The sequence below is a fragment of the Sorex araneus genome, chromosome 6 (assembly GCF_027595985.1).
Source record: "Sorex araneus isolate mSorAra2 chromosome 6, mSorAra2.pri, whole genome shotgun sequence".
Taxonomy (NCBI): Eukaryota; Metazoa; Chordata; class Mammalia; order Eulipotyphla; family Soricidae; genus Sorex; species Sorex araneus.
In genome coordinates, this window is record NC_073307.1 from 99,133,096 (window position 1) to 99,256,662 (window position 123,567).

At 68.9% G+C, this 123,567-nt stretch overlaps 4 protein-coding genes across 5 annotated transcripts in view; 2 read left to right on the forward strand and 2 right to left on the reverse strand.

The window, feature by feature from the left end:
• CELSR1 (cadherin EGF LAG seven-pass G-type receptor 1) overlaps positions 1-8,712 on the reverse strand; it is a 43,575-nt gene extending 34,863 nt beyond the window's left edge. The window contains exon 1 of the mRNA XM_055143632.1: positions 5,469-8,712. Coding sequence (XP_054999607.1) covers positions 5,469-8,712 — 3,244 coding nt within the window. The remainder of the gene's footprint in view (positions 1-5,468) is intronic.
• Positions 8,713-22,197: 13,485 nt separating this feature from the next.
• On the forward strand, positions 22,198-47,624 carry GRAMD4 (GRAM domain containing 4). 2 transcript variants are annotated; one of them, XM_055142099.1, is made up of 19 exons: positions 22,198-22,387; positions 36,419-36,629; positions 37,916-38,036; positions 39,939-40,059; positions 40,279-40,340; positions 41,817-41,949; positions 42,084-42,109; positions 42,401-42,492; positions 42,648-42,739; positions 42,899-42,947; positions 43,120-43,191; positions 43,378-43,421; positions 43,493-43,602; positions 43,742-43,896; positions 44,812-44,956; positions 45,278-45,371; positions 46,003-46,087; positions 46,393-46,461; positions 46,538-47,624. In XM_055142099.1, the coding sequence occupies exons 1-19, from the start codon at positions 22,359-22,361 to the stop codon at positions 46,646-46,648; spliced, it is 1,821 nt and encodes a 606-aa protein (XP_054998074.1). In that variant the 5' UTR covers positions 22,198-22,358; the 3' UTR covers positions 46,649-47,624. The 2 variants fall into 2 exon arrangements, with proteins under 2 accessions (XP_054998074.1, XP_054998075.1); XM_055142100.1 differs by lacking the exon at positions 22,198-22,387 and having other exon boundaries at positions 36,492-36,629; positions 39,939-40,045.
• A 144-nt stretch (positions 47,625-47,768) lies between these two features.
• On the reverse strand, positions 47,769-64,049 carry CERK (ceramide kinase). Its single transcript, XM_055142101.1, has 13 exons — positions 63,853-64,049; positions 59,016-59,123; positions 58,650-58,775; positions 57,991-58,116; positions 56,784-56,847; positions 55,939-56,084; positions 54,832-54,906; positions 53,386-53,538; positions 53,172-53,277; positions 52,326-52,402; positions 51,642-51,847; positions 50,764-50,972; positions 47,769-49,610 (listed from the first exon to the last, which is right to left on the reverse strand). Exons 1-13 carry the CDS (start codon positions 63,980-63,982, stop codon positions 49,538-49,540), a joined length of 1,599 nt encoding a protein of 532 aa, XP_054998076.1. The 5' UTR covers positions 63,983-64,049; the 3' UTR covers positions 47,769-49,537.
• Positions 64,050-70,662: 6,613 nt separating this feature from the next.
• TBC1D22A (TBC1 domain family member 22A) lies at positions 70,663-116,565 on the forward strand. The gene is made up of 13 exons (XM_055142102.1): positions 70,663-70,875; positions 77,607-77,663; positions 77,746-78,050; positions 78,840-79,007; positions 89,300-89,370; positions 91,933-92,061; positions 93,142-93,204; positions 94,973-95,087; positions 99,751-99,860; positions 101,072-101,147; positions 106,838-106,965; positions 111,989-112,084; positions 115,152-116,565. Exons 1-13 carry the CDS (start codon positions 70,814-70,816, stop codon positions 115,278-115,280), a joined length of 1,509 nt encoding a protein of 502 aa, XP_054998077.1. The 5' UTR covers positions 70,663-70,813; the 3' UTR covers positions 115,281-116,565.
• Positions 116,566-123,567: the final 7,002 nt, after the last annotated feature.

Sequence of the window (123,567 nt, forward strand, 5' to 3'; positions counted from 1 at the left end):
TGGCCAGCCGCACACGCTGACCACACGCAGGCACACGGGAAACTTCCGGCACAATAACCCGAATGTTCTCCACTCGCCCCACTGAAGCCGGGGGCTGCTCCGAGGCACGGACAGAGCACTTGGGCTGGAGCGGGCGGGAGACCGACACCCACGGCCCCCCGCTCCCATCTGCCCCACCCAGGGGCCCCCGCTCCCGTCTGCACCCACTTTCTCTCTCCTTCCCTGGTGCCTGCCGGGCCAACTCGTGGGGACCAGGCCAGCAGGACCCGGCCCAGGGGCCCGCAGCCTGCCGGGGCCCCAAACAACACTGTCAGAGCCAGGCGGAAGTCGATGGGGAACGGGACCCTTGGCCGGGGCCCCCAGTGGGACCTTCCCTGTGACAGGCCACGGAGCCAGAGGCTCAGGGGGAGGGAGGGGACACTCGGACTCTCCGCTCACCCGGAGTGCCACCCCCAGTGCCCACTCATCCCTGCAGCTTCTGGCCCCTCGTCCCGGGTCAGTGCGTGTCGCTCCTGCTGCTGCTGGCCACGGGGCTGGGGGCCCGCTGAGGCCAGGCGGGGCCCAGGACAGGACAGAGGAGCCTTGCCCTGAAGCCAGGAGGCCCCGCTGCCAGCGCCCACGGCCTTGGCCCTGAGTCCCAGGTCCCTGGGCACGGGCCGGTATCCCGGGGCAGGAGCAGGCCAGGCCTGTGCGGGAAGCAGGGCGGTGCCCACGCCACAGGCCGGCCGGGCACATGGGCTCCTGCCCCCTCCGCGGGCCTTGGGGTCAGACCGGCCTCCTGTGCCCAGGGCTGCTCTGCCCCTCCCACCTTCAGGGCTCAGGCACGTGCTAGCGACCCCCACGGGAGGACATGCCCTATGGACCCCCGATCAGAGAGCCCACCCCTACCGCCACCCGCAGACCCTCTGGGCTCTGGCAGGCTCCGCCTTCAGGGGCTGGCGGGCACCCGGCAAGCACGGGGCAGGTCCTGTGGCCCCAGGCGGGACTCTGCTCTGATCCTCAGCTGAGGGCTGACGGGGGCCGGGGGCAGCGGCCAGTACAGCAGCCATGCCCAGCCGGGGTGCCGTGACCACCGCGGGGCGCCTCAGCTCGTGCCCACAGGCGGGTCTGCAGGGGGCCGTGACTCGGCCAAGTGCCGCAAGAGAGTCCTGAAGTCTGAGGAGGCTCCTCCGCTCACACCAAAGGGGAGAGCAGCCCTGACCGACACGGGGTGAGCACTGGACACAGGAGTCCTGGTGGCAGCCCCATATCACAAGGAGTGTCTGTGTGCCTGTGAGTCTGTGTGTGTAAGTCTGTGTGTCTGTGAGTCTGTGTGTGTGTGTCTGTGTTGTGTGTGAATCAATGTTTGTGTAAATCTGTATGTCTGTGTGTTTGTGTGAGTCTGTGTGTTCGTTTCTGTGAATCTGTGTATCTGTGTGTGTCTGTGTTTGTGTGTCTATGTAAGTCTGTATGTGTCTGTGTTTCTGTGTGAGTCTGTGGTGTCTGTGTTGCTGTGAGTATGTGTGTGTGTCTGTGTGTGTCTGTGTGTATCTATGTGAGTCTGTGTGTGTCTGTGTGTGTCTATGTGAGTCTGTGTATGTGTGTCTGTGTGTCTGTGTGTTTGTGTGTTTCTGTGTGTGTCTGTGTGAGTCTATGTGTGTGTCTGTGTGTGTCAGTGTGTTTCTGTGAGTCTGTGTGTGTCTGTGTGAGTCTGTGTGTGTGTCTGTGTGTGTCAGTGTGTTTCTGTGAGTCTGTGTGTGTTTCTGTGTGAGTCTGTGTGAGTCTGTGTGAGTCTGTGTGTGTCTGTGTGAGGCTGTGTGTGTCAGTGTGTTTCTGTGAGTCTGTGTGTGTCTGTGTGAGTCTGTGTGTGTGTCTGTGTGTGTCAGTGTGTTTCTGTGAGTCTGTGTGTGTTTCTGTGTGAGTCTGTGTGAGTCTGTGTGTGTCAGTGTGTTTCTGTGAGTCTGTGTGTGTCTGTGTGAGTCTGTGTGTATCTGTGTCTGTCGTGTGCCCTGCATCTCTGCCCCTGCGTGTGTGTGGGACGCAGCGCCCTGGCGCTGAGGGGTGTGGCGCCTTTGGTCTCCTTCCAGCTGTGGGGCGTTCGCGCCCAAGCAGGGCTGCGGCTGCCAAGACGGCCACAAGTTCTTACCTGAAGCGAGAGCGCGAGAATTCAAGCTGGAGTTTCCTGGAAAACGCCCAATCCTGCCTGTCCCGGGGCCAAGGACCCCCCCACACACAGGGGGGCAGGGACGGGCCTGCCCCCCCCCCGCCCTCTCCCCTCCGCCCCCACGGAAGGGGCGGCGCCCCCAGCCCTGGACGGGGCCACACGTGAGCCATCCCTGGGCCCCTTTGTGAGGTAAGGCCCAGGGGCCCCCCGGCCCCACAAACCAAGACGCCATTGCAATGGGAAACCTGACCCTTCCGGAATACTCCTTGGAGGCCCCGCAGCAAGAAAGCAGAGGGTGGTGCGTGCCCGCCCCGCACCAGGAATGCCATTCCGGGCTGCTCCTGACCACGGTCAAGTTACAGGACGGGAAAAACCTGAAAGCTGTCCCCCGGGGCCAGCGCTGCCACTCTGCCCGGCCGGCAACCCTCCGCCCTGGGCCCCGGACGCCGCTGAGCCACGGGGTCACCAGCAACGCGACCCCGGGCGCTGGCGGCTGGCGGGGGCCCACCGGAGCCCCTGGCCCGGGCACCTGGGCGAGTCTCTGCTGGGTCTCCGGGGCCCACGCTGACCCCCCGCCACAGTGCCCCCGGCCCCATCCTGCACCAGGCGGACCCCGCTCTGCACCCGGGAGCCTACCCAGGGTGCCCCCTCAGCCGGGCCCTGCCCTCGCACCCAGCACCCCTGCAGGCCCTTGCCAGCCCTTGGCCGTGACCCGACTCCTCTGTCCCCCGGCCTGTCCCCAACCCCATGATGATGCTTAAGGGGCCCCTCACGTGGGGGTGATGGCCGGGTGCCCCCCACCAGGATCCCTGCAGGACCCTCCTAGACCCTCCTGGGAAGACCCCATCCCCACAGACCGGCTTATTCCAGCCTGAGCAAACTTGGCCTGGTGGGGGTCACTGCCCTGGGGTCACAGAGCACTGAACACTGCGGGGCATGAGGTGGGGGCGGGCAGGCTCCTGCCCTTCCAGGAGTCCCTGTGGGAGAACCGCTGGAACAGGGAAGCGCAGAGGTGGCTCTGGCTGCGTGGTGACCTCATCATCATGGCCTCCCCAGCCCTCCCCCGACCTCATCATCATGCCCTTCCCAGTCCTCCCCTGACCTCATCATCATGGCCTCCCCAAGCCCCCCCACCTCATGGCCTCGCCAACCCACCCCCTGACCTCATCATCATGGCCTCCCCAAGACCCCCACCTCATCATGGCCTCCCTAACCCTCCCCCTGACCTCATCATCATGGCTTCCCCCAACCCTCCCCCTCCAACCCCCCCATCATCATGGCCTCACCAACCCTCCCCCCCCACCTCATCATCATGGCCTCCCCGGGGCTGATTCCTGGTTCCGTGCTCAGGGGTCCCTCCTGGTGGTGCCTGGGGGGACCCTAGGGGGTGCCAGGGATCAAACCCGGGTCTGCCCCATGACAGGCAAGCACCCTCCCCACCGTCCTCTCTCCCGGTCCCCCTGAAACAAACTTCAGCCCTTGTTGGACGTTGGCCCCCGTGGTGGCTACGCCCATGAGACCGGGTCAGCCCGTCTCCACCAGCGGGTCCGGTCCTGGCCACGTACAGACACCAGCTCTGCGCCCGGGAGCCCGCCGTCCACCCTGGCAGGCCTGCCCCCCCGCAGCCAATAACCCTCAGAGCCCGGGCGGCTGTAAACCCCCGGGGCGCCGGGCAGTCACGCCCTGCCAGCAGCGGGGGCGGGAACAAAGCCCCTTCCCCTCGTAAACCGGGAGGCCTGTCCTGCCACCGCTGCGGGGGCCGGACACGCCCCCGTATTACTGCTTGTGAACACCCTCGCTGGCTTCCTGACAGGTGACACCACAGCACGGGGCGCCCAGGGGCTCACGCCAAGGCCATGCGGGCCGGGCGGCAGGGGGTGGCGGGCCGCGCGCTCGGGGGCTGGGGGCACTGAGTCTGGTTTCCGCGGGCGCCCTGACACCCCCTCCGCCCGCCCGCCCGCCAGCCCGAGGGGAGCAGCGCAGACGGTTAAACCTGAGTCTGGGGAGCAGCCCCGTGGCCAGGCCGGGCACAGGTGAGGCTCGCACGCCCCCCGGAACTCCACCACGGAGTTGCCTCCGCACCCGCGCCTATGTCCGGGCGGGCGGGCGGCCCCCCGCCGGCGGGAGCTCCTCGCTCCTTTTGAATGAAATCCGCCCTAAACCCCGCCATCCGGAGGGGAGGGGAGGCTCAGGGCCCACATTCCTCACCCTCCCCACACAAAGCCGCCCGCTCCCGGCATGCACCCGGCGGCCGGCAAACCCACCCTTGCGGGGCTGGGGCCGGGCCATCCTGCAGGTTCAGTCCCGCTCCTTGGCGTGGGGGGGGGTGGGGGGGCAACGGGAAGCAAACGCCAAGGGAACGAACTTCCTTCCGAGAGCGGCACGGCTCCGGGGCGAGGGGGCGCCCGCCAGCCACTCGCCCGAGGGCCCGTTCCCCCCGCCCGCACACATTCCCGGCCCGACGCCGCCGGAACCCTCGCCCGCGGGGAGCTGAGCCGCCAAGCCCGGGGCCCGGGGTTGCATCACTGCACAACTGCAGCCCCAGGTTCCGGACGGCGAGAAAAAACAACCGGAACCGGTTTCTCCCCCACCCCTGGCTAATTGGACTCCCCAGCCGCTCCCAGTCACCTCCTGAACCCGCCCCGGGGACGCGACTCTGTCATCGCTGCTGTTCCCTCGGTTCACCTGGAAGCGGGCGCTGGCCTCGGGCCGTTCCTGCTCACCGGCCTGCCCTGCCTGGCCCGCCAGGCGCCCTCTCTCCTCTCCCACCCTCCCTCCTGCCCCCTCTCCGTGGCCCCTGGGGCGGAGGACCACCGCGCTCCCCAGCCCCGAGCATCAGGCTCGCCGGCGCCCCTGCAGCCCCCCCGTGCCCCCCCCACAGTTGGGCTGGGTTCCCGCAGTGACCTCGGGGTAACACCCAAATTACAAGCCCGCGCCCGACATCAAACGTGAAGGTGCTTTTCAAAGTGCTCCCACGCAGGGGCCGGCACACGTGGCCGACAGTTACGGCCGCAGGAGATGCCGAGAGACAGGGCATGACTCAGGGGCCGGCCGGCCGGCGACTCCCAACGGTCCCGCCCGGGACTAATTGGCACATGGGCTTCGCTGTGACCTTTGATCTCTGCAGACAGGCCGGAGCCCCGTCGTCGGGACCCTCCCATCCCGCCCCCATCCCCGCAGAGCCAGCGGCGGCAGGAGGCCCAGCCGTGCCCTGCTGCCGCGCACCCCTCCCCACCTGGAAGACCCCACATCACCCCCAGAAAGGGGCCGGGCCCGGCCCTGCCCCGACGATGTGCCCCGGCAGGCCGCCCCGGGGCCCACTCACCGGACACGGACACCTCCATGAGCGCCTCGAGGGGCCGGTTGTTGTCCAGGTCCCTGCTGAGCTGCAGCTCCCCTGTGGCCGCGTCCAGCAGCAGCAGCTGCAGCTCGTTGCCCCGCAGGAAGGCATAGGAGAGGCGGTCGGAGAGGTCGGGGTCGTGCGCGGGCACGCGGCCGATGACCCCCGTGGGGAAGCTGCTGGACCTGTTGCTGACGTAGTTGTTGAAGAGGATCTGGAAGTCGGGCAGCAGGGGCGGGTTGTCGTTCTGGTCCAACAGGCGCACGCGCACAGTGGCCCGGCTCACCAGGGGGGCCGAGGTGGCCTGCACCACCAGCACGTACTCCTGCCGCGCCTCGAAGTCCAGGTCGGCCAGCGCCCGCAGCTCCCCGCTCAGCAGGTCCAGCTGGAAGACCTCGGGTGCGTTGCCCTCCACGATCTGGTACATGATCTGGGCGTTGGCGCCCTCGTCGGGGTCCTGGGCTCGGATGCGCGCCACCACCGAGCCCACCGGGCTGTTCTCCTCCACCCACAGCTCCAGCTCGTCCCGGTCGAACACGGGCGGGTTGTCGTTGATGTCCAGCACGGTCACCTGGACGTCCACCGAGGCGCTGAGGGGTGCCGGGCTGCCCCGGTCCACCGCCAGGGCCCGCAGGCGGTACACGGCCACGTTCTCCCGGTCCAGCCGGCGCTGGGTGCGGATCACGCCGGACGTGGGCTCGATGTAGAAGTCGCCGTCCCCGTCGTCCCCGCCCTGGAAGGTGTAGAGCAGGCGGCCGTTGGGGCCCGAGTCGCGGTCGCTGGCAGACACCTGCAGGACGCTGGTGGACGGCGGCGCGTCCTCCAGCACGGAGCCCTGGTAGAGGTCGCGCAGGAAGTGGGGGGCATTGTCGTTGGCGTCCAGCACCAGGACCTCCAGCGACGTGGTGTCCGACTTCTGGGGGATGCCGTTGTCCCGGGCTGTGATGGCCAGCGTGTACGCCGCCTGGTCCTCGTAGTCCAGCTCGGCCGTGGTGTAGACGGTGCCTGAGTCGGGGTCGATGCGGAACTGGGGCACGGGGTCCTCCAGCACGTAGGTGATGCGGGCGTTCTCGCCCGTGTCCTCGTCGGTGGCGCCGATGGTGGCGATGGCGGTGCCGGCCGGGCGGTCCTCGCTCACGCTCACCGTGTAGTGGGAGCTCTGGAACACAGGTCGGTGCGTGTTGGCGTCGGTGACGTTGATGAAGACCTGCGCCGTGTGCGCGCGCGTGCCGTCGGACGCGGTGACGGACAGCACGTACTGGCGCTCCTGCTTGTAGTCCAGCGGCAGCGCCAGCGTGATGAGGCCGCCGCCGCTCTGGCTGCTCAGCGCGAAGCGGTTGCGCGTGTTCCCGCCCGTGAGCTGGTAGGTGATGACGCTGTTGGCGTCCCGGTCCACGGCCCGCAGGGTCAGCACGCTGCTGCCCACCGCCGCGTCCTCGTTCAGCCGCAGCTCGTAGGCGGGCTGCGTGAAGGCGGGGTCGTTGTCGTTCACGTCCAGCACGGTGACGGACACGCTGGCCGAGGCGCTCATGGGCGGCGACCCGTGGTCCACCGCCTCCACCGCGAAGCTGTAGTGCTCCACGGCCTCGCGGTCCAGCTCGGCGCACACGGTGATCCAGCCCGAGCTGTTGTGGATCTGGAAGGGGAAGTCCGAGGCGCCGCCGCCGGCGGCGGCGGGGGCGTCCGGGCCGGCGGGGTCGCGCGCGCCCGAGGAGGCCGTGCCCACCAGGCGGTAGCGCAGGCGCGCGTTCTCGCCCGAGTCGGCGTCCACCGCCTGGATGTGCAGCACGGAGTGGCCGAGGGGCGCGTTCTCCAGCACGGCCGCCTGGAAGGGGCTGCTGACGAAGATGGGCGCGTTGTCGTTCACGTCCAGCACCTGCACGGACACCAGCCCCGAGGAGTTGATGAGCGGCGGGCGGCCGCCATCCTGCGCCTTGACGCGCAGCGTGTACTCGCGGATGGCCTCGAAGTCCAGCGGGTTGATGACGTCCAGGCTGCCGCTCAGCGAGTGCAGGTAGAACTGGCCGCGGAGGTTGCCGCTGACGATGCTGTAGTGGACGGCGGCGTTGCGGCCCTGGTCGCGGTCGGTGGCCCGGACGCGCAGCACGGGCGTGTTGACCGCCACGTCCTCGGGCACGCGCACCACGTAGCGCGGCTCGCTGAACTGCGGGTAGTTGTCGTTCTCGTCCTCCACGGCGATGTGCACGGTAGCCGTGGCGCTGAGCGGGCCCGGGTTGCGGCCCTGGTCGGTGGCCTCCACCAGCAGCTGGTAGGCGGCCGCCTCCTCACGGTCCAGCGCGGCGCGGGTGCGCACCACGCCCGAGCGCGCGTCGATCTCGAAGACGCCGCGCGCGCCGCGCAGCAGGCGGTAGCGCAGGTCGGCGTTGGCGGGCGCGTCGCCGTCAGTGGCGCGGATGGTCAGCACCTCGGCGCCCAGCTCCAGGTTCTCGCGCACGCGCTCGCGGTACTCGGCCTGCTCGAAGGCGGGCGCGTGGTCGTTGGTGTCGCTGACCGTGACGGTGAGGTAGGTGGCCCCCGAGCGCCGCGGCGAGCCGTGGTCCAGGGCGCTGACCTTGAGCACGTGCGTGTCCTGGGTCTCGCGGTCCAGCGGGCGCGCCGTGCGCACAGCGCCCGTGTCGGGGTCGATGGTGAAGTAGGCGCCCGAGCGCTCGTCGAAGAGCGGCTCCATCTGGTAGGCCAGGCGGCCCGCGTCGCCGGGGTCGGGGTCGTGCGCGCGCAGCTCGATGACCGCCGTGCCCGCCGGCTCGTTCTCGGGCACGGACACCTGGTAGCTGGGCAGCGGGAACTGCGGGCTGGTGCGGCCGCCCGCGCCTCGCCGCGCCCTGCGCGCCGCGCCCGCCCCCGCCCCCGCCCCCGCCGGGGGCAGCGGAGACCCCCGGCGGACGGCGCGCGGCGGGCACCTGCGGGCGGTCAGCGCCGCGAGCGCCGCGCGCCCCGCGGGGCAGCAGCCGAGCCGCGCGCGGGGGGCGCCGGTGGGGCCGGGCGCGCGCAACCGCGGCGGGACCCCCAGGGCGCCCCGGGGCAGCGGCGGCGGCGGCGGCGGGCGCCCCCCGAGCCTCGCGCAGCCCCGGGACCCCGCGTCGCGGCTCACGTCCGGCGGCCCCCGCGGCGGCCCGGGCGAGCGCGCGGCGTCCAGCGCGCGGGTCCAGCCGGGCAGCGCGGCGACAGCGGCGGCGGCCAGCAGCAGCGGCAGCAGCGGCGGCGCCATGGCCCGGGGTCCGAGCCCGACGGCCCAGCACGACCCATGCGCCGGCGGGGCCCCGCGGGGCCGCGGCCACCTCGAGGGCGCAGCGCCGGACTCGGCCCGCGCGGCTCCAAAATGGCTCCTCGGCGCGTCCCGGGCGGGCGCGGCGACCTGCGCCCGCGGCGGCTCCAGGTGGCCGGGGCGGCGGCGTGGGAAGCGGGGCGGGCCCGGCCCCCCGCGCCCCCCGCGCCCGGCCCCGCCCCCGGCCCGCCGCGCATTGTTCCTCCCGGGGGGAGCGGGCTGGGGCGCGCGCCGACGGGTCTCCATGGAGACGCGGGGCGGGGCGGGGCGCGCGGCCTCCCGGCGGGGCGGGGTCGCCGGCGGCCGGCCGGGGCGCGGGGGACCGGGCGGGTGCGGCGGCCGGGGGGCGCGGGGGGCCGGGCGGGGGGGGCGATCTCGGGGCGCGGGCGCGGTCCGGGGGGCGCGGGGACCCCGCCGTTCCCGCCCGACGGAAACTTCCCGGAGTTGTAAGCGCGAAGTTGCTGCGCCCGGGGAGAGCAGCGGCGGCGGCGGCGTGGGGCGGCCCGGCCCCTCCCCGGGGGCGCGCCCGGCCCCGCCCCCGCCCGGCCTCCCCAGGGGCGCTTCAGCCCACCTACGGGGCAGCCCTGGCCCGGGACCGAGACGCCCCGCCCCGCTTTAGGGCTATTCTCTGGGCCAGAAAGACCCCCCCCCCCTCCCGCGGCGCTTTTACAATCGGTGGGCGTGGGGGTCGCAGGCCGGCCGGCCGGGGTCGCGGCCGCGGCGTCTCCAGGCTGGGCGCAGAGAGCTTGCGACGCCCCCCAGCCCCCCAGTCCGCACAGATCCTTCCCACCCGGGCTCCTCGGGGTGCCGGGAACTGCATCCCCTGGCGGAAGTCAGATGTGGGGATTTTCCTCCCAGTCACTGTGATTGGGGTCGCCGGGTCGGGCTCAGCGGCCGCAGCCTTTCGACCTGGGGCCGTCCACGGTGGCCCTTGGCGGGGGAAGGGTCGGGGGGCGCGGGGAGGAGAGCGGGCACCCCCCCCCCCGCCCCCGGCCGCCGCGCCAGCCGCTTGCACAATCGGCCTGTCCCGGGGTGCGGTGGGTTTGAGCAAACACGGCCGGGGCCCTGCACTTGCCGGGTTTTGGAAACGCAAAGGCTGCGAAGGGCTGTGGGTGTGTCCAGCGCTCGGGAACCAGACACCAGGCCCAGCGGCCTGACCACAGGCACGGCCCACGCCCCTTCCTGCTGCGGCGGCTCTGGGCCAGGCGCGCAGCCCGGGCAGGGGGCTGGGGGGGCGGGGCGCGGAGCTGTCTCCGGGCAGGGGTGAGGGTCTGACGCCAGAGGAGCCCCAGCCCCTCTCCCTCCACCCCCGGGGAAACAGGAGTCTTCTACTCTGCCCTCAGTGCTCCATCACCTTCCTGACACCCGCGCGCCCTTTGCTCGCCAGGAGCGGAGTGACCGCCCCTCCTGCCTGTCGCTGCGGGGAGTTGTCGGAGTCCTCCTGGTCCCCCACCCCAAGGAACAGCAGCCCACCTGCAAGTGCCCGCCTGGGGGCCATGCAGGGGGGCTCAGAGTGTGGCCCTCAGCGCCCCTGGGCTCCCGGGAGTTCCCTGCCCCGCCCTGGCCATGGCCCTCACCCCGGGTGGGGTGTGTCTCTGCGGAGGGCGGGACAGGGAGCCCCCAGCCCAGCCAGCTCTGCCCCTGGCCAGCCTCCGGGCGCGCGCGGGGCGCCCCCGTCCCCGGGGCTGCAAAGCAAGTTCAGGCCGAAGCCCCGCGCGGCTCCTGCCGCCTTTTTTCTTCTCTTTTTGGAATTCGGGGAATTAAAACCCGAAGCCCCGGGGAACTGGGTTCCGCGGGCCCCTCCCCTCCCGTGACCCCGCGCGGGCCGGGGGCTGACTCAGAGGGTGGGACAGAAACCAGCCCCCTAATTAGAATGTTCGCAGCGCGCGGGGCTGAGGGAATGTCGATCCTAATCAAGCGGTTTCCCTGCCAGGCGCCCCCGAAGGCCCCGATGATGTCAGGGCGGAGAGAAAACCGTTTCCCTGCCCGCCGCTGCCAGCGCCTGTCCCAGAGGAATGCAAAGCTCCCACCCGGGGGCCCGGCCCCAGGGTGTCCCGAGGGGTCCTGCCGAGGGTGCCTCCCCGGGCACTCCCAGCCAGGCCAGCAGCTGGCCATCTCTGGACAGGCCTCGGCACCACGAAGGTTCTGGAAGATTCTGGAAGCCGACCTGGGCAGGGCCTGACAACAGAACCTGCCAGTGGACAGGAGGAAGCAGCACGGGTGCGAGCCGATGGGCAGTGTCTGGTTTGCTGGTGGGCACAGCGTCCGGTCAGCTGATGGGCACTGCGTCCGGTCAGCTGATGGACACAGTGTCCGGTCACCTGATGGGCAGTGTCTGTCCCCTGGCTCCCCGGGAACCGGGACTGAACCTTCCCCTCCGCCCCACCTTGGGCCGGTCCTGGGCAGGCCCCTGGGGCTGCAGTGGCCCCTAGTGGCCAGGCGCAGGCTCTGCAGGGCAGGGCGGCGGGTCCCTGCTGAGCCCCCCTTTGGGGCGCCGGGAACTGGGTGGCTACAGGGAGCTTCAGCAGGTCCGCAAACACGGGGCGGAGGCGGGTAGGGCAACTCACCCTTCCGCGGAACTGGTCACCCTTGCCCACCCCCAGAATGACCTGAGCTAGGAGACTACAGGGCCGGCTCCAGCAGCCAAGCAGCGGCCGGCGGGTGGGCAGGGGGCGTCCAGGGCCCGGGGTGGGGGGCGTCCAGGGACTGGGGCGGGGGTGCGGGGCTGGGACCCAGGTCAGCCACACGCTGTGTCTCAGTTCCCCAGCCTGAAACGGCTTCTGATGCCCGTTTAGGGGCCACGCCCTGCAGTGCTCAGGGCTGACTCCAGGTTCTGTGCTCAGGGCTGACTCCTGGCTCTGTGCTCGGGGCTCACTCCCAGCTCTGTGCTCAGGGCTGACTCCTGGCTCTGTGCTCGGAGCTCACTCCTGGATCTGTGCTCGGGGCTCACTCCCGGCTCTGTGCTCAGGGATGACTCCTTGCTCTGTGCTCAGGGCTCACTCCCAGCTCTGTGCTCGGGGCTAACTCCTGGCTCAGTGCTCGGGGCTCACTCCTGGCAGGCTCAGGGGCCCCTCTGGGGTGTGGGGCTGGGACCTGCCGCTGACCGTGACCGAAGCTCTAAACTGGTTCCTGTTTCGACACTGGCCACTGCAGCGCGTCCCGGGGGCCTGCACAGGCTGCCCTGCGGGGGCTTGGTGGTGGCCGGGACGGGGAGCCCCCTCCTTGCCCCCCTTCAGCCACGCACACCTGCGCCCCGCTCCTGGCCCGTGTCACAGGGCCGGCTGGAACCCAGCGGCTGAGGGGGGGTGAACTCACCCCCAGGACGGGAGGGCGGGGGGGCTGGAGGCTGGGCCCCGGTGCTCAGCCCCTCTCCGGCCTCCTCGCTGCGGCCAGTCGGGCGGGGCCACGGAGGGGAGCAGGGCTGGGCTGGGCTCTTTGGTTCCCTTAGTGTGGGCCCCGCCTGGCAGTGCTCACCTGGCAGTGCTCGGGCTGACCCTTGGCCCTGCGGGGGGCGGGGGCGGAGGCCAGGTCCACCCCGTGCCCGGTGAGCAGCGTCCTCCCCGCTCCGGCCGCCGGGCTGAGGTCTGGGGCAGGACTCGCCCCTGGGGAGGAAGAGGCACAGAAATGCAGATTCCCAGGTGCCCTGGGTATGACTCCGGGGAGCCCTGGCCGGCCTCAGTTTCCCCTTATCATGCTCCCTGGGACCACGGTGCCTTGATGTCCCCTTACGAGGTCGACGCTCCTCCAGGCACCGCCCAGGAGGACCCAGCAGTAAGTACCCAGAAGCCGAGAGAGGCCCCCCGGGCCAGGGCTAGTGGCTATTCTCTGGGGAGAGCACCCGCCCGCCCGCCCTCCCCAGCACCCAACACACAGGACACCCCGGGCCCTGCCAGCCCAGGAGCCAGCACAGGCGTCACCATGGGGCCCTCGACGCCCGCTGCTGGCTCTGGAATTCCGCCCCCCCCCCACCAGCTCTTAACACCGGTCCGTGTCGGAGACAGAGCCCAGGCCTCCCCCAGGCCCGAGGGCAGGAGAAGGGGGTCCCTGGCACTGCAGTCTGTCACTACCCCGGCTGAAGGAGTGCCAGTTCGGGGGCCGGGGGACCATCTGCGTCCAGGGGACACCCCGGGTTCCTGGAGGGGGGTACTCAGGTCCCTCAGGGCAGGGCCGGGGGTGGCGCCGGGGGACCCTGATTTCTCCCGAGACGCGTCAGGACCAGACCGACGGGACTGCGCGCGGGAGGGCATTTGTCTCGATACCCGGTTTTGATCCCCCCGGCATCCCGCAGGGTCCCCCAGCATGCCCAGGAGTGGGCCCCGAGTGCAGGGCCGGGAGTGGGCCCCGAATGCAGGGCCGGGAGTGGCCCCGAGTGCAGAGCCGGGAGCGGGCCCCGAGCGTCCCCGGGGGTGGCCCCCAAAACCAAATAGAGCAAGAAGCGTCACCCACAGGCCGCAGGGCCGCCCGGCTGCCGGGTGTGGACCCCCGGCTCTGCCTCTGGGCGGCTTCACCCCGACCCCCAGCGCCTGGCCTGGCTGCTGCAGGCACCCCACTGCTGAGGGGCCGTCTGCGGTGTGAGGGGCTCGGGGGGGCCCCAGAGCTGGGCCCCTCCCCCAGGCAGCCCGCAGAGGGGGGTGGGAGAGTCAGGTGCCCGGACCCTGGAATCCGCAGCTGCTCCTGCCCGTGAGCAGGAGGAGATGGGTGGGGGTGAGCCCAGGGGCCTCGGGCCTGGTGAGGGGCCCCGGCCCCCCTCCCGCGCCAGGGCACGCTGCCACTCGCCCCGGGCGGGCTGGGAGGGGCCGCTGGCAGCCGCTCGTCTGGCAAGTTCCAACTTCTGCCGAGCTGGTTAATTGGCTGCTTTGCAGGACGCGGAGCAGCTCGGGGCGTGACATTCACTCCCCGTTGCCCCTGGCACCCCGGGACGTGCCCACCCCCTCCTCACTCCCCGCAGAGCCGGGCACTGTTGGGGGGGGCTTGCGGGAAGCTTCGGGCCACGTGCCAGCTCTGCCGCCTCTGCGGGCTGTCGCCTCCACGTGCGGCTCATGGACCCCGCGGCCGGGCTGAGAACGCCAGGTGCACGGGTGGACACAGGAGAAGGGCTGGCCAGGACCCCCGAGTCTCTTCTGCCCCGCACTATCCCCTCACCGTCACCCCCACTGTCCCCCCACTGTCCCCTCACGTCTCCTCACGTCTCCTCACATCCCCTCACATCCCCTCACGTCCCCTCACGTCCCCTCATGTCCCTTCACCATCCCCTCACGTCTCCTCACGTCCCCTCACGTCCCCTCATGTCCCTTCACCATCCCCTCACGTCTCCTCACGTCCCCTCACATCCCCTCACGTCCCCTCACGTCTCCTCACATCTCCTCACTGTCCCCTCATGTCCCCCCCACCGTCCCCTCACGTCTCCTCATCGTCCCCCTCACTGTCCCCTCACCGACCCCTCACCGTCCCCTCACCATCCCCTCACCGACCCCTCACTGTCTCCTCACGTCTCCTCACCGTCCCCTCACCATCCCCTCATGTCCCCCTCACCGTCCCCTCACCGACGCCTCACCGTCTCCTCACCATCCCCTCACCATCCCCTCACTGTCCCCTCACGTCCTCCTCATCGTCCCCCTCACTGTCCCCTCACCGTCCCCTCACATCACCTCATGTCTCTTCACCATCCCCTCATGTCCCCTCACTGTCTCCTCACTAGCCCCACACCATCCCCTCACGTCCCCTCTCGGCTGCCTGTGGCTGGGCGCCAGGGTGGGTGTCTACCCGGAGTAAAGCCCCAACACACGGGCCGTGCAGACAAGTGCTGGGGAACGTGAACGCCGCCACTCAGACCCGTGAGTGAAGAGGTGGGCGTTGGGCCGGAGTGTGGGTCCAGGCCACACAGAGCGGCCGAGCAGAGGCTGCTGGACCCGGCCCGGTGGTCGCTGTGTCACGCCCCTCGGCTGCCACTGGTGCCCTGTCTTCCAGCTGGAGCCAACGCCTAACCTCCAGGGACGGCGACACCCTGGCCAGGTCGCCTCCAGCCTTGGGGCTGATCTGGACTTTCCCCAGGCCCCGGGCTGAGGCAGGACGGCTGGCTGGAGAGGGCGGGTGCAGAACCACCGCGTGAGTCCTGGATCCAGCCGTGCCTGAAGGAGGCCCCGCCCGGGCCCGGCCGCGAGCTGTTTCCGAGCTGCTCCGCGCTGGGTCTCGGCCTCCATCCTGCCGCGAGGGAGCCGGGGCTGCCTCAGGGGGCTGGGCCGGGTGTCAGCCCCTCCTGGCTGGCCCGGGTGCTGGCCGTCTTCCCGGGAAGGTGCGGCTGGCTCCTGGGTGCCCTCTGCACCCGGGCAGGCGCCCAGCGCCAGGCCGCAACCGACACGGGCTTGGCAGGAGCGAGAGCCCGCCGGGGGCCCTCCCCTCAGAACTGGCTCGAGGAGGGTCAGCCGGGCCTGGGGGACCTTGCTGGGGTCAGCCCGGCCCTGGGAGAAGAGCCACGTGGGGGCATCAGCCGTGTCTGCCCTCTCTGGCGCCGCCTCCCGCAGGCAGACGCCAGGGTTCACTTGGAGCCCCGCTGCCAGGGCCCTGCACGCGTGGTGCCAAGCCACACTCACAGACGAGGCGGCCTGTCAGGGGCCTGCACTGGGGCCCGGGTCATTTCCAGCCTGTGCCTCTGGCCTGCCCAGTGCCCCCTCTTCCATGAAGCCTTCCCTGACTGCCCAAGGCAGAAATGCTCCTGTGTTTCTCAACAGTGCTCACGGGCGCGGGGGAGGGTGGGTTCCCATCGCTGTGTTGTTTCCCTCGGGATCATCTCTGCCAGCTTGGGGCTCGGTGAGGGGCCAGCAGGAACACGGGTGGGGAAGGGTTTGCTGAACAAGTGACGCAGGGGTGAAGGAAGTTTGAGAGCCTGATGCTTGTCACATGCCGGGCGGGCGCTCCCTCTCTCCCGCTCTCTGCCGTTGGTGCCCCCGCCCACCCCCTCCTCCCACGGACTCAGCTCGGCTCAGCCCGAGGGCAGCTGCTCGCGTCCCAGCTCTTAGCCTGTCCTCGCGTTGGGGACGCGGTAACTGGGTTCACTGACGTCAGTTTAGATCTTTTATTTTAAATAATTTTTACTTATCATGATTTTATTTATGATCACGCCCTATCCTCTGCTGTTTATTTTAAAGAATAATTTAAATAATTAATGGGCAGGAGCAATAGCACAGCAGGTAGAGCATTTGCTTTGCATGAGGCTGACCCGGGTTCGATTCCTCCATCCCTCTCGTAGAGCCCGGCAAGCTACCGAGAGTGTCTCACCCGCACGGCAGAGCCTGGCAAACTCCCCGTGGCATATTCGATATGCCAAAAACAGTAACAAGTCTCACAATGGAGATGTTACTGGTGCCCGCTCGAGCAAATCGATGAGCAACGGGACAACAGTGCTACAATTTATTTTATTTTATTATTATATTTTCTTTTTGGGTCACACCCGGCAATGCACAGGGGTTACTCCTGGCTCTGCACTCAGGAATTACCCCTGGTGGTGCTCAGGGGACCATATGGGATGCTGGGATTCGAACCCGAGTCGGCCACGTGCAAGGCAAAAGCCCTACCCGCTGTGCTATCGCTCCAGCCCCTACAATGTATTTTAAAAAGTTGACATTGGGGGCTGTAGCCATAGTGCAGTGGGCTGGGTGTTTGTCCTAGCTGACACAGGCTCGACCCCTGGCATCCCATAGGGTCCCCTGAGCACTGCCGGGTGTAATTCCTGAGGGCAGAGCCAGGAGTAACCCCTGAGCATCGCCGGGTGTGACCGAAAAGAGAAATAAATTGTTGACCATGTCATGGCCAGGGTGACAGGCCTGCAGGGCCCCTGCAAGCTTGAGTGCCTGAGGGCCAGTTTGGCCCTTGGTGCTGTGTGGACCCCCAAACACCCCTACAACAAAGTCGACTCTGTTTCTCTGGTTAACCGACCAAAGCATTTGCAGTATTTGCTTAAGTGCCTGGCAGGCAGTGTTTGCTTAAGTGCCTGGGGGTGGTGTTTCTCATTTTGGAATATTTTTGAAATATTTTTGAATATTTGGAAGCTTTGGAATACTTGGAAGTCTTGAAATATTTTCAAGGTACTTCTATACTGTTAATCATTTCTTTTTAGAGCTTTTTTTTAATGTCACTGTCACCGTCATCCCGTTGCTCATGGATTTGCTTGAGCGAGCACCAGTGATGTCTCCACTGTGAGACTTTTTTAATGTACGGATGAAAAAATGGGTCCCTGCATCGAAGCTCTGGCTAAAGTAAAAGGCCACTGCAGAATGGGCAAAGGCGTTCGAGGTGTCCGTCAGAGGGCAACAGAACACGAGAATCTCATCAGAGAAATAGGGAGGGGAGGGGCTATTTCTCTGGTGGGGTTCTCGTGGTGGCTAAAGCCATTTTATACCTCAGTGTCTTAGACTCTGACACTAGTGTGACCACTGAAACTAGCACTTAAAAAAAAAAAATCCGGGGGCCAGAGCGATAGCACAGCGGGGAGGGTGATTGCCTTGCACTCGGCCGACCCAGGTTCGATCCCCGGCATCCCATAGGGTCCCCTGAGCACCACTAGGAGTAATTCCTGAGTGCATCGCCAGGTGTGACCCAAAAAGCAAAACAAACAAACAAACAAAAAAATCCAGGGCTGTGGACAGGAGAACTCAGGGTACTTGAGGGGGGTAGAGGGGGGAAAGAAATGAGGGTGGAAGGGCCAGAGCGATAGCACAGCGGGGAGGGCATTTGCCTTGCACGCAACCAACCTGGGTTCGATCCCTGACACCCCATAGAGTCCCCTGAGCACTGAGCTGGGAGTACCCTAAGTGTTTCCAGGTGTGACCCCAAAACCGAAAAATGAAATAAAGAAAAAGACCAGGTGAGCAACAGGAGCGGAACTTTCCTAAACTCGAAGGGGAGCCAGGAAGGACCCTCCTGGAGGAGGAGGGAAGAGAAGAAGGAGCTTCTCCCGCCAGGGGCAGCGGGCTCGGCCCTGGCCTTCCGGAAAGGTCTGCGGGGTTCCAGGTCCAGCCCCCCCCCCCCGGTGGGCGGGAGGGAGGTCTCGGCTGGGACGCAGTCTGAGCCGGCCGTGAGGGCCCCCGTCACCTTGCAGGACGAGGGCGGGGCCTGTGGACACCAGGGGGAGGACACAGGCCTGAGGCTGAGTGCCGAGACCACTGGACACGGCCTGTCTCCACCTTCATTTCTTATTTTTTTTTGGGAGGGTCACACCCGGTGATGCTCAGGGGTCACTCCTGGCTCTGCACTCAGGAATTACCCCTGGCGGTGCTCGGGGGACCCTATGGGATGCTGGGGATCGAACCCGGGTCGGCCGCGTGCAAGGCCAACGCCCTCCCCGCTGTGCTCTCGCTCCAGCCCCCCAATTCTGAATGTTTAAATCTCCTCTTGGAGGTGGTGTCTGTCGTTGGTGGCTCTGCCCGCCTGGTCTCCCTGCGGAGTTTCCGGGCCCGCCCACGTGTCAGTGCTTCCCGGGGCCCAGACACACCTTGGGCACCGCCTGGGTAGGAGAGAGCCGGGTGGCGTCTGCCACTCCTCAGCGGGCGGCCAGGGTCTCCCTGCTAGGGGTGGGGCCATGAGCTGTCCACGCCATTCCAGAAAGTTCTGCAGGGCAGCGCTGGCCCTAGGGCCCCAGACCCGCCATCTCCTCTCTTTCTCCTGGAGTAACTACAGGGCAGCGCCCGGCCGCCCCCAGCCTGCTGACCCCCCCCCCAGGCCGTCCCCGCACCAGGGTCCTAGGGCAGGTGGGTGGCCGCCTCCTCCTGCTGCCCGCTGCCCTCTGCAGGTCTGGCTGAACCGGTCTCTTGGGGTATCCTAAGTGAGGGGCCGCCCTCCTGCAGAGTAGGGAAACTGAGGCATAGGAGCGTGGGGGTTGGGCCGGGGATGGGCAGGATGACACAGCAGCTAAGCCCAGAGCCCGGACCTACCACCCTGGGCCCCCCAGAAGTCCCCACCACCCCATGGGCGTTCAGGGTCACTCACTCAGCCACCGGGCAGGGGCGGGGCTCGGCTCTTGGGTGGGAGAGGTGGGGCCTGCACTGAGGCTCACGGCCACCAGGGGGCGCCCCCCAGAGCATCTACCCAGCCCCAGTGTGCGAGGCCCCTCCTGGTGCAGGCCGTGGGCTGCCTCGCGGGGGCCTGGCTGAGCGGCCCTGGGCGTGGCGGGGCGGGGCTGCCGGGGGGTGGCCACAGCCTCGGGGGCCTCTTTGTCCCCCCGCTGCCCCTGCATCGGGAGCCAGGAGGCTGCGGGCGACCCTGGCCGTTCCCGGAGTGGGCAGTGCTGGGGCGGGCGCCGGGCACGGGGCCTGCTGCTGGCACGAGCTCCCTGCGGCAGGGACCCCCACGCCACCCCCCGCTGCCCGGGCACCCACGCCTGGGGCCAGGCCCCCCGCCCTGCCCTCTCGGGGCTGGGCAGCACTTGGCGTGGGCAGCACACGCGTGTGGAGTCCCGGGCCGCAGACTGGGCCCCACGGCTAGGGCAGGGCAGGGCAGCGCAGGGCGGCGTCTGCTCAGGTCCAGGGCTAGGGAGGGTGACGGCCCCGGGGGGTGGGCCCCAGTGCGAGGGGGGCCTGGGGACAGCCCGGCCCTGTGTGAGCGCAGAGGAAGGTGCATGCAGGAAGGCTTCCTGGAGGAAGAGGCACCGTGTGAGCAGTGGGTCGTCTCGTGGGAGCATGAGGGCGGGGTGGGAGAGCAGAGCCCCGTCCCCGCCTGCTGGAGCAGCAGGGGGCCCGGCCAAGGGGCCCGGGGTCCAGAGTGACGTCCGCCCCAGGGCAGAGCTGGGGATGGCAGGAGGACAGAGACCCTTGGGATGGGGCCAGGGACGGTGGCCCCTGCGGCCCTGGCAGCGGCCTCAGCCAAGGTGACGGACGGCAGCTCCTTCCACACACTCCCGAGAACCAGAGCAAGTGAGTCCCCTGAGGTGTGCCCGTGAGGTGTGCCCTGTGAATCATGTGCCCTGTCAGGCGTGTGCCCCGTGAGGTGTGTGCCCTGTCAGGCGTGTGCCCTGTCAGGCGTGTGCCCTGTTAGGCGTGTGCCCGGTGAATCATGTGCCCTGTCAGGCGTGTGCCCCGTGAGGCGTGTGCCCTGTCAGGCGTGTGTCCCGTGAGGCGTGTGCCCTGTCAGACGTGTGCCCTGTCAGGCGTGTGCCCCTGTTGTCGCTAATGACCCCCTTGCCCAGGGCCGCTCTCTGGCCTGGGGCCTGCCCGCCTCTGTCTAGCCATGGGAAGCCCCAGGTCACGGGTGCAGAGACAGCTCCCACGGGTGCCTCTGACTGTGGCCGCCTGGTCCCCATCCGGGGTGTCCCTCCAGGGCAGGCGGCACAGATCCCGCCACGGGCCCGTGACAGACACTGTCCACGCCACAGGGACCATCGGGCCCAGTTTCCTGCCCTGGGCCAGGGGGGCGCGGGGTCCTGGGGACGGAGCCTCGCGAGAGCCCCTGCTGCGGCTGCACACCGGGAAGAACAGGGGGCGCGGGTCCGAGTCGGGGGTCGGGTGGACTTGCAGGAAGTGGGGCCCGGGGGCGTGCACAGGGCTTGGAGGTGGGGGTGGGCACTGGGAGGGCGGGAGCCGGGGCGGCCCCACGGGGCGGGTGGGTGCAGCGGGGGCGGCCAGGAGCCCGGGAGGGGACACGGGGACAGCAGGTGGAGCCCGTCTGGCCGCCCACCGCTGCCCTAGCCACTGACTCCCCTGCCCACTGCCAAGCACAGCCCCCCCCCCCCCGCTTCCCCACTCGCCCCAGCTGCCCGGGGTCACTAGCGGGGCCTGTGTCTGCGCCGAGGCGCATGCCTGCACTCACAGGACGGCCCCGAGTGGCCCGGGCACCGGCTGGACGGCGGCTGGACGCAGAGAAGAGACGAGGACAAAGGCCTGGGGCAGTCTGCCGTGGCTGAGTGGAGGGCCCCAGGGGCCCCCAGAAAGGCGTCTGTCCCTGCTGACTGCAGGCCAGGGAGGCCCTCCCTGGGGAGGGGCGGGAGGGGACGCCGGCTGCCCGGGGTCACGGCCCACTCCAGAGGTCGCCTGCTGTGGAGGCCTCGCTCCCCTCCCCTGAACACTGACCCCAGGGGGCTGCTTCTCCGTCCCGAACGTGGAAGGGGGTCCTGGGCTCCAGGAGAAGGGCCCGGGGACTGCGGGGACAGAGTGGGGGGTGGGTGGCCAGGAAGGACAGCGGGAGGGTGTGCCTCCTAGTGGGAGGGGCAGGGCCTGGGCTGTGGCTCGGGGTCCCCCTGGTGGACAGAGGGGCAGAGGCCGCGGGGTCCCAGCAAGTCCCAGCAGGCCCGTTTCCAGGAGAGCAGGCAGGAGACCGCGGGCAAGGGAGAGGAGACTGGTGCACGCCCGCACGCGCACGTGTGTGTGTGTGTGTGCGCGCACGTATGTTTGTGAGTGCGTGGTGTGAGTGCGTGTGTGCAGGCGTGTGCATGTGTGTGTGGTGTGAGTGCATGTGTGTGCACACTTGTGTGTGCATGCGTGTGCGTGCTTCTGTGAGTTCATGTTTGTGTGTGTGTGCGAGTGCATGTGCGTGCGTGAGTGCATGTTTGTGCCTGTGTGCGGGCGTGTGTTCACGTGTGCGTGTGTATTGGCATGCGTGTGTGTGCGCGTATTTGTGTGCGTGTGTGTGCGTGCGCGTGTGCGTGCGTGTGTATGTGCGGGTGTGTGTTGGCGGGAGCGTGTGCGTGCGTGTGTATGTGTGGGTGTGTGTTGGCGGGAGCGTGTGCGTGCGTGTGTGTTTGCGTATGTGTGTTTGCGTGCGTGCGAGTGTGCGGCAGGGACGCACGTGGTCACCCAAACAAAGGCGGCGCCGCGTGACCGAGTCGCGCGCGCGCAGGAGCGCGGAGGCGCCAAGGCAGGCGCGACCCCAGCGAGTTTCGCGGGCGACGCGCCCGGCGGGGCGGGGATGCGGCCCCTTTAAAGCACCGTGCGCTGAGCGGGGCGGGGTGGGGCGGTGTGGGGGCGGAGCTTCTATCGGGGCGAGGCGAAACGAGGCGGATACTCAAGCCCATTGGGGGCGGGGCTTAGGGCTGGGGGCGTGGTAAAGGCAGGGTCAAGCAGCGACCGCGTAGAACCGCGGGAGGGTGGGGCGGAGCTTTGAGATGGGGGCGGGAAAGGGGCGGGGCAAAGAGGCGGTTGCACAAACCCGCCAGCAGGAGGGGCGGGGCTTAGAGCTGGGGGCGGGGCCGGTCGGGTGGGCGACTGCGCAGGCCCGGAGACGAGAGGGCGGGGCTTGGATCTGGGGGCGGGGAAGGGGCGGGGCAAGGTGGTGGCTACGCAGGCCCGGCGACAGGAGGGGCGGGGCCCGGTGCTGGGGGCGTAGCCGGGGCGGGGCTAGGCGACCGCTGCGCAGGCCGTGTTGGCGAGCTGGAGGGGCGGGGCCTCAAGCTGGGGGCGGGGAAGGGGCGGGGCGAGGCGGCGGCTGCGCAGGCCGTGCTGGGGGCGCGCAGACTCGGCGCAGCGGGACGCGAGCGCGCGACCTGGCGCCGCCGCCGCCTCCGCGCTCGTGGCCGGGACCCGCGGGGCCGCCTCGTCCCGGCTCCCCGGCGCCGCTGGGCCCGGGTCCGGTGGCAGGTGCAGCGCGGCCGCGGGCGCGGCCTGTGGATGAGAGTTGGCCCCGATCACCGCGCAGGGTAAGCGGCGCGCGCGGTCGCCCCCGCGGACCTCGGCGGACCCCGGCCCGGGGCGCGGCCGCCGGCGCCCACCTGCGCGCACACGCCCCCGCGCCCGGCTACCCTGGGCCCGCGCCCCCCGCCCGGCGCGCCCGCGGGCGGCGGGGCGGGGCGCGCGGGCAGGTGGGCGCAGGGGCGCGGTCCGCCCGGTCCCGCCCGCCCCGCTGCCCGCGCGCTGCGACCCCCGCCAGGATCGCGCCAAAAAGTTGTGGGCGCCCGGCGCCCGCGCCCCCTCCCCACCTCCGCTCCTTTGTTCGCGGCTCCGCGCGCCCCCACCGGGCTGGGGCCCAGGCCCGCCGCAGGTGAGGCGGGCGCTTTGGGGGCCTCACCTGCCCGGGAGGGGCCGCCTGGGCCCCGCCAGCGCCCAGGGCGGGGGGTGGGAGCCGCCCCGCCCCTGCAGGGACCCTCCGGGCGGGTCAGCCCCAGGCTGGCCAGCTCGCGGTTTCCAGCGGCCGGGCTGAGTCCCTTTGGGGGACCCTGTTGCCCTCCCCTACTGCGGGCACCTCTGGCCTGTGGACCCCAGGCCGGCCCTGCCCTGGGGGGCTCGGGGGCCTCCTGCCCGCAGGGGTGCCCTTGTGGGGCCATCAGCCATCTGGAGTCCTACTTCCGGGGCACACCTGCCCTTGACCTTGGGCAGGAGGGCCCTGGGTGGCCTGGGCCTCAGTTTCCCTGGTGGGGCCGAGGAAGGGGCTAGGACCAGGGTCCTTGCCGCCCCCAGGACAGGGCTGGGCCCCGCAGGGCCCCACGCTCCCCGCCTGTGCCTGGCCGCGCCTCTGGGATCGCAGCCCAGGTGGAGTGTCCCCGCTTGGCCCCCGCCCCAGCCCGGGCTCTGTGGGCCCCCTCGTGCAGACCGCACCCCGTCCCTTTCAGGCTGGGGTCCCGGGGTGGCCGCCCCCCTCACCCCACCCACCCCTGGGGTAGGGCCCTGTGGGTGCTGGCGGGCGCCTGCCCCTGCCCGGGGTTCTCTGCTGACGGTGCAGCCTGGCCCGAGTGTCCGTCCGTCCGTCTGTCCATTCCTCTGTCCATCTGTCTTGTCTGTCTATCTGAAGTACCATAGTGGTTCCTGCAGCCGCGGCAGGCGAGGGTGGGGGCCTGGCCCTGGCCTAGTGAGCTCTTGTGCAGAGAAGGGCCTGTCAGTGCAGCCCTGCACCCCTACACTGCTGCTCCCCTGCACCCCTGCTCCCCGCACTCTGCACCCCTGCGCCCCTACACAGCTGCCCCCTGCACCCCTGCTTCCTTACTCCCCGCACTCCACACCCCTGTTCCCCGCACTCTGCACCCCTGTGTCCCTATACCGCAGCTCCCCCGCACCCCTGCTGCCTGCACTCTGCACCCCTGAGCCCCTATACCGCGGCTCCCCCGCACCCCGGCTGCCTTCACTCTGCACCCCTGCACCCCTATATCGCAGCTCCCCCGCATTCCTGCTCCTCTGCGCCCTGCACCCGTGCCTCTACACTGCTGTTCCCTGCACACCTGCTCCCCTGCAGCCCTGTTCCCAGCACCCTTGTACCGTTACACCACCACTCCCTTACACCCCTGCTCCCCACTTCCCTGTCTGCTGTACCCCTCTAGCCCTGTTCCCCACTCCTCCTCTCCTCACTCCTGCTCCTCTTACAGCCCTGCTCCCCTTCAGCCCTGCTCCCCTCTCCCCTGCATCCCTGCACACCTGCTCTCTGCTTATCTCCTCAGGCCAGCTGGCCGCCTGCTCTGCGGCTTCTCCCCAGCACCCCCCGGGCCTGACTGGCCCCACAGGACAGGAACCAGTTATGGACTTTCACCGGGTCAGTGGAAATGCTGGCACAGGGACTGTCCCCTGGTGCGGCCGGTCGCTCTGGGTGGACTTTATGACTGTCTGAGCCTGGTCATAGTTACTGCAGCTCTGTGGCGGCGTCCGCGCTGGGCCACGCGTGTGACGGCCTGTGTGATGGTGTCTGCGCTGGCCACGCGTGTGACGGCCAGTGTGACGGTGTCCATGCTGGGCCACGCGTGTGACGGCCTGTGTGATGGCATCTGAGCCAGGCCACACGTGTGACTGCCTGTGTGACGGTGTCCGGGCCGGGCCATGCGTGTGACTGCCTGTGTGACGGTGTCCACGCCGGGCCACGCGTGTGATGGCCTGTGTGCCAGCGTCTGAGCCAGGCCACGCGTGTGACTGCCTGTGTGATGGTGTCTGGGCCAGGCCACGCGTGTGACGGCCTGTGTGATGGCATCTGAGCCAGGCCATGCATGTGATGGCCTGTGTGATGGCATCTGAGCCGGGCCACGTGTGTGACGGCCTCTGACGGTGTCCGAGCCGGGCCACGCGTGTGACGGCCTGTGTGACGGCGTCTGAGCCGGGTGACAGCTGACAGCTTGCCCCTAGCTGCCCGCAAAGTGCCTCCTGTCCGAGTGAAGCCACTGGGCGCCCTGCTCCCCGCCTCTCTGCCCCGTCCCGTGTCCCTGCTCGTGGTTCGGGGCCCCAGAAGGCAGTCGAGCTGCTGGCGTGACTGGAGGGGGCTCCGCTTCCCGGTGGGCACTTTCCCACGCCCCGGGTCTGCCTCTGAGCTCCTGACGCCTCTCCCGCGGTGGGCACGGCGTGGCTGCCGGCCCGCTCAGGCCGAGCTCTCTGCCCAGGGCCACCCAGGGTCCCTGTTGGGGGCAGGGGAGCGGCCGCCCAGGGCCCCTGTGCCGCGGCAGGAGAGGCCGGTCTTGGCTGTGCGTTCCAGGCCAGGGCGCGGCCTCTCTGGGCCACAGCTGTGGCCTCATTGATGAGTGTCTGGGCTGCGGATCAAAGCGGAGGCCTGGGGCGGGCCCTGGCTGATGTTGGGGGGATGGGATGGTCCTGGGAGCAGGAGCGTGGACCCGGGTCTGTCCCGCATCAGCGCCCCCAAACTGGGGGCACCTGGCCCCAAAGAGCCGGAATCAGGCCAAGGCAGCCCTGCCCTGCCCTGTGCCCCAGACCCGAGCTTGGCGGGTGCGGGTGAAGTCAGCCGTGCACCGTCTACACAGGGGACACAGCCCGCGCTGCCCTGGTCGGGGTGTGCCCTGCACCCTCGGGTCTGCAGCGGGGAGTTCAGACGCGGCCCCCGGGCTCTCGCCCCCGCTGCCGCCCTGGCCCTGCCCTCACTGTGAGTCTTCACCGTCTGCGCCCTGGGTGGGTTCCAGTCCATGGTTCTTAAAGTGACTTTCAACCCGAGCACTGGCGATGGAGCAGCCGTGTAGCTGGGCGGGCCGGACGCGGCTGTGGCCTTGTCTGTCTGTCTGTCCGAGGGCTGCCCCCTCCGTCGTCCGTCCCGGGCTGCCCGGCGGCTCCTCAGGGCCCGTGTCCGCGAGCTGGGCGTCAGGGCTGTCTCCCCGCGTGTGGAGGCTCCACCGCCCCGTGGGTCGGGGGCGCCCGGGGGCCCGCGGTGTTGCGTGTTCTCAGCCTGACCAGCTCCGCGGGCGCCCCTGCTCTGGGCTCGGCCGGGCGTGTCCGCGCTGCCGGTCTCTTTCCCTCTGGTGCCCCTGTCCCGCACGCCGGGCGCCATTGTGGGGGCCCTGTTGCCCCCCGAGGAGCAGCTGGTCCAAGTGGCTCGGGAGAGAATGTCCTGTGCTGGCCTGGGGCTGCTCAGTCCTCTGGCCCGCCCACCCGGCGCTGCCCCGTGGCCCCCCTGCTTGAGCTGCTTCCTGGGCCCCCAGCTGATGGGGGTGTGTGCGGTGCAGGCTCAGGGGAGCCGGACCCATCTCGGCCCCACTGGCCCCCTCCGCTCCGCCCCTGCACCCCTGCCCATGCCCCACCCACTGACTGTCCACTGACATCGCCAGGCTGCGGGGCAGGGGGTGCCTGGTGTTGGGGGCAGGGCACAGGTGTAGGGCTGGTGTTGCAGGGCAGAGGGGTGCAAAGGTGCGGGGTGTGAAGCATGGGCCACAGGGTTGCAGGGGTGGAGGGCACGGGCTGCAGGAGTACGGGGTGTAGTGGTGTAGGGTGCAGGGTGCAGGGATGTGGGGGCGTGGGGTGCAGGGATGCAGGGGTGTGGGGTGCAGGGGTCTGGGACACAGGGGTGTGGGGTGCAGGGGTGCAGGGGTCTGGGACACAGGGGCACAGGGTGGAGGGGTGTGGGGTACAGGGGTCTGGGACACAGGGGCACGGGGTGTGGGGTGTGGGGTGCAGGGGTCTGGGACACAGGCGCAGGGTGCAGGGGTGTAGGGGTGTGGGGTGCGGGGGTCTGGGACACGGGGCACAGGGTGCAGGGGTGCAGGGGTGTGGAGTACAGGGGTCTGGGACACGGGGTGCAGGGTTGTGGGGGTGTTGGGTGCAGGGGTCTGGGACACGGGGTGCAGGGATATGGGGTGTGGGGTGTGGGGGTCTGGTACACGGGGTGCAGGCGTGTAGGGGTGTGGGGTGCAGGGGTCTGGGACACGGGCGTGGGGTGCAGGGGTCTGGGACACGGGGTGCAGGGGTGCGGGGGTGCGGGGTGCGGGGATCTGGGACACAGGGGCACAGGGTGCAGGGATGCAGGGTGCCGGGCGCAGGGTGGGCCTGTGGGTAGTGACCTCTCTCGCCCGGGCACAGGCTGGGCGCCCTTTGGAACCGGGACCGAGGGGCGTCCTCGGAGCCACCATGTGGCCAGCGCGGGTCCTCTGCCCCTGCAGGCTGGGGCCGGCGGCCTCGGGACGCGGTGCAGGGGCCCGCCCAGCCCGTGGGCACCCGGCCGACCTGCTCCGGGAGGCCGCGCGGGCAGCTGGGCCTCGGGCCGGGAGGCGGGCGGGGGCCGCGTCCCAGGGCCAAAGGTTTTGTGTCTAGAGACGAGACGTCACCCGCGCCCGGGTTGACGCCAGAACCGCAGCTGTGCCCGTGCCCTGCCCGCGGGCCACCCGCCTGCTCCCGCGCCCGGGGCTGTGTCGGGGTTGCGGGGATTGGGGGGGCGCCAGTGCTGTGGGGTGTGGAGTGGACGTGCCCCCTCTGCTGCCCTCCTGGGTAGGCCCGGCTGCCCCGCCCCAGAGGGGGGTTCTCCGAGGATCTGGTCCGGGGGGTCATCTGCCGAGCTGAGGCCCCTGCAGTGGCCCGGGGCCCCGCTGCCCCCTGCTGTAGCCCCCTCGCGCTCTGCGGACCCCGCTGGGGACAGATGTGGAAGGCCTGGGGGGGTTTGCCCTGGGGTGAGGGTCTGCCCTGGGGTGAGGGTCTGCCCTGGGGGGGTTGCATGGGGGAGGGTCTGCCCTGGGGGTTGCCCTGGGGGGGTCTGCCCTGGGGTGAGGGTCTGCCCTGGGGTGAGGGTCTGCCCTGGGGGGGGTCTGCCCTGGGGGGGTTGCCCTGGGTCCTGCCGTGCCGCAGAAGGGGCCCTAGTGGGGTGAGGGGTGTCTGGGAGCCCCTGAGAGGGGACCTGGGTGTCCTGGGGCATCCTCTGGGGCAGGGGTGGGGCTGTGCCACCCGGCGGGGTCCCGGGGCCCCTGTGCCGTGTCCCCTGATCTCTGGGGTCTGAGCGCAGTGGAGCCAGCAGGGGTCGGCCCAGGCCTGGGTGCAGCTGGGCGGGTGCCCCGTGCCGTGCCCCCTGCCTTCTGGCCTGGGACCCCGGAGAGGGAGGTGGACGGTGTCCAGGGGCCCGGGCTGACCCCCGTGCAGGCACTTGGCTCGTTGGGGGCTGCGACATTCCGCGGTGGAAGGCTCCGGGGAGCGGTGGGGAGCAGGGGGAGGCTGGGGTGGGCGCGGCCAGTGGCCTGAGACCCCGGCCCCCCACACGGGCGTCACCGCACCGGCCCTCTTGGGCCCTTGGCGAGGGCTCCGGGGTCTTTGCAGCGCCCGGCCCCTGTGCGGAGACGGGCCTGGCTGGGAGGGGGTGGAGGGGCTTCTCGGCCCCCCACGTGTGGCCCCCCAGGAAGGGGGTGGGGGTGAGCCCACAGGTGGGCGCAGGGGCAGCCTCGGGCCCCAGTGCCCAGAGCAGCAGACGCGGGCTGGGCCGTGCGGGGGAAGTGACTCAGCGGCCAGGGCTGGCCCGGGGGCCAGCCGGGGGGGGGGTCGGGCGGGGGCCACGCCTGCAGGTGTGACGGGGGTAGTCGGCCGCCCGGGACCCTCCCAGGCGCCCTGGGTCACGGGCCTGTGGGTGCCACGGCCCAGACACCTCTGAACCCCCGGGCAACCCCCATACCCTTGGCTCCTCCCCCCAGCACCCTGGCACCCTGCTGGGGTCAGGGGTCAGGGGCCGGCGGGGAGGGGCTGGTCCCGTGGGCCCCCTTGCCCGTGGTCAGGCCCCGAAGTCCTGGGGTTCTGCCGGCCGGGCCAGGGTGGGGGACGCGGGTGTCTGTATGGGTCCCTGTTGGGTGTTCCTGTGGCTGTCGGGGTGGGGCTGGAGGGACACAGCGTGCGCCCGGCCCGAACCCTGCAGAGTGCCCGCCCCCAGGGGCGCCCTGGGGGAGCGTCTCCCGGTGCCCCCAGGGTGGGCCCGCTGCTGGGGACACACACACTCACTGTCCCCCTCGCTGTGGGCCGGTGGACCCCACGTGCCCCCCAGAGTGGGCAGTGCCGAGCCTTGGCTCCCCGAAGGCCCGGGGCCCGCCCTGCACCCCTCAGCCTGCCGGGGCCGGGGGCTTCTTCCCGGGAGGCCTCGGACCCTCGCCGTGGGCGCCCACGTGCCCACGGCTGCTGGCCTTGCCTCCCCCTGCGCCTCCAGGCCTCAGCGGGCACGTGGGGGGTTCCCCGCCACCAAGTGTGCCAGGCACACGTGGGACCCGCCATCGGGAGGGTGTGGCAGACGTTAGGGGGCCCTGCCACCCGCGGGGGCTCCGGGTGCTGCCCGCCCCTCACGGCAGAGGCGCCCGGGAGGGCACGGGTGTCACGGCAGAGACGTACTTGGTGGTGTCACAGGAGAGACGTACCCGGCGTGTCACAGGAGAGACGTACCCGGCGGTGTCACGGGAGAGATGTACCCGGCGTGTCACGGCGGAGACAGGCCAGGAGGGTGTTGCTGAGGGCGTTGCCCCTCTTGGCTCTGCCGCCCTCCCTGGTGTTCTGAGCCCTCGCGGGGGACGGTGCCCGGATGGACAAGCCCCTCCTGGTGCTGAGACCAGGTGGACAGGGTGGGCGTGAGCCGCCCCGCGCCCGCTGCCGGCCCCGAGGTGATGCCGTGGAGGGCCTGGTCTGACCTACTTACGCGTCTCCAGTCGCCTCCAGGTGACGCGCCGAGTTCCTGTGCTCACGGGCGGGACCTGCCCGCGGTTCCCGGCACCCCAGAGCCCGGGTCAGAGCCGCTCCTGGGGAGACGGGCCCCGCACGGGAGCACGGAGCAGCCTGCCCGCGGACACCTCCGGCCCGGCCCTGCAGCTGCTGGCGGCCCCCAGCCTGCTGCTCGCTGGACTGTCCCCCCAGCAGATGCCCCACTCTGGCCTGGAGTGTTTTTAACCGGGGCATGTGGCCCCCAGGAAACAATGAGGGGCCTCGGGGGAAGTCAGCAGGGGCCCCGCTTGGGTGGGGTCCCGGGGAGGAAGCGGGGGGGGGGGGCTGTTTGAGAAACAGTTGGAGGGTTGGAGGGTCGTGTCCCTCACGGCGTCTGGGCCTGCCAGCTACGGGGCCCTGTGTCTGGGGGATCGTCTGCTTGGGCCCTTCGAGCAGAGACCCCCGATGGGGGCACTGTCCTCACTGACCACACAGGCCCCTGCGTCCCTGTCCGTCCCTGTCAGGGTGGCTTGGGCCATGTGCGTGCTCATCAGCAGGTCACCACTCCTCAGGCTCCCTCCTGCCCCGCTGAGTGTGTGTGTGTGTGTGCCTGTGTGTGTGTTCATGCAGGCTGAATGTGTGTGTCTCTTGAGTGTGTGTGTGTGTGTGTGTGTGAATGTGTATGTCTGAGTATGTGTGTGTATGTCTAGAGGACAGGCTGAGCTGTGTGTGTGTCTGAGTATGTTTGTGTGTGTTTGTCTGTGTGTCTGAGTATGTGTGTGTGTCTGAATGTGTGTATATATCTGAGTGTGTGTGTATCTGAGTATGTGTGTGTGTCCCGAGGACAGATTGATCTCTGTTCTGTGTGTGTTCATGCAGGCTGAGCTGTGTGTCTGTGTGTCTGTGTGTCTGAGTATGTATGTGTGTGTATGTCTGAATGTATGTGTATCTGAATGTGTGTGTGTCCCGTGGACAGACTGAGCTGTGTGTGTGTGTGTTCATGCAGGCTGAGCTGTGTGTGTTTGTGTGTTGTTTATGCAGGCTGAGCTGTGTGTGTGTGTGTGTGTGTGTGTTCATGCAGGCTGAGCCCTGTGTGTCTGTGTGTCCGTGTGTCTGCAGGCAGCCTTGGGCATGTGAGGTGCCGGGGTTCCGGTCAGGGAGGCCCCAGCTCGCCGCGTGTCTGCCGTGTTTGCGGGCAGGTGGAGAGTCCAGGTGTGCTCAGAGCTGTGGCGTGGCGGAGGGCGAGGCTGTGGGCACGGGAGGGGAGGGTCCTGCCGGGATCTTCTCCGACCTGGCGAGTGCCCGGCCCTTCCGCCCAGCCTGGCTCGCTCCTGGGCAGAAGTTGAGGTTTGCGGGACGGCCAGGGTCAGTGGGACCCGGCGCCTCGGTTTTCTGGAACAATCCGCGGGTGATTTGGGGGAGGTGGGACGCTGGGGCAGGTTCGGGGTGCTTGGCCATCCCGGGGCCAGGCCGGGAGTCCCCGGGCCCTGTACTCCGAGGAGAGTGGATGGCGAGGTCGGGGGTCTCTTGCCGATCCCGGAGAGGAAGGTCGCAGGCCTGACCCCGCCCAGGCCAGGGAGGAGGCTGGACGGACACTTGTCCCCCGCGGGGAGGTGGCCCCGAGCTGCCACGAGCTGCCTGCCCACCGCGCCCGTCTGGCTCCCGCTGGGGCCGAGGCAGCTCCCGGCGTGTCCCGGCGGCCCGCGGAGCTGGGCACTCCCTTCTTGGCGCTGCCAGCCCGTCCGTCGGGTTCAGCCAGCTCCCCGCCCTGCCCTTCCCTGGGCATCCCTGCCGGCCCTGGACCCCTGGTGGGCGCCGCCCAGAGGGGCAGCTCCGCCTCCGCCGACCTGGCCCTGGGAGGTGGGAAGATGGCGTGGTGAGTCGGGGTCCCCGGGGCCGGCTCGGGCCTCCCGCATCTTGCACCCGGCCCTGCCTTCTGCCGTGCCGCTGGCCTCCGGCCAGGTGGAGGCCACTTCAGACCCACGTTGACATACGTTCGGATTTTTCTCCTTGGGGCCCCCCGGCACGTTTGTGGGACCACTGCCGTGGTACTGGGGTGTCCCGGAGGTGGGTCGCCTCCAGGGGGAAGCCCCCCAGGGCCCTGGGGTTCCCTGCCCTGCTGGGGGGCGTGAATCTGGTGGTGGCTGGGGCCGTGGTGACCTGGTTTTCACGGCACAGGGACCGCTGTGGGCGGCAGGACTCGGTCTGGGACCGTCCTGGCCAGGGCCCGCCGCGGAGGGGGCAGGGATGGGGCGCAGGGCCGGGCTGCGGGGCGAGGGCACCGTCCAGCCTCCACTGCAGGGGGAGAGGAGAAGGGGGTGGGCGCCCTGCTGCGGAGGGGCCCACCTGCAGGCGTTGGGAAGCGGGGTAGGGGTGCCAACAGCCCACCATGCCCCCTGGGACCGGGGCTCAGGCCCGGTGGGGCCTGGGGAGCGGCCCCCTGCGCAGTGTGCCCTTGAGGTGGGGGCGAGAGCGGGAGCGGGCAGCTGCCGGCAAAGGTGCGGGAGGGGGTGGGCGGGGCCTGCAGGCAGTGGGCGTGGTCTGTGGTTGGTGGGCCGGGCCTGCCGACAGTGGGCGGGGTCTGCTGGCAGTGGGTGGGTCTGTGGCCTGTGGGCGGGGTCTGTGAGCTGTGGGCGGGGTCTGTGGCCTGTGGGCGGGGCCCAGGGCAGCTCTCTGTTGGGGTTTCACTCCTTGTTTTATCTGTTTGGTTTTGGAGCACGCCAGGAATGCTCAGGCTGACTCCCGGCTCTGTGCTCAGGGCCGACTCCTGGCTCTGTGCTCAGGGCTCACTCCCGGCTCTGTGCTCAGGGCCGACTCCTGGCTCTGTGCTCAGGGCTGACTCCCGGCTCTGTGCTTGGGACTGACTCCCGGCTCTGTGCTCCGGTCTGACTCCTGGCTCTGTGCTCAGGGCCCCACGTGGCAATGCCAGACATGGAACTGGCGTTGGCTGGATGCAAGGCCTTAAGCCCGTCCACCTCTCTGGCCCTGGGGCAGTTGTGCCAGGTCACTCCTTGCCTCCCTCCCCTTGGGCGCCTCCCTGGTGGGCGTGTGGGGGCACCTTCCCCGCAGTGGCCCTGCCCTCGGGTGCCGTGAGCCCTGGGCAGGGCGGGAGGGACGCACTGCTGAGCGGTGTGGGAGCCAGGGGCCAGGGTCCTGGGGCCGCACGTCCTCCTGCCGGCGGTGGGCCGGGGTTCCGGGCCCAGCCCTGCTGTCCCCACGGCGCCCGGAGGGGAGTGTCCCAGCTTGCCTGTGGGCTCCCAGCAGCCCCGGGTCTGGGCTTGGGCCCAGGGGGTGTCTCGGAGCTTCTCCCCTTCCCGGGACCCCGCCCGGGGCCATCTCACCCTCGCTCTGTCCCCTGGGCCTCGAGCTGTGGTGGGGCCGGGGGCGCCGTCCCCCTGGGCTGGCGTGTGCGCCCGAGGCCGGTGGCCTGCCGTCAGCGTCGCCGAGAAGGGGCTCCTGGGGCCGCTGGCTGACCCCCCAGAGCCCCGAGTCGGGCCAGGGGACAAGGGAAGGCAGCGCCGTGGGAGACAGACAGACAGACAGACAGACAGACAGACAGACGGACGGGTGCGGGTGCTGGACCACGCAGACGCTGGCCGGGCCCTTCCCTGAGCTCCTCCCTCCGGGCTGGTGTCTGGTCACCGTGGCCAGGGGCACGAGGCCCGGCCGGGCTGCACAGGGCTGGCCCGCACTCTGACCTGTTGCCTGGGGCCGTGCGGAGGGTCCCCAGGTGCCCCACCTACTTGGGACCAACCGGGGCATGTGTGGCGTGGTCAGGCCTGCTAGGAGCACCTCCTCTGTCCGTCAGCCACAGCCCCGTGTGTGTGTGTGTGTGTGTGTGTGCGCGCGCGCGTGTATGTGCGTATGTGCGTGTGTATGCGTGAGCGTGTGTATGCATGTGTGTGTGTGTTCGTGTGTGTGTCCGTGTGTGTGTGCGTGTGCATGCATGTGTGAATGTGTGAATGTGTGTGTTCGTGTGTGTGTGCGCACCTGTGTGTATGTGAATGCTTGTGCATGTGTGAATGTGTTCATGTGTGTGTCCGTGTGTGCGCATGTGTGAATGTGTTCGTGTGTGTGTCGTGTGTGTGTGCGCATGCATGCATGTGTGAATGTGTTCGTGTGTGTCTGTATGTGTGCGCATGTGTGTATGTGCATGGTTGTGCATGTATGCATGCGTGCATGTGTGAATGTGTTTGTGCGTGTGTCCCTGTGTGTGTGCACATGTGTGTGTATGTGTGTGTGCGCGTGCCCAGAACCCAGGCCGGCCCCGCAGGAAGTGAAGACGAAGCCGGGGCTGGGAGATGTGTCTCCGAAGCCCCGTGTGGCTGTGGCGGGGCCGGGGTGGAGCCGCGTTTCCGCACCGCGGGAGGAGGAAGGGGCACCACCTTCCTGGCCCCCCGGGCTCAGCCCTTTCCCTGGGATGCTCGGCCCCATCCACAGAGGTGCCGGCGCTGGGCGGGGCCCGTCCAGGGGGCTCCTCTTTCTCCCAGCCTCGGTTCCCCCATCTGTCAGAGGCCCCCTCTCACACTTGCGGCCAGCACGGGAGGCTCACGTGGGGGCTCACACAGGCCTGGGGGGCCGGGAGGCGCCGTGGGGGGGGTTGTGCCCCTCGCTGGGGCCCCTTCCCGAGCTGGCCGGCCCCCGGTGCCCCTTGCTGTCTCCAGCCACGCCTGTGTCCAGGCTGCGACCTGTGCCTTGTTCACGGGGAGGGTGGGGGTCCCACCCCCCAGGAGGCGCGGGTCAGGGCGCGGGCGGGGGCACCCCCCTCCCTGCCGTGTTCCTCCTGTGCGGTGCCGGGGCTCTGCTCCTGCCCCCGCCCCCGAGACCAGGCGGTCTGGGCCCCTTCCCCTTCCTGCCGCCCTGCCCGTGTCCCCGCGGGCTTGGGGGCCGTGCGAGGGTGTCCAGGGGCCCCGGCCACCCGCCCTCCACCTGCTCACCTCCTAGGCCGGGGGCTCCCCCCACCAGCCCCGGACCCCCCCCTCGAGACGCCCTGTCCACGCTCCCCTGGTGGCGTTTCTTGGGCAAGGGGCCGTGAGTGGGGGGCGCTTCCAACGCTGAGCCCCGGCCCCCCGGGTCCCTGTCACAGAGGGGCGCTGGCTCAAGGCAGGAAGGCCCTGAGCTGTGGCTCGGGGGTCAGCGAGACCCTGGCCCTGGGGGTCCCCAGACCGTGGGCCTGCCGCTCCCGCCTTGGGTTTGGGGCCGTCCTGAGGCCGGGGAGCTGGCGGCGGGCCAGGCGGTCAGCTGCGGCCGGGGCGGGGAGCAGGGGGTGGCAGGGGGATCCATTCTTGCTCAACCTCCGGGAGTCCCCGTGCGGGCTGGGCCCAGAGCCACTTCCTGTGGGAACCAGGCGCGGATTCCCGGGACCCAGCCACCGGCCAAGTAGGCGTAGGGGAGGGGTGGACCGGGCCGGGCTGGGCAGGGGGGAGCCCCCCAGAGCAGGGGCCACTCCCCCACCCCGCGGGCCGGGTCCCGGGTCCAGCCGCTCCCAAACACTGCTGCCTTTGTCCGCCCTGGGCCAGCTTCCAGGGCGCCCTGTGTGCGGGGTCCCTGCCCGGCCCCCCGCCCCTGCCGCGGCCCCTCTCCGGCGTCCCCGTGGAGGCCTGGGAGTCTCGGGTCGAGGTGCCTGCCCGAGTGGGGCCTTCCTGGGCCCGGGGGTCACTCCCGGCGGGGGGCGGGGTGCCGTGGCCTCTGCCATCCCGCTGGGGGCCGCGTGCTGGGGGCTTTGCCCGGGGGGAGTGACGCGCGGGCACCCGAGGCCCTGGGCGGCCGTCTGAGAGGGCAGGGCCGGCCGCGCTTCATCCCCTCCCCGGCGCGACTTGGGAAGACAGAAGGCGGGCGGGACTGACCGTCCAGCGGAGAATCCCCTTGGCACCGGCCGCCCCCCTCCGGCAGCCGCGTCTGGGCCCAGGCCCCCGGCCCCCTCGCAGGGGCAAGCTGCCCGCTGCCACTGCCCGCTGCCACTGCCCGGGCGCCCGGCATGGGCGCGAGCTGGGCCTCTCCCCGGACCTTCCCGAGTGTGGCCTGGGGCGGGCTGACCGTCCTGCCCCGGGCGCCCCCCCTGCACCCCTCAGCCCCGCCGCCCTGGGCTGTCGAACCCGTGTCTGCTGTGCCAGGTGCAGGCTCCGGGGGCAGGTACCTGTGTCTGCCCCGACCCTCTGCCCCGGGCCTCGGTCGCCGCAGGCCCCCAGCCGTGGACAGCCCCGTGGCCGGGTTCCTTCCCACACGCGTGTGAGGTTTGGCGTGTCGTCTCTCCGGTCTATTCTGTGTTTACCGGCCTCCCGGGCCCTGCAGAGACCCAGGCTGTCCCTCAGCCCCGCATTCGGGGGTCTCAGTTCCCTCTGCTGGGCCCCTCCTGGGTCCCTCCCCACTCCTGCCCCCTGCCTGGAGCCCAGGTCCCGGGGGACTCTGGGGGGTCTCCGTGGTGGTTCCTGGCAAGTGTGAGGTGGTTCATCCTGCAGTGGGTTGAGCCCCCGACCCCCGCTCCCCTGGGCCTCTGCGCTGGCCTGTGGACCAGAGTGGAGGCTTCCCACTGTGGTGTGGGGGGGAGGGGCTGGGAGGCGGGGCCTGCGCCGAGCAGTGGGTGGGGACGGCACTGGGGAATGGGCGGGGCCGGGAGGAGACTGGAGCTGAGCAATGGGCGGAGCTGAGCGTGGGGCGGGGCTAGGCTGAGCAATGGGTGGGGCTGGGCTCGGCAGTGGGCGGGGCGAGGCTGATCGGGGGCGGGGCCAAGGGGAGACGAGCTGAGCAGGGGGCGGGGCTAGGCTGAGCAGGGGGCGGGGCGGGGCTGGGTGGGGCCGGGAGGAGACCAGAGCTGAGAAGTGGGCGGGGCCCGACTGAGCAGGGGGTGGGGCTGGCGCGGGCAGGGCAGTGACCCCCGTCTTCTGCAGGGACCCCGACCGTCATGCTAAGGTGAAGCAGCGGGCGCCGGTGCTGAACATGCTAAGGAGACTGGACAAGATCAGGTTCAGAGGTCACAAGAGAGACGACTTCCTGGACCTGGCCGAGTCCCCCAATGCCTCGGACACCGAATGTGGGGACGAGGTGCCCCTGAAGGCCCCGCGGACCGTGCCCCGGGACGGCGACGAGCTCAGGGACCCCGTAAGTCCACGCCCGGTGTGGGGGCACTAGGTGGGTGCCTGGACTGCGGGTGGGCGGAGATGAACCGGGTGGTGACCCCCGGCCCGCCCCTGACCACTCAGGGAGGGCGCTGCCCAGGCGGAGGCTGAACTGGCTGTGCCCTGGCAAACCCGGCTGGGCACCAGGCGGGCACTGTCTGGAAGCTGCTGGCCACCAGCCCACGCCGGGGTGTGTCTGCATCGCTGCGGCTGGCCGTGCCCGCGCCAGGCTGGTGCCCGGGGCAGCCCTTAACTCTGTGTCCAGCAGGTCAGGGCTCCGTGGGGCCGAACAACAGCCACACGCGTGCGTGGCCGCTGTGAGCCCTGGTGCCCCTACCCCCACCGCCCATGTGGGCCCAGAGCCCAGCCGCCTGCCCGGTACCCCGGGCACATCCACTCGGGGGTCTGCGGCTCTGAGCGGCTCTTGGACCCCATGGCTGTGGCAGCAGTGGACAGGACCCCCAGCACGAGCTTCTGAGCTCTGTGCATGTGTGTGCACATACATATGTCTGAGTGCATGCATGTGAACACGTGTGCTTCAAGTGTGAGCATGTGTGAATTAGCGTGACCCACGAGTCAGTCAGCACGTGAGTGAATGTGCATGTCCGTGTTTGTGTGTGAGCATGCGTGCACATGGGTGATGGTGTGACTGAATGGGTCTGTGGACGTGTGCACGTGTGTGCGCATGATAACCATGTATGGTGTGAGTTTGTGCATGATTGCGAAGGCGCTAATGTGCACGCCTGTTTGTTGATTGTTTATTTGGGGCGCACTTGGTGGTGCTCAGGGCTGACTCCTGGTGGGCTTGGGGGACCCCAAGGGGTGCCGGGCATTGCACCCGGGCTGACTATGCCGGGCAAACGCCCTCCCCACTGTGCTGTCTCTCCAGCCGTGTGCCCGTCTGTTGGTGTGCACGCATATGACGATATGAGAGCGTAAGGTGGGCTCTGCATGTATGTACTGAGTATGTAGGTGTGTCTGACCACTGTACGTACATGTGTGTATGTGTGGACATGTGAGTGAGCAAGTGCACACGTACATATATGTGAGTAAATAAGAGCACATGTGTGAATGGGGTGCGTATGGACATGTGTGGCACAGACGTGAGCATGTACATGTGCAGACACGGGAGCCCTGCAGGGGGCAGCTGTCCCCCCCTCGGCACACTCCTGTCTGTCGGGGGTCCAGCCCCTGCACAGTGGCATCCGTCCTGGCCCCCGGAACCTGCTCCCGGCCCGGGTACCCAGCAGCTGCTCCGGCTTCCCGCAGGCGGGGCCGGGGGCCCTGGGGATGGCGGCTGGCGTGCAGGACTTCCACCGGGCGGAGTCAGACCGGCTCAATGAGCTCAAGGGCCACCTGGAGATCGCCCTGCTGGAGAAGCACTTTCTGCGTGAGTCGGGGTCCGGCCCCAGGCCCCTGGGCTGCGCGGGGTGGGGGCCCTCAGGCCGTGTCCGTCCTGGGGTGGGGTCGGGGAGTCTGAACCGGTCTTTGCACTCTGGGTCCCTTTTGCTTCCCCTGGGGAGGGACATCGGTGGGGGTGTCCGTCCGCAAGTCACTGGCATGAGGGCAGAGCCCCTGGGCCGGCCCCGGGGCCTCTCTCGGGCCGCTGTGACCCCAGCAAACCCCCCGCCCCCGCAGCCCCCGTGAGCCTCTGGCCCCCGTGAACGTCCCCCTCGGTGTCCTGTTCTGAAATTGAGCCACCAGCCTGGGCCCAGGCGGAACAGTCTCCGCGGCCCCTGGCCCCAGTGGGGCCCCCTGCCGCCTCTCGGGCCCCTGGTCCCTGGGTGCTCGGCGGGGTCGCCCCTCTGCACGCGTGTCCAGCTGGTGGTGGGGACGGGACAGCTGGGCAGAGTTCAGGGCTCCCCCTGGCAGCTTGGGGGCGAGGGTCACTTCCTTCCCCTCCGTCCGGTCACTGCCGTGGGGTGCGGGCTGCGGGGCCCGGCCGAGCGGCCACCCGTGCTGGCACGCGGCAGGAGACACGAAGGCTCGGGCACGTGAATAAAGGAGACGCTTCAACGTGCCCGCACGCCCCGGCCCCGGGGTGCAGCACCAGGCAGGGTGTCCCCCCGGCTCCCCCTGGGCAGCCGGCAGCCAGGCGCTCCCCGAGAGCCCCTTGCCTGGGCCTGGGGCGCCGAGGACAGCGTGGGCGGGGGGCCCTGGGGTCCCAGGCAGGCGCAGGCAGACAGACAAACCCCAGAGCTCTGCCCTCGGCCTCGGAGCTCCTGAGCCCCTGTCACGCTGCCTGCGAGGGGCAGAGCCCGGGGGTCGCTGGCCCAGGGGACACGGGCCCGACTGCCCCCGCTGGCTGGAAGTGTCCTGCAGGACAGAGAGGAGACCCAGTCGAGTCAGAGCTGGGGTCGGCCCGGAGCCTCTGGGGATGCAGGTGGGGGCAGCTTCCTCCCTCCTTCCTTACCTGTCTGCCTCTGTGCTCACTCGGGGCTCGGTGTCACTCCTGGCTCTGTGCTCGGGGCTCACTCCTGGATCTGTGCTCGGGGCTGACTCCTGGCTCTGTGCTCGGGCCCCCCCCCCCCCGACTCTGCACTCCAGACTGCCTCCTGGTTCCTGCCCCCAGCATTGAGGGGGACTGAGTGGGGGCTGGGCAGTGCCCTCCCTACCACACTCCCCCAACCCTCGGCCCCTTTCATCTTGTGGCGGGTGGACAGCTGTGCCCCAGCCCCCCGCCGGGCGTGGCCGAGGGTGACTCAGCCGGCGTGGACGGGAGCGGGAGCGGCCGGGCAGTCCCGGGAGACGCAGCCAGGCCTCGGCTTTCATGGGTGGGGGTGGGGGGGTGCTGGCTCAGCCGATGGCGCGGGCACGTGGGCGCAGCGGGCCCAGCCCCTGCCCCGTGAGCGCGAGTGGGCCGAGACACCGCCCGCCTCGGGCCCAGCTGGCCCTCTGGACGGCGGCCAGCGGCCTTCCTGGAAGGCGGCCTTTGGCGCGGAGACGCGGGCGGCCCGGCCTGATTTCTGGGGGTGCCCGCAGCCCCAGCCCCCGGCCCAGGCTGGCCCTGAAGTACAGGCCGTGCCCGAGCGCCCCCTCCCCGCTGCCCGCTCAGCCCCCGGCGGCCCCCGGCCAGTGTCCCCCACCTCGTTACCCCCACAGTGTCCACCTGCGGGTGGCAGCAAGCACGGAGGACGGAGAGAAGCGACGAGAGTGGCCTGGCCTGCAGGGAAGACCCGCGGGCACCTGCCCGGCTGGGTCCTGACGGGGACACTCGGGGCAGGGCGGACGCGGCTCCCCGGGCCGTCCCTGGGGTGGGGTGCTCGCACTGAGTGCTCCCGGCCGTCCGCAGAGGAGGAGCTGCGGAAGCTGCGGGAGGAGACCAACGCCGAGACGCTGCGGCAGGAGCTGGAGCGGGAGCGGCAGAGGCGGGCGGAGCTGGAGCAGCGGGTGCAGGAGGTGCTGAAGGGCAGGTGAGGGGGGCGGGGCAGGGGCGGGGCGGGAGGGGAGGGGGCGGGGCGGGCGGGGCAGGGGCTGGAGGGGAGGGGCGGGGAAGGGGAAGGGGCGGGAGGGGGCGGGGCAGGGGCTGGAGGGCAGGGGGCGGGAGGGGCGGGGCAGGGGCTGGAGGGGAGGTGGGCGGGGTGGCCTGCCCCGGGTGCCGGGCGGGCGCTCACTGCCCCTGTCGCCCCCAGAGCCGAGGAGCAGGCGGCCCAGCAGCCCCCGAAGGGACCCACCCCGGCCAGTAATGGAGCAGGTGGGCCTGGCGCTGCCTGGGGCTATCCGGAGGGTGCTTGGGGCGGGTGCTGGCGAGCACTGTGTGGGGAGCCGGCCCCGTCTTGGCACGGCTGTGGCCGTGGCTCCCGGCCCTGCTTCCTGCCGAGTGGGTGCTGGCGGCTGAGTCCTCCAGGCAGCGGGGGAGGTGCCCGGAGGCGGGTGGGCCGGCCACAGCCCGGCTGTCCCCCTGCCCGCCCCCGCCCACCCAGGGCCTTGCTCGCGGCCTGGCCAGAGCTGCGTCTCCTCCCCGTGGGTGGGGGCGCCCCCGACCACCAGGGGCCTCACGCCCCTCCCCTGCCCGCCTTCCCCGGCGTCTCCACACAGGTTGGTGGTGGAGGGCAGTCCAGGGTGCGTGGACGCCACGCCCTTGCCCCCAGACACAGACCTGTCTGTGCTCTGGACGCCCTGGGGGTCTGTGTGCCTGGCCCCCTCTGCAAGGGTGCAGGGCCTCCACCCCCTCTCCTCCCCCCCACCCCCCCCCCCCCCCGCAGCCCCCGAGCCTCCCGCCCTCACTGGGGGCACAGCGCCCCCTGCAGGCGCGGCGGGCCCTGAGTCTGGAGGGGCCCCGCGTCCACTGTAGGTCCCTGCCCTGTGCTGTGGGGGCACCCAGGGCCACGTCCCCAGCACTGACCTACCTAACCCCAGACACACTCCCAGGACGACCCATGGCCCCTCCAGAGTCAGCAGCACCCTGGGACGGGCCCCCTGGGACCTCAACACACCAGTGCCCAGGCAGGGACAGCTGGGTGCAGAGGAGAGCCTGATATGCCTGCACACGCTCACACGCCCGCACATGCTCACATGCCCGCACATGTCCGCACCTGACATGCCTGCACACGCTCACCCACACACACTCACATGCCCGCACCTGACACGCCTGCACATGCTTACACGCCCACACACGCTCACACACCCACACACGTCTGCACCTGACATGCCTGCACACACTCACACTCACATGCCCGCACCTGACATGCCTGCACATGCTTACACGCCTGCACATGCTCACACACCTGCATCTGACATGTTTGCACACTTGAATACCGGCACACACCTGTATATTCTTACACCTGCGCATACCAGCACACATGTACACACATACACACACTTGCATACAGGCACACACTTAGATGTCTACAAATACACAAGAGCACATACTGCGCACTTATACACACACATCTGCGAACACCTGCTTACATTTACACATCTATGTGCACTTACCTGTGTATACATAATATACCTGTACACCTTTTCACACAACTGCACACACGCACCTGCATGCACACACCGGCACACACCTGTGTACACACACACACACATTTCTGCGCACACACACCTGCACACGCGCTCACCTGCACTCTGCAGTGTGTCCCTGGCGGGGTGCAGCAGACCTGTGTCCGGGGGTCTGGCCCGGGTGCCCGCCCCCTCCCCCCACCTCATGTCGTGGCCCCCCTAGAGCGCCGGAACCAGGGGCTGTGTGCGCGGGCGCAGAAGTGGCTGCAGGAGCGGTTCGGGGAGTACCTGGAGGACTTCCGCTTCCAGCCCGAGGAGAGCCCGGTGGAAGCCGAGGAGCCCCTGAGCGCCCGCAGGTAGGGCCCGGCCCGGGGCCCCGCGCGGCTGCCCGCCTGCTGCCCCCACACCAGGGCGGGGGCGGTGCCGTCGGGGGGGGGCTGCGTCCTGCTGGCCTGGCGCTGAGCACTGTGCCCCCTCCCCGCCCCTGCAGGCTGACGGAGAACATGCGCCGACTGAGTGAGTAGCCAGGGCCGGGAGGGCGGGCAGATGGACAGACGATGGACGGACGGATGGACGGACGGACAGGGCTCACCACCACCTGGGCAGGGTCTGCCCGGGGACGTGGGCCCTGGCGTGGAGCTGGCTCAGCCCCTGGCCACCCACCCTGGGGTCCACAGACCCGAGGGCAGCGCTGGGCATGGCTGCGGGGCTGGCCGTGGGCCTCCTCCTGGGACCCCCCACGGCCGCGGCTCCCTGGACCCCCGAGGGCCCAGCAGCGTCGCCCACTGGGGTCTGTCGCGTCCCCAGAGCGCGGGGCCAAGCCCGTGACAAGCTTCGTGAGGAACCTGACCGCGCTGTCCGACTGGCACTCGGTCTACACGTCCGCCATCGCCTTCGCCGTGAGTGCCCCGGACAGACCCCGGCCCCATGCCCTCAGTTCGACACCTCCGTGGGGTTCCCCGGGGGCGATGGCGTGCCCACCTCCTCTCCTGTGGGTGCCCGAGCCCGTGGGGGTCCCGCCGGCCTGCGCCCTCTCACACGGCCCCGCCCGCAGGTGTACATGAACGCCGTGTGGCACGGCTGGGCCGTGCCCATGTTCCTCTTCCTGGCCATCCTGAGGCTGTCCCTCAACTACCTCATCGCCAGGTAGGCGACCGCGGGGCCCGTGTCCCCCGTCACCCCCGGGGGGCCCGTGGGGTTCTTGGAGACCCGCCCCCACCCCTCCGGGGGGCCCCCGGGGCTGGGCGATGCCTGGGGGTGCCCGCGGCCTGCAGGCGGGCCGGGGCTGAGCGTGTCCTGCCGCAGGGGCTGGCGGATCCGGTGGAGCATCGTGCCCGAGGTCACGGAGGCCGTGGTGAGTCTCCGGCCGGGCCCCCCCAAGCTCAGTGCCCAAGCGTGCCTGGCACCCGCCTACCTCAGTTTCCCTGCTGGTCGCAGGGCCGTGGGGGGGCGGGGTGGCCGGGGCGGGCTCCAGAGTGCGCTTGGGGGCTGCTGTATCGCTGGGGACTCCCCCCCACCGCCTGCAGGAGCCCCCCAAGGAGGACCTGACCGTGTCCGAGAAGTTCCAGCTGGTCCTGGACGTGGCGCAGAAGGCCCAGGTACTCCGGGGGGCCGGGGGGCTCCGGTGCCCCCTCGCCTGGGGCCGCTGAGCCTGCTGGGGACAGCCCAGGGCGGGCGCGGGGGGGGGGGCGCCCGCTCCCCAGGGGCCCTGCCGGCCAGGGAAGGACCCCCGCGAGCTGCGAGCCGTGACCCGGGGTCCTCACTGCGGCCCCCGCTTCCCGTAGAACCTCTTTGGCAAGATGGCCGACATCCTGGAAAAGATCAAGAAGTGAGTGGACACTCGCCCTGCCCGGGGGGGCTGCCTGGCATCCACTGAGCCCCTCCCCCTCCCCCCTGCAGCCTGTTCATGTGGGTGCAGCCCGAGGTGACGCAGAAGCTGTACATCGCGCTCTGGGCCGCCTTCCTCACCTCCTGCTTCTTCCCCTACCGCCTGGTGGGGCTGGTCGTGGGTAAGCTCGGCCGCGGGTCCCTCGGGGGTCTTGGTCCCCCGGCTTTGTGATGACCCCCCCGCCCCCCGCCTGCTCGGGCCAGCCCCCCCCCAAGTCAGGAGTGGGTCCCGGCCCTGATGGCGCCCCCGACGGCCCCCAGGGCTCTATGCCGGAGTCAAGTTCTTCGTCATCGACTTCGTCTTCAAACGCTGCCCGCGGCTGCGCGCCAAGTATGACACCCCCTACATCATCTGGAGGAACCTCCCCACCGACCCCCAGCTCAAGGAGCGCTCGGGGACCGCCGCCACCCGCAGGGTGAGCCCGCCCGCGGGGGAGGGAGCCATGGGGCAGGAGTGTCCCCGCCCCGGGGCCAGTCAGGACCCAGAGGGCCAGGCCCTGAGCACTGTGTCCCGAGCCTTGCAAGGGGCCCGGGGCCTCGGGGGCTCTCAGAGGAGGCCGACAGTCAGGCCCTAGAGGGTTCCTGGGTCAATCCAGGGGACCTTCCTGGAAGAGAAGGCCAGGAGTGACCCGGGAGTGTCCTGGGACGTCCCAGTGAGGGTCACGGTCCTGGCCACGGGGAGCCTGACTTTCACACACACGGGGGCACCTGAGCACTGTCTCCCCCACCCCCCGTTCCCTGTGGGGGTCCAGGCAGGGCGACAGGTCATGCATTTCCTGGTGCCCCCCGGGACTGTGACCTATATGTGTGTGACACACGTAATTGTCACATGTGGAGGTGTGTGGTGTGTGTGTGTGTGTGTGTGATGTGGGGCTTGGGGGTGGACAGCCTGACCTGACCCTGACATGTCATGAGCGACAGTCCATGTGTATCCTGTGACGGCTACATGCATGTATGTTGTTACGGTGCTGTGCACGGTACATGTGACATGAGCAGGATGTCTCATGTCTGCTGTGTGTCTGGGAGCATGTGTGACATGCGTGTCCATGATGTGTGGTAGGATGGGCGCTTGGTGCCACATGTGGCACGTGGTGCACGTGTGTGCTGTGTGCTGTGACCTGCTCTGTGCGTGTCGAGCGCCTCAGCGGCTCCTCATGCCACAGCCCCGGTGCCTGCTGTGTCCGGGCAGCCCCGGGCTGGGTGGGTGGCTGCCCCGGTCCCTGGCCGTGGGGCAGCTCAGCAGGGCGTGGTGGGCGTGGGGGTCGTGTGAGGTCAGGGTGCGGGGAGAAGGCGGCCCCCAGTGTGGACTGCTGACCGCCGTGTCCACACAGATGCAGACGGCCGCTGCACGCAGCTACGTGGCCAGCGCCCCGTCGGGGCTGAGCCGGGACGAGGACGCGGGCCGCTTCCACGGCCCCAGGAAGGGGAATTTCCACGAGATCTTCAACCTGACCGAGAACGAGCGGCCGCTGGCCGGTGCGTGGGCCCAGGCGCCAGCGTGGGGGAGGCAGAGCGCGGCCGTGGGCGCGAGAACCGTGCAGGGCCCCTGAGCAGGCCCCGGGAAGGCGTCCCCCCCTGCGGGCCCTGGGAAGGCGTCCCCTCCGCAGACCCCTGGCCCCTTCTGCCCCCAAGGCAGGCTCTGGGATGTGCCCCCAGTGCACTGTGGGATTTTCCCTAACGCCCCCAAATAGGGGACGCGAGACCTCAAACCCGGCCCTCAGATGCGGCCCCAGGGCCCCCATGGGGCGTAGCGGCGGGCGGGTCCAGGTGCAGACGCTGAGGCGGCCTCTCCCCTAGCCTGCGAGAGCGGCTGGCGCTGCTGCCTTATCAACAGGGACCGCAAGATGCCCACTGACTACATCCGCAACGGGGTCCTCTACGTGACCGAGAAGTGAGTGACCCGCCGGCCCCACCAGCGCCCGCCCCGCCCCTCGGCGCCACGCCCCTCGCCACGCCCCCTCCGGGTGACCTGCCCCTTGCCATGCCACCTGAGTGTTCCGCCCTCTCCCCGCCCCTTGCCACGACAGAGTGTTCTGTCCTCGCCACGCCCTCCGGGTGCCCGCCCCTTGCCACGCCCCCTGAGTATTCCGCCCTCGCCACGCCCCTCTGGATGCCCCGCCCCTTCTCGGATAACCCTCCCCAGACACCCCAACACTCCTCCCCTTCCCCGACGCCCCGCCCCTCCGGACGCCCCTCCCCTTTCCAGGTGCCCCGCCCTCCTGAATGCCCCACCCCTTTCCAGATGCCCCGCCCTCCTGGACGCTCCTCCCTTTCCTGGACGCCCCACCTCCCAGGTGCCCCGCCCCTCTCCATGCCCCGCCCCCCGGCTGCCTTCCTCTCCTTTTTGACCCTGGTCAGCCTGGATGGTTGGTGCTCGGCTGCGGGTCCCTGCCAGACCCTGGAGGAAAGGGCTTCTCCCTGTTGTCCCAGCAAGGGGCTGTCCCTGGGCCCTGCCCCCTGGGGTGCCGGCTGGCTGTGGGACCCCCAGGCTCATGGGCTGACCCTCCCCCTCCGCCCCACAGTTACTTGTGCTTTGAGAGCTCCAAGTCCGGCTCGTCCAAGAGGAACAAGGTCATCAGGCTGGTGGACATCACAGACATCCAGAAGGTCAGCCCTGCCGCGGCCCGGGACCCCTCGTGCATAGCTGCCGTCTGGGCCCCTTCCAGAAGGTTCCCCGGTCAGGCTAGTGCGCTGACACCGAAGGGAAGGGGCGTGCATGCGTGTCCTGGGGACCCCATGCCAGGCTGCACAGGCTGGGGCCAGCAAGGACCCCGCCCTGAGCACAGTGGCCCCCGGGGTGGGGAGAGAGGGAGAGAGCAGGGGCAGGGCCGGGAGCCCGGCCATGTTCCAGGCCCCTGTCCCCGGAGGAGGGGGGGTGTGGGCGGCCGGCTAACGCGCCTCGTCCCCCCCAGTACAAGGCCCTCTCTGTGCTGCCCGGCTCGGGAATGGGCATCGCCGTGTCCACGCCGTCCACACAGAAGGTGAGTGCCGGGCGGGGCGCGGGGGTCCTGCAGGGGGGCCGGGATCGGGGCAGGAGCTCACGCGTGCCCCCCGCAGCCGCTGGTGTTCGGTGCGATGGTGCACAGAGACGAGGCCTTCGAGACCATCTGCGGCCAGTACTCCAAGATCACGGCAGCGGCCACGGCGGCCACGGGCAGCGACACCTAGCACAGCGGGACAGCCGCGGGCAGCTGTCGGCAGCGGGCAGCGGCTCCCAGCACGGCTGGCGGTCGGCCTCCCATCTCCGCCGTTGGGGAGTGGACGGGCAGGGGGCCGCCTCGTGCCCCTCCATGGCGGCCCAGAGCCGTGGCCGCCCTGGTGCTGGGCGGTGCCTGTGGGCAGAGGGGGCACGGGACCCGCGGCTGTCCAACCAAAGCCATAGCCGGGCTCGGGGCTCACTGCAGCCCCCTGGGCCCCGGGAGGCCAGGCCTGGGGTCCCGCGGGCACCTGCCCTCGAGGGAGGGGCAGAGTCTCAGGTGGAAACTGACCGTCCAGAGGCTCCGGTGGGCAGGGCTCAGGGCTGTCCTGCAGGCCAGGTGGACTCTGCAGTGACCCCCCCTGAGAGACCTTGACAGACCCCCAAGGTTTGGGCCTGGTGGTCCCCGCTCTGGGTCTGTGTTGGGGGTGGGGCCCCCCGGGAGCTGGGGGGTCTCTCCGGGGCGGCCCTGGGGGCAGCGTGGGGGCGCAGGCGTGGCAGGAGGGGGCGGGCTGGCACCCCCGCGCCTGCGGCCCCGAGTGTCACGGAGATCGTTGTTTTTTGAAGACACAGAAGATTATATTTTTACAGAGAGCAAGCCGTTTTTCTTATTTTTGTATCATTTTCAGATGTGATTTTTAATCTTCGCTCTGATCCTAGTTTGCTGCTTCCGGGGGGGAGGTGGTGACACGGCCGCGGCTGCCCCCCGGGTGGTCTGGGGGCAGGAGGCAGTTGTGCTGGCCGGCGGGCCCAGCCCACACTGTCTGTCCGCGTCCTGTAGCCCGGGGCCACGCGCGGGGGCCGCGGAGCCCGAGCCCGGGTCAGACTGTAGGGCCTGCGATGGCATCGCGGCCGGGGACCCCCGTGGGGCCCGGGCGGGGGGGCGGGGCTCAGTTGGAGACCCCTTTGGGGAGATGAAAACTGGCCACGTGCCGGGACCGCGTCCAGCCGCTGTGCTGCTGGCCGTGGGCAGACACGGACTCGGGTCTGTGAGCCGCCGTCCCGCGAGGGGGAGGGGGGGCGCCAGGTGGGACATCCCCCCCCCGCGAGACGTTTTTTAAGAAAAACCTTGTTTGTTTAAAGAACAGAGTCTTGTATAAATTATAATTTTTATTTAAACAAACCTGAACTGCGTTGTGCTGAGGGGGGCCCTCCCCGGAGGGGCCCGGCCGGGGGCAGGCGCCGGGTGGGGGTGGGACTGGCCCTCGGGGGAGGGGCGGAGCTGGGCAGAAGCGGCTGCACCCTAGGACACCCACCCCAGGGCCACAGGGCGTCCAGAGGGGCCTCGGATGCCCCCAGGCTAGGTGCCCACTGGCCCCAGCTCCTGCGGCCCTGCCCACCCGGCCCCATGCAGTCTTGCAGGCACTGGCCCTGGGCCCACCCCACCCCTCGACACCCCGGAGGCCACGTCAGCCCCGGCTGCAGGGCCAGCACCGCTGTCTGTGCCGGACTCTGGACCCAGACAGCAGACCTGCAGGGGGGCGTGGGGAGGGGCCCCCAGTGCCCAGTACAGAAGGGTCAGGCCTGGAGCCACCGTGCTCGCGGCCGACCCGGGTTCGGTCCCCAGGACTCGACACGGTCCCCTGAGCCCCCGGGGGAGTGACCCCTGAGCACAGAGCTTGGAGTCGGCCGTGAGCGCGGCTGGGCGGGACCCTGCCCCTAACCCAGGCCCAGCACCCCGGGTGGGAAGCGGCTCCCCTGGCCGCAGCAGCCGGGGGCCCACGGGGCCGAGTGTGCCAGCAGGGGCAGGCTTGGCGTCCCGGGTGCAGGTGCAGGGGGAGGCTCGGCCCCCCAGGCTCAGGTGCTCGGGGGTCCCGGGACACTGGGGGCCGACGGCTCATCCCACTTCCTGGTGGGCCTCGAGAAGGGGGCCTCAGGCAGAGACTGCCCAGCCACCACCCCTCAGCTCACTCCCCCGAGATTCCCCCCATCGCGCAGCCCTGGAGACAGGAAGTCCCCCCAACCCCCACCCCACCCCACCCCTGCGTCGGCCAGGTCCTGCCCAGTTCCTTCATTCCTGACGGTTCAGACAAAGCCTTCTTGGCCCTTCTCTAATCTTGAAACCAGCAAGACTAGACTTAGCCGCTCGCCCTTTCCTGCCCACCTCCCGGGGGCAGAGCTGCGGGGCCCGTCCCCCCCCACCCACGCAGCACCCACACCCCAGGCCCCTAGGAGCCGCCGCCAGCGCCCTCCTGCCCCCGGACACTTGCCAGACGGCCAAGGGCAGGTGCCGGGCTCCGTGCCAGCGCCTGGGCACGAGGCAGGGACACGGCAGGACCAGGGGCCGGCCCCAGGGGGCAGCAGCTCCGGGCCCTGCACACCGAGTGCCCGGCTGCCTTGGTCCTGGCGCCCACCAGGTGAGGGTGACGCCAAACACACAAACGGGCCAGGCCCCTCGTCCCCCGCGCTGGGCGGAGCCTGCGGAAGCCTCGACCCACCGAGGGGCCCGGCCAGCCTGACCCACAGGAAGCCCAGGAGGGCAGGGACAGGCGGGGGGGGGGTCACCAACATGAAGACCCGGTTCTGCGGTTCTGGTGCTCGGGACGAGACCCAAAAAGCAGGCGAAGAGCAGCTGGTCCGAGAGGCAGCCCCGGGTGCCGCCCAGGGGCCCCACCCCGGGGTGTCCGCATCCCGGCCCTGGTGCAGACTCTCGGGGCCCCTGAGCAGCGGGGCTTCCTGGCGGGCCTGCAGGGGCTGGCGGTGCTGCAGCTGACCGGGGGCCGGGGGCAGGCCTGCGTGGGGCCCCCGGGAGACCTTGCGCTTCGGGGACTTGCTAAGGTCAAGATTCAACTATCAAAAATAAACTTCTACGTGGAAACGTCCGTCGGCACGGACGGCCCGGGGCGTGCGCGAGTCCCGGCTCAGCCGCAGGGGCCCGGCCTCCCACCGTCCTCGATTCCTCTGGCGAAGAGTCGAACCAGCTGGCAGTGGACCCTGCGGGCACCGGGACCACACGTGAGCCACGTGTCCTACACACACACGCGCGCGCGCGCACACACACACCACACACTGCCCTGCTCAGGCCTGTTGCTGGCTGGGGCCCGTGTGCGTGTGAAACCATGTGCGTATGGGCCCATAGGCATGTAGGCCCACGTGTGTAGGACCATGTGCACACAGACCCATGCATGTAGGACCTGTGTGTGTAGGGTCCGTGTGTGATCGTGTGCATGTGGGCCCATGTGCATGTGGGGGCCCGTCTGCATGTGAGCCTGTGTGTGGCCCCATGTGTGTGGGCTGTGTGTGTGTGGGCCCATGTGCATGTAAAATTTGTGCTTGTGGGCCCATGTGTATGAGCCATGTGTGTAGGGCATGTAAATCTGTGCATGTAGGACCCATGTATGTGTGGGCCTGTGTGTGTGTAGGACCTGTGTGCAGCAGGATCGTGTGCATGTGGGTCCATGTGCGTGTGAGCCCATGTGCGTGTAGGACCCTGTGTGTGTGAGGCCATGCCTGCTGCTAGTTGGGGGCACGGGCAATGTGTGGAAATGGGCGCCCAGGCTGTGGAGCCCCTGCTGGGCTCCCCAGGGGAGTCAGGAGGTGCCGGAAGTGCCCGCCCCGTCTCCACACAAAGCCAAGGACCCCTCCCTCGAGCAGCCCCGAGTGACAGGTGCCCCCGGCCCCTCACACACACCCATCGCCACTCTGGCATCTCACTGTCCGTCAGGGCCCGTGGCTGCAGCAGGGACGGCCCACGGCACTCACCAGCCACCCCCAAAGCTGACCCCTGCAGAACCTTCTAGGCCTGTTCCCCGAGGCGGGAGCCCTGACCCGGCCACCTCCAGAAAGGGGTCACGGCCTTTTCCCGTGGGAACAGGGCTCCACGCTCACGTTTCATCCGCTCATGTAACACGGTGATTAGGGACGGGGCCCTGACACCCAGACAAAGGCCCCAGCTGGCCTGGGCTGCCGGGGCCCCTGCGAGCCACAGACGGAGGAACGGGGTGGAGTGTCTGACCACACACCGGCCCGGCCACCCCCCCCTATTACCTCCGGCCCCTCTTCCAGGCACGAACCCGTGACCCGCACACGCTCCCCTGCAGCCCGAAGTCGGGGCTTCCGGGCAGAGCCCGGCCGGCCGGCCCCTCACCTGACCTCCAGCTGGGGGCTGCTCAGCACCTCCCCGTCGCAGTTCCAGGAGCTGGGGGGCGGCGCGCAGCAGTCGGGGGGCTGCTCGCTGCAGAGGTGGCCCAGGCTCTTCCTCCCCGCGCTCGCACCCGCGCCCGCCTCCTCCTCCTCGGCCTTCGCCGTGAACTGGAAGCGCTTCACACGGTGAACTTCCACGAACGTGAAGTCAAACTGGGGGCGGGGGCGGGGGGGCACTGAGGGCACGGCCAGGGGGGCGGAGCCTGCCAGGACCCTCGGGCAGGGGCGCACCCAGCCCTGTGCGGGGCCGACACTGGCTCCATGCTCGGGGCTTACTCCCGGTGGGTTTGGGGAACCACCGAGGGTGCTGGGGGTCAAACCCAGGTCAGCTGCAGCACGGCGAGCGCCCTCCCCCCTGGACTGCCGCCCTGGCCCCCGAGATCTGCGGGTCTGAGGACAGAAGCTCAGCAGGGAGTGGCCCCGGGCCCCTGGCCACAGGAGGCCTCCCGCCCTACAGGGACAGCGGGGCAGGGGAGCCGAGTGCTGCGGGAAGGCACTTGCCTTGCAGGTAGCCGACACCCAGCTTCAACCCCCAGCACCCCACAGGGCCCCCCGGCCCCAGCAGGAGCGACCCCTGAGCACAGGGCCAGGAGCCAGCCCCAAGCAGTGCTGGCACCAAACTGGCATCCGCCAATGGGAAAAGAAAATTTTTTGGAGCAAAATCAGAGTCAAAGTCCCGGATGGTGCCGGGGGCAGGCAGGGGGCCCCGGGCTGGGGGGGCTCCAGGGCAGAGAGCTGGGAGGGGCCCAGGCCCAGCCGAGCAGCAGGGGGGATGCGGGGGGGTGCAGGCGCCTGCCCCACGCCCCTCGCCCGCCCGCTCACCTGGTCCGAATGGTTGGTGAGCCTGATGAGGAACCGCAGGAAGTCCAGCCGGGAGCACTTGCGGATGAGGATCAGGTCCGAGGAGCCGTCCCCCAGGTGGGCCGACGGGGACAGGCCCTGGGAGCTCCGGGGACAGGCACAGGCCATGTTGGTGGCGTTGATGGCCAGGAACTTGCCGCCGATGACCTTCCACTCCTCCAGCTCCTCTGGGGGGGGGAGACGGAGCCTGGGCCCGGGCTCTGGGCTTCCCGGGGGGATGTGGGGGGGTCGCGGCGCTTCCTGCTAACGAGGAGGCCGTGTGCCCGGCTGCCGAGTGAAGGCCTTGTAGCTGCACCGGGCAGGGGCAGGTGGACACGGCACCCCCTGCCCCCACTGAGAAGCCCGCTGACCCCCCGCTCCAGAGCAAAGTGGGGGGACTGGAGCAATAGGACAGCGGGGAGGGCGTTTGCCTTGCACGTGGCCAACCCGGGTTTGATTCCCAGCATCCCATACGGTTCCCTGAGCACCACCAGGAGTGATTCCTGAGTGCAGAGCCAGGAGTGACTCCTGAGCATCGCTGGGTGTGATGCAAAAAGAAAAAGAAAAAAAAAAAAACAGAAGCAAAGGGGGCGAGGACGGTGCACAGCAGGACTCGGGCCAGGAGCAAAGGCAGGGGTGGGGGTGGGAGGGGCCGGGCCCACTCACCCCCGCTCTCCAGCCCATACAGCGCCTTCTTCTGCTCCTCCTCCAGCTGCTGTCTGCTCTGCCGGCAAACGAAGCACCTGCCAGGCACACGCACACACTCAGCCGCCCGGGCCCACGCAGGGCGCAGGCACCGGCCCTGACACACATGCACACGCACACGCACACACGCACCGCCCTGCGCACACGTGCACGCATGCACCATGCTACTTACTGCTCCCTCTGTCCAGATCCACACGCTGCCTGTCGCACACGCACACGCACTGCTGCTCCTACCACACACACACACAGACACACACGGAGCATGTGCGCGTCACTGCTGCTGTCACGCGTGTCTGGTCTCAGCTCTCCAGACATGCTGTAGCGCACTGACGTGAGCTCTCAGCCTGAGACCTGGACCACGTCACGAGGCGCCTTCCACCGTTCACGTCTGCGATTGGCGTGAAGGGCAAAGGACAGAGGACAGAGGGCACGCAGACTCGCTCTGGCCTGGGGAGCCCCAGGGAAGGGGCAGGCGCGCCTGCAGCCCCGGCCTGCGAGTCCTGCGTGGACCACGCTGGGCACGGGAGAAGCAAAACTGCCTGTGCAGGTGGAAAGGCGCTGGACAGAGGGACATGGGGCCAGGCTGGCCGCAGAGGGGGGCAGGGGGCCGTGTGCGTGGGGCTGGTGGCCTCGCTCGGTCAGTGCTGGGGGCTCCCCGTCACACCCCAGCAGAGCTGGCCGCTGGCGTCAGCCCTCACCACCTGGACAGGTGGACACCGCCACGTGGCTCGCCCAGGAAGCGCCCACGCGCCTCAGCTCCGGAGGAGGTTGGGTGGGAGGCCCCGAGGCGGGCGGGGAGGGGCTCACCCGGCACGGCAGGGCTTCCCGTCCCGCGGAGACCCCACGGTGTGCTGCGCCGGCAGGAACGACACGGTGCCTTCGTAGCAGTGATGCGTGAAGAAGGTCTTGAACCCTGCGACACGGCCTCACGTCAACACCCGGCAGGGGCCGGCCTGGCCTGCACCCCGGGGTGTCTCTGATGTGGACCCCCGGGTGGGCGTGCGGGGAGGGGGCGGGTCACCTGAGAACTCATATCTGACGGGGCCCATCCAGCGCTTCTTCTCGCTGTCCCTGATGACATCCCCGTAGAAGCCGAAGCCCAGCAGCGAGGCCGAGTAGCGCAGCAGCCGGCACTCGCGGTGCACCGAGGACACGTCCATGGACAGCGAGTCCCCTGCGGGCGGGGGCAGGGGGGCCGGGCGTCACTGCCTGCTCAGCGCTGTGGTCACTCTCACCTCCGGGGGGGACGGGGTGGGGGAAGAGCGGGAGACCACAGCCCCGCTCGGCATTCACGTGACAGAAGATGGTGGCAGGGAGTGTCCAAGCAGCTTGGCCAACCGCACGGGGAGGAAAGAATGAGGGTGCAGCCATGTCAAGGTGCCACGACAGGAGGGGGCAGTACACTGAGCACGAGCCACGGCAGGAGGGATACACTGAGCACAAGCCACGAAAGGAGGGATACACTGAGCACAAGCCACGAAAGGAGGGATACACTGAGCACAAGCCACGAAAGGAGGGATACACTAACACCTGCCACGGCAGGAGGGATACACTAACACCTGCCACGGCAGGAGGGATACACTAAACACCTGCCAGGGCAGGAGGGATACACTAACACCTGTCACGGCAGGAGGGATACACTAAACACCTGCCAGGGCAGGAGGGATACACTAACACCTGCCACGGCAGGAGGGATACACTGAGCACGTGCCACGACAAGAGAGATAGACTGAGCAGTACCACGACAGGAGGGGGGTGAAACACTGAGCACATGCCACGGCAGGAAGAATGCCATCTGAGCATGTGCCACGGCAGGAGGGACACTGTGCTGAGCACGGACAGATTGTTTCTCTTGTTCTGGTTTTGCACCACACCTGGTGACTGCTCAGGAGCTACTCCCGGCTCTGTGCTCAGGGATCACTCCTGGTGGTGCTCAGGGGGACCATGTGGGATGCCGGCAATTGAGCCCAGGTCAGCCACGTGCAAAGCAAGTGCCCCACCCTCTGCACTACCAGGCCCAAGCACAGACAGGCTTGAGGTGCCCCATGTCACAAGGTAAAGTCAGGGGCTGCCGCGGGGGCCTGGGCGGGCACCGGGATCACGTCCAGAGCCCACCGGGCCGAGAGAAAGGCTCAGAGGGGAGGTCCTTAGGCATGAGGCCTCTGTGACAACAGATGCCCATGGGGACAAGGGCAGGAGTGGGGGGGGGTTGCCCTAAGTGAGGCCCCTCCCTTGCGATCTGCATTCCTGAGAGCAAAGACTCAGCCCCGGGGGTATGGGGAGGGACAGGCCTGGGTGCTCCCTGGACATGCCCCCACCACTGCCGCCTCTGATCAGGGGCATCAGAGGGTGCTGGAAGGACCCGGGTCTCCGCAGGCGTGAAGGGCAGGGCAGGAGGGCAGGCGGCCAGGACGCCTCGGCCAACACGCAGGAGCAGCTGGTTGGCCAAGGCCCCCCGGGGACCCACCCACGATGATGTGCAGAGCCGACGTTTCCGCATCGTTGGTGCCGACGGTTGAAAAGCACACGCAGTCGGTGGACCCTGAAGCGAGAGAAAGAGGGACCCTAATGACCTGGGGCAAAAACTGGCTCGCACACAGCCCGCGGGGCCCCGCGCGGGGGAAGGGGGAAGGGAGCCCCGCGGGGCCCGGCCCCCTCCGGCCCCGGCCGTGAGAACGGGGCTGCTCCACACATCAAAGCAAGCTCGTCTGCAGAGCCAAGAGGCACTGGGCCTTGCCGCCCCGCGGGTGACTCATTGCAAGGGCGGCGTCTCCTGTGGCTGGGATGCTGTTGGGTGTCATTAGACTACTGTGGGAGACAGGGGCCAGCCGTGGGACAGGAAGAGACCAGAGGCGTGGGAGCAGGGGGAGCGGAGAGGGGAGGGTGGGGTGCAGAGGGCGTGGCCACGAAGGCAGTAAGGGGAGTGGCTAGGCGTGTGGGCATGGCCACAGATGCAGTCCTTAGTGCAGTCAAATCGGTGGGCGTGGCCAAGTATGTAGCAAAGGGCGTGGCTAGAGGAAATGTGGGCGGGGTTGGGACGAAAGGGGCGGGGCGGGCCTTGCATATTTGCGCTTACGCAGAGACCCCATCCGGCCGCTGTCCATTACAGGCAGGAAGGAATGGGGGGAGTCACTCTGTAGGTCAGAGTCCACTCAGTGGGAAGCAGGCGGCCACTGTGGCCTTCGCTGCTCTGTCCGGACTCCAGAGGTGGACCGGACTTCAGTGCCCGGGCCCCTGGGGCGACAGGTGTAGGAGGCAGATGGAGTTTCTAATAGAATCTTCCCGAAGTTCAGGCTGGTTTAGCGGGCGGCCGTCAGCGCAGGGCCGGCCAGGACAGCGGGTCCAGACTGTCTCCCCAGAACCCCCCACCCCAGCTCCCGCTCTCACGGTGGGACCCCCTCTCCTGGCCGGGAGACCCAGGCCCGAGGGTGCCCGCAGCGACCCCTGCGTGGGTGAGCTGGTGCGCGGGCGCTGCATGCCGTGGGTCCCTGTGTTTGGGCCACCGCAGCCTCCCTGGGGACGGTGCTGCCCGCGGGCAGGGGCGCGGCGCGCGGGGCGGGGGGAGGGGCCGTACCGGCCGGGATGATGCCGATGCGCAGCGGGCTGGGCACCAGCGCTGCCCGCGGGTTGTCTTGGTCCACGCCCGCGTTGCGCTGCGTCCTGCCGATGAGGCCGTGCAGCAGCTCATTGAACATGCCGTCCCCGCCGACGCACACGAGCCTGCGGGGGTGGGGGGGAGGGGCGGGCCGCGGCCTGAGCTGCCGGACAGGCCTCCAGGGGCCCTCGCAGCGGGACCCCGCCACCCCCGCCACGGCCCGGGCCTCTCCCCACCGACTCCCCCCAAGGCCACGTTCCCGGGATGCCCCCGAACCCGACACTCACTCCCTACAATCTCTCCGTCCACCCCCAGGCCCCCTTCTCTGGAGATAGTGTGCCCACCCCAGGATTCCCCGGGCACGTGTGCCCACCTGGGGGGCCGGGAGCAGCAGGGGGTGCGTGGAGGGCCCAGCACTCCTGGGGGCACACGGCAGGTCCCGCCCGCAACTGCGGGACGGGCAGGTGGGGTTCCCCTAGCTGCACCCGCAGCTCGGCTGCCTCCCTCCCTGGCCGCTGTCCACGCCGCCCACCCCCAGCAGCACTGGCCCCCGCGGTCACCCGCCGGTGCCAGCTCCTGCCCAGGACAGCAGCACCCACTACCCTGCGCCCCCCTCGGTCCCCACGCTGGGAGCCGGGGGCAGCCCCGCCGCGGGCAGGACACACACCAGTCCCTGCTTGAGCTGCGGCCGACACAGCACGGCCACACCCCCATTTCGGCCTCTCCGAGATCACCGGAATACTGGGGTGGGGGCGGGGGACACACTGCATCACGTGACCCGCGGGGAGCCGGGCAGTGGGCAGCCTGTCCCTTCCGCCACTCACCCGTCGTACTTCTCCAGGTTGGTCTCGTACAGCGTGTCCCGGGCGTGGTTGGGCTGGTCGGTGACTGCAGGGACAGGGATGGACAGGAAGCGGTCAGCCCGGGAAGCCCTGGGGCAGGGCGACGCTCAGGGTCCCTCACCGGACAGAGACGCGTGGCCACCCCACCCCCTCCACCCCCTCAGACACCCCGAGCTGCAAAGAATCAGCCTGGAAAGAGGGGACCGTCCCGGGGCCCCCCCCGAGTCTTCCCAATCACGTGGAAAGCAACTGCCCTTCACTGGAGATGTCCAGCAGCGGACGGAACAGGGAGTCGAGGTGTCCAGCCGCAGTGCTCCGCTGTGCCCGCGGCCCTGGCCCTGGCCCGAGTGCCCTGCGGGGATGGTCCCTGGGGCGCCCACGGCTCCGGGCCCCAGGATCTGCCTCCCGCACAGGGTGGGGCTGGACTCGCCCCCACTGGCCGTGCCTGCCCAGGACAGCGACCGCGTTCCGAGGTCGGTTCGGGAAGCTGGGCCCTGGGCTAAGTCCCTGTGCCATGGGGCTCTGACCCCCGGGGCGGGGGCCAGGGTGCAGAGGACACAGCAGTGTGCTTCTTCAAACACAGCCATCAGCACGGCTGGGAGCCACAGCCCAGCGGGGAGGGCGTTTGCCTTACACGCGGTGGGCCAGGGTTCGATCCCCTGAGCATTGCTCGGTGTGGCCCCAAAAAGCCAAAAATAAAACAATAAAAAATGCCACACACTGGCCGAACCTCAAAGGCCAACGGGCCCAGGTCCAGCCTTTGTCCCTGCAGCTGCGTCCCCCTGCGCAGTCTCTCGTCCAGGCACTTTATCTGAAAACCGTCTGCGGGGGCCGAAGAGGTAGCACAGTGGGCAGGGTGTTGGCCTTCGCAGGCCGCCAAGCTGGGTCCAGTCGCAGGGTCCCCGCAGTCTCCCCCAAGTGCGGGCAGGGGTAATCCCTGGGCCCCCCAGGTGCGGTTCAAAGGCCAGGAATAAACCCTGCGCGGGCTGTCGAGAGGCCCCGTGACCAGAGCACGGGCCTGGCACGCAGGAGGCCCAGGGTTGGGTCCCCGGCACCGCAGGGCCTGTGGAGGGCCCCAGGGAGTGAGGCGAGGGCCGGGCCCAGAGCCCTGAGCACTGGCAGGCGGGGCCCCGAACACAGACCCGACAAGCACCATCACCCGCCTCACGCCCCGTCCCGCGGTGCTCACCGATCACGTCGGTGCTGATGGAGGCCAGCAGGAAGAGCGGGGCCACCTTCCTCTCGTACACCTTCTTGCCTCGCCCCTTCCCTCCGAACGGGTTGATGAAGACCAGCAGGTGCTTGGGCCTGCAGGCTGCAAAGGCACGGGGGCCGGCTGGCACGTGGCACGGCTGCGGGGGGCGGCAGCGCGTGGGCCGACGGGCGTGTGCGTGTGTGTGTGGGGGGGGCTGTCCCCACAATGGACACAGTGCAGGCCCGGGCCACGCCTCCGGGAAACACCCAGCCCAGAGCTGCGGCCCGGCCCACGCGGGGCTGACCCGAAGGCCCAGAAGCCCCAGGAGCGGCCGCGGACCCTGAGGCCCCGTGAGAAAGGACGAAGCCCGGGCAGGCCCCGGGAGAGCAGGTGAGCGGCCCGAGACGCAGCCCGGACAGGGGCCAGTGCCCGCAGCCGTCTGACCCTGAGCACCACCAGGGGCGGCCCACCCCTCCCCCCGACCCCTGCCCAGACAGCCCGTCTGGATCCACGTTGGGAGGGAACCACCAGGATCCTGCCCGGCCTCGCCCCTGCCTGCCCCCGGCCCTTCTCCAGGCTGCACCGTGCCTGCCCAGGGGTGGGGTCGGGCTGGGGCGTGGGGGGCTCCCGCGGTGGGGGGGTCGCCTGCGTACTCAGTTTCTCCAGCTGCTCCCGCAGCGCCTGCATCCACAGGTGGCACAGCGGCTCCTCCGCGCAGCTGAAGGTCACCTGCGCCCACTTCCAGTGGTGCCGCCGCCGCCGCCTCTTCACACAGTGCACTGCAAGGGACGCTCCGCTTCACCCCTGCTCCCTGCACCCTCCACACGCTCCCCTGCGCCCTCCACACGCTCCCCTGCATGCTCTCCACACGCTCCCCTGCACCCTCCACATGCTCCCCTGCACACCAGCTCAGCTGCAGGCCCCCCTCATGCCCCAGGTGTTTTCCTTTTTCCCAGTCAGGGTGAGCCGGGTCAGCTGTCCCCCGGGCATGGCCTGTGCCCGCAGCCAGCGGGAGGCACCTGTGAAGCCGTAGGGCCTCTCCATCTTCTGCCACTTCCCGCCCGTGTGGGGCGTCCTGTCCACCTCCTCCACGGTGATGATCTCGGACACGGGGATGCAGCAGGCGTCTGTGGGGACACGGGAGCGTCATGCGGGCACAGCAACCCTGCGCCTCTCGGGGGGCACAGAGGCCCAGAAGCCCCGGCCTGTAGGGGGGAGGGGAGGGGCTGTACCTTTTGAGGCCAGGTGGGGGCGGGACTGCAGGGAGTGGGGCTGGGGGGAGGGGGGCAGCGGGGCGGGTTTGCGCCCTGCGGGTGTGAGACGGGAGGAGAGCTGGAGCCCCGGGCCAGCCTGTGTCCCCCCGGGGCTCCGGGCCCTCCCCTGGGCGCCGTCTCCTCCCGCACAGCCCAGGACACGGCCCCAGGGACGCCGCTTAGCAACCCCCGCCCGGGAGAAACGCCCCGCCGAGGCACGGACCCGGGAGCGGGCACGGGACTGCCCTGTCTCTGCTGTCCCCAACCCCCGCTCCCAGCCCGCGGCTCTGCACCCCCCCCCCCCGCACCCCGGCCCAGGGGGACCCTGCTCGGACCCTCTCGGGTCACCCTGTGGTTAGCACTCAAAGGGGCCAGACCCCCGTCCCCAGAGAAGGCTGATGGGCACCCCAGGACCATCTGCTGTGGAGCTGGGGCCCGCCCTGTCCCCGCACCCCGGGACACGCGCTGGCCTGACACACGGGCACAGCAGGCAGGGCCCGCTGCCCACCGGGGCCGGGGCCAGCTGGGCCAGCAGCGGCCGGCCCCTGTCCCCGGGGACCGCGCGCAGGGCAACCCAAACTGCCACGGTCACGCCCTGTCAGCCGCGCCAGCGGGGAGCAAACCCTCCGGGCGGGGTGCAGCGGGCAGCGCCGTGAGCAGCTGGCTGGCTCCAAGCTCAGGGACTCCCCGGGCACCCACCGGGGCACCCGCACAGCACCGCCCCCAGAAATGGTGCCGGCTCCCCAGACGCCAGCCCCGGGCCCCGACATGCAGCCTGGTGGGGGACCCCAAGTCTGTGGGGGCGGCCTCAGCCATGGGGGCGGGGAGACCAGGGGGAAGAGAAACTCAAGCTCAGGGGAGGAGGCGCAGAGACGTTCGGGGGCCGGGACCAGCGTCCGTCCGCAACCCAAGCTCGGCCCCGCCCGTCACTGGCCACAGAGCCCTGGTCAGACTCGCCAGAGCCCGCAGGAAAGGCTGGAAAACACGGAAAAGCCAGAATTGATTTTTTTTGTTTGTTTCTGTTTCTCTGGGGGGGTCACATCTGATGATGCTCACGGCTTGCTCATGGCTTACTCCCGGCCCTATGCTCAGGAGTTACTCTGGCGGGCTCGGCCCCTCTGCCCAAGGCATCTTCCCTGCCGGGCCACCAAGGCCCCAGCAGCCTGCCCAGCACCTGGACCGGCCTGGAGAGCGGGTCTGGGAGGGGCCGTCGGGGACCAGGGTGACGAGGACCTGGAACACAGGGTCCGAGTGGGAGGAGGTCAGTGCAGAGCTCCCAGCTGGGGAGGGGCCCAGCGGGGCCAGGAAGGGGCGCCTAGCCGGACAGGAAGGGGGACACGCTGCCCACTGCCCCCCCCCACCACTCCCCATGCCAGCAGGCTGGGGAGGGGCGAGCACGCGGCCCCGGTCGCCCCCGCGGGCTGCACTGAGGCTGACTCGAGTGGCCCGGGAAGGGAAGGGAGGGGCGGGGCAGGCACACGGGGCTGATATTGGCGCAGCCTGGGCCTGCCCCCAGAGGCCTCCTAGGCCTCAAAAGGTACCAGCCCCTGGAACCCGCCCCCCCCCGGGGGAGATAGAGAGACAGAGAGACAGAGACAGAGACAGAGACAGAGAGACAGAGGGAGAGAAAGAAACAGAGAGAGAAACAGGGAGAGAGAGAGGGAGAGATGGAGAGACAGAGTGGAAGAGAGAAAAAGGGAGAGAGAGAGAGAGGGACAGAGGGGGAGAGAGAGAGGGGAGAGAGAGGGAGAGACAGAGAGACAGGAAGGGAGAGAGAGGGAGAGAGAGAGGAAGAGAGGGAGAGAGAGAGGGACAGAGGGGGAGAAAGGGGGAAAAGAGAGGGAGAGAGAGGGAGAGAGACAAAGAGAGGGGAAGAGAGGGAGGGAGAGACAGAGGGAGGGAGAGGGAGGGAGAGGGTGTGTGCGCCCTCCTGGGGTTAGACCCGAGGGAGGGCATGTGGGGGCAGGAGCGGGGGACCGTCCTGCCTGCTCCGGAGGTCACGAGCACTTGACACTTTGTTGCCGCGGGCCCACAGCAGGCAGGGTGGTGGCCGCAGGGACGGGCGTCAAAGTAGCGCCACGGAGCAAACCCGGGCCCAAACACGCTAGGCATGTGCCCTGCACAAAACCGAGTTAATAAAGACAGCGGGGGGGGGGCTGGAGCGATAGCACAGCGGGTAGGGCGTTTGCCTTGCACGCGGCCGACCCGGGTTTGATTCCCAGCACCCCATATGGTCCCCCGAGCACTGCCAGGAGTAATTCCTGAGTGCAGAGCCAGGAGTCAGCCCTGAGTGTTGCCGGGTGTGACCCAAAAATAAATTTAAAAAAAAAATAGATAAAGACACCCGGTGCCTCCGTGCCTCCCCTCCACCGCGCGCTCCTCCGCGTGTTCAACACGAAACTCAAGTTACTTTTGCGACACACAAAAAGCGTTTTTTTTTTTTTTTTTTTTTTTTTTGCCTTTTGAGCCGCTCCTGGCCGTGTGAGCTCAGGGCTCCCTCCCTGCCCAGGAGATGCCGGCGCTCGAATCCGGGTCGGCTTGCGCAAGGCCAGAGCCCTCCCCGCCTTACTGTGCTCCAGCCCGAAAGACGCTTGTAAGGGCTGTTGCGGCCCGCCTGAGCTTCCCTGAGCACAGAGAAGAGAGTTGGCGGGGTGGGGTGGGAGGAGGGGCAGCGCGGCGTGACCCGCCCGCGTGTCACCAGCCACAGGCGTCCGCGCAGCGCGCACGCGGCACGCACGGGCACGCACAGGAGCACACACCAGCGGCACGCATGCATGGGTATGCACGCAGCGTCACACACATGCACGCACGACCAGCACGCACACAGGTGGCACGCACGCACTGGCATGCACGCAACACGCACACAGCGGCACGCATGCAGATAGCACGCACGCAGCAGCACGCACTGGCACGCACTGGCATGCAAGCAGGTGGCATGCACGCAGCAGCACGCAGTGGCACGCATGCAGATGGCACGCACGCAGCAGCACTGGCACGCGAGCAGGTAGCATGCACGTGGCACGCACGCAGATGGCACGCATTGGCACGTCCTCAGCGGCGCGCACGCAGGTGGCGCACACGCACGCGGCCAGCGGGGGCCTGAGCGCAGCGCGCCGACGAGTCCGGAGCGCGCCCTGCACTTGTGGCCTTTTCCAGGTCCACGCGATGCGACTTCCTGCCTGCAGGGGCCCCGTTTCCGGTCACGGGCGCGTGCTCCGTCCACAGGGTCGGCTCGCTGGGCTCCTGCTCCTTGGCGGGTCTAGAAAACGCCCCCCCCCCCCCCGCCGCGTCCCCCTCCTGCCCAGCAGGTGTGACGTCGGGAGAAAGGGATCAGGTGGGCGCACCGGGCAGCTCCTGCCCGCTGCCCGGGGCCAGCTGCCCTGTTCCCCCCGCCCTGCGCCCCGGCCTGGTCCCCCGGCGCTGTCCTCCCGGCCCTGTCCCCCGCCTGCCCCACACACAGGGGAGAAAACCCAACGGAGCGGCCAAGCATAGGACAAGTGGCCGCCCGGGGTGGCTCCCTGGCACCCACAGGGTCCCCCGCGCCTGCCAGGGGTGATCCCTGAGCACAGAGCCAGGAGTGACCCCTGGGCAGCGTCGGGTGTGACCCTAAAAGCCGAAAACAAACAAAACACCCAACCCAAACCCCACGGAGCTGGCCGGGGTCAGACCATCCGCGCGCGGCTGGGAGCTGCGGCCAGCAGGGCCCCGCTGTCCCCGTGCCCCTCGCAGGGAGTGACCGTCCAGTCTCCCTGGGCCCTGGCGACTCGGCGCTCCCCCTCTCCCCCCCAGTCCCCACCGAGGACAACCCGCTAGGGTGCTCTGAAAATAGTGCTCTGGAGAAGCCCCCGCCAGGCGCTGGCTGCAGGCGGGTCACCCGCGGAAGGAGCCAAGTCCCAGGGTCAGCCCGGCCCCTCCCGCATCTCCCTCCCCTGGCCGCGCAGCCCGGCTGACCTGGGCCAGGCTGGACCTGCCCCTGCCCTGCCCTTCCCCGCACCCAGGCGAGGCAGGGGCTGCGGGGCCCCGGGGTAGGACTGTCCCCTGCCCCCAAGGCCTGCCTGGGACCCCCGCGGAACCCTGCCGAAGGGGCCGGACCCACAGTACCGCAGCGACCCTGTTCGCTCCCGAGAACCCCGTATGGTGCCTGAGCGCCGCAGGCAGTGACCCCTGGGCACCGCCAGGCGTGGCCCCAGCCCCCAACACTCCAGCCACCCCCCACCCTGCAAACCCCAAAGAAGGGGCAGGAAACGCCCCCCAGCCCTCCCGCACCCCCCCCCCACTTCTTCCTGGGATCAAAGGCGGCCCCCTCCGGCCAGGGTCAGCTCAGGGGCCGGCCGGCCTTGCACACAGTCCCCCAGGGTTGAGCCCCCGCCCCGGTCCCCGACCTGCCCGGAGTGGCCCCCGGGCGCGGAGCCGGGAGTGTCCCCCTCCCCCAGCGCGTGCCCGGCCAGGCCGGCCCCGGGGACCGCGCGCCTGGAGCCGGCGGGCGCCCGCGCAGGCCCGTGCCCGGTGGGCAGCGCCGCTCCCGCGGGACTCGCCGCGCGCCCCGTCCCTCGCGGTCCCCGGGGCGCCCCCCGGCCCCGAGCCCCGCCGCGCGCCCACTCACCCGCGCCGGGCGCGCCCCCGGGCCCCGGGCTCCGCCACCAGCGCAGCAGCGCGCGCGCGGGCTCCAGGCTCACGGCGCAGCGCTGGCGCCGCACCCACAGCTCCGAGCGCAGCGGCGCCGCCGCCCCCATGGTCCGCGCGGGGGGCGCGGGCGGCGGGCGGGACCGTTAGCGGCCCCTGCAGCCCGCGGGCCGGCGGCGGCGGCGGCGGGCGGGGCGCGCGCTGCGTCACCCCGTCACCCCGCACGCAGGACGTGGGAGCGCAGGGCCGGGAGGGAGCGGGCGCGGGGGGAGGGGAGGGGAGGGGAGGGGCGGGGCGGGAGGGAGCGCGGGGGCGGGGGCGGGGGGCGGCCGAGCCTCCAGCGCGCTCTGTGCCCGCGGGCAGGGCTGGTTGGTGTCTTGGTCCCCGCCACTGGTCAGAAAAAAGCTCCAGCTGGGGAAGGCCATCGAGGTGGAGGTGTGTGTGTGCAGATGTGTGTGCGGGAGGTGTGTGTACATGAGCAGGTGTGTGTGCGGGAGGTGTGTGTACACGAGCAGGTGTGTGTGCGGGAGGTGTGTGTACACGAGGAGGAGTGTGAGCGGGAGGTGTGTGTACACGAGGAGGAGTGTGAGCGGGAGGTGTGTGTACATGAGCAGGTGTGTGTGTGGGAGGTGTGTGTACATGAGCAGGTGTGTGTGCGGGAGGTGTGTGTACACGAGGAGGAGTGTGAGCGGGAGGTGTGTGTACATGAGCAGGTGTGTATACAGGAGGTGTGTGTGCCGGAGGTGTGTGCAGGAGGTGCGTGTCCGTGTAATCGTGTGTGCCGAGGTATGTGATCACCACTGGGCTGACCCTCACCACAGACAGTGCTGGGCGGCCACACTCCAGAGTGGACAGTGTCCAGTGGGCAGTGGGCCGGATGGCCCCTGAGGAGGGGCGGGTTGCCGGCGGCTCCCTGCAGGCCCCGCTGGGCAGGGCACAGGGGAAACCTCGGGGTGTCCAGCCTGTGTGTCCAGGTGTATCGATGAGGAGGTATGACGCGGGGCTCCGAGTGAAGCCGGACCCCAGGGCAGGCCCGCCCCAGCCCGCCCCCTGCCCGCTGGGCCTGTGCTGTCCCCCTGGACAGTGGGGCCATGGCCGCTGTCCGGGCACGCCCCGGCCTTGTTCTGGCGTGATTCACCGCGTGCCCAGCCCACGCGGGGGCAGGGAGTCGCGGGGGGCCCGGCCGGCTGGGGCAAGCCAGACCTGCTCTCCAGGTGGACGCGGCCGGGCCCCCTCCTTCCGCCCCCAGCTGCCGCCCTGCCGCGGGGGGGGTGTGTGTGGGGCGTCCTTGGAGATGGGGGGGGGCGGGAGGCCCAGTTCCTGCAGGTGGGCAGTGCTGGACACGGCCCTCCCCACCCCTGCTGCTCTCCCTCGCACCCGGGGCCCCAGAGAGCAGCGCCGAGGGGACTGAGCCCACCCCAGGACAGCGTGTGGGCGGCCACGGAGCTGAGAGGGGCCGCCTGGGTGGGCTGCGTGGAGGGGGGTGCGGGGGCGTGGGCGGCCAGAGCCCCTCAGGGACAGGGGGGCGGCGAGCAGCTGGGCCCGGGGCTGGGGCCCCCTGCCCGCCCGTCTCTGGCCGCCCGGTGCCCCGTGGACCTGCCCTGGCCACCCCACACCCCGCGGCGGCCTCGGGTCATCCGATCCGGAGGCCACTGGCCGTCCTGGCAGCGGCGGCGCCTTCGAGCACTGCCCCCCTGCCCCCCCCCCCGCCCCGACCTACTTCCCAGCCCGCGCCCGGGACAGCTGTGCCCGTCTCCAGGTGCCCGCAGGACGGGCCTGGCCGGCTGCCCGCGCGGCACGCTGGGCTGGCGGATGCCCCCGCGCTGGCTGCTGCAGGGTCGGTGGGGCTCACTGGGGTGGCCCGGCCCCCCTGAGCACTGTTTGGGAGTTTCCCCTTTCTTGGAGACGAGCGGAAAGAGGAAGTGCAGGGCCCGGGCCGGGAGCCCTTCTGCGGGGGCGGGGAGCCGGGGCGAGCGGGGGTGCCCGCAGCTTGTGGGAGCCCAGCGCGGCTTGAGTGGAGCGAAACTGCTTTGGGGCCCTGAGCACCCCACCGGGAGTCCTTCTCGCAGGGTCTCTGTTACCCGCAGGGTCCAGGCTTCGTGTCCCCGGCGCTGCCCAGGAGCTGGGGCGAGGCCAAGGGCAGACCCGGCCCCTGAGCACTGCCCGGAGTGGTCCCATCCCGCTGGCAGCCCAACCGGCCTCGGCCCCCCTGGAGCGGCCGCTGGGTTCTACTCACTGGCCACGCGGGTGGCGTAAGGGTCTCTGCTCTGCCCCGCCGTCTGGGGAGGGGCAGTGAGGCTGTGCCCGGGGCCGACGGAGGGGGGGGCCCCCAGGCAGCCTAGGGGGGCCCTTGGTGATGGGGCAAGGACCACCAGGACGATGGCTGGAGCCTTGATCCTCCTCTCCTCTGTGTGGGTGGGGCCACTCCTGGATCTGTGCTCAGGGCTGACTCCTGGCTCTGTGCTGAGAGCTGACTGCCGGGTCTGTGCTCAGGGCTGACTCCCGGCTCTGTGCTCAGGGCTGACTCTTGACTCTGTACTCAGGGCTGACTCCTGGCTCTGTGCTCAGCGCTGACTGCTGGCTCTGTGTTCAGTGCTGACTCCTGGCTCTGCTCAGCGCTGACTCCCGGCTCTGTGCTCAGCGCTGACTCCCGGCTCTGTGCTCGGGGCTGACTCCCGGCTCTGTGCTCAGGCTCACTCCGGGGCAGAGGTGCCGTGACACAGATGTGATCGTCTGAGAGCAGCAAGCGCCCTCCCTGCTGTTCTCTCTCTCCGGGCCGAGTTGACCCTTTCAAAGGCCTCTCTGCTGGGTCCCCCCGTGTCTGGGTCCTGTGTACGTGTCCGGGCTGTGGACGGGCCGGGCCTTGCTGCCCTCTTCATGCTCCTGAGGATCCAGCCTCTCCCCGCAGCCCACACGTGTGTGAGACCCCGAGATTCTAAACGGGGCAGGTCGAGGGGCGCCTCCTTCCTGCCTCCCCTGTGCTCACTGCACCCGTGGGACTTTCTCTCCGTGTGCCAAGCACGCGTCAGCCTACAGGGGGCACCTGGGGAGCGCCTCCACCTGGGTCTGCTAAGGGGGGGCTCGAGCCTCGGCCGAGCGGGTGTGGGGAGGTGGGTTTCGCAGCTGCCGGTCCTGTTCCCACACCGTGCAAAGTCTTGGCACGAGCAGCTCAGGAGGAACTGCTCACAGAACAGGCGCCCCCTCCTCCAGGCTGGCCCCGGGGACTGACTCTTCCCCGACCGCCGCCCCGGGTGCCCGTGTCCTGGAAGCTGTTCTTGACGGGTGTCACCCGAGGCTCCAGATCTGGGTCTGGCGGCCCGGCCGGGCGTGGCGGGTAGAGGGCCCCTGGGCTGCGCGGGGAGGCGACCTCATTCAGGGGTGCAGAAATAGAGCGGCCCAGGCGCGCGCAGCAGGCCCGGGGCCCGTCGGGGCGGCCTCTGCCGTCACTGCACGGAAAATTCCAGGCCTTGCTCCCCAGCCCGGCCACGCGGGGCACGTGTCCGGCGGTGTGGGGGAGGGAGGGGCAGGCCCGGGCAGCTGAGCCTCGGCCTGGCCCTGCCCCGCGGCCGCCGGGGGGGGGGGGCTTCCCTGCGGGTGCGGGTGCGGGTGCGGGTGCCAGCATGCCCGGGCGAGGGGGTGGGTCCTCAGGGCTGGGGACAGGCCACACTCCCGACACCTCCCACTCCTGCCCTGTCCGCTGGCCTCTCCCGGGCCCTGGGCTGCAGGGCTGCAGCTGGCGAGAGGAGGGGCAGGGGGCCCCGCTGAGGCGTCCAGCCAGCTCTGCCACCGCGGGCACATTCACCCGCCCGCTGCTCCCTCCCTCCGCTCATGCCCTGCAGCCAAGGCCAGGCCCTGGGCTCCAAACCCCTGCCTGTGCCTCCCTCACCCCTTCCCCTCCCACCCTCACCCCTGCCCTCCTTCCTCACTCCTTTGCTTCCCTTCCCCTTCCTTCCTCACCCTTTCCCTTCCCTTCCTTACTCCTGCCCTCCTTTCCTCACTCCTTCCTCTTCCTCCCTCACCCCTTCCTCTCCCTCACCCTTCCCCTCCCTTCCTCACCCCTTCACCCCTTCCTCTCCCTTCCCCCCTCCCCCTCTCTTTCTCTTTCTTCCTCACCCTTTTCTCTCCCTTCCTCACTACTCCCCTCCCTTCCCTGTCCTTCCTCACCCCTTTCCCTCTCTTCCCCTCCCTTCCTCACCCCTTTCTCTCCCCTCCTTACCCCTTCCCTGCAGAGGGCAGGTGGGCTGGGTCTGAGGGCTCCTCCCGCCCCCGCCCAGCACTCTTGTGGGGAGAACAACACGTAAACTCATTCTTCCGGACAATCCCAGCCCCTCCTCCTCTCGGGCCACCTCGCGCCTGTGGCCAGTGCCCTCTGGGTGACATTCACTCCCTCTGTCCAGCAGGACTGTGTCCTTGCACCGGACACAGGCAGGGACCCCCCCTCCCGGCGCCCCCATGCTGCGGCAAAGGTGCATCTCCATCTGCGGTCCTGTGTGGGCTCAGGGGTCCGGCCCGACCCGCTGCGCCACCCCGGCCCCCGCTGTTGCCGTGTCTGCCGGGCGCCCTGCGGCCCCACGCCTCCCTGGGGAAGCGGCTGGCAGGGCTCCTGTGCCCGGCGGCCCGCCGGGCGTCTGGCCAGGCCCCATGACCGCTGCCGCCGGCCTGGCTTCCCGGCCCGTGTCCAGCGGGCAGGTCTCAGGAGTGGCCGCTGGGGCAAGCGGCGAGTGCGCGGGGTGGCAGGGTCGGCGGGCCACCCAAGAGGGCGGGGTCCTGCCCGGGCTGCGGGCGTCCGGGCCCCAGTCTGAGCCGGCGGTGACCACGGCCGCGCTCGGGGAGCTGGAGGCTCCTCCCCCTCACCCCTGCCACGTGCCGCTGTGGCCGGCGGGTGACTCAGGCCTGTCCAGGCGGCGGGACGCTCGGGTGTGGCTGAGGCGGCAGCCCAGGAGGAGCGTCTGGGGTCAGCGGCCGCCGCGGGCAGACGAGGAAATGTGGACACGCTGGCCAGGGCGCGTGTTGGCCCAATCTGGCGGGCGGGGCGGCGGGCTGGGGAGTTCCCGGGAGGAAGAGGGGCCCCGGGCTGCAGGGGTTCTGTCCCCTCCCCTCCCCTCCCGCTGCCCCCGTGCCCGGCCCCCTGCGGCGGGAAGGGAGGCTCGGGACGACCCGCGGGGCTGCTGCCCTTCCTTCCGTCCCCCCGTCGCTGACCGGTCCCTAACCCAGTGGCCTGGCCGGGGCAGGACCCCACGCCTCCAAAGCAGACACGTATCAGCCGATGGGCCTCTGGAGAGAGTTCCAGAAGATTCCGGGAAGGGCCAGGTGTCCCAGGCACTGGTCAGTTCCCCTGGGATGGGGCGGCCCCAGCTCCATCTCTCTTCTGCTTTGGGGGTCCCAGCCCTTGTTTTCCTGGCAGGGGTGGCCCTACTGACCCTGGAGCTGCGACCCCTGGGGCCCGGGTCAGCCTGGCGCTGGCCGTCCTCGCGGCAGGGCAGCTGGGGTCCGTCCCGGAGCGCGGGAGCAGCTTGGGGAGAGCTGCAGGCCGGGACAGGGGGAGGAGGGTTCTTGTCTCCTGGGACCCCCAGGACCCCCCTGGGTGGGCCTGGCACCCTGCCCCGACCCTCTGGCCTGAGCTTCTGCCCAGCTGGGTGGGAAGGACCCCTGGGGGCGCACCCCGGGCCAGGCCGCCGCTCTCCCCAGGTTCTGGTCAAAACCCAATTTCTGTCACCCGCCCCTCAGGGCCGGGGCTGGGGAGCGGCGGGAGCAGCCGCGCCGGCGCCCTCTGGAGGACACTCCGCGCTACTGCGGCCGGCCGGTCTCGGCGGTGCCGCTGTTCAAGATTCTTATCAGTCGACACGGGAGCGGGCGTCCTCGGCTCTAAACTTCCGCGATCCGAAACACAGTTTGTTTATTTTTGACACACAGTGGCGCCCAGGGCGTATTTCTCGCTCTGCACACAGGGGTTCGGGTGGGCTGCATTGGCTGCCTTCCTGGTGGGGTTCGGGTGGGCTGCACTGGCTAAGTTCCTGGTGGAGTTCGGGTGATCTGGTTACTTAACTTCCTGGAGGGGCTCGGGTGGGCTGCACTGGTGGGGTTCGGGTGGGCTACACCGGTGGGGTTCGGGTGGGCTACACCGGTGGGGTTCGGGTGGGCTGCACCGGTGGGGTTCGGGTGGGCTACACCGGTGGGGTTCGGGTGGGCTGCACTGGTGGGGTGCGGGTGGGCTGCACTGGCCGCCTTCCTGGAGGGGCTCGGGTGGGCTACACTGGTGGGGTTAGGGTGGGCTGCACTGGCCGCCTTCCTGGAGGGGCTCGGGTGGGCTGCGCGTGCGCCCCCGGCTGTGGCTGCCCCGCCCCGACTCCTCTCCCATTCTCAGCGGGAGGCTCGCGACCCCGCAGCCCGGGGGGACCCCCGGATCCCCCCGCAGGGCCTTCGTCTCAGGCGCTGCCGCCGCCGTCCACGCTCGGCCTGGGAGCCCCCGGGCGCGGCCAGGCCCGACCCTCCCGGGGCTGCGGGGGCCACCGCGGCTGGGACCCCCGGCAGGGGCCGCCGGCGGCACTGGACGAACGGGGGGGACCGGCGGCGAGTCCGGCCCGGCGGGGGCCAGGCCGGGTCCCGGGGCCGCCGAGGAGGGACGCGCTGGCCCCGTCCGGCCGGACACGACGCAGGAGCGCGCTCGCCGCGTCCACGCGGGGCGGGGCGTCGGCCCTCGTGACGTCACGGGCACCGCGCCGCGCGTCGCTCTCCCTTGACGTCAGGGAGCCGCGCCGGAGGCGGGACTTCCGCTCGCACGAGCCACAACTTCCGGAGGGAGGCGGAAGCGCGGTGGGCGCGGGGTCCGGGCGCGCCAGGGCGGCTGCTGCGGGGCCGCCGGGACTCGCGGACAGCGGCCTCCGGGCGGGCGGCCGCGCTCGGGCTGTGGGCGTCGCGCGCCCGAGGGATGCCGAGGCGCCATGGCCAGCGACGGCGCCAGGAGGCAGTTCTGGAAGCGCAGCAACAGCAAGGTCCCGGGCAGGTGGGTGTGCCGGCGCTCTAGCCCCCCGCCCGCGGGACCCCTCCGGGCAGCGCGCCGGGCCCGGGGGGCTGTGCCGGGGCGCGGGGAGCTGGGCGGGGGGCGCGGTCGGGCCCTGGGGGCTGGGCAGGGGCCCGGGCAGGGGGCGCGGGGGTCTGGGCAGGAGGCGCGGTCGGACCCGGGGGCCTGGACAGGGGGCGCGGGGGGCTGGACAGGGACCCGGGGGGCTGGGCAGGGACCCGGGGGAGTGGGCAGGGGCGCGGGTCGCTGGGCTGGGGGCGCGGTCGGGCCCGGGGGCGCTGGGCAGGGGGCGCGGGCAGCCCACCGAGTAGGTTATTCCGGGCGCCGCGGTGAGTGACCCGGGTCCGCGGGAGCCGTGCGGGCTCCAAAGTCCTCCTGTGACGGGGCCGGCCAGAGGCCGCGAGGAGTGCAGAGTCCTGAGTGCAGGGTACTGAGCACCGAGCACCTGACTGCCGAGCACTGAGGCCGCGGCGGAGACCCGAGTCCCTCCGTCCCCCGGAGCGCGGGGCGGGTGGCCCGGCACGCCTGGGCGGCCGAGTCCAGGACCGGGGGCTCCTGCCGGGTCCGCGGTGCGGGCAGTGCGCCCGTCTGAGCTGGGAGCACCCTGTCTGCTCCCCGGGGTGGCCGTGGGTCCCGTGGACACGCGATTCCCAGCGGGGCCTTCCAAGGGCCCCAGTTGACACTTGCGCCGCGGGCACCGCCGCGGCAGGTGGGGCGGGTCCGGGCCGTGTGCGGGGAGGTGGCAGGCGACGCCCGGGCATCTGACCCGGTGCACCTTCGCCCTGTTGCGGTGGCCTGGTGGCACGTTCGTGGTGGCGTGAGCCTGGCGGGAAGGAAGGTGCCCCGGAGAGGGCTGAGGTTTGCCCTGCGGGGTCCCCACCGAGACTGGGGTGTCAGGCCCGGGGGTGTGGCCCGACTCCGGCCTCAGGAAAGGCGCGTCTGGGCCGCTTCCCGCCCGCGGCCGGACACTCTTCCCTGTCCCTGGGGCCTGGACCCACGGCCAGGACCAGGGACCCCGGACCCGGGCGGGCCTGCCCGGCCGCTCATCAGGGCCTCGCGCCGGAGCAGCGCCCGGGCAGTCTGTCCAGCAGCCCCGCCCCCGTGCGTCCACCCCGGCCCGCAGGTCCTGGGGCTCCCTGGGGCTCTGCGCCCCGCGCCCTGCCCCGCCGCAGTGGCCAGCCCTGCCCGGGAGCCTCGTGACCGGGCACTCGCCCTCCGGCCCCAGGTGTGCCCCTCCTAGGCGGGAGGGGGTGGCCGGGCTTGCTGCAGACCCCCGTCCTGCCGCGTCCCGCGGGCTGTGATGGGGAGGGCCAGGGGCTGGGCCTGGGGTCTCTGGGCCCTGATGGGTCGGGGGCTGGGGCCCGGACTCTGGCGGGGAGGCTGTGCCCCGGGACTGCCGGTTGCTCTGCCCGTGATGGGCCCTGCGCCCCGAGCCCGTCAGACAGACTGTGTGTGGGCCCAGGGAGGGACACAGCCTGGCCAGGGGTGGTGGGGGACAGGCCCCTGCGTGAGGGGGAGCAGGGGACAGGCTGTGGGGGCCTGGGGGGTGATGAGGCCCCCAGGTGGCAGGTGAGGCCGGGAGGTGACGGGCGCGGGAGGCTGCATGTGGCCAGGCGGGACACGCTGCCCGGGACTGCGGGGCTGGGCTTGGGGCTGGACGCGGGGCCGGGAGGGCCTGACTGGGCCCTGACGGTCTCCCCTGGCGTTGGGGTGAAGCTGCGGCGCCCCTGGGTGGCCTGCGTGGAGGAGGTGGGGCTTGGCCTGAGCGGGGACCCCGTGCGGGGGGTCGGGGATCTGCTGGACGGAGGGGCAGCCCCGCCCCCGCCCTGCAGGCAGCCTTGGCCGCGCCCCGGCTCTGCCTGGCGCCTCGGCTGGGCCGGTCCCTGTGGCCGCAGTGGGGGGCCAGGGGGTCTGCGCTGGGGGGTCTGTGCTCGGCGGACCCGTGTCCCCTCCCCGGTGCGTGTGGCCGAGCCTCCTGCGTCCGTCACCTGCCGCGGGGCAGCCCGGCCTCTCCTGGGGGCTCGGGGCGCGCCCCCCCATCTCCCCGTTGGGCTCCGGCTGGCTGCGCGCGCGTTTGCGCTTTGGGGGGTCTCAGCGCTCGCTCCCGGCCTCACCTCGGGTCGCGCCTGAGGGCTCCGGGGACCCCCCTCGGTGCCAGGCCGGTGGCCCACGTGTCCCGCCCTGGGCCGAGGCTTGCTGGACCCCGGGGCCCGGGATGCGGCGGGGGCGGGACACCCGGGTCGCCTCGGGACCACCGCCTGCCCCCCCTGGCCCGGGCTCCCGGGCTGTGTCCGGAAGGGGCGGGGGGCGCGGCCCCGAGACCCCGTGACCCCAAGACCCTGTGACCCCCGTGACCCCGAGACCTGTGACCCCTGAGACCCGTGACCCCGTGACCCCCGAGACCCCGTGACCCTGTCACCCCTGAGACCCTGTCACCCCCGAGACCCTGTCACCCCAAGATCCTGTGACCCCCGAGACCCCGTGACCCTGAGACCCCGAGACCTGTGACCCCCGAGACCCCGTGACCCTGTGACCCCCCCTGACCCCGAGACCCTGTCACCCCTGAGACCCTGTCACCCCCGAGACCCTGTGACCCCCGAGACCCCCGTGACCCTGTCACCCCTGAGACCCTGTGACCCCCGAGACCCTGAGACCCCGAGACCCTGTGACCCCCGAGACCCCGTGACCCTGTCACCCCTGAGACCTGTCACCCCCGAGACCCTGAGACCCCGAGACCCTGTGACCCCCGAGACCCCCGAGACCCCGAGACCCTCATGCGCTCTGCTGCCCCGAGACTCCCAGATGCCCCTTCGGTCCCCCCATCCCCGCTCTCCGCGCCCCTCTGGGGGGTCCCCGCCCTTGCCCCTCTCTGGCGGCTGCTCCGAACAGCTCCAGGGCGCTCGGCCAGTGAGGGTCCGCACCCCCCTGGGCCCCCGCTGCCTCCAGCTGGGCTTGCTTGGGCTTCCGGTGTCCGCCCGGCGGAACCTCCCACCGCGGCTCCCTGCTCCCCGGGCTTCCTAGAGCGCCGCCTGCTCCCCTGCTCCCCGCGCCTCCTAGAGCGCCGCCTGCAGGCCGCCTGCTCCCCGTGCCTCCTAGAGCGCCGCCTGCTCCTCTGCTCCCCGGGCTTCCTAGAGCGCCGCCTGCAGGCCGCCTGCTTTCTGCTCCCCTCGCTTCCTAGAGCGCCGCCTGCAGGCTAGAGCGCACCTACTCCCTGTGCTTCCTAGAGCGCCGCCGCAGCGCCTGCCTCCAGTCCTCCCTAGAGCGCCGCCTGCAGGCGCCCGCAGCTCCCCACCTTCACCACGTGAGGTGCTTGGCCGGCCCTCGGGGTGTCCACCCAGGGTCGCGTCCAGCCGTCAGGCACGTCTGGACTTCGCTGCTTTCTCTTTCGTTTCACGTGCGGCTGGAGCGATAGCACAGCGGTAGGGCGTTTGCCTTGCACGCGGCCGACCCGGGCTCAATTCCTCCGCCCCTCTCGGAGGGCCCAGCCAGCTCCCCGTGGCGCACTCGACATGCCAAACACAGTCACAACACGTCTCACCATGGTTACTGGCGCCCGCTCGGGCAAATCGATGAGCCACGGGACGGCAGTGCGACACTGTGCCACACTGCATTGTTGGACCGCGCTCCACATGTGCTCACGCCTGGGTTTTCAGTGTGTGCCTACAAGTGGAATATGTCATGTGTATGAAGTGGATTATGGCCACGTGTGTAAAGTGACTTGTCACATACATGAAGTGGATTATGTCACATGTATGCTGTGGGTTATGTCACATATATGATGTGGGTTGTGTCAAGTGTATAAAGTGGGTTATGTCACATGTGTGATGTGGGTTATGTGTGTGATGTGGGTTGTCACATGTATGATGTGGTTTATATTGTGTGTATGATTGTTATGTCATGTATCTAATGTGAGTTATGTCTCATGTATGATGTGGGTTATGAGTATGATGTGGGTTGTCACATGTATGATGTGGTTTATGTCATGTGTCTGGTGTGGGTCATGTAGCATGTAGATGTGAGTTATGTGTATGACGTGGATTATAACGTGTGTGATGTGGGTTGTTTCATGTATGATGTGGGTTATGTCATTTGTATGATGTGGGCTATGTCACATGTATGAAGGGTTATGTCATGTGTATGATGTGGGATATGTCATATGTATAAAAGGTTATATTGTGTACAATGTGGATTATGCTGTGTGTATGATGTGGGTTATGTCATGTGTATGATGTGGGTTATCTCGATGTGTGACAGGGTTATGTCACATGTATAACATGGGTTATGTCATGTGTATGATGTGGGTTATCTCATGCATGATGTGGGTAATAACATGTATGATGTGGGTTATGTTGGTGTATGGCAGGGTTATGTCACATGTATGATGTGGGTTATGTCACATGTATGACATGAGTTATATCACATGTATGATGTGGATTGTCATATGTATGATGTGGGTGATGTCACATGTGTATGATGTGGGTTATGTCATGTGTATGATGTGAGTTATGTCACATGCATGCTGTGGGTTATCACATGTATGATGTGGGTTATGTCATGTGTATGATGTGAGTTATGTCATGTGTATGATGTGGGTTACGTTGGTGTGTGACAGGGTATGTCACGTGTATGACGTGGGTTATGTTACATGTATGACATGGGTTATATCATGTGAATGATGTGGGTTATGTCACGTGTATGACATGGATTATGTCACGTGTATGATGTGGGTTGTGTGGGTGCATGTTGGATGTCACACGTATGAAGGGTTATGTTGCACGTATCTGCTTTTCCTCAGTGTTCTCTCCAGCACAGCGAGTGGCCGCGGAGCTTAGAGCAGCCTCATTTATTAACAATTTATTGGCTAATGTTTCTTTAAGGGAGACTTCATTATCTGCACGCGGGGCTTAGCCGCCGCTTACTCTCTGACAATGGCTCCGGTTGAAGCTTGTTTTCTTTTCAGCTGTGCGAGACCAAATAAAAATGCAATTTTAATAAGATAAAACGAGGCTCCCCTTAGTCTGAGCTTGAACTTCGCCGGAACATTTTCTGCTCAATAAACGCAAGTGGTTTGTGCATAAAGAATTAATGAGTTTCCAGAGGGAGCAGGGGCCTGCGGCGGGTGATAAGGCGCCGACTCTTGTCGGGCGGGTGCAGGGGCCGCTGGGGCTGGCAGGGGCTGGCCCTCCCGGAAAGAGCTGTGTCACATGTGGTCACATGTGCGCGGTCGCGCTCACAGATGTGTGTGTCTGCAGATGTGCGTGGCCACGGGTGTGCGGGGTCGTGGTCACAGGCGTGTGGTCAGGTGTGTCCGATCTGAGGTGTGTGGTGTGAGGTGTGTGCTGTGAGGTGTGTGTGGCCTGAGGTGTGTGCTGTGAGGTGTGTGCTGTGAGGTGTGTGCTTTGAGGTGTATGTGGCCTGAGGTGTGTGGGCGCAGGTGTGCGTGGTCTTCCGTGTGGCCGCCCCGCGTGTCCCGTGGCTGGCGTGCTCCGTTGCCCTGTGAGCCCAGGCTGCTGGCATGCGCATGAAAGATTCAGTGTTTCCGCTTTGGTTGAGGCACAGGGATTCACACAACCACTAATCGTGCAGTTATTTGGGGGTCACCCCAGCGGGCTCGGGCTGACTCCTGGCTAAGTGTCGGGGGTCACCCCTGGAGGGCTCAGGGGGCCGAATGGAGAGCTGGGGGTCGAACCCAGTGAGCCGTGTTCGAGGGACCCCCCCCCGCTGCTGGCCTGTCACTCTGGCCCGTCAGCTCTCGTCCCGGCACGCACCATCCCCCCCCCATCCCAGAGTGGCCCCCAGGGCCAGGCGCCCCCAGACGCATCCTTGGGCTCATGGTCAGTGTCACTGCAGCTTCCTGGGAGAGCGCTTTGGGGAGGCAGAGCCAGGACACGTGCAGGGGGTCTCCCGACACCCACCAGAGACAAGTCAGTGATGAGTCGGTGAACGTTTCTCGGTGTTGTTCCTTCCTTTCCCAGTGTGTGGGTTAGAGTATCTCCTTAGGGTAATTCTGTGCTAAAACGTTTTAAAATTGACACAAAGTGGCCAACTCAGACACCGCCAAACCCAGCCAGAGTGAAGAGGGGAGACGGTGCGGGGTGGGGGGCCTCTGACCCGGCCGGAAGGTCCTGGGGCACCTTATCCCGAGAGGGGGGTGCGGGCGTCAGGTCATGCTCAGCCTTGGGCTGTCCCTCGCACCAGCGCCAGCCGGACACGGGCGCTCAGTAGACACGGGACGTCCAGGTGTTGCTGGAAACGCACCGGAACCCGCAGCCGGCAGCTCGGAGCCCTGGGCCGGGCCGGCCCGGCCCGTTGCTCGGTCCCTCGGTCCCGCGGGGCCTCCTGCGCCTGGAGCGCCCCTGACCTGCTGGCGGGCTCGGGGTTCGCTCTGTGCCCCCAAACCAGCAGCCCCCGGCCAGACCCGACGCGCGGGCCCAGGCCCCACTGGCAGTCTGGGGGGTCGGAGGGCAGGCGGGGGCAGCGGGCGGGGCACCCACACTCGGCAGAGGCTGGGGCCAGCGGGCTGGCCTGGACTGGGGCGGGAGGGTGTGGACGGGGCCCGGCCTGGTGGCCTTTCGGTGGCCGCGCGCCGCTCCCCACCCTGCCCGGTGTCCCCTGAGCCCGGCGCGGACACTGGGCAGGTGGCCGTGTGTGGCCCCGGCCTGGCAGGGTGGGGGGCCAGGAGAGGCTGACGTGTCCCCCGCCCCCTCCTGCAGCATCCGGCACGTGTACGGCGCCCAGCACCCCCCCTTTGACCCGCTGTCCCACGGCACGTAAGTGAGGCCCGGGGGCGGGGCGGGCCGGGCCGGGGGTCCCCTCGGGTCTCCTGAGCGCGCCCCCCTCCACCGCCCCCAGCCTGCCGCAGGCCGCGCCCAGCCCCCCCGCCCGGCCCCGGCGGGTCAGCACCTTCCAGGAGTTCGAGAGCGACACGAGCGACGCGTGGGACGCAGGCGAGGACGACGACGGGCTGCTGGCCATGGCGGCCGCGCAGCTGCACACGGATGTGGTCCTGGAGACGGCGCACCGCGTGCTGCGCGACCACCGCCAGCGGCAGGGCCAGCGGCCCCCCGCGGGCCCCGAGCCCCCCGCCACGCCGCCGCCCGCCGGGGACCCGCGGCTGGTGAAGTCGGTCAGCGAGAGCCACGCGTCCTGCCCCGCAGGTGGGCTGGCGGGGGGGGGGGGGACCCCCTCCCAGCCCCGGGGACGGACGGACGGCGGGACCCCCTCCCAGCCCCCGGGGACGGCGGGACCCCCTCCCTTCCCCCAGGGAAGGACAGCGGGACCCCCCTCCCAGCCCCGGGGACGGCGGGACCCCCTCCCCGAGGCTGTGCTCCTGTCCGTGCCCAGGCCCCTTGGTCCCCGCCTGTGCTCGGGCTGGCCGGCCCTCCGCCCCCGAGTGTGAGGGTTGGGGACCCCCGAGTCCACCTGTCAGCGTCTGAGCCCACCCGGGGCATCTCGGCGGGTGCCGGGCCCTAGGCTGTCTGAGCGGGCCCTGCCCTGCCCTGCCCCTCCCTGCTGCCCCTGCAGAGGCTCTGTAACTGGGGGGGGGGGCGGCAGCGCGTCTGCACCCACCCCGGGCCCTCGAGGGGCTGGTCCCCTCCCAGGACTCGGCCCTCTGGGTTCTCGCTGTCGCTGCGCGGGGTCTCGAGGGGCTCCCTCGGGACAGGCCGGGGGGCTTCGGGGACGCCTGAGGGCCCTGCATGGCCTTGGTGGGCGGGGCTGGGTGCCCTCGCCCCGCGCTCCTGCGGCCAACTCCTGTGCGGTGTGGCCTCGCGCCCGCGGGCCAGGCAGTGTGCAGGGGGGTGTGGGCAGGGCGGGTGGGCGGGGCGGGGGTGGGCAGGGTGGGAGGACAGGGCGTGCAGGGCGGGAAGCAGAGGCCGGGTGGGCTGCTTGGGCCCGGGTGGGCTCGCGGGGGGAGGGGCCGCGCCTCACCCCGCCTCCTCCCGCAGAGAGCGCCGGCGCCCCCGCGCCCCTGCAGAGGTCCCAGTCGCTCCCGCAGGCCGACTCTGCCCCGGGCCCCGCGGCCGAGGCGCCCAGCAGCGTGGTGCTCAGCGAGAGGGAGGCCTCGCGGCTCGACAAGTTCCGGCAGCTCCTCGCCGGCCCCAACACGGACCTTGGTGAGTCCCCGCAGGAATGGGGGGCCGCTGGGGGCGGGCTGGCTGGGCGGAGGGCCGACACCCCGGCACTCCCGCAGTGCTCCCCCAGTACTCTCAATACTCTACAATACTCCGTGGTACTCCCACGGTACTCTCAGTACTCCCCAGTACCCCGTGGCACCCCCATGGTACTCTCGGTGCTCCCCAGTATCCTGTGGCACCCCCACGGTGCTCTCAGTACTCTACAATACTCTGTGGTACTCCCACGGTACTCTTAGCACTCCCTGGTACCCCGTGGTACTCCCACGGTACTCTTAGTACTCCCCAGTACCTCGTGGCACTCTCACAGTACTCTCAGTACTACCTGGTACCCCGTGGCACCCCCACGATGCTCTCAGTGCTCCCCGGTACCCCGTGGCACTCCCACGGTGCTCTCAGTGCTCCCTGGTACCCCGTGGCACCCCAAAGTACTCTCAGTACTCCCCGGTACCTCGTAGTACCCCACCATACTCTCAGTGCCCCCCGGTACCCCGTGGCACCCCCACGGTGCTCTCAGTACTCCCCAGTACCCCATGACACTCCCACAGTACTCTCAGTACTCCCTGGTACCCCATGGCACCCCCACGGTACTCTCAGTGCTCCCCGGCACCCCCATGGTGCACCTGCATCTCTCTCCCAGTACTCCTGCATGCTCCCACAGTGCTCTCTCAGCACCCTCCCAGTACTGCAGCACTTCCAAAGTGCACCTACATACCCCTGTAGTCCCACAATACTCTCGCGGTGTGTCTGCAGTCCTCCCTGGTACTCCCCGAGCACTGCAGCACTCCGTGGTGCTCCGGCAGCCCTCCCCCGGCACTCCTCAGTACTCCCGTTGTTCTCCTGCCGTGCAGCACCCCCGTGTCCTGCAGTACCCGGTCTCTCCCATGGTACCCAGCGTGCTGCTCCCGGGACCTTCTGGGAGCCGGTGCCGAGGCCGGGGCTGCCCGGGCCTGCGGTGCCCCGTGCGGCCAGCAGGTGGCGCGTGTGATGCGTTGCTGGGCGGCCTGAGGCCCCGGCGGTGGTGGCGCCCGGGGACACGTGGGTCCTGGACACCCGGGACAGTTCCAGTCGGGTCGCTTCCTGGCCGTGTCTCCTGCACGGCGCGGAGGTCGCCGAGGTCGGAGCTCCGTCGGGGCCGGGGGGGGCGGGGGGGCAGGCCTGTCCTGCCTGCGGGAGGGAGGGCGACTGGGGGGGCGGCTCCAGCTCAGCCTCTGGCGTGCGTTGGCCCCCGCGTGCTCGCCCCCCGCCCTCCGCGTGCTCGCCCCCACCCCCCGCGTGCTCGCCCCCACCCCCCGCCCCCCGCGTGCTCGCCCCGTGCCCCCCGCGTGCTCGCCCTGTGCCCTCCGCATGCTCGCCCCGCCGCAGTGGGCCCTGGTGCTGGGCCAGGCCGCGGCCCCCAGCGCTTTGGGCAGGCCGGACAGTGTCCCCGGGGGCCGGCCGGGCACAGCCGTGATCCCTGCTCAGCCTCTGGCGTGCGTTGGCCCCCGCGTGCTCGCCCCCCGCCCTCCGCGTGCTCGCCCCCGCCCCCCGCGTGCTCGCCCCCACCCCCCGCCCCCCGCGTGCTCGCCCCGTGCCCCCCGCGTGCTCGCCCTGTGCCCTCCGCATGCTCGCCCCGCCGCAGTGGGCCCTGGTGCTGGGCCAGGCCGCGGCCCCCAGCGCTTTGGGCAGGCCGGACAGTGTCCCCGGGGGCCGGCCGGGCACAGCCGTGATCCCTGCGGGGGCCCCCGCCCTGCTGAGTGACGCAGCTCGCGGGCGGGCTGGGCCCGGACAGGATGGCCACACCGGCGCTGTGCTCGCCCGGTGCCGGTTCTGAAGCCCAGGGCGGACCTGGGCCCCCGGGCCCTATCCCGGCTCTGGGCAGAGCAAGGCGGGCCACGGGCTGCGTGGGGCGGGCACGCAGGGACCCCCGGAGCCGTGGGGGCCGCCGTGCCCGGGGGCTGGGGCTGGTCGGAGTCAGGCTTGAGGCTGGACGTGGCCGCCTCCGGTCACAGGCGTCACAGGGCGTCACAGGGCGTCTGGCCGCTGTCCCTGCTCCTGTCCCCGCCCTCGTGGCTCAGTGCTCACGGGCTCACGTGCCGTGGCGGGAGGCCCGGCTGGGTGCGGGTGCTTGGGCGGCCTGCAGCCCTCCTGATGCCGCCGTGGACACTGGGCCCAGGCCGTGCCCTACCCCGCGCCGCGTCGGCAGCTGCTCCCGCTGCTGCCCTCTGGTGGCCAGACCTGCGTCCTGCGGCTCAGCTGCTGTGGCTGCGGGACCTGCTCCCTTTGGAGGGCCTGGGGGGGCCTGCGTGTCCCCCCACTCGCGGTCCCCCCTCCTCCCTCCTGCCGTCCCCGAGGCCCCGGGTGCAGAGTTCGCCCCCCACCCCCGCCGTCGCGGGCCTCGTGGCCGCCCTCTCCCGTGGCTGTGATGTTTGGAAACGATCTTTACTTAAGATTGTTATTAAAATTGTATATCTGTCTAAATTGACACTTAATTCATGCGCTTAATCACAGCCCGGGCCTGTGGGCGGCGTGCGGGGTCCGTGGCGAGCCTGGGGCTCCCCGGGGTTCTGCAGGAGGGGGAGCACCGCAGGGGGAGCATGCCGGGGAGGGGGCGGGCGGCCCCGAGGGCGTCTCTGTCAGCCCCTCTCCCGCCTGTCCTTTCCGGGTCTCCCCGTCCTGGCGCTGGGGCCCCGGGGCCCCCGGGCCCCCGGGCCCCCCTCCCGGCCCCCCTCCCGGGCCCCGCCAGCCTCTCTCGGGCCCGTTGCGTCCCTTCACCCCTGGGGCACGTCTGGGCCTCACACCCCGTCCCGGCTGGTCCCTGCCCGAGTCCTCCCTGGGGTGCCGCCCTGGCCGGAGCCGAGGTGCCCCCTTGTGGCCTCTTGGGCGTCACCAGGAGCTCCTGACCGGGCGGGGCCCGTGCCCAATGGTGGCGGGACAGGCGTTCTGGGCGGTGGCGGGCCAGCCCGGTGCCCGCTGTCCAGGCTGTGGCGCGTCACAGGGCCAGTGGCCACGGGGCCAGCTGCCTGCTGCCAGGAGGGGGCCGGGCCCTGGGGTGTCACCCCCCTGCCCGGGCTGCGGGGTGCAGGGGAGGCAGACATGCCCCGGCCCCTCCCCCTGCCCTCGACCTACCCGCCGTGGGCAGGGGTCAGGCCGCCCCCCCTCCTCCCCTTCAGAGTAGAGCAGGGCGACGATGAGGTTTTGTTCTCTGCGGTTCCCAGTGAGCCCCCCCAGCTCAGGCCCCGCCCCTGGCTCAGCCCCGCCCTGGCTCAGGCCCCGCCCCTGGCTCAGACCCCGCCCCTGGCTCAGGCCCCCTGCTCAGGCCCCGCCCCCTGCTCAGGCCCCGCCCCTGGATCAGGCCCCGCCCCTGATGGGAGAGTGATTAGTATTCCCGCGCGGGCGCCCACCAGCCCTCGCCCGCTGGGAACAAAGCGCCGTGTGTTGTGATCTTTGATTTATGGCCGCCTGCCCCCCGCGGGGCTGGAAACACCGCGGGCGGGAGTGGGGGTGGGCGTCCCCGGGGGTCGCGGGCACGGTGGGGTCTGCCCGCAGGGCACCTGCCCCGCCCCGCGCCCTCACCCCTGGGCGCTGCCGGTCCCGGGGCAGCCGGGCCTGTGTGGGACCCGGGCCCCCTGCCCTGACGGGCGCTGGGAAGGGCCGTAGCTCTCCTTTGAGTGAAGTGCTCGGACCCTGCTCAAAGGCCCTTGCCCCCTGCCCGCCCCGTTGCCTGCTTGGTGCCCACACCTCGCCTGGGGTGCAGCCGCCGCCTCTGCACAGAAGCGCCCCGGGAACTCGGGCCTGGGCGCTGCCGAGGAGGGTCTGGGAGGGGGCGGGCGCGGGGGCGGGGGCCCGAGGGGAGTGCTGACAGCCCCCGTCCAGACTCACTCCGGGCTGTCCCGGCCAGAGCCCGGCCGTGCCGCCGCGGCCACATGGGCAGTGTCGGGGGACAGGCGCCAGGCTCGCACCCAGGCCCGCCTGCGCTCGACTCCCCGTCACTGTGCTGAGGTGCGTCCCACAGGAAGCCGAGGGTGTGGGTCTGCCACTCGGCGGCCGGCTCAGCTTGGAGGCGACGGTCACGCCGTGAGATGCACGGGTCTCGAGCCCGAAGTCCGGCGTGATGAGTTTGACCCGTGCGGGCTGTGGAACCCAGAGCCCAGGACGTCCCCGGGGCCTTGGGCGCGACCTGGGCCCACCCGTGGGCACAGTGGGCAGAGCGGGCCGGGTGGGGTCGGGCAGCCTCAGCAGCAGCCCCCAGCGGCCCGTGCGTCTGCGAGCGCCCTGGGAGCGCGTGCACTGGGGGCGTCCGTGTCCCCGTGCAGGGGGAGGCCCCTTGCAGGGGGAGGCGGCGGGGCGGTGGTCCTGGGAGGTGTTCCTGGGCTCCAGTGCTGGACACGCGGGCCCCGGGCTGCGGCCCCCCGGGTTGTGGGAGCCCCGAGAGCTTGTGGCCTCAGCTTCAGGGGGGCCTCTGTGCCAGAAGTGATTTAGGCATGGCGTGGGGGGGGTCCTTCATCCTCAGACGCCCCCTGGTTCTCAGGCCCCGCCCCTGATTCAGGCTCTGCCCCAACTCTCAGGCCCCGCCCCTGACTCAGGCTCTGCCCCAACTCTCAGGCCCCGCCCCAGACTCTGGCCCCGCCCCTGGCGCCAGCAACCCCTGAGACTGTTGGCCCTGCGCAGGGGCGCAGAGACCCCAGCCACCAGGCAGCGTGGCTCTGGCTGTTGCTAGCGAGTTGCAGGCCAGCTGGGCGGCTCCTTGGATCCCCAGCCCGCCCTCCCCCACAGCCCACACCTGTGCCCGCGGCCTCAGCAGTGGCCCTGCAGTGGCCTCCCTCCCCCTCCCTCCCTGGCTCTGGGGGCCGGCCGTGGGCCGATGGGGGCCGGCTGGGGGCTCCTGCGGGCGGCCGAGCAAGGAGAGGCCTGGCCGGGATGCCCGGGGCCCCTGGGCAGGCAGGCAGGCGGGGGCTTCGCGGGGCCCGGGCGGGCAGCCGGGCTGGTGGCGTGAGAGAGGGCTGCCCAGCTGTCCCAGGTTAATCCTGGCCCGCCCGCCTCTCTGGCTGCAGTGAGGCCGCACACAGCCTGTCTGACGTGAGCTGCGCCTCGACACGCATCTGAATAAGCCTTTTGTTCCATTGAGAAGATTAAGGGCAGTATTTGGTTGAAAAAATTTTAATGAAGCACCTAACAGAGCTATTATTCATTTTTGAAACAAGTTTCTGTGGTTACCATAGTGACATTAAACCTTTAATTAACTAGTTTTCTTCTCCCCTGTCAGTTTCTGCGTGGGGCTGCTGGGGGAGCTGCGGGCCCACGGACCTGGCTCCGGGAAGGAATTTTCTAGCTCTGCTGAGCTAAATCACTCAAGGAATTTATGTCGCAGGAACACAGAGCTTATAAATCTAGTTTATCATATCTATCATTTAATTGTTCATGCAAGCCAGCTCTTCATGTAGCGATTTACAGTAATCTCAGTGAAATAACAGTTTTGTGTCACAAAATGAATAATGCATGCAAAGAAATTGTCAAGCTTCTTAAAGCCATCATGTTCGAAATATTAGGTTTTTTCACCGGGAGGCGCCAGGACCGTGACCGGGGCTGGTGGCCGGCGGGGACTCCCTCCCCGGGGCTCTCTGCGGGCTGGTCACTGGAAAGGGTGTGCGGGGGCCGAGGCGTGTCTGCGGGGGCCCTGGGCCGGAGCAGGTGAAGCCAGCAGGCTGTGGGGGCGGGGCTGGGCGTGGGGAGGAAGGCCCGTGTCGAGGCGGGTGTCTGCCGGGCCGGGGGTCCGGGCCCCGGTGACCCCCTGGTGGTGATGCAGGAGCCCGGGTCCTGAGGCCTGTCGATGCTCTGCCTCAGGGCGCCTGTCCTGGGGAGGGCAGTGCCCTGCGGTCAGCAGCACCTGCCAGGGCTGCCCCTGCCCGCCGACCCTGGCCGTTGCATCCCCTCGGCCGTCCCTTCACCGTGGCCCCTCCCGGCAGCCCCCGGGCGTCCGTGCCCCTCTCATGCGCGGTCCGGAGAAAGGGGTGCTGACAGGGCACCCGAGGGATCCCGCTGTGTGGCCGCCCGAGCCCTGGGAATGGGTGGTGGGCCCTGGTCAGCCCCCGGGCAGTGGGGGCCCCCCGGGTGCTGGGGTGCAGGCCTGCAGCGGGCCGGGACCAGCTGCCGCGCCCGCCCTCCCCCGCCCCTCGCTCGCCCGTGCTGCCCCCCCGGGGCGTCTGCGGGCCGCCCCCACCCCAGTGCCCGGCCCTCCAGGGTGACCGGCCGCCTGGCCTCGAGCTGGGGCAGCAGGTCCGCGGGCGTCGGGGAGGCGGCCCTGCAGCAGGAGGACGCTGGGGTGCGGCTTGGGCAGGGGGGCACCGGGGACCCCGGGAGGCCGCCTGGGGGTACTGGGGCGGGTGCCCGCCTCGCTGGGGGCTGTGAGTGGCCCCTAGAGCACCGTGAGCTGCCCCGTGACCGACTGTGGGCCTCAGTGCGCCTGTGTGGGGTCCGAGCGGGCAGTGGGTGGGCGGGGGACCCTTGTCCACTCCCTCACGGGGTCTGGCCGCGTGACGACGTGGCCTCTGGCTCCTTGTTTCACTTTCTTAGTGCAGCCTGTTGCTGCGGCCCACGCCTGAACAGGCCACAGGCCCAGCGTGGCCTGCCCCCGCCCCCTGCCCTCCCTGCCCCCCTCCCCTCCCCTCCCCTCCCCTGTCCTCCTCTGCCCTTCCCATCCTCCCCCCATGCTCGCTAGCCGCTGCTGGTCCGTGTGGAGCATCTCCTTTGCATCCGTGTGTGTGTGTGTGTGTGACTGTGACTGTGTGTGTCTGTCTGTGTCTGTGTCTGTGTATCTGTTTGTGTCTGTATGTGCATATGTCAGTGTGTGTGTGTCTGTGTCTGTGTGTGTCTGTGTGTGTCTATGTTTGTGTCTGTGTGTGTGTTTATGTCTGTGTGTCAGTGTGTATCTGTGTCTGTCTATATGTGTGTCTGTGTGTCTCTGTGTCTGTGTGTGTATCTGTGTGTCTGTGTGAGTTTGTGTCTGTCTGTGTGTCTGTGTGTGTCTGTGCCCCTCACTGTGCCTTCCCGCCCTCCCGCCCTCCCCTTGGCCCACACCCTGGTTCTGGGGGCCCCACCTGTGGCCCCATCCCGGGCTCCCCAAGACGCCCTTGACTCTCCCCTGCGCACAGTGGTGGGAGGCCGTGGGCAGTGGTGGGGGTTGGGGCTGCCCTGTCCGGGCTGATGCCGGTGGGGGGGGTCGTCTGTGTCCTCCCGACTCCTCCACTGGGCTGGCTCCTGTGGCAGAGCTGCCGCCCTGCCCCGCGCCCACTCCCGGTCAGCGCCCAGCTGCCGCCCTGCCCCGCGCCCGCGCCCAGTCAGCGCCCAGATGCTGCCCTGCCTTGTGCCCGCGCCCGGTCAGCGCCCAGCTGCCGCCCTGCCTTGCGCCCGCGCCCAGTCAGCGCCCAGCTGCCGCCCTGCCCCGCGCCCGCTCCTGCTCCCTCCCAGCCCTGCGGCCACTGTCCCTTCCCTGGCCGTCATCATCTGTCCCTGCAGGGTTTCTCGTGAGCCGCCTCTGCCCTGAGCCCACTCCAGGGCACCCCCGCGCCCTGCCCCCACTCATCCCGGGGCCCCAGACTCATGCGTGTGGCCGCGCTGGCGGGTGGGCCGGGAGCCATCCCTGTGGTGCCCTTCTTGCCCGCAGCGCCAGGGTGTGTGTCCTGCTGACCCTGGGCCGGGCTGGTGCTGTGTCTCAGGGTCCGTCTGCTTCCCACAGCGGCCGGGGCCCTCTCTCGCCCTCACTGGGCCCCGGGCCGTGGAGCTGCCCCCGTGGCCTGTCCACACTCGCCGTGTGGTGCCAGGCCAGGCCAGGGCTGTGTGCCGCGGGCCCTGGGCTCTGCCTGTGCTCGTGCCCGTGCCCGCCTGGAGTCGGCCGGCTCCTGGCTGACAGGGCGTCTCCAGCCTCTCCGGGCGTAGCCTGCTCCGGCGCCAGGCCTGGGCCCGAGTCACGGCCAGGGCTGGGGGTGGGCACCGCCGACCTTGGCGCCCGGCAGGCCCCCGGGAGTGCCCTGCGGGCTGCGGGCATCACGCGGGGCCTCAGGAGGGACGGCCCGTGTCTCCCTCAGTCGCTGCAGCCCCGAATTCCTGGTGTATGCATGCGTGTGCGCGTGTGTGTACACAGTCTGTAGGGGCTGCATGTGTGCAGTGTGTGGGGTCACCGTGTGTGTGTGTGTTGTATGCATGGTGGGAGTGTTGCGTATTTACATATATACGGCGTGCATATGTGGTATGTGGTGTGCACGTCATGTCTGGCATGCGTGTGTATATGTGGTGTTTCTGTGTACACATCTGGTCATGTGTACAGTGCATGTATGTGTGGTGCGTGTACTGTGACCATGTGTGCTATGAATGTATGTAGTGTGTGTGGTGTATGGCTATGGTGTGTGTAATGGGGGTATGCATGTGCCTATGTGGTACGTGTGTGGTCTGTGGGGTGTGTGACCCCATGTGTAGTACTGTGATGTGTATGCGTGTGCGTGTGTATGCGTGTGTGTGTGTGTGTGTTCGTGTGTGCGTGTGTGTGATGCTGCAGGGTTGCAGCCCCGAGCCTCCTGCTCTCACCCGGCGGCGTTGTCTCGTGGCCTCACGCGGGGCCCGGTGTGCCGGGTGTCGGAGGCTGCTCTCGGGCCTGCTCCCTGCCCGTCCCGCCGGCCGCCTGCTGACCGCGGGTGGACGTGTGGGAGCTTGCTTCCTGCTCCCGGCTCGGGAACGCGTCCCTCCGGCCTTCCTGGGCATGGGCCTGTGCTGCCCGTGTGCACACGTGGACACTTGTGTTTGCTGTGTGGCCTGTGCTGTGGGCGCTTGTCGAGTTTCCCCCCCCCCACCGCTCGGACCCGAACGGACGCTCGGGGACCCTTGGGGACCTTCAGGGACCTTCAGGGACCCTCGGAGACCCTTGGGCACCACAGACCTGCACGGATTCTCGGGGACCGGCAGAGACCCCCGGGGACCCTCGCAGCCAGAGCTGGGCTGTGGGACAGTAGCAGGAACATGGTGGGGTGTGGTCGTGGGTGTGGGGGAGGCCCAGGTCAGTGGCGCAGAGGTGACGCCCCTGCGTCTGTGCTGAGGGCGGTCCCCGCACGCCCACTCGGCCGCGCCCTGTAGCCGGGATGCACAGGGCCAGGTGACCCCACGCAGAGCTGGGCGCGAGGGATGCAGTTAGCACTGTGACGCGAGCAGACGTGACGGTGGCGTCTCACGCAGAAAGGCCCGTGTCCTTGACCCGTGATGCACGGACACGCGGGTGGGCAGGACACGCACACGCGGTGTCTGAGCCCCTCCCCGTGGCCCCCCTCCCCCCTGTGCATCTCCCCCCTCGGGGACATTAGCTGCAGCTGGGCTGTCCCGCGTTCCTGAGCCGTGTCCCTGTCCCCTCCGTCTGTGCGTGTGGGACGTGCCGGCACTACCTCGCACCCTTAGCCCGCCCGGGTGCCCGCACCCCTCCCCCGCTGTGCCCCACCAGCCCACCTGCTCAATCATTTGCTTCGTGCCCTGGCGCGTCCCTCCCCCCCCCCCCCCCGGCCAGCTGCCAGCCAGGCCCAGGCACATCGGTAGGTCCAACGGCGGCATTCACCGCCCGGCTCCTGGCTCAGTGCTCGGGGATCTCCGCGGGCGGACCAGGCGCGGGAGGGGACGGGGGTGGCGTGTGGGATGTCGGGAGTCCGGCCTGGGTCGACTGTGTGCAAGGCGGGGCTGGGGGGCTTGCAGGAACCTCCCCGGCCCTGTGGGGGGGGTGCCTGTGGCTGCCCATGCCTGCAGATGCTGCTTGCGGGCTGGTGCTCGGGGGTCGGCCGGCGAGGCCCGGTGCTCCCGGAGACGGCTGCGGCACGCGAGTCACTGCCGGCGCCGCGGCCAATTATTCCGCACTTACTTCACTCACACTTCAGTAATTGGGAGAAGATTGGGTGTCAGGACTCTGTGTTTTGTTGATTATGTTCCTGAAGTCTCCTCTTTAATCACCCGCTCTGTTCCCAGTATTAGCCACTGGCTGGGCGCGTGGGTGGCCGCCGAGAGGGGGCTGGGGGTGTGGGGGCGCTGGGGTCGCCCCTGGCCCCGACACGGCCCCTCCCCACCCGTCGGGCTGTGCCGGCGTCACGGTGGCAGCATCGCATCTCTCGCTGCCCGAGCTGGCCTCAGGGCCTTTGCCCGGCCCTCGCCGTCCCTGACCCCCGCAGCGCATCCCCGTGGGCCCAGGGGTCCGGAGGGCGTGGGGGGGGGGCGCGGCCCGGCCTGCGTGATGTGGGACTCAAACCCTTCCCGGCCCTCTCTGCCCACAGAGGAGCTGCGGAGGCTCAGCTGGTCCGGGATCCCGCGGCCCGTCCGGCCCGTCACGTGGAAGCTGCTTTCGGTGAGTCCCTGCGGTCGGGGGGCCAGCCAGGGGGCCCTGTGTGTGCCAGACGCTGCAGTGGCTCCAGCTGTGCTCGTGCGGGCGGGAGCCCCTGGCGCTTCCCCTAAATGGGGTCTGACTCGGAGCGTTTAAGAGACTTTCTTGCTAATGAGTCTTAATAAATTTGCAGCTTAGAGCCTCGTAATCCTAACTGCAGACGCGGCTCCGAGTGGCGAGTATTTATTGATTAAATATTCTCTCGCAATTAAGATCAGGCCCGCTGCACTCGCTCCCAGTCCTGTTTGCTGTTTTGGATTCTGAGTGTTTGCGCCCCGTTTGCGGAACCTCCCGGAGGTGGACGCGTCCACCGGGCGGCCCGCGGGAAACTGGGAGCGTGGCGCCGGGGGCCTCTCCGTCCTCCCGGAGTGTCCGTCCATCCGTCCGTCTGTCCATCCATCTGTGCGGGAGTCTGCACTGTCCGGGTCCCGGGGGAGCAGCCGGGTTCAGAGGCCAAGGGGAGCCGGCTGGCCACCGTGAGGGTCTCACAGGGGTGTCGGGGCGCCAAGGAGGGGGCCGAGCACTGGCCCCCAGCCCCGGAGTCCCTGGTCGAGGCTCCTCGGAGGGTCCCTGGGCCCGGGCAGGGCCGGGCACAGCTGCCCTGGGTGGGCTCCCACGGCCCGGGGCGTGCCTGTGTTCCCTGCTGTGCCCGGCAGGAGGTGGGCGGGAGCCACGGCCCGGGGTGGCCTGTGGGCATGCGTGGGCACACGCGTGTCCTTCCCGTGGGCGCCCCTCCCCGCCCGAGTCTGAGTCTCCAGCTCTGTGACCTGCTCGCACGAAGGTGTGCCGGGCACTTGCCCTGCTCCCAACGTGCTGCGGGAGCACACGTGTGTACCAGGCGGGGGCCCTTGGCACGCGTGTGTACCAGGCGGGAGGGGCCTGCTGGGCGGGTGCCGGGTGCCTTCCCAGGGGCCCTCCCGGGGCCGGGGTCTGTGGCCGAGGCCCCCGAGGGGAGGGAGCTCTGGGGGGGGCCTGGCAGGGCCGTCTGGGCCCTCTCCTCCCGGGGCTGCGTGTCGGGCGGCCGCTGGAGTGGACACTTGTCCCGTGTTGGTCCAGGGAAGGGGCCCGGCCTGTGGGCTGCTCCGGCTGGGGCCCTCCGCTGCTGCCCGAGGCCTGTGGCCCCTGGGGAGGCCCTCGAGGCCCTGCTGGAGCAGGCCGGGCCCCTGGGAGGGTTGCCGGGGCGGGCGCAGGCATTGTTTTACATCTATGATTAGTGTTTTTATAGCATGCTAATACAGCAATTAAGTCCCCTGTAGTTCTGTCATTTAGAATTCATCGCGTACCTGAGTCGCTTTCATTTGCATAATTCCGAGTCTTGCTCAATTATCCAGAGGCCCGGGCACGTGTTCTCGGGGTCCCTGTCCCCCCACCCCTGCCTTGCTGACCTCCCCCCCGCCTCTCAGCCCTGCCCAGCCCCTGTGCCTGGCTCAGCCGCCCGCAGGTGTGCGTGACCCGGGAGCCCCAGGGCCTTGTGTCGTGTGTCCTGGGAAGGCGCCGCAGAGCCTGTGTGATGTGGCTCGGGAGCTCCCACCCGAGCCAGGGGCCGTGTCCCTCCCGGACGGCCCAGTGCCCACCCGACCAGACCCTCCGTCTCGCTTCCCTAGGGCCACGGAGACTGGAGTGTTTCCCTGGGCGCGGGCCGCGTCTCAGGCTGCCGTGTGGACGGAGGGACCTACAGCCAGAGGCCCTGGGGGCTGAGCCCGCCCCGGCCCCAAGTGCAGCGGGCCACAGCCCTCGTGCTGGGAGAGGGGACTGTTTCCCACGAGGGACACAGGCCTCGCACGCGTGTGTATGTGTGTGTGAGAGTGTGTGTGTGAGAATGTGTGTGAGTGTATGTGTGAGTGTGTGCATTGTGTGTGTGAGTGTGCATGTGTGTGCATCTGAGTGTGCGTGTGTGCATTTGTGTATGTGTGCATGTGAGCGTGTGTATATGTGTGTATGTGAGTGTGTGCATCTGAGTGTGCGTGTGTGCATTTGTGTACGCGTGCATGTGAAAGTTTGTATATGTGTACACATGTGTGTGCATGTGTATGTGTATATATGAGTGTGTGCATGTGTGTACGTGTGTATGCATGTGTGTACATGCATGTGTACATGTGTGCGTGTATGTGTATGTGGTATGCATGTATGCATGTGTGTGCATGCATGTCTTTGAGTGAGTGTGTGCATGTCTGTGAGTGCAGTGTGTGTATATGTGTGCATGTATGTCTTCATGTGTGTGCACACACCTACATGTGTGTGCATGTATGAGTGTGTATGAGTATGCATGAGTATATGTGAGTGTTTGCATGTGTGTGTGCGTGTGTGTATGTGCCTGTGTGTGAGCACACACCTGCACGCAGACAGCTGCAGTGGCGTGTGTGCTGTCTCGTGTTCTAGCTCTGGCCTGTCGTTTGGGGCAGGAGCCCGGCCTGATGGCGGTGGGGCTGGTGGCGGGGGTGGTGCAGGCTGCCAGCAGCCCCCCCTGGCCTGTGCTTTGGCCCGCCCCCGCCCCGTCCTGTCGGTGACGGCTCGGTCTCTCCGCAGGGCTACCTTCCCGCCAACGCGGACCGGCGGGCAGCCACCCTGCAGCGGAAGCAGGAGGAGTACTTTGCGCTGGTGGAGCAGTACTACGGCTCCCGGCACGAGGAGGCCCACCAGGACACGTACCGGCAGGTGGGCGCCCTGGAGGCCTGGCCTCCCCCCTCCCCCCTCGAACCCTGGGCCGGGCCTCTGTCCAGGGGGCCGTGGGGGTGTGGCCGTCTCTGCCCTGAGGGGCCTGGCGTCCTCGCGCTGAGGGGCTGTGCCCGGCTGGCTTCAGCGGTGGGGGCCCCCGAGTGGGGCCCTCGGGCCTGCGTCCCTGACCGCCACCGCGTGGAGCTGCTCAAGGCCCCCAAGATGGTGCCCCGGGCGGGACTGTCGTGAGAGAAACTTCCGGAGTGGCCGTCCCACGGGGCCTCACTGCCCGCCACGGTGCCCGCCACGGTGCCGCCTCCTGAGGTGGGCTGGGCTCGGCGTCCCGCACGCTGCCCATGTGTGTCCGCAGCCCCCAGTGCCCACCTCGGGCCTCGGCCTGGTCTGTCCTTCCGTCTGCCCTCAGGGTCTCCAGGCACCTGGGATCTCCCACCGGCGTCACGTTTGCTTTCTGGATGTGCCTGGGCGGGGGGTGTGGGGGGGGTGCCTGGAGCTGGGGCAGCGCACGGGCACGTGAGGTCCTGTGGCACCAGCCTGCGTCACGATGGGGACGGGGCAGAGGTGACGCGGAGTCCCCCGACCAGCCCTGTGGCCAGCCTGGTCTCCCCGGTCTCTCTGCGGGCAGGGCGGCGCCTGGGGCCGTCCGAGCTCCCGCGGACGCTCGGGCAGACACAGTTCCCACGGCTGGGGCCGTCTAGACACAGTGCCCATGGCCGGGGCCGTCCGAGCTCCCGCAGGTGCTCGGGCAGACACAGTGCCCATGGCTGGGGCCGTCCGAGCTCCCACAGGTGCTCGGGCAGACACAGTGCCCACGGCTGGGGCCGTCTGAGCTTCCACGGACGCTCGGGCAGACACAGTGCCCCTCGGCTGGGGCCGTCTGAGCTCCCGCGGATGCTCGGGCAGACGAGTGCCCCGTGGCTGGCTTCCCAGTACCCCGGGACGGGCGTGGCCGAGAGCGTGTCACCGTGTCACCTGTACGGCCCCAGCCTCCTCTCGGGGCCCCCCTGTCCCTGTGGGCGGGCGCGGCTGTCCCCTCTGAGAGCCGTTCTCTGCCGCCCCCAGATCCGCATCGACATCCCCCGGATGGGCCCCGAAGCCTTGGTTCTTCAGCCCCGAGTGACGGAGGTGAGCGGGGGCCCATGGGGGGGGGCTGTGTGCGGGCGGCTGGGCGTGAGGCCTCTCGGGCCTCTCCCTCCCCCTCCCCCATTTCCGGGCACTCAGGCCTCGGGGTCCCAGCACCCGCCTGGCCTAGCTGTCACCCTGCCTGCGAGGCCTCAGCCACTCCCATGGGACCGTCAGAGGCGGCCTTGCCAGGCTCAGGCGCACGAGCACTGCCTGGGGAGTCCGGGAGGCATTGTGCTGGCAGGTGTGCCGCCCCACGCCTCACTGGGCACCCCAGGGACTCGGGCCCGGCTGGGGGGCCCAGGGCCAGCAGTGTCAAGGGTAGGCCCCGCCCCCTCCCGGGACTCGGGTGCCAGAGGGGCCTGCCCAGGGCCCGCGCCCCAGCCCGCGCCCGCTGACACTCGGTTTTACTCAGGCCGTTGTTAATGCCCTTCTGGGGAGTTTTAAAATTTGCTCCATAAAAGGTCCCACGTATCTTTTATTAGATTTGTTCTTGGTTTTATATATTTTGTTGCTATTATAAATGGAGGTCGTTGGGAAGATTCCCTGCGCGTCCTGATTGTTCCCATAAAGTCCTCCCAAACTCGGACGTCCCTCGTGTGTGCGTCAGTGAGTCCTGACATAGTCCAGACTACCCGCGGGCGGGGGTTGCGGCCCAGGGTGGGGCGAGAGTGTCCCGGGCGCCTCGTCTGCGAGGCTCTGTGGCTGCTTTTGCACGATGATGGCGACTTCCTTCTCGCCTTCTGTGTGTGTGTGTGTGTGTGTGTGTGTGTGTGTGTGTGTGTGTGTGTGTGTGTGTGTGTGTGTTTGTGGGGGGGAGGTTCGGCCCTTCCTGTTTCTTCTGGCCCTGGATAGCCCCAAGGCCCTGCCCTCGGGGCCTCTCGTCCATCCTGCCCCCTGATGGGTCTGTCTGTCTGTCTGTCTGTCCTGGCAGCCTCGGGCCAGGTGGGCCTCTCAGGAGCTGGGAACTCTTTCTCGGGGGCTGACGGGATTGGGCATAGCTGCGTGTGTATGTGTGTATGTGTACCTCTGTATATGTGTGTCCGTATATGTGTATATGTGTGCCTCTATGTATGTATGTGTACGTGTACCTCTGTACATGTGTGTCTGTATGCCTCTGTATATGTGTGTATACGTATGTATGTATATCTCTGTATATGTGTGTATACGTATGTATGTATATCTCTGTATGTGTGTATGTGTGTACATGTACCTCCATATGTGTGACTGTATGTGTGTATGTGTACCTCCATGTATATGAGTCAGTGTGTGTACATGCAGCTCTGTATATGCGAGTCAGTATGTACGTGTACGTGTACTTATATATGTGTATCAATATGTATGTATGTATATCTCTGTATGTCTATATGTATGTGTGCTTCTGTACATGTGTCAGTGTGTATGTATATATATGTGTGCTTATATGTATGTACGTGTACCTCTGTGTTATTACGTGTTAGTATGTGTGTATGCCTATATCTGTATATGTGTGTTTGTAGATGTGTGTATGTTTACCTCTGTGTGCACGTGAGTACCTGTATGTGTATTGTATGGATCTGTGTACTCTGTGTATGTGAGCGTAATCTGTATGTATGTGTGTATATGTGAGCCTGTATGGGTGATTTTTACGTGTTTTTGATGTACCTGTGTGTCTCTGCATAGGTGTGTGTGCCTGTGTATTATTTCTGCGTGCACAGCCCTGGGTAAGGAACGCACATCTTTTCAGTGTGTCTTCACTTTTGGCTTCTTCCTCTTGCTGCGTTTCTTTCAGATTTTCGAGCGGATACTGTTTATCTGGGCGATCCGACACCCTGCCAGTGGCTACGTGCAGGGCATCAACGACCTCGTCACGCCTTTCTTTGTCGTCTTCATCTGTGAACACGTAGGTAAGAGCGTGTCCTGGCGGCAGCTGACCACACGAGAGGGTGGAGCTCTAGCCGCTGGCGTCAGGCTCGGGCCGTGGGGGCCTGCAGGGCCGTGCCTGGGCGGGCTGGACACGGCAGTTGAGGGCCTGAAATATTAGTTGAATGTTTTGCTTACGAGTTAAAAACTGAGTCCTCTCCTAATTGCATTTCTGCGGCGTTTCTACTTTTGATATACTAGTAGCATTCCGTTTTACGGGAATATTAATTACAGGCAGGGCCGTTACCGGCGGAGGTGGCGGCTGCGTTAGGCGTTTCTCCCTCCGAGCACGGCCTGCGGCTCCTGGATTTATGTCCCAGCAGCCAGACTGTCTTCCCGCCCTACCTGCTTCCAGCCTGTTCCCAGCATTATGAAGAGCCGTGACCTTGTGAACGAGGGGCGGACCTCACTGGGCTCCTCGGGAGTGCCGGGCCGGGGTCCCGGCGAGGTCCCCCCTGGGCCCTGTTTCCCCCGTGGCCACGCTGCCGAGGCGGGCGGGCGGCTGGGCCGGCTCCGAGTGGCTGCCCCCCCCTCGTTGGGCAGATAATGAAAGTGCCGTAATGATCCCGGAACCCCGGGCCTCTGTCAGGGCCTTCAGCGCTGCTAATTGAAAGAAGTTCAACTGCGATGTGATTAGAGAATTGATATTCCATGTTAAATCGACCATATAATTAATGTGGTAAATAAGTTTGTCTTAACTGCTTTACCACCAACTTAGGTTGTAAGACCCAAGTGATCCTTAATGCCTCTGCCTCGCTGTCAGCAGACAGGCCAGGGGACGCGCCCGCGACGCTAATTGTCTGGAAAAACTGCGGGAAAGACCTTCTGTGTTCCACACCGCGGGCTTCCGTAGGCGCCGGCTCCACACGGCCCCGCCCCCACGCGTGCGCACACATGCACACACATGCACACACATGCACACACATGCACACACATGCACACACGCACGCATATGTGTGCACACACATACACACATGCGTATGCACATACATACACACACGCACACATGTGCACGTGCACACACATGCACATACAGAGGCTTCTGTAGGCGCTGTCTCTATACAGCCCTGCTCCCTGGCGTCCCCCCCCATACACACATACACACATGCACACACACGCATACACACATGCACACACATGGGCTTCCATAGGCATCATCTCTGCCCCACCCTGCCCCTGCGTGCACACACACGTGTTTACATGTGTGCACACACATGCAGGCACATGTGTACGTGCATACACATGCACGTGCACTCAGGCACAGGCCTGCTGTCCCCCCACGGACCCGCCCCGCACATGAGCATACATACGGGCACACATCCTGGGCAGCCCTGCCAGCATCTTGCTGCCCAGTGGACGTTAGTGACTCAGTTTCCTCAGGGGCTGTGGGCAGCGGCTCTCAGGCTGGTCTCTGCCCCGGCCCTGGTGCCCGCTCCCTGCCCCTCCGGCCTCGGTCTTGCCGCCCTCCATGCCCAGTGGCGGGTCTGCAGAGGCGCGGGGCCAGGGGCCAGGGGCCAGGACCGCGGTCCCGGGTGCTGAAATGAGGCGGGGCCCGAGCCGGGTCCCACAGCCTTGGCCAGCCCGGGTGCCCACACAGTGCAGAAGCCGCCTCCCTGCGGGGCGCCCGGCACGGGGCGGGGGCTGGGAGGCCCCCACGCACCTCACGCACGGTCAGAGCTCCTGGCACGTGGGCGCTGCTCCCTTTTCGGGGCGACCTGCTCGCGAGAGGCGGGTCTCAGCAGAGTCCTTCAGCCCTGCGGGCACTGGCCGGGCGCTCGCCCTCCGCCCGGGAGAGTGACACGGCTCCGTCTTTGTCTGCGCTCGCATTCGGTACTAACCGGGCCCGCCGGTGGGAGGCAGCTGCGCTGGGGCTGCCAGTCACAGTGTTCTGTTTGTCTCTACGTGCACGTGTGCGTGTTTATGTCTGTGCACGCGCACATGTGTTGGCGTGTGTGCATGTGTACATGTGTGCATGCACACTCACATCTGTGTGCATGTTTGTGCGTGTGCATGTGTTGTGTGCATGCGTGTGTGTGCATGCATGTACCGGCTTTAGTGCTCCCTCAGGAGGTGTTTCCAGTGTGGTCAAGGCTCGGTGATTTGGGGTGACCTGAGAGACAGTCTCAGAGAGACCCCGGGCCTGTGGGGTGCGGGGAGGTGGGCGCCATCCAGAGCCGAGAGCAGCCAGGGCCCCCCGCGTGACTCCCGGGCCTGCACCCCCCCGCCCCCGTGCCAGTGGCCGTCCTGCCTCGAGGCTCTTGGTGTCTTGACGTTTGTCCCCTGGGTGGCAGCTCGCCCCAGGTCCATCCCCGTGGTCATGGGCAGGGGGCTCGAGGGGGTCCCGCAGTACTCGTCTTTCTCAGCTCCTGGCTGGGGCGAGGGGAGGTGGGCCGTCCCCGCCGGGCCCGAGTGCCGGGGGGCCGTCTCCAGGGCTCAGAGTGTTCTGGGGCTTGTGGGGGCAGGGCAGGGCTGGCCGCTGAGTGACAGCGCCCCCCGCAGGGCGGGCCGGCCGCGCTCTCGCTACGCCCGGCAGGGAAGGGGTTACCCTTGTAGTATTTTATTGAACCACAAAATGTTATTTATAACCCATGTCAGGAGCAATTAAACTGATTGATGATTAAGAAAGTTTAATAGTTGAATAATAAGATGCTGTTCTTGACAGCTATTTTTTCTCGTTTTGGAAGCATATTTTATGAGTCTAATAACAGCGTGAAGGGTGGCTGGGGGGGCTGCGTGTAATTGCACGGGGGGGGGGATGCGCTCGTGTTACCTGGTGGGCGACGGGGGAAAATTAAAACACCAATTACGGCTTTTGATTTATCGTGGAAGTGGCCCGTTGACCGGGACCCGCCGAGAGAGCGGGGTCACGGGGTCGCCGCGGTAGTTTGGTCAGAAGCTGCGGCCGCCGGTGGGCACGGAGGGCCGAGGCGCAGTCGCCCCCGGCGCTGCCCGAAGGCTGGGAGCCGCGGCCGTGCGGGGTTGCCTGAGCCCGTGTCAGGGCCGTGTCTCCCCGCCCCGCGCTGCTGCGAGGGTCTCTGGGGACCCACGGCCGCTGTTGGCGAGGTGGAGGCTTCTCTGCGGGAACTGGTGAGGCTGGTGTGAAGCGGGGAGGTGTCGGCTGGTCACTCGGGGCTCCCTCGGTAACGGGGGTGCAGGTGGGGCAGCCACACCGCCCTGGTCTGTCTGTCAGAGAGAGGGGGGAGGGGGAGGGGGAGAGAGAGACGGAGGGGAGAGAGTGGGAGGGAGGGAGAGGGAGGGAGGGAGGGAGAGGGAGGGAGGGAGGGAGAGGGAGGGAAAGGGAGGGAGGGAGAGAGGTGTTGAGGTGTTGGGGGGAGCCTGCCGAGTAGCTGGGCCCGTCCCCCTCCTCGGCTCCTTCTTGTTAACGGGTTGTGCTGAGCAGATGAGCCCAGGTGCTGACGGTCAGTCTGTGTGTTTGGGTCATGGTGGCCAAGGAGGCCCCCGACCCCTCTGCAGGACCCGGGGTCTCAAGGCCCCGCACACAGGGCAGCCTCTGACGCCGCGACCTGCGCCTGGCTCTCGAGCCCTTGGCCCTGGGTGCGGGCGGGAGGGGGCAGGGCACAGGCGTGTTCCCCTCCCTGCCACCCTCCGCTCCCCCTGCTGGCTCTGTGTCCACACACGTGTGCCCCCCTGCCCCCCGCCAGGCCACGCGTGTCTGTGTGCAGGGGACCCCCGCGCCCCCTTCCCGGGGCCCACCACAGCTGCTCTGAGGCGACTCTGGGGTTCGTGCCTGAGTGTGGCGGGGCCCAGTGTGTGCCCGTGTGAGCTCGGAGGAGAGTGGGCGCGAGCGTGGGTCCGGATGTGAGTGTGAGTGTGTCTGGATGTGCGTGTGAGAGTGCGTGTCTGACTGTGAGAGTGTGAGGCTGCACACGTGCCTGGGCGTGTGCGGGAGTATCAGAGTGTATGTGAATGTGTGTGTGTGATTGTGAGTGTGTGTGAGTGTGAGTGTGTATATGAGTGTCAGTGTGTGTGAGCATGAGTCTGGGTGTGAGTGTGTGAGCATGAGTGAGTGTGTATGTGTGTGTGAGCGTGAGTCTGTGTGTGTGAGTGTGAGTGTGTGAGCGTGAGTGTGAGTGTGAGTGTGTGTGTGCATGAGTCTGGGTGTGTGTGAGTGTGTGTGTGTGAGCGTGAGTCTGGGTGTGTGTGAGTGTGAATGTGTGTGTGAACCTGGGGTGTGAGTGTGAGTGTGAATGTGTGTGTGTGTGTGAGTCGGGGTGTGTGTGTATGTGTGTGTGTGTGTGTGTGTGTGTGAGTTGAGTGTGAGACGCTCTTGCTGGGGGTTGTGGGTCCCCTGAGCAGCCGCCTCAGACCGTCCCCTCAGCCTTGCGGCTCCCCCCAGATTGGGATTGTCGGGCAGATGATGACCCCGAGGGACCCGCTCGTGCCCCCTCCTCCCCCAGGCCTCCCCAGACGCGGCTCCTGGCTCGGGCCCGAGGGTCTGAGCTGAGCCCATTCACGTGTCTGATAAGGTGTCTGGACCCGCCGCGTGTGTGTTGGCGCTTCCCAGAGTCCGCGTCAGGGCCCGTCCCCACAGAGGGGTGACGCATCCCCGGGGGCCCCGGCCGGGCGCTGTGGGGCGGGCGTGGGTGGGCTGTGCCCGTCTGACCGCCGTCTCCCTGCTGACCACAGAGGAGGAGGCCGTGGACACCGCCGACCTCTCCCGTGTGCCCGAGGAGGCTCTGCGCAACGTGGAGGCCGACACGTACTGGTGCATGAGCCGGCTGCTCGACGGGATCCAGGTGAGCCGCCACACGCGCGGACACACGTGCACGCTCCAGGCAGCATGCACGTGTGCTCCGGGCAGTAAACATGTGCGGCACCACTTGGCCCTGCGGGGTCTCGGGCTCAGCTGCTGCTGGGGCTGCCCGGCCCGCACAGCTGCTGCTCGAGACAGCCCGTGGGCTCTGGTGGGATGAGCAGGGCCAGCCCTGTCAGCGGGGGACTCAGGCTCTGCCTCCGGGGCTGTGGCCCTGGGGGGTGAGTGGAGAGGGGCCTCCCCCGGGAACCGCCCCGCGGCCATGGGTCCCCCCATGGGCCTGCGGGTTGCAGCTGCCCAGAGGCCCGTGCCTGGGCCTGTGCCACCCCGCGGGGCTCTGGCAGTGGCGGGCAGCGGCCTGGCGTGGGGGTGTGGACAGAGAGTGGACACTGCGCCCCCCTGAGCGCAGCGGGGTGAGGGCACGGGCTGGGAGAGACACGGACGCCGGCCACGCGTGTGTGGCTTGAAGGGGGAAGGGGTGTGGCCCCTGGGGCCAGGGCTGCCCCCGCCCTGCACGCCACTGTCCGCCCGGCACCTGTGTCCCGCTGCCCGCCAGGCCCAGGCCCAGGCCGGCCAGCCCCCTCCGAGGCCGCGGGAAGGTCCATCACTGCTGAGCCACCCGGCGGCAGACAGTTTAAAAATGAAAACGCAAAAACAGCCAATTTACGACAGCGCGAGGAACAGGAAATCCATACGCGGCCCGGATGGATGGCTCGCGCCTGTTAATCACCGCCTGCCTGCCCGCCCGCCTGGCCCGCCCGCCTGGCCCGGCCCGAGGTCGCAGTGGGCCTCAGCAGGGGGCGCTGCTGTCAGGACCCACCCAGGCCCGCTGCCCCGGGAGGCCGTCCACACCGCCCCGCCCCTCCCCAGCCCCCTCCGCGGGCACAGCCCGGGCACAGCCGCCGAGTCTGCGCTGAGAGGCCGCCCTCCGCCCTCCCGTGGCTGCCGGCTCTGTGTGGCCCGACCCTCCGGGCCTGTCTCGGGGCCCCTGAGACCACCCCCGGTCCCCGGCCCTTCCCTGGCTCTCGTTTCTCCGTGGTGCGCGTCTGAGGGAATCCATCCGTGCTGGTCCGAGACAGGACCGTGGCGGGGACCCGGGTGACCCGCTCCTCCTGCACGAGAGCCGGGGGGCTCCGGGCCGGGGGCTGAGCTGGGGGACGCTGCCCCCCCTCACGTGAGCCGTGGTCTCCGCAGGACAACTACACGTTTGCACAGCCGGGGATCCAGACGAAGGTGAAGATGCTGCAGGAGCTGGTCAGCCGCATCGACGGTGAGTCCCGGCCGGCTCGGACCCGGGCCCAGGCGCTGCGCGGGGGGGGGGGGAGCGGGGGGGGGGGGGCGCAGGCTCCGGCAGGTGTCAGAGTTTTGCTGCTGCAATGATGCCGCCCAGGCAACCCTGTGTCCCCGCGTCCTACAGCGGGGCCCTTCCCGGCAGCCTCCTTGCATGTGTGTGAGTGCAGTGGTGCGTGTCTGTGTGTGACCGTGTGTGACCGGGCACAGCTGTGCACGTGACCTGCAGCTGCGTGTGTGACTGGGTTTGGCTAAGGTTGTACACGTGTGTGACTGTGCAACTGTGCGTGTGACTGCGTGAGTGTGCAGGTGAGTGTGTACACGCCTGTGACTACGTGTGTGACCATGTGTGCACATGACTGTGCGTGTGAGCGTGTGCCTGATTGCACGACCGTGTGTGTCTCCATACATGTGTGGCTGCATGTTTGCCTGACTGTGGATGTGTGCATGACAGTGTACAGCATGTATGTATGTATGTGCATGACCCTGTGTGCACATGTGTAGACATGTGTGTGTAGACGTGTGTGCATGACTGTGTGCATGTGTTTGTGTGTGTGCATGACTGTGTGCATATCTGTGCATAACTGCGTGTGTGCGTGACTACGCGTGTGTGCATGACTGTGTGTGCGTGACTGTGTGTGTGTGTGTGTGCATGTGTGTGACTTGTATGCCCTGTTCCCTGGCAGCTTTGTGTGCTGAGGTGGTGTCGCCTGCTCCGCGTGTGCCCCACCCCTGCGGGCCGGTGCCCGTGGCTGGCATCTGCCTGTCCCTGGGGGCTCAGGCATGTCCCGATGCTCATGCCCAGGCCTCCTGGCTCTGCAGTGTCTGGCAGCCATGACCCCGGCCCGGGGGCCACACGCGTGTCTTCCCTGTGTCAGACCATCCCAGGCTGCCGCCTCCCTCCCTGCTGCTTCTCCCAGGGCCCGGGTAGGGGTGGGCACCGCTGACCACCCCCCCTGCCCCTGCCCGCCCCCCACTCAGCTATCCCGGCCTGGGCGGGGCCCCGCTGCAGCCCGCGACCCCCTGTGCCTGGACAGTCCGCCTTGCGTGGGGTGGGGCTTCTTCTGCCGTTCCACGCACGTGTGGTGGGGGCGGAACATTCCGGAAGCCCCTGGACTGGTCCTCCCGGTGCTCAGGGGCTGTGGCCGCTGCCACACGCTTTCCCTTCCCTGTTTTTTAATTTGGGTTAAATGTGATTTTAATGAAATTTCTCTGAGAGCCGCCTCGATGCCATTGTGAGGCTGGAATTGACTTATTCTTTCCGAGCGGAATCCAGTTACATCTGGCAAACTGGATTCAGCTTCATTACCGCCGGGTGGAATAGTTTATTACTGCGGTAGGTGAGCGGCGCGGAGCAGGGCATAAATCAGCCCGTGCCGGGCGTGAGGGTGCGGCCGGCCCGTGTCCCTCCAGCGCCCGAGGCCGGGATTTATGGGCACAGACAGTTAATTGAACCGTTAAGTGGACACTTGCCCCCCGACCTTGGGAGAAACGGTCCAGCGTGGCCCGTCAACTCAGGGTGGGCCGCGTCCCCAAAGCCACTGTCCAGCGGCACCAGGCCGCCGTGAGGTGGACGCCCCGCCCCTCGAGGTCCCAGGGCCAGGGTCAGGGAGGCGGACGGGCTGGGGGCCACCCAGGCCGAGCCGGGGCCACTGTCTCCTCGCACTCCAGCCCAGAGCCCTGCGGGGCCCGTCTTCTCTGCTCTCCTGGCTCTGTGTCCAGTCTGGGGCAGCTGTGTCCGCCCGCTGGGCACTCCTCGCCCAAGTGAGGGCCCGGGGCCCCGGGAGTGTCCGCAGGAGGTGACCCCGGCGTGGCAGGCGGGCCCGTCCCTGGCGCGTCTGCGTGAGAGCTGCCCAGTGCCGTGGACGTGGCCGCGTCCCGTGGCCGGCCCGGTGCCCACGGCGCCGTGAAGGCCCTACGCAGGGCGGGCAGAGCCCTGAGGTCGGGCGTCAGCAGCGCCCGGCAGGTCGGGAGGCGGGACAGAGGCCCCGAGCGGACTCGAGCTTGTCCCTGGCACCCACTGTGGTCCCCTGAGTGCAGAGCCAGGAGTGACCCCTGAGCATTGCGAGTGCCCTCCCCCGGCCCCTGCTAGCATGTAACCAGGGTGCGAGCAGATGACGCCTGAACCAAGCCCAAGTCCTCACTGAAGTCCAGGTGATCAGAACCCGGTCCTTGGCCAGGCCGAGCCCCCCCCCCCCGCACCCAGGAGTGACCAGGTGACCAGTCACCCCCAAACGGGGGGCCGAGTCTTGTTATCAGGGGCGCAGGTTGGAAGGTTCCGGGCTGGTGGCCACAAGCTCTCCCCGGGGGGGCTGTGGATGGTCAGCTCCGGCCCCGCCAGAGGCTGCGCTCTGTGGCCGCGCAGACGAGGCAGGTGCCTCAGCTCAGGGCCTGCAGGCCGGCAGTAGCCAGAGGAGCACTGTGGGCGGGCGGCAGGCGGGCAACGGAGAGGGGCTGGTCTCTGCACCCTGTCGGGGGCCCTGAGGTCGCCGGGAGGCCCAGGTCACCCCTGGCGGGGCAGAGCAGCCCAGGAGGGACCCGGGACCCCCGAGCACAGCAGAGGCGGTCAGATGAGCCAGGCTGGAGGAGGCCCCGCCCCGGCCCGTCAGGAATCACAGTGATGGCCATTGGCGTGACGGGCGCTGGCCCTGGGTGGGCAGAAGGGGTCAGGGACAGCATCTCCGGTACAGACCACTGGCTGCCGGACGTCAGGTGGGCGGCAGTAGGGAAGGGCACCCCTTTCTCTCTCTCTCTCTCTCTCTCTCTCTCTCTCTCTCTCTCTCACACACACACACAGAGACACGTACACAGACACACACAGACACACACAGACACAGACACACACAGACACGGCACAGGCACTCATAGACACAGACACACACACAGACACAGACACACACAGACACACACACACAGACGCACAGGCACTCAGACACACAGACATACACAGACACATAGACACACACAGACACACACACAGAGACACACACACACACACTGACACAGGCACTCATAGACACACAGCCACACACAGACACACAGACACACATAGACACACAGACACACATAGATACACATAAACAGATACACAAACACAGATACAGATGCACAAACAGAACACACATACAGACACACCGGGACACACAGACACACAAAAGCACATGGACACACAGACACGCATGCCCGGATGACTCGAGGTCTCTTAGGACGACATGCAAACCATCAAACGGTGAAAGAAAATCCTGAGAAATCAGACTTCAGCAAAATGAAGGTCTTTTGTTCTCTGGTGTTACGGTTAATTTAATGAAATAACAAGCCACAGACGGGGAGAGAGACTCGCCAATTCCATCTTACAAATGACTGTCGGGAGAACTCGCCGGGCTGGCTTGGACGGCCCAGTAATTAAAAGAACTCAGGGTTCGAGCAGATGCTTCACTGCAGACCTGGGTGGGTGGCCGCTGAGACTGACGAAACGCTCGACGTTATCGGGCCTATGGGAGAAGCCGGAACAGACCTGCTGTGCCCCCGTGCCCCACCCACCCTCCCGCCGTGCCCCCGTGCCTCTGCCCACCCTCCCGCCGTGCCCCCGTGCCTCTGCCCACCCTCCCGCCGTGCCCCCGTGCCTCTGCCCACCCTCCCGCCATGCCCCCGTGCCTCTGCCCACCCTCCCGAGCTGCCCCCGAGAGGGCCGGCCGTGGAGGTGGGTTTTGCGGGGGCCGGACCTGTACCACCCACCTTTGTGTTCCTGCCACCCTGCCACTCTCACGCGGTTTGTCCCAAGGCCGGAGGGTGTGGGGTGCGGGCGGGGGCCCAGGGTCACGAGCCTAGTGTCCCCCTAGGGCGCACCCCAGTTCACCCCGCCCCCAGCTGGGAGCCCTTCCCAGTGGTGCAACACGGGCCCGTCCCGCCAGGCCACTCCCGGTCCCCCTGGTCACCCTCCTCTGTCCCCTCCAGCCTCGCCCCCCGGCCTGTCTCCCGAGTCTGTGCCAGCACTCGGGCCCCGCCCTCCCCGCCGCCCTCGGTGGCTGGTGCAGCCCCGTCTTCACGCCTGTCGGCCGGTGCGGGGTGGCGGGAAGGTTTTCCTTGTCAGGTATGTAAGTGTGAGCAATTACGTTCACTCTTTGGGCAAATAAATCTTAAGTAGTGTCTGGCCCTGCATAAACAGGATGTGTTTTTTATGCCAAGTCCATGGGAGACGAGCTTCGCTCCTTTTTAGCATAAATCCTGAGACACAATGTGTTTGCATAATTTATTTTTATTTTTAATCAAGAAGACAAGATGTTTCAGCAGGATTCGCAGCCTGCCAGCCAGCCTTGCCACCACCGCGCCGGGGTGCCCGGCTGGCAGGGTCGTGGCTACCCCTGCCCCGTGCCCCGGCCCGACACGCCGCGTCCTGCCGAAACCCTCTCAGCCTGAAAGATGACAATAATTACATCCCCCGCTCATTCATTCTCCGTGCACTCTTACTTCCAGTGAAATGGAAATTTCAAAATCAGAAATATTGCTAACCAAATTACCTTTATCAGTGAAAGAGCATCTGCTCACAATTACTTATAAAATAGGAAAAATGAATCTTTTCAGCATATACATTTGCCGCTCTGATGTATATAAATTGGAAGTAATGCCGGGAGTTTAGCAATCCATTTCTCAACGTGTTCCAGGGAGCCGAGGCCGCCCGGCGGGTGGACGCAGCCTGAGGGGGCGGGGTGGGGGGCGACGGGATGGGGGTGTCACTGCCCCCCTGCAGCTCTGCCCTCCAAGGAAGCCGACCCCCTTCACCCCGCCCACAGGCAGGCTTGGCCCCGCCCCTGCAGAGCTCCACCCATAGGCAGGCTTGGCCCCGCCCCTTCACCCGCCCCACCCACAGGCAGGCTTGGCCCCGCCCCATCCCCTTCATCCACCCACAGGCACACTTGGCCCTGCCTCCTGTACAAGCCCCGCCCACAGGCTGACTTGGCCCCACCTCCTGCACTCACCCCGCCCACAGGCAGGCTTGGTCTTACCCTGCATCCTGCCCCGCCCACAGGCACGCTCGGCCCCGCCTCCTGCACAAGCCCCGCCCACAGGCATGCTTGGCCCCGCCCCTGTACCCAATCTGAGGGTGGGTTGCCCTCGCGGGCACCGCAGCGGGGCTTCACCGTGGCCGCCCGTCCTTGCCCACCCCTGGGGGTTGGGGCCCCTTCTGACAGGGCCCCCGGCAGATCCCACCTGTTCCAGGTCCAGGCCCCAGAGCCCGGCTGCCCGGCCTGCCCGCGTGTGGGCCCCTGCCCGTGGGGTCTCGGCGCCCCCCCGCCCGGGCCGAGACGCCCGTTCTTGGGTTAGTCTGGGTCCTTCCGTCACGGAATGTTCCAGAAACGCCTGTTTGATTAGGCAGGTGTGCGGGTCAGGGCGGGTCAGAGGGAGGCCGGGCCCTCGCCGGCTCCCCGAGTGGGGGGACTTGGGCCCTCCTGCCTGTGGCCCCTGCGCTGAGACCCCCGGCCCCCGGGGAAGGACTGACTGGCTGCCCCCTTTCCTCGCCCGCCCCGAGGAGCGCCCCCGGGACACAGTGGCCTCCCGCTTCAGGCCGCGTCCCCTGCCCTGCCCTGCCCTGCCGCCCCACTGTGCGGCCGGGGCCAGGGCGGTGCCCTCCTGCCCCCTGCCCCCTGACCCTGACCCGGCCTGTCCCCGCAGAGCCCCTGCACCAGCACCTGGACCAGCACGAGGTGCGGTACCTGCAGTTCACCTTCCGCTGGATGAACAACCTCCTGATGCGGGAGCTGCCCCTGGCCTGCACCGTGCGCCTCTGGGACACCTACCAGGTAGGGGAGTGCGCGTGCGTGTGCGTGCGCGTGCGTGTGCGTGTTCGCGTGGAGGCCCCGGGGCCCTGCGCGGTCGGCCCAGAGCTGGTCGCACTGGCCGCCGGAGAGATGCGGGAAGTCCCGGGAGGGGCTGCGGGAGGCACCCGGCCGAGGGGACCCGGGCAGGGGGTCCTGGTGCGCCTTCCTGCACCTTCAGCCGAGGAGCTCGGGGCGCCCGGCGGGACCCCTCTGGCCCGGGGCCGGCTCCTGCGCCGGGCGCCCCTTAGCGCCCCTTCCCCGAGCGCCGGGGGGCCGTGCGGAGAGCAGGGGGGCGTCCCGAGCGTCTCCGCGTGGGGGGCGGCGGCCGTGTGGGGTGCGGGAGGGCGTGGGCGCGCGGGACACGGGCCTGTGGGGACGAGGCTGCAGCCGCTTTATTGGACCCATTAATTAATTCCCCATCAGACAGATTCCCCGGGAATGAACTGGAAAAATAATTAAAATGATACATGAGGTAAAGAGTTTAGAAATTCAAAAGGTGAAGGCAAGAATTAGTTTAATACATAATTAGACATATTATTTGTGACTGCACGGTTTCTTAAACGTGGCTCACCGAGGCAGTCAGGCCCTATTTTTAGTCCTGGGGAGCTAATAAATACTATTTGGGGCTGCTTTTCAGCGCGTCGAGGCTCATAAACTTCCTCAATGATGCTAAGTGGCTAATTGTATCGTACATTGTTAAAATTATTCCTGTTGCAAAACCCAATAATGCAACAAAAGTTGCAGAAGCAAGTTTTTCGGGGAGTTCGTTTGACCAGACCCGGAGAGAGACCCCGGGTATCAGGCCGTCCCGTGTTGGTGCTGCGTGTTCCCCGGGAGCGTGTGACAAGGGTCTCGGCGGGCGTCTGACCCTGGGCCTCGGGCCCTGCGTGCCGGCCGTGAACAGGGCTGTGGGGTGGGTTTCGGGCGCAGATGCGGCCGGCACGGCCCCTCTCCCCGCCTTCCCGGGATGCCCCGGGGCTGAGGTCAGGCCTGTGGACCGGGCACGGGCGGGCGGCTGTCCTGGGCTCTCCGGTGTGAGCCTCGTGCTGGCCACAGGGAGACCCGCCCTGGGGCCGGGCCCAGAGCCCAGCACCACAGCCGGACAGAAGTGTGACGGCCCTGACAGAAAGTGGCCACGGCCGCTCCAGCACGGGCCGAGTGGGCTTCCGGCTCGGGGTCACACGGCCCCCAGGTCAGGTCACATGATTCCGGGTCGGGCCACACGGCTCCTGGGTTGGGTCACACGGTTCCGGGTCGGGCCACACGGCTCCAGGCTGCCGTGGCCGGGCTCTGGCAGGTCCCTCACGAGCGTCCCTGGGGGGCCGAGGTGCTGGCGTGTCTGCAGGTGGAGGTCGCTCAGTGGCCCCCAGAGGCGCCCGCCCCCTGGGTGCTGGCCAGTGGCCCGGGAGTCGGCAGGTCCCCGGCTGCCCGCGGCTGGAGGGAGGCGGGCAGTGTGGGAGCGTGGGGGGGCTCGGGGGCTGGAGCCTGCGGGGTTTTCCTATCCCTCTCAATTCTCCCTTAAAATTTAATGCTGCTATAAAAATGACGGATGGCGCGTTATCCCTGGGAGACGCTGGCGAGCGCCTCTCCCGGTGGGCGGGGGCGTGTGAGCAGAGCATCCCCGGCTGGACCTGCCCGGCCGAGAGGGCCACTCCACGCCCAGCCTGCAGCCCGTGTCCCTCTCCGCGGCAGGGGACACCGAGACAGCTCAGCCCCCAGTGCTCCTGGGCCCTGTGTCCGTCCCCCAGCTCTGGGGACTGGGGGTCACAACCGGGGGCCCTGCCCTGCCCTCAGCGACGGGGGCTGCGACCGGGACGAGAGAATCCCACCGGACCCTCAGAGCCGGTGTTGGCATCACCCTCGAGGGGACAGTGACGCCCGGGTGGACGCGCTGTCACTGGCGTTGGGGAGGGCCCAGGCGTGGGCACACGCACACGCGCACACACACGCATGTGTCCACTCAGACATGCACGCACACATACACTCACATGTGTGTCCACCTGAGGGCGGCAGGGGGCAGTAGGGGCACTTGCCCTGAGCACACTTGCACACACAAGCACATACATGCACATATGTGAGCACACGTGTGCTGCCCTTGGCCTGAGCACACGTGCACACTCACATCCTGAGCCCTCACACACACGTGTGCACGCCTGCTCTTCCCCGTGTACACGGGTCCGTATCACAGATGGGAAGAGGAGCCAGTGGGTGGGTTCCGAGGGGATCTGGGGTTGATAGGTTGGGTGGGGGGGTCAGGGCAGGGTCGGGGGTCAGGGCAGGGTCCGGGGTCAGGGCAGGGTCCGGGGGTCAGGGCAGGGTCGGGGGTCAGGGACGGTGGGGGTGAGGCCCCGGGGCAGGGCTGGTGACTGCCCCCCGGCTCCGCTCTCGGGGACACTCGCTCTCGGGAGCCCTGGACGGGCCCTGCGGGGAGGCCCAGGGGGGTCAGACGCCGCGTGGAAGCGGCTGTTCGTGCCGCGCTCTCGGAGGCCGTGATTTGTACAGGTGCTCGCCGCAGTGCTCGCGTTCCACGGAGCAGCGCAGGGCAAAGCAAACAGGCAATTACGGTGATGGCGAGGGGAGAGACAGGCACCACCTCACGGAGATGCCACATGGACTCGACCTCGGCGGGCCCCGGTCACAGCCCCTCCGCGGGACCCTCCCCAGGCGGGAGCTGACCCCCGGCAGGAGGGGGGTGGCCGGGCAGAGCCGTGCGGGCCGGGGCCTGGCTCCAGACTCGCCTGGGGAAAGGCCAGGCTCTGCGGGGAGGGGCTGGAACCCCCGGTGGCGGCCACGGGCGCGGGGGGGGGGGGGGCGGAGGGGCCCCGAGACTCCTGCACCCAGGCGGGGTGTGATGGGGAGACGGGAGGGTCCTTGACCCACCCTGACCCTCCCTGTGCTGCAGCCCGAGGCTGTGTCACCCCAGGGTGCCCAGGAGCCTGCCCCCCGCCCTCGCTGAGGGGTCCAGGGCACCTCCCCGGACACACGGTTGGGGCTAGAGCTCCAGCCCGGCCCAGAAGACGGCGACGTGTGAAGGGCCGTGCGGGCAGGACCGAGCCCAGAGGGGCCCTGACCCGGGCGCGGGGGGATGCGGGAGCCTCCCGGGGCGGGCGGGATGCCGACGCTACTGGTCACTCACGCAGCTCGGCCCCCGTGCCGGCCCCTCTGCCTGGCGCCCGCCCGTCCACACCAAGGCTCTCCGGAGCTGGGCGCCGGCACCTCTGCCCGGCCGGCAGCCCATCGCTGGTCAGGGCTTCCCGTCCCGGGGCCCCTGCGGCCCCTGTCCACTGCTGCCTGGCTCAGGGCTCTGACCGTGGGCGCGTGGAGGTCGCCCCTCCCCCGCCCCCCGCAGCTCGCGCTCGGGATTCGATCGGCCGTGACCTTTGTCATCTGCGCGCGGATGCGGACAGACACCTGCCATGAGCGTCTGGCGGGGGCTAATCGTGATTGGCGTGGAGATAATGGGCGGGCGGGCGGCTTGGCAGCCGGGCCAGGCGGGCTGCGGGCCCATTTACTCGGGGCCTGCCCGCCAGATGTGATTTACAGTTCCATTACGGCCCTGCCCCCCGCGGGTGCCCAGTGAATCTTAAATGGGCCGGGCCGCGTCCCTGGAAGGGCGGGAGGCCCCGGGACCCGGGCCGGGCTTCTTCCCCGGGCGGCCAAAGCTGAGGCCAGAGCCGCGTCCACCTTTGAGTGGCCTCTGGGCCCGTGTCCGTGAACACGCCGCGCGGCTCCCGGAGGGTCCCCAAACCCCAGCAGACCTGGCGCTTTATATTTCAGCGCCAGAAATTACCCGGCGAGCTCCCGACGGCATCGGGGGTGGGGCTGGCCCCCCTCTGGCCCCCCCCCCCCCGGGGTCCCTGTGCCGTCTCCCGCTGGGACAAGCGGAGTCACAGGGACGCGTCTGCATCGCGCTCACGGCAGAGTCGGGTCGGAACCAGCCGCATCAGGAGAGCCCAGGACGCGGCCACCCGGGCCTGGTCTGCGGGTGGGGGGCCCCGGGCCGGACACGCGTGCTGTGTGCCCTCATGTCGCGGTTCCGGCTCACCCTAGTATGGGGCCCCCTCCGTGCCTGCCTCACTCTGAGGGGCCTCGTGCCCCCCCCGGCCCTGCACGGGCTGCGCCGCCCCCCTGCCCTCTGCCCGCATGGCGGGGTCCCTCGTGTCCCCCCGTTTCTCCTGCTCGTCCGCCTTGCTGGATGGCGGGGGGCACCGGGGTGGGTCCTTGCCGCCCCCCAGGAGAGAGTCCCCCCCGCTCCCGGCCCTCAGGCGTGTGAGGGTCTCTCCTGTGTGGGCCGGCAGGCATCTGCGTGCCCCCGCTGCCCCCACCACGCCAAGCTGGTCTCGTCTCTGCTCTCGGGCCTTGGCTCCCGCCGGGCCGGCCCCGCCCTCCCGCAGCTGCAGGCTGACCCGGGTGCCTCCTCCCGGTTCCTGCCCTGCTGGCCCGAGGCTCTGCCCTCCCTCCCCCCCGGACCCCGGTCTGGGTTGGACCAGGCGCGCCCTGACTGCACACTCGGAGGCAGCTGGCCTCCCCCGCTGGGGACGCTCGAGCCCTTTCGCCTGGATACGGCGAGTGTGTGTCGGTTGGTCGGGCTCCTGTCCCTGCCCGGGGCTCTCGGCCCCCCAGACGCCCGTTAGCGCCCGCCTCCGAGTCCCCCCCTTGCTGTGCCCCCCCCCCTGCTGGCCCGGCGGCTCACCTGCTCCCGGCCGGGCTGGAGGGCGGCGGAGGGTGACGTGTTCTCAGCGCCCCCGTGCGTCCGGCCCGCCCACCCCCTGCCCGCAGCGCCCAGACCCCCGGGGCTGCCCGCAGACCTGCCATGGCCGGCGTCGGGGGACACGTGTGAGCACAGCCCGCGGGGGGAGGGGCGGGTGCCTGAGTTTGGAGTCTCTCCAGAGCCTGCGGGAAGGGGCCCACCCGGGCGTGGCGAGACCCTCGTGGGGTGCGGCCGGTGTGTCCACTCGGCGTCCGGGCTGCCCCTCCCGCCCGCCCACCCTCTCTGTCTCTGCAGGCAGAGCCCGACGGCTTCTCGCACTTCCACCTGTACGTGTGCGCCGCCTTCCTGCTGCGCTGGCGGACGGAGATCCTGGCGGAGAGAGACTTCCAGGTGAGCGGGCCGGGCGCTTCCGGGAGCGCCTTCCCTGCCCTGGGCCCTCACGCGTCAGCGCGACCCGAAAGTCAGCTGCGAGTGTGCCTGCGTGTGCGTCTGTGTTCTTGTGTGTGTCTGCGTGTGCATGTTTGTGTGCCTGCGTGTGACTTTGTGTGCGTGTCTGTGTGCCTGCGTGTGTGCGTGTGTCTGCAGGTGTCTGGTGTGCATGTCCGCATGTGCCTGTGTGCTTATATCTGTGTGCATGGGCCCTAGTGTATCTGCGTGTATGGGGGACTGTGTGTGTTTGTGTGTTTGCATGTGTCTGCTTGTGTCTGTGTTCCTGCCTGTGTCTGCACGTCTGCGTGTTCTGCGTGTGTGTGCTTGCGTGTGCCTGTTTATGTGTGTGATCCATGTGTTCGTGAAAGTGCCTGTGTGTGTATGTATGTACCTGTGTCTGTGCATGTGTGTGCGTGTGCCTGCGTGTGCATGCGTGTTCCTGTGGCTCTGTCCGTGTCCGTAGGTTGAGCCTGGGCTGCTCCTGCCGCAGAAACCTGGAGCTGGGGGTGTGGCCTGCTGAGCGTCTGGGGTCACTGGCTTGGCTTGGCTCCCTCTGGGCAGGGGGGCTCCGCTGCCTGCAGGGGTGGCTGGGACCCTGCAGCTGGCTCTGCCCCCGGCGCCCCTGTATGTAGCTGGGGGCCGGGCGCTCCTTCCCAGGGGCCACCTCGCTGTGTCGGCCAGGGCAGGCGGGGGGGGGGTCCGAGTGTCGACTCCCGGGCGCCCGCCCCACCAGCGCCCTCCTCGCCTTGGGCCCCTGCGGCCGGCGCGGCCCACCAGGGGTTAACGGGCGGCGTGGGGGGCACTTCCGCCCGTGTCCGCTGGAAGCAGCAACTGTCAGGAAATGCCAGGGCGGAGATCGATGCTCCCGCGTCTGTCATCCTGGGACACGCGGAGGGAAGATCCGTCAGTCGAGCCCCGCGCGGCCGTGGGGGCCCTCGGGAGGCCCCGGGCAGCACCCCCACCCGCCCCCGTCCCCGGGTGGCAGCCAGGCAGGGGTGGCCTCGTGGGCTGGCTGTGGGGGCTGGGCAGGCACGTGCTCAGGGCTGTGACGCCCCTTGGAAGGGTAAACCGAGGCAAGGCTGGGTTGCTTGCACCCGTGGCCTTGGGCGGGGACGTCCTGGGTCCCCCACAGAGCCCACAGGCCTCCGCGGGTAGGGCTGGGGCAGGGAGGGCCGTGGGCGCCCCCGGCCTTCCTGCTGGGCGGGGCCTGTCCCGTGCCTCCTTCCGGCAGGCCCTCAGCTGGGGTTTCCTGGGGGGTGAGGCCACACTCACCGCAGCTGTGGTGAGAGCCGCCCGCCCCTCCCCCACCGCAGGGCTGAGTTGCTGACGGGGCGGGGGGGTCACTTCTGCTGTGGGCCCAGGGCAGGGCCCTCCCGGGAGTCCATCTCAGGGCTGTGCTGCGGCAGGCGGGAGGACGGGCCTGCTGCCCTCTGTCCAGTCGGGGCCAGGCCGAGTGACCAGCTCTGTTGGCATGGTCAGCCGGAGCCCAGGGAGAGGACGAGCTCTGGCATGGTAACCTTACGCCGGCACAGACGGCACATGTGTGCTCACCCGTGTCCCCAGCACACGGGATACAGCAGGTGTACACAGGCCTAAATAGTACACACATGTGCACACACCAGGCAGCATAGTAGTCACATACTCACATGCCACACACATGTACTCTCACATGTATGCACACGTGCGCACACATACATGCACAAGCGTACGCACACGCACATACGCACCCGGGTCTCTGAAGCCCCTGCAGCATCGTCTCAGGCCAGTGTGGGCGCCTGCGCGGCCTGATCCCCGTGGCTGGCAGGGCCTGTGTCCGCGTGTTCGTGTGTGTGTGTCTGCCGGGAGCTGGGGAGGGGCTGCTGGCAGATTCCTCCGTCCCGCGGGAGGCAGAGGGAGCCTGGCCAGCCCCTCTGCAGCCTGGCCAGCTCGGGGCGGGTGGGGGCGGGGACGGAGCCCCCAGACGGACTTCAGGCCTCCCTGGCCGCGGGCCAGGCTGAGGCCTTGGGTGTGTGCTGGCTGCGGGACCCCCGGCTCAGCCCGGGGGCAGGTCAGGCGGCTGAGAGGCCCGGAGTGGCCGGCCTGGACTCCGGGGGGGCGGGGGTGGGGCTGGCGCTGTCTCTGCCAGGCGGGGTGGCGGGAATGGGGGTCCCCACAGGCTGAGGCTCCGGGGCCTTGTGTCCCTGGAAAGAAGCGCCCCCTTGTGGCCATCTTGGGGGCAGCGGCCCGCTCAGGGCCCCTGTAGGGCTGCAGCGCTGGACGCCCGGGTGCCGGTCCTGCGTGGGCTCCCCAGGGAGGCCCGGGGCAGGTCACACACGGTCGCCGCATCCCTCACTCTGCGCTGTGGCCGCCGCTGCCCCTGCTGTCTGAGTGACCGGGGGCCAGGGCAGGACCCTGTGGCGGGCCGGCGTGTCCAGCCCGCGTCCAGCCAAGACAGGAGGACACAGCGCTGTCCGACACAGTGGCCGTCCCTCCCCCGACCTGCCAGGGTGCGTGACCCGGCAGCCCCCCGCCCCCCACCCCGGCACGGCCCCCCGGGAAACCAGTGTCAGAGAAGCCCACTTGCCCTTGGCCCCGGTAAGGTCACGCGGACCCTCCCGCGGGCGGCGCTGCCCGGCCCACCGGCGCCCGGCGCGGAATTAGAGTCTGAGATTGAGTGTCGGGGCGGGGGCGGGGCTCGCTCACCTTGCCGCGGCGAGGTCAGGATAATACAGAGCCAAGTGGATTAAAAATAAAACCAAAGGTATTTATTTACGACCCGCGCAGAATTGGATTGGCACCCGTGTGCGTGTCCCTAATGGGGAGCGACAGGAGATTGATGCTGATTCGTCCCCGGGGACGCGCCCCACGGGACCGGCTCCGGGGATTCAATTTAAAGGCCCAGAAAGTGTCCAAAATGCAGAAGGAAATGGCGGGGGGAGGGGGAGAGGCGGCCGGGGCAGCCCCTGGCGGGGGGGGGGGGGGTGAGGGCAGGCGGCTGGGGTGGGGGCGGGGGCGGCCGGGGGTCCCGCCTGACCCGCGTCTCCCGCAGGAGCTGCTGCTGTTCCTGCAGAACCTGCCCACGGCCCGCTGGGGCGACCGGGACATGAGCCTACTGCTGGCCAACGCCTACCGCCTGCAGTTCGCCTTCGCCGACGCCCCCAACCACTACAAGCGCTGAGCCCGCCCGCGGGTGCCAAAGAGCGTCGGGGGTCCCGGCCCCCGCGCCCCCCTGCCCAAGTGCCAAGCGGCTCTACAGGGCGGGCGCCGGCGGGGCAGGCGGGGCCGAGGCCCCCAGTGCTGCCTGTTGAAGCGAATAAAGCGAGAAAGCTAACACCTGGCACCCTCCCCGCCGGCCCCCCAGCCGTGCCGGCCCTCCAGGCCTGGGCAGGACCCCCCAGCCGTGCCGGCCCCCGGCCCTGGGCAGGACCCCCCGTGTGGACGGGCCCCGGGCAGGACCCCCCGCCATGGACGGGCCCCGGGCAGGACCCCCCAGCGTGGACGGGCCCCGGCCCTGGGCAGGACCCCCAGCGTGGACGGGCCCCGGGCCTGGGCAGGACCCCCCAGCCGTGGACGGCCGGGCCGGCAGACTCACCCGCCCCTCTCGGGCCCTCCCTGGGCTGCCCAGGGCAGTGGGGGCCGGGCCGCCCTCAGGACAGCGCCAGCCCCTGCGTCCTCCTTGCGCCCAGCGGGCCCGGCCGACCCATGGACAAGAGGAGCAGCACCGCCCACTGCCCCTCCCGGCCCAGCCCCCAGCCGCTCAGTCCTGGGGCCTCCGTCCTGCCGCCGCTCCCAGACGCGTCCCGGGGCTTCCCAGCTCCTCTCCGGCCCCCAGGCCGTGTGCCCTCCGGGGGGCCCCCTCAGTTCAGGCTGCCGAGAGACAGCTGGGTGGGCAGGGCGGCCCAGGGGGACACATGCAAGCACCTGTGCACACGCATGCACATACATGCACACATGTGCCCAGGCGTGCACACATACCCACGCGTATACACACACGCACACACGTGTGCACACACATGTACACGCACAAACATGCGTGCATGCACACAGCACGCAGTGGTGACGCCCCCCCTCTGCCGCGGCTCCTGCCGGGTTTCCTGAGGCTCCAGCTGAGTTTCTGCTCCGCTCTCCGGCCCGGAGCCGAGCTCTGCAGTCACCACCCCGGCGGGCCCAGAGAGCCCTCGCCACCCACCGCTGAAGACACCCTCGCTGGGGTGGGGTCGTGGGTGCCGCCCTGAGCCCCCCGGGGAGAACAGCCCCCTCCTCCTGTGCCCGGTGGTTGGGGGTCCCGGGGCTTCCCCGGCCACCTCCGCGCCCACGGACACCGCCGCCTCGGGCCCCCCTGCACGGGGCTGGGACTGTCCATCCCGCACCCTGGGGCAGCCCTGGCCCGAGTCCCCGGGACGCGTGGGGCCCCCTGTGCCCGTCGCCAGCACTTTCTCTCGCCATTAAAGCTACTCAAAGTCGCTCCTGGCCGTTTCCGAGGCCCTTCCCAGGCTGGGGCTCAGGCGGGAGCCCCCCCCCACGCGAGGTCACGCAAGGTCACGCGAGGTCGACAGAGGACAGAGGGCAGCACGCCCCGCCTGGCCCTGCCTGGAGCTTCCTTCTGCGTCCGTCAGCGAGGGAATCGCTGAGAGTGTGGGCCGGAGGGGGTGGGCAGGGCGGGCGGGCGGGCGGGGCGGGCAGGGGTGCCATGAGTGTGTCCCTGCTGGCCTGAGATGCCCTGAGGTGCCCCCCAGGAACCTTGACTCAGAAGCCCTCAGGTGAGTCCCTCGCAGGGGCCCAGGTGAGGGGGCTACAGGTGACCCCCGCAGGCCCAGGAGGTGGGACCCCGTGACGGTGCCACAGCCGGGTGGGGGGGCAGACGCAGAGGGGGGGAGCAGACGGGACGGGACGGGCCTGTGCAGCCCGTCCGGGGCCCTTGAGCCCCCCACGCACGGCCTGACTGCCCATGGCATTGCCCGGCGTGGGCTGTGGACTCGGCCTGACGTGGTGGCCCCCTGTTGGCTCGTGCCCGACTCGGTCTTGGCAGCAGGGGCGGCCCCCAGCCCACTCCCCTTCCCGAGGGCGGGGACCCTGGGCTGGCCAGGGGGCGCTGGGACCCCCGACTGCAGTGGACTGGGGATACGGGGGCAGGGCAGGTCCTGGGGTCAGCGCAGAGCTGGACACACACGGTGTCAGAGGCCCCGCCCCCGCCCGTTTGCAGGGGGGCCCAGGGCCCTGAGGAGGGGGTGGGCGCGTCCCTGGCCTGCCCCGGGCACTGCCCCCCTCCCCCCACTGTCAGACAAGTGTTCGGGATATGCCGCCTCCCCCCTCTGGCTGGGCCATGTGGATTATTTTCCTGTTACCGTGGAAACCAGATGTGACCTCGGCAGCTCCTGGTCCTTAGTTCTGTGACCCTAGGGCGGCCTTGCGGGCCTCAGCGGAGAGGCGGGAGGGGGTTGGCACGCGGCTGCCCCCAGGAGCAGCCTGGGACCCCTCAGGGGTCAGGGTGAGCCCCGTCCACTCGGGCGGGGGCAGCAGGACACCAGCTGATGATCGGGCGTCGGCCCCACGACCCACGACTCTCGACGCCCGAGTCCTCAGGCGCAGGCCGGGGATGGTGCTCTGCGGGGGGGGGGGGTTCTCCCTGCCGAGCCCCCGTTAGGGGACGCGCGCCTGCGCCCCAGCCTACACGGACGCTTCTGGGAGGGCCCGACCCTCCCTGCCTCCCGCCCCTTGAGAAGAGACCTGTCACTGCTCCACACTGAGTGCTCCCCTCCCTCAGTGTCCCGACCCGGGCAGCGTCCACCGCGGGACGGCCCCTCGGCGTGGTCTGCCCGGCCGCCTCGTCCCGCCACGCCCCGCGGGCGCGAGCTGAGCCAGGGGACGCCGGCCCCGGGGCCCCGGGGCCCCATGGGAGGGGCAGCAGCGTCATGGGGCCGCGTGGGGCCCCCACCCCGCCCTGGACCAACCCCGGTGGCCCCGGCGTGTGGCCTTGGACGGTGGCCAGGGGCGTGGGCGCAGGTGCCGGGAGACACAGCCCCGGCCACGCCCCCCCCTCGCCTCCTGCTAAACCCAAAGGTGCTCCTGCGGCTCCGCCCGTCCCTGTCGCCCAGACCCCGGGGTCCGGGACGTTCTTCCCCTCAGGCTGGCCCTGCGGCCCCGTCTGCGGGGATGTTTGCTGGCAGCCTCCTGGGCCTCGCTCCTCAGTGCTCATTTGGGCGTGACGTGAATGTGGACCCGCCCAGCCCCCGCCACGCCTGAGACCGGTTTGCCCCGGCCTCACGCCAGCGCCGGCCTGCGGGGGACGGCGGGATGCAGCGTCACCCGGGGCTCTAGGCCGGAGCGGAGCCTCTGCACACGCATGTTCCTGAGAGCGCGGCCACGCGGGCTGTCCTGCCCGTAGGACACCAGGTCAGTGCCCGCCCCACCCCGCCCCCGCCCCCCAGGCCTCCCTGACCCACGGCCCCCGGGAGCACAGGCCACAGGCCACTCCAGCCGACCGCCCCTGTCCAAGCTGCGCCTCCTGGCTGTGGGGGCTGAGCCCTGGCTTCCTTCGGGGACACGCACATGGACATGCTAACACACAGACGCACATACGTGGACACGTACACACAGACATGCATGTGGGGACATACTATACACGGACACATATATGCAGATATATGCACATGGACACAGACACAAACACGCACACAGACACATGGACATGCACACATGGACATGCATATATGTACATGCACACATGATACACACGGACACACATACATGGGCATGCACACATGGACTTGCACATGGACAAGCTATACACATGTGCAGGCATGCACATGAACATGTACACATGGACACACATGAACACACACATACATGGACATGCACACATGGACATGCATATATGTACATGGACACACACGGACACACATACATGGACATGCACATGTGGACACGCACAGACATGCTACACAAACATACATGGACATGCACACATGGACAAGCTACACACATGCAGACATGCACATGAACATGCACACGGACACACATGAACACACAAACATACATGGGCATGCACGTGGACATACACACATGGATATGCATGCATGGACACAACACAGGCACACATGCATGTACACGCATGCATGGACACACACATGGCAGCGCGCAGCAGCTGGAGCTCTTGTGGGACAAGCTTGCCCCGACTGAGGGCCTGGGGACGGGAATAGGAGCCCGAAGGCACAGGGTGACTCTGACCCCTGCGTGTGCCCTCTGACCCCTGGGGCCGTCCTGCCCTCCGGGAGCCACGGCCCCATCCGCCTCTCTCCGAGGGGCTCCCAAGGGGGCCCCAACACAGCAGACACGGTTCTGTCCCCCAGGACACTGGGGCACGGGGCCCCCAAAGCAGCGGGCAGGCCTGAACCTCCGTCCCGTCCCCGCGCTGAGCTCGAGGCCCGGGTCGCTGCAGGGGTGCGGCCGCCTCGGGCCCTGCGTCACGCCAGCTGACCCTCCCAGCCCCCACCTCAACCTCCTCCGCATCAGGACGGGGCTGCGGGGCCGGAGGTGGGCCCGTCCTCCAGCTGGTCTCTGCCCGCCCCTCCGGTTGCCATGGCAGCAAGAGCCTGGTCCTCCCGGCAGGACGCTCCTCCCGACCCAGGCGCCCAGCGTGGGGGCAGCACCCTGGGCCACTCAGGGACCCCGGCAGGACAGGGTGGCGCCAAGTTCTGGCACTGGCAGGCCCAGGGCCCCCGGGGAGGGGTCGGGGTCCTTGGGCCGGGTCGGGGGGCCCCTGGGAGGGGTTGGGGTCCCGGGAGGGGTGGGGCTGCCGCAGGTGGACATGGGCTGTGGGGGCAGCGCTGGCTCAGAGCCGCCCGCTGAGACCCGGGGGTCCCGCCTTCCTCCCAGAGGTCAGCCCTGAGGCCAGAGGGCACGTCAGCCCAGAGACAGGCAGGGAGGGTCCTTCTCCACAGAGATGCTGGGGCCTGGGGGCTGGGAGTACTTCCGGGGTCACTGGGGAAGGGTGAAGGGAAGCCCAGAGCCACACACACACACACACACACACACACTCACACTCACACACACATACATTCAGACTCATATACACACACACACATTGAGGCTCATATACACACACACACACATATACACACACATACATTCAGGCTCATATACACACATATACACACACACATACTCACACACATACATACCTACAAACACACCTACACGCACTCACATGTGTACATTCACTCATACATTCACATATGCACACACCCGTAGGCACGCACACTCATGTTCACACGCTGAGACACATGCACACACACCCTCGTGTTCCCCCATACACACCCACACTTTTTAAAAAACTCCAGGAATAGGCCTGACGCCCTGATTCTCGACAGGACACTCGGGCACGGGGCCCCCAAAGCAGCGGCCAGGCCTGACCCTCCGTCCCGTCCCCGCGCTGAGCTCGAGGTTGCCTCTGACTCATTCTCGACAGGAGAACAAGCCCCTTGATTTGGCTCATTAACAGACCCAATGTCTTAACTCAGGAAAAGTGCTCTGAAGTCGGGTCTAGCATGATCAGTCACTCACCTGCCCGCCCGCCTACCCCCCCAGTGCCCACCCCTCACCCACCGTCTGCTCACCACCGTTAACCAACACCCACCCACCCACCATCCTTCCGCCCACCCACCATCCCTCCCTCCCTCTCTCGTCCGTCCTTTCCCTCGGCCCCTGCTCCCGCGCGCCCCCCAGCACCCAGAGGTGGCCCCGCTGAGTCTGTCACTCCTGCTCTCAGCGCAGCCTGGGCCGCAGGCGGGTGGCCTTCCCAACCCGCCGGGGTCCCCATGCTGGCGGCCCCAGGGGCCTTGTGTCCGCTGGGCCTGAGCTGGCCGTGAGCACCGCGGGGGGAGCACTCCGTGGTGGCACTGCCCCTGCGTTCCTGCGTGGGGAAGCTGCCTCGGGGGTGGCTGCAGCCGAGCCGTGGCTGCAGGCCGACGCCCCCCACGGGAGTGACCACTCACGGCCGCCTCCCGCCAGCCTCGCAGGGACACGGGCGGCCTCGAGGTGGCGGGAGGAGGCGGCTCCGGCCGCAGGGAGGGTCCCTGCGTCCCCCTCTTGGCTGTGGCCGGGCGCCCCGGGTGAGCGTCACCGTGGCGGCCGTCCCTGCCCAGCATCCAGGCGCAGAGGGACAGGCTGACGGTCCAGCCCAGGGTGGGAAGGGCGGCCGAGTCCATTAAGGCTGTTCGGTCAGTTGCCCAGGTGGGCGCTGGCCGGGGAGGCGGGAGCAGGGGGACGCGGGGCCTGGCCTCTGCCCTCGGCCTCCTGGCTCGGGCATTCGCGGGTTCGCACTGGGGCCCGCTACACCGTCCCGTGCAGCCTCACCCCTGGGCACGGCACCCGGGTGCGGGGCGGGTGGGGCCCGATTTCCTCCCCAGCCCTGCCTGCCGCCCTCTCCCCCCGCCCGGCACTCTGGGACTGACTCCTGAGCACTGATCTGGGCTGGCCTGGAGCCCCACCAGGGGACACCGCGGCGCAGACAGATGTGGGTGACACCCCCCCCCCTGGCCCCGGGCAGCTGTGGCTGCCGTCCCCCTGGGGAAACTGAGGCTCACTCGGGGGGCGCCCGTGGACTCGGGCGGTGGGGGCCGCTGCAGGCCCTGCCCCGGGCTGCGGCGGGGACGGGCCCCCTCTGGGGCGCCCTGACTCGGGCCGAGCGCGGGGGTCCCGCCCTCCCTGCCTCCCTTCACACTCGCTGGCTCTGCTCAGGCGGCAGCTGGTGTGTTCTGGGTGATCGCCCTAATTCCCGGCCCGTCTCCAGGGGGCTCGTAACTGCCTCTCCCCACTCCTGCGGCCCCTTCAATAGAGACAGTCGATCAGGCCCCGCCCCGCCCAACCCCTGCTCTGTGGAGCGCAGTCAACCCCGAATCCGGGGGGCCCAGGCGCGGGTGTCTCGGGACGTGGGGCCCCTCTGTCCGCCCTGGGCCCTGGCCAGCCGGGAGTGAGCCGCAGCGGCCACTCAGGGAAGGTGACGGCGTCTGCCTGGACACAGCCGGACTCTGGGGGCGGGTCCCAGGTGTGATGGGGTGGGCAGTCCCCGGCAGAGGCTGCCGTGGCGCCTCCTGTCCACTGCCCCGGGGCCTGAGCGAGTCTGGCCGGTGTCCATGGGGGAGGTGGACGGGGGCCCGGGGGCCACTGCTGGCTGGGGACCACAGGCCCCGGGACCCCACATTGCCCGCAGAGGGGGGTCCGGCTGGTGCTGGGCTGGGTGGCTCATTCCTGGCCGTGTCGGGGCCCCCGAGGCAGCAACTGGGAGGGCTCAGGTCAGTGCCGGCCTCCCTGGGGGGTCCTGCTGGCGTCCACAGCCCCAGGAAGGAGGAGCCCTCGAGACCCACGTGGCCTCACGGCCACAGCCCACGAGGTTGGACGCCCACCTTGTCCTCTGCAGGGTGAGCTGGTCCTGGGGGTGGGTGTCGTGGCCCCGGCGAGCACTGCTGGGGAAGTCCCGGGCAGCCCCGTGGAGCCGGGACTGTCACACCGAAGTGGATCTTCCTGCCTGGGGGTTCTGGAGAATCATGAGAGAGACCCTCAGGCCCGAGTCCGGTGGGAAAGTCGCGTGTCTCGCGCGGAGGGACAGACGGAACCGGTCAGGGCGGCTGGACCCTGGGTTCCGTGACGCTTCCGGCCACGTGCCCGGGCGACTCCTGGGCCAGGCCTGTCCCTGCCTGGCCCCGCCGTCCATATGGGCGCGCATAGGGGGCTGCTCCGAGCCCCTGGAACCCTTCCCAGGGTCGTCCACGCTGTGCTCTGGGGCCGTGGTGTTTGAGGACCCACGGTGTCGGGGTTCGACTGGGCTCCGCCGGGTGTGGGGGGACAGCCCCCGGGGACAGCGTTGGCGCAGGAGCGCCCGGGGCCCCCCCATTCCCAGTGCCCCCCGAGGGTCGCTGCATGGACGCGGGGGTCCCTCAGTCACCCCTTGGGGCGGCCCCGCCCGGGCCCCGGAGAAAGCCGGAAGGCGGGTCCCGTGGGAGCCGGGGCTCACTGCACCCTCCCCCGGCCCCCGTCCGGCTGCCGCTCGCCCGACTTGGGGGTCTCGAGGCTGCCCGAGATGCGTCCGGGTTGGCACTTGCTGCGCGGTCCCCGGGGGCTACAGCCGCCACCCCAGGGGCCGGGCACCTCAGGACCCCACGCTCTGACGCCCCCAAAAGCGAGAGGTCGAGCCTCCTCCTCCCATCTTGACTCTCCCGCACCACACTGTGAGTGCTCACGGAGTCCCTGTGTGTCTCCGGGCGACCGGCTGCCTGCCTGACTGACCAGCTGCCTGTCTCTGCCTGTCTGCCTGTCTCTGACCGACTGTCTTCCTGTCTCTGCCTGTCTGCCTGTCTCTTACCGTCTGCCTGTCTCTCTCTGACTGACCGTCTGCCTGTCCTTGACCGATGGTCTCTCTGTCTCTAACCTTCTGCGTGTCTCTGACTGACCATCTGCCTGTCTGACTA

Bases quoted from the DNA above. Each gene is read 5' to 3' on its own strand.
- GRAMD4 (XM_055142099.1), top strand. From the start codon at position 22,359: ATGAGAGTTGGCCCCGATCACCGCGCAGG. The intron at 40,341-41,816 runs GTGGGCCTGGCG...TGGCCCCCCTAG, and splicing joins CCCGGCCAGTAATGGAGCAG to AGCGCCGGAACCAGGGGCTG. The intron at 43,603-43,741 runs GTAAGCTCGGCC...GACGGCCCCCAG, and splicing joins CCTGGTGGGGCTGGTCGTGG to GGCTCTATGCCGGAGTCAAG.
- CERK (XM_055142101.1), bottom strand. From the start codon at position 63,982: ATGGGGGCGGCGGCGCCGCTGCGCTCGGAGCTGTGGGTGCGGCGCCAG. The intron at 52,403-53,171 runs GTGAGCCCCTCC...TGTGCCTGGCAG, and splicing joins GGGAAGCCCTGCCGTGCCGG to GTGCTTCGTTTGCCGGCAGA. The intron at 51,848-52,325 runs GTGAGTGGGCCC...TCCCCCCCCCAG, and splicing joins GTATGGGCTGGAGAGCGGGG to AGGAGCTGGAGGAGTGGAAG.
- TBC1D22A (XM_055142102.1), top strand. From the start codon at position 70,814: ATGGCCAGCGACGGCGCCAGGAGGCAGTTCTGGAAGCGCAGCAACAGC. The intron at 93,205-94,972 runs GTGAGCGGGGGC...CGTTTCTTTCAG, and splicing joins TTCAGCCCCGAGTGACGGAG to ATTTTCGAGCGGATACTGTT. The intron at 101,148-106,837 runs GTGAGTCCCGGC...CTGTCCCCGCAG, and splicing joins GCTGGTCAGCCGCATCGACG to AGCCCCTGCACCAGCACCTG.